Source organism: Phyllopteryx taeniolatus, chromosome 4 (assembly GCF_024500385.1).
Source record: "Phyllopteryx taeniolatus isolate TA_2022b chromosome 4, UOR_Ptae_1.2, whole genome shotgun sequence".
Taxonomy (NCBI): Eukaryota; Metazoa; Chordata; class Actinopteri; order Syngnathiformes; family Syngnathidae; genus Phyllopteryx; species Phyllopteryx taeniolatus.
Window position 1 is genome coordinate 14,007,528 of NC_084505.1, and position 144,179 is coordinate 14,151,706.

Genomic DNA, 144,179 nt, shown 5'->3' on the forward strand with positions numbered 1-144,179 from the left:
AGCTTTATTTTCTCGACCCACTACACTTCTATCAGTGGTTTAACACACAGAGTCAATGTTAGCAGTTTGTCCATTGAATTTTATTTAAAAAAAGCAGTCAAGAGAAAAGTAAGACAAGCCAGTCACGGTCAACAAAACAAGTCTCCCCGAGGGAAGACAAATAAAAGCAGATAAGGACAGAAGGCCTGATGATACAGTATATACAACAACAGCAGACATTTTTTTTGTGTTGCAATACCAGTCTGCTATTCACCATTACATCAGGTATAAAAAAAAAAAAAAAAAAAAAATATATATATATATATATATATATATATATATATATATATATATATATATGGGGCAGAGAAGGTTCGATAAGTCAGCTAAGGCACACAGAGCCTCCCCAGAAAGAACACCATAAAGGACACAAAATGATGGGTGGAGTTTCGAGAAAATTGTGCAACATTTGCTCGACATACATTCAAGCAAGAACAACAACAATCCGGCATGAGATTTTCTCTGAGAGGCAAATAGCCCCCATGTACTTTGATCAAAAAACAAAAGAAATCACTCTCTTTGCCCACGATCAATACCATTTAACCACATATGTATTTACACATACATCTTTTACACAATAGTTCAGTACAAAATACCACTATACACTTGCTTCATTGTTGATCAATTGTGTTACAAAATAGGAATCTTACAGTAAGTTACACCTATTATAATTCTCCTTTCACCAAAACTTCCATCAAATTTACATACATACGTGTGGGCAATGCAATGTATTGAGTCCTGGTTGTGAACACTGTATTGTACTCTTGTGTTAAACAGTAGCAACAGGAGCCGACCAATGGACAGCCACAAATTGTCCTTTGGAAATCAACCCCTCTAGTGTTGGCGTGCGAGGGAGGGGTGTGTGTGCTTTAAGGGGAGGGGTAAGGTGAACTTGACATTAATGAAGAGTAATATCTCTAAATGAACCTTTGAAAAAAACACTAGCCTGAATGGTAGCCTAATATTCTTGACAGACACAGATTGAAATCTAATTGACTGTAGTTGATTGTTATTATTAAAATGAGAACAGGAGTTCAGTGTGTTGAAGTGGAACTTCCCCTGGTCATGAACTTGTCACCGATTGTCTTGATGGCAGCTAAAATAATTTTAATGTCGATACAGTTGGAAAGCTTCAGAGCTAAATATGCATTTTTGCAATGAAGTATAATATTCACGTAAATCTGTACATCATTGTCACAGCATGAAGACCACAACCACTCACGAGTATTCTGAAACTCACAGGAAGCAGTAGACACTGAACAGCTTCTCCTAACAACGATTCTTCCAAATTTTTGAGGTCACCATCTCTGTTTTGGTGAAGTCACTTTGTAGCTGACCTTTAACCTCTCAGGTTAAGAGTTGATTTCTCTTGGCAAACAAAGAAGATCTATTCTGACACGACAACACTTACTGACACATTGGTGTGGGCCGTATAAAGGTAAAGTACACGTTCGGGTTGTTGGCCTTTGTAAATAAAGGCAGTTTTTAAAAAACAAAATAACAAAAAAAAAAAAAAACTATCATGCTGCCAAGGCAGCGTCGCAAATATTTAGTCATTGACTAAAAGTATCAGTATTAATATCAATTTAAAATAAATAGCGACTAATGGACCTTCATTCACACAAATTTGAGACTTCTTTTGTAAAATTCATACATAAAGTGTCACTGAAATGACCTGAAAAAAAGAAAAGAAAAAGATGACGATAACATTTAAAGTCAGCTTGGAATTATTGTTTCAAGTTTGAGGCAGGCTGATAAGAAAAGCAAGTTGGACAAGACAACAATTTATTTGTCCTATTACCGAAAACGTGCTATTTATGAATGGAAAATCCTAAAATGCTACCACATATTATAACAAATGCTGAACCCCAAATTGTCTCAGTCAAATTTTTGTTGTGACAGTTTCGATTGAGCTGAGAATGCCTTTGTGTTTGCATTTCTCTACACATTTTTGACTGCAGCGGATGCTTTTGCCGGCCACCCCAGTCCCTAATCAGGCACTCAACTGAAACAAGTTGTGTGATGTACTTACTCTACTGATTATATATTACAGTAATTGGCATCTTCAAAAGATAAAATGTTTCTAACTCTCTTAAAGGTAGTGAATATTGGTTCTTTTTGGAGTTGTGTCAAAATAAACCTTTCGCTACCTCAGATATGGTGCTGTTTATGCTGACACAAACCTTGGGAGGCACATAAATTAATCTGGTACCAGGCATTCTGCACACGTGCTGCGCAGCTAAGGCCTTTTGTGGAGCAGAATGTCACATTAGCCGCTGTGCCCCATACTTAAAAATCAAAATTCATAATTCATTGAGCAGCAAAATAAATGCTTGAAATTGCAAGATCTGATCACAGTAAAACTCACATGAGAAGACAAAATAAATACACTGCGAAACTGAAATAGCAAAGACAGCATAGTCCCCTAAAAGCAGGCTGGATCTCGCTAACATTGATCACCTTCTTATGTTCCCTTCGTCTCCTGAGACAGAAAGAGAATATATAGCCCCTCCAGCAACTGCATACAAGCCCATAAATAAATAATAATAAAAAAAAAAATCAACAGTGAATCTTGCGGCCTCCTGTCCAGCTGGAGGCCTCGGTGCTACCTGATGTGCCCATCAGCATGCAGCGATCTCAGTTGGGATTTGGGGTCGGGGCTGAGGGAGCTCCAAGGGTTCTTGGGGCAGGCTTGCATGACGGGGCAGGCGGTCTGGCCCACGGTGCAGATATCTGCTGCCTCCCACAGCTCGCCCACTAGGCTGTCGACCCAATGCTCCAGCTCTGGGCCGGTCAGGGCAGCATTTCTCTTGGCCTGCTCCACATAGCCCAGGCTGATGGGGATGTTGAGCACTGGGTTGAGGCCGTGGAAACTCTGCTCCATGTAGCTGTTCTTGGATGGCCCATTGTGCAGCTTCAGAGTGTCCTCTGGAGAAACAGCATAGAACAAAGGGAGACAGATGATGATCAGTGATTTGACTTTAAGGGCTAAAAGAAGGCAAAATAAAATGTTTAAATATTAAAGCATGGAATGAAACTGCTGCCTAATTTGCTTGAATTTATTTTGTTGTTCTGGTTCTCAAACTCATTTTTTAAATGCAAGTTATAGCAAATTAACCCTGTGTTGTCTTATTTAAGAGAGATAAGGGGGGCCCACAGTCATTCTTCTCATGAAAAGTCGAGCCCTTCAAAGTCAGAGACACAATTTCTCCTTAAATCACCTTCCCACCCTGAGCTCCAGTCAAACTGTAAATTCCTCACTGGTTCTCTAACTGGGGTGCTAGCCATCCCTTTTAAGCTTGGCTGTGGAACACAAACTCTCTAACAACCGCATGAGAGCAGACAACAGTGCATTTCATGTGCTGGTGACAAAAAAAAAGCAGTCAGACATAGAAGTGCTCCATCTGATGAGATGCCCAACGACATGACAGGAGCAGAGTTCGTTCCCTCGTCATGCATTAGTGACTTAATGTAGTTGTGTGTACACGGGTATTGATGTGGAGGGGCCCTAAGTATTTTTTTTCCACAGGTCCCTAAATCATTGGCAGCAGCCCTAAGTGTGTGTGTGTGTGTGTGTGTGTGTGTGTGTGCATGCTGCTGCGAGTGCAGGTAGAGGGTCACGTTGTTAACTTTTACTAGCACTGCATGTAAGAGGATGCCAGACATGGCAGTGAATAACCAGCATGTGGAAGGAGGCGCTTAGAAACACATACCACAAAGCTCCTTCAAAACACACAGCGGTCCCAATTGCAAAATCAAAAACATGTCTACAACCTTATCTCACCTTTTTTCATTAAGGAGTTAACAAAGGCAGATAAATATTTAGTCTCAATATAGGGGTTTTGCCCTAACACATAAATCTATTATTATTATACATTAACATTCAAGTATTTCTTTGATGAGATGAGTGTTTTATCAATATTATCGTTATTCATTGAGCTGTGATACATCATGGCCGATAAACTTGAACATGCTTGCCTTTATGATTGCATTACTTTTAGTAAATCTGCAATATGAATGCTTATTTTGTGCCTTCAGTGCTCCCCCTACGTTTTAAGGCACCTCGAATACAAATGGACAGTGCTAAGCGTTCATCAGTTAACTAAGAAATGCTAAAATGCTGTTTTCACATCATGTTTTTAAAAAACATTTGTATTTGTATATATAATATTCAGAATCCATTGATACTGTAGCTATCCTACCCACTAGACTTCTGCTGAAACCTAAGCAGAAACTCTATTTGTTATTCTTTTTGATCCTTAACGCAGTGTGATTACTTAACATTGACTTCAAGAGCACTGGCTGCTTAAAGATCCCAACATTGCTGCTGTTCCTTTTATCCATGCTGACAATTGACTTAAGTGTGTCATCGTTTTCGTTAGGCTTTAAAATGTGCTGTTGTTAAACACTCATGTTTACTATGTATGAGGATCATATTTGGGTTATCAAGAGTGACTTCATGACAAACAACCACAGTTTGCACAAGCCCAGACTTAGCTACAAAGGGCTTCATTGTGCAAGAGTGACCCAAGGCTTGCTTGTATGTATGGATTCCAGAACACTTTAACAGTGAAGTGGTCTCTTTGTTGCAAAAACATATTTTTTTTTCTCTAAATTGCTTAGACTGACTGGACACAAGATCAAGAATCCTTGCGCAATCTATCCATCCATCAATTTTCTACAGCGCTTATCCTCACTATAGGGTCACGGGTGAGATGGAGCCTATCTCAGCCAGAAGTGGGTACAGTAGCCAAGGATTGTACTTAGGTAAGAGTAATGTTACTTAAAAATATGACTCAAGTAAAATTAAAAAGTAGTCCTCCAAATAATTACTCGAGGAAGAGTAAAATTCACTGGCGTCGGGCCAAAACCTGTCCAAATTTGGTCAATTGAATGTTTTTTTTTCAAATCAGTACTATTGGTCAGTCCCGACGTGGGTCTGTTATTTTTACAAATTACTGGCCAATCTAAATTGTTTCTGCCCTTTTTCACGTAAAGGACTCACTTTGAAAACTGTGGGTGGATCTCAGGTCTATTAACCGCAACGTTTCTAGTTCCTCGCTCCTCGATGCTTCGTCTTAGAAATTGTTCTCACGTCGCCATATTAAGGAGCATCTCAGTTGTCTTAAATGTGCATCAAAGCTTGAGGATCGAACATATAGGAGATTCCACAGACTAGCAAAAATCGAGGACAGTGACTTATCAAAATGGACACATACCAGCTGGATCGCAAATTCCCAATGCTAAGCAACTGCACAACGTTATGATGCCTGTGATAAAACAACACAAAATGTTGGCCTTTGTTTAATGTGTGACATTCCTCTGTTGAATTGACATGCCACACTATTATGAGGTCATGCAAGTTAATGTCAATGCAGCTGTCAATGTCTCACCTACATACCCCACAGTAAAAGCACAAGCCACAGTTTTAAGTTGCACCGAAGTCATGTTTGTGTTAAATGTGTTTGAAGGTAAGTGCTGAAAACGTGCAAGACAGAGAACAAAATAGTACTGAATTGTTGCGATATAGCTAAAAATTATTTTTCACCATCTCAGCTGACTGGATTTTTTGGACGGACCAAAAACGAGCCACGACGATGTCGCCAGGGCAGCATGAGTCGGCCCTCCCCCACTATATAACTAACGCGCGCCATCTATGTCTATTTTGCCAGAATTGCGATTTCCATAGTAACAATAGCCTAGCCTAATTCAGCCCTACGGGGCGCACAAGCCAGTGCAAACTGTAGGCCGGTCCCAAGCCCGGAAAAATGCAGAGGGTTGCGTCAGGAAAGGCATCCGGCTTAAAACTTTGCCAAATTAATGAGGGAGCAACACATTTCCATCTCTGTCCTTAATCACCCTAACCTGCTGCACATTCTTCCTATCTTTATCCCTCAATCTGGCCGACCTGTATAGATCATTTTCTCCTTCTTTAGTGTTCAACCTGGCATACATATGCCTCTTGTTTGCCCTTTGCCACCTCGACCGATGCCCTGCGTCGCATCTCAATGTATTCCTTTCTCCTCTCCTTCGTCCTCTCAGTGTCCCACTTCTTCTTAGCTAACCTCTTTCCTTGTATGATTTCCTGTACTTTGAGGTTCCACCACCAAACCCCTCTCCTTTCTGCCAGAAGATACACCAAGTACTCTCCTGCCTGCCTCTCTGATCACCTTGGCTGTAGTGGTCCAGTCTTCTGGCAACTCCTCCTGTCCACCAAGAGCCTGTCTCACCTCTTCCTGAAAAAAAGCATAAGACTCTTCCTTTCTCAGCTTCCACCACATGGTTTGCTGCTCTGCTTTTGTCTTCTTAATCTTCCTCCCCACCACCAGTCATTTACACACCACCATCCCATGCTGTCTAGCCACACTCTCCCCTGCCACTACCTTACAGTCAGTAACCTCCTTCAGATTACATCGTCTGAATAAGATGTAATCCACCTTGCGGGCTTCTACCTCCGCTCTTGTAGGTCACCCTATGTTCCTGCCTCTTCTGGAAAAAAGTGTTCACTACAGCCATTTCCATCCTTTTTGCAATGTCTACCACCATCTGTCCCTCCAAGTTCCTTTCCTGGATGCCGTACTTACCCATCACTTCTTCATCACCCTTGTTTCTTTCACCAACATGTCCATTACAATCTGCACCAATCACGACTCTCTCTCTGTTTGGGATGGTCAGAACTACTTCGGCTAGGTCCTTCCAGAATTTCTCTTTCACCTCTAGGTCAAAAAACCTTACACAACATCAGTCTGGATGCTGCAGGCTGGCCAGGAGTTGGGGATACATGTGTTCAAAAAGCTTGGCTACATACTGTAACTTTGCTTGCCATTAGCTGGCAATGAGCTTGATTACTGTGATAAGTCGTCATGAAAACTAGGTGACAATGCGTCTTTCTTTCTAACATTAATTACTTCCTGTTCTCCTTTAGTAATAACTATACTTTAATAAATGTTGTGTTGCTTGTTACTTGCCATGGAGGCACTCAGGCGACGATTAGAGAGTACACCAGCGCGAACTCCCGGACTTTTCTTTTTTTCACCTCTCCGCTTCCGCTATCTAATGTTTTTAAATCAAAGTACAGAGAGGTTCAGGACTGTGTGTTAGCTGTTAGCAATCTAGCCACAGCTCGTACTTCGCTGGCTTGTGAGTATTCCTATAATCCTTTGTGAGCAGCTGGTAAAGCAGGGAGTAATGGATGTGGACGCACTGGTCTTTTAACCAGCTCTGAGCTGGTTTAAAAATAAAAATATATATATTTGATTGATAGGTGAAAGGCTGTCTCCAGCACCTTCAGCGGACACGCACATACAGTCCTACAGCTTGAGGGCAGCCTTTATTTTTCAGAGCCTTTTTTTTTTTTTTTTAACATACATGGTGATTTTTGTCATTCACATTTGGCTGGCTTTTGAAAAAAACTCTTCTCTCTGGTGTGTTTGGTGTGTGTTTATTTTGGCATCTTTGGTGGGTCTTTAATGTTTGAAACTATACGATGCTGAGCTAAACAGAACTTGGCTCTCTTGTTGGAAATGTTGTTTTAAAGGCTTTCTCACCTTGACGTATAGGTTGATGCTTATTATAGGCCAAAGGGGCGATAAGGAAGCGCATCTCAGCCACAGGGCTCCAGTGGTGCAGGATGCGGACACTCCAAACTCCAGGACGCAGAGGCTGGTTGAGTGGTGGTCGGTAGTGGGTGAACTCAGCTGTCGCGTCTATAAGAATGTCGTAGGTGGCCGCGATGACGTTGGTTGGGTCGATCCACACGACTGTTACTGTCACGTTAGGCCCTTTTGCCCACTTCTGCATTCCCACCGTCTCATCCATGGGACCCATCAGGCCGCCAAAATTTCGGAAAATTCGTTCTTTGGCATCCCACTCTGTACCGATCTGACAAAAGAAAATTGGAAAGAGGAAAGAGGAGGACAATTTAAGAGATGGGTATGTATGAATTCCCTCCGGTGAACAGAAGGCAGTAACAGACTGCATCACAATTTCACCAGAATATTAAGATAAGCAACACAGGAGCTGAATTAACATGTGGAATAATGTTCAGCTCAACTCAAGCCTCCACATAGCAGTTATACCGACTACAGTATACAGACACTGACAAGTCGATTTTTGTTGTCATTGGAGTCTGTTTGTCCACAGTTGTTGGGAGCAATGCACATAAATTTACCAGCCCTCCACACCATGTCTTTGACTGCAGAGAGACAGGATGGAACGCAGTGACAGAAACAACTAGAGATTACAATATGACATCACAGGAAAGATCGCAACTATGGGAGGAGTGAGTAATATATATATATATATATATATATATATATATATATATATATATATATATATATTGACAGAGTTATGACAGGTTATATTTTGCATAGACTAGAATTAACTACATTCTCTGGGTTTAATACATGCAGCAGCAATACATCTCATTGATGAGATAGTAAAATATACCCCCTCTATTTGGCGATAGCTGCCTGCATTCATCACACTCTAACGTGTGCTGGATTGGAACACCTTTCTGAATGCAAAATGAGATGCGAAAATCACTATTGATAGCGGAGGGTTAACCGGGTGATAGAGATGGAGGTAGCACCCACGAACGTGCTCACACTCTGAGAGGGGTGCTGACAGAAATGTGAGAAGGATGGCGTCTTTAAGGCGTGCTCATCCTTACAATTGTAGCTGATTAACACAGCCTCACACTGCTGTACGATCAATGTCTGACTGGAATGGACTCTGTATTACATCCTTTGAGAGTTGAGAATAGGATGTACATGATAAATATAGACCACTATAATGAACGAGAGTGAATCGTGTGTCTTCTGCAGAAGACGGCTCACTTTCGTCTCAATTATTTGACTGACCTCTGCCATTCCTGCCCCTTGGTCCTTGGTTCTCCTTGCTTTAAATTGCTAATCAACCCATGTCTGGCACCTCTGTAGCTCATTAGTTTATCCACGGCTGACTCACTTGCACCCTACATCCCAAATTTGATTGGCAGAAAAGAAAAGACGCCAACATTGCCAGAGGAAAATCACTGCAATCTACTGAGTCAATGGCCTTTGTTCCATTAAAGAGTAAAATTCAGTTAACTTTGGGACAGTAAACATTTTATACCATTTTCCCCAAAAGCCCCAAAATATTTGACCCATACTACCCCACTCTTCAGCACGCTTTGGCAATGTGCACAGGTCGCTGTGGGCTGGTACAATTCGCTTGTGTAAGGTGGCAATAGACACACTTTTGCCCATTGTTTGAACCACAGAGAATTGTCACACGTTTCAATGGAATACATGAATAAAATGGGAAGATAATGATGCCATGGAGAAATACATTTACATACTGTATTGCTTGTTTAGAGATAATGTCAGCATGCAGCAGTGCTCTGTGTGGTGCTTTTTTTATTTGTTAAAGTCATTGGGAATTGCACATTGTTTTACAGCTATGATGTCACACTACTGATGATACAGCATTTCCATTCTGCCTGCACACCCCACCCTGGTAATACAGAGCAACTTTAACAGTGTTGACTGATTCGAACAGTATCATGGCAGATAAAAATTAACTCGAGCGCTTGCGGAAAATGTGGTATTATAGTTACAGCAGTTGAAATAAGTATTAACACATCCCCATTTTTCTCACTACATATATTTCCAAAGGTGCTATTGACATGAAAATTTCACCAGATGTTGGGAACAACCCAAGTAACGCATACATACAAAGAAAGTAGAACAACTAAGATCAGAAATTAAGTTATTTGTAATAATGTGAAATTTCAAAGGGAAAAAGTATTGAACACGCCAACTGGGATTTATTTAATACTTTGTACAAAAGCCTTTGTTTGGAATGACAGGATGCCTCCCGTATGGAGAAACTAGTTTTTTGGCCCATTCCTCCACACAAGCAGTCTTCAAATCTTGAATGTTCTGTGGGCTTCTTTTATGGACGTTGAGTTTCAGTTTTTCCATAGATTTTCAATTGGATTCAAGTCAGGTGATTGGCTGGGCTATTCTAGCAGCTTTTTATTTTTTCTCTGAAACCAATTGAGAGTTTCCTTGGCAGTATGTTTTGGATCATTATCTTTCGGAAATGTCCACTCTCGTTTAATTTTCATCATCCTCATAGATGGCATCAGATTTTTGTCAAGAATGTACATTTGCCCATTCATCCTTCCTTCAATAATGTGGAGTTTACCAGTACCATTTGCTGTTATGCACCCCCACACCATCATGTTCCCACCTCCAAACTTCGCTGTTGGTATGGTGTTTTTAGGGTGGTCTTCTCCAAACGTGGTGTGCATCCAAACACAATCTTGCTCTCATCAGACCACACTATATTCTCCCAGTATTTTGAAGCTCTCCACAGGTGGTCCTTGGCTCTTGGACAACTCTTCTGATTATTCTTTGCACTCCTCTGTCAGAAATCTTGCGAGGAGCACCTGATCGATGCAAATCTATGGTGGTATGATTGGCTTTCCACTCACGTATTATGACCCCAACCGTGCTCACTGGAACATTCAGAAGTTTAGATATGCGCCTGTAACCAATGCCATCGTTATGTTTTAAAACAATTACTTTGCGATGGTCTTGAGACAGCTCTTTGCTCTTACCCATCATAAGATGTGTCTTGACTCACACCTTAGCAATGAGACCTTTTTGTAGGCCATCAATTAGGACTGAATCAGCTGATATTCATTTGCACTGACAAGGGGCTTGAATGCTGTTTGATTATTGATAGATTTTAGGTGCTGTCTTGGCTTTCCATGCCTTTTTGCACCTCCCTTTCTTCATGTGTTCAATACTTTTTTCCTGTGTCATTTCACATTTTAACACAACTTAATTTCTGATCTTATTTGTTCTACTTTATTTGTATGTATGGATAACTTACATCTGATGAAAATTTCATGTCAATAGCGCCTTTGGAAGTTTATTTAGTGAGAAAAATGGTGACGTGTTAAATACTTATTTCAGCCGCTGTATGTGAGGGAGTTTTCTGTGGTCATTGCTATGATTTCTTAGTCATGTCTGGTTTGCTCCACTGAGTGCACTCGCTGAGACACAACAATGGAATAAACAAACAAACAAACAAACAAACACAATTAAGGTCAAGTGACTTAAGCACACACTTGAACTTTCCCTTAGAACAGTTTCATGGAGCATTTAGTTTTCCCACCAAACAGTGTTTGGCTGGAATGTTCCCAGGGGTCCATGGCGAGTTCTCTAATATGACGGCCTTTTTGTTTCAATCTTATGGAGGTACGATATGTGCAGGTTGTACAGCTAGCCACCAGAATCAAGAAACTCTTTCTTCAGAATGAAAATGTGTTAAATGCAGATTAACTTCTGGCCCATTTCAGCTTCAGCCTATAGCTTACATTGACCTCCACACACAACCTATCCCTTGGTGCCTATAACGCAATAAGCTTGGGCTTAGGACCAACACCCATTTTCTCACCAAGTCAGAAGCTTATGACCTTGCTATGCTTATAGCTATACTTAGAAGAAGATGCCTCTGCTCCACTAATTCTGATCCAGTAACATGTGGTCCATTTTTCACTTTCTCTCTTTCACTGTAACACGAGCAGAGCTCTAGATTGCTTTTTGTTTTTAATTTTCCTACTTTTTAAAGCTCACAACGTGACAAAATAATCCTGTGGTGCAAATATATTTGCAAATGTAACAGCAGTAGCTTAGTTGAACAACAAACAATGTAATGTTGCCACCCAGTGGGCGGCGCCTCCCAAAAAGCGTCACTTCACACAGCTTGCGTTCGGATTTCGGCGTAACAAAGAAATGGCCACAAGAAGAAAGAGGCAAAGAGTGAAATATAGAAACATTTTCCATCTACAATATTTCGTATACCATTACGGTTGCTAGTGAGCGGAAGTCTATCTCAGCTCACTTGCAGGGTTGACTATGGACTGACCATGACCATGGGTTGACCAATCACAGGACATACTGTATATAAAAACAAACAACCATTTGCATCTATAGACATTTTACATTTGTTTTTGGTAGTTTTGAGTAGATGTTTTTGGAATGTGGGAGGAAGCTAGATTACTCACAGAAAACCCACATAAACATGTGGAAAACTCCACATAGGAAGACTGGAACCCGCTTCACTCAACAGTTTAATCCAATTGTTGATCCACCCAAAAATATTTTCATGTCCATGTCTCTACAAGGTTAAGAGGACTTTTATTGCATACCATCTTCTATTCAAATATACAGTCCAATACAATGCAAACTCATCAGACACTGCCTTTATGAAGGTAATAATGCTTGGGTATTCCTTTATTACTGTGGTTCTAGTTTGCAGTGGTGTGACACTGCATCGCATGATACCGCGAGGTATTTCTAATATATTTAGATTTTCTGGGCAGGTGTGTCTAATATTTTATTCCTCTCATGTAGCTCAATGAAGAAGCCAACATACTAGAAATATCTCAGTATACTGCAGTGCAGTTTTTAAGAACAATAGACATATTAAGTTAATACTTTTCCATCCATCCATCCATCCATTTTCTGAGCTGCTTCTCCTCACTAGGGTCGCGGGCGTGCTGGAGCCTATCCCAGCTATCATCGGACAGGAGGTGGGGTACACCCTGAACTGGTTGCCAGCCAATCGCAGGGCATAATACTTTTCCGACAGTGTCAATCATCTTCATAGAGGTGGAACCTTTGATGTAGCTCTAGTATTGAAACAAAGTATTATCTGTATTATGTTAGTTTTTAAAGTAATTATTCTGAAGTTAAGCACTTTATTTGAACACGTAATACTTTCTTTTTTATTTACTTGCTCTTGCTCTTATTTTGAAATTCACAACCCTACTTTTATCTAGTTAATGAGAAAACACACAGTTGTGCTCATATGTTTGATAACACGGGCAGAATTTGTAAGATGACAATGTAAGACAATTCTTTAAAGAAAACATGAAGGGCCAGGCGAAACACATTTACTTTTAATGGGATTCAAATTAAACTGTCAAGAATTTCAGAAAAACATTATCATCAAACAAAACACAACCATAAAGAAATGAAGGATGCTTGTTGTTCAGTCATCACTCATATTTAAAAAAAAAAACAACATTTCAGAAATTCTGCCAGGGTATGTAAACTTATGAGCACAACTGTACATATTATGCAGTCATATGTACCCCTGTCATATTGGAATGAAAGTATAGGCTACACATTTTTCATAGCTTCTAGGTGTCGCTGGCATATTAGAATGAACGTGTACACCTTTCTCATAACCTCTAGGTGGCAGTGGCATATTGAAATGAATGTGCACCGCTTTTTCATCACCTCTATATGGTGGCATACATTTCTAAAAGTTTTTTTTCCCATTTTCCCCTATACCTATGTATAATGTGCAGCATTGATTTTTGACATTTTTTTAGGGGAAAAAAATTTGCATTATACACGAGAAATTACGGTAGTTCTTATTTTGAGCAACCGTGAACTGAACTTAGTTAATTTGAATTTGATGAATGTTATTGAGAACACGCTCATTCTGGTGTCTGTGAAAGGTTTTGAACAAAAGTTCATTTTCATTCCAGAGCGCCAGGTTTTGTTATAGGGACTTCCAGGACAAAACCCGCCTGAACACGCTATATACAAGCCTTCATATGTCAGGGATGAACGCTGTATTTGGAAACCGCCATTCATGTTTACATTGGGCAGGCACATCAGCAGCCTATGTGTGCGAGATGCTTTTGTAAGAGATTGTAAAAATGGATAGTAGGAAAATGTTTTGCATCGGAATGCTTTAGTTAAAACACTGTGCGATCACACAGTCAAAGTATGGAATTTATTTTGTTTTTGTAATATAAGAATAGGTGAGATAAAATATTTTGTCAATATAGCCAGCCAGAGCTGGAAGGAATGCAAAGTTATCAATGTCCTTTCACCATCGTTACTCTCATACTGTGTAGTTTTTATTTGCACATTAAGGACAAAGGTCCTGTTTTCGTTTTAACTCCTCATTAAAAAAAGACTATTCAAGAAACAAGTTTTTTCTCATGTTTTTGAGAGTGTAGGGTGAAAACTGAAGCTGGCTACTAGCGTGGACTGAATGGGTGACAACAATGAGGAAATGAAATGCCAGTATTTAGAGGGTGATAATCCGTCAGCAACATATTGAAAAAAAAAAAGAAATATGGAGTGAACTAGTTCATTTTTTGAACGATGAGCTGAACTTTGAACTAGTTCGCGTAGAAAATCGATTTTCCCAACATTGGTATCGGATCTCTGAAATTGTACAGTTGTACCTAATGATGTGGCCCATGAGGGTGTGTCACTGGACTTATTTATCCAGTGGAAGGTAATACTTCTGAATGCCATGTAAAACTTGAGGTGATACACTCATTTGAACTGTATGGGTTAAGTACTCCTGCACTACATCATGCTGTAAAATGGCATATTGAAGTTATACAGTTAAAAGAAAAGACTTCGCTTTCTTTCTTTACTGTATATTAAAGGGGATCAGGGAATACATTGTTAAGCCAAACACATGGTTTATCTAGCAAAGTTAATAAGCATATAGCTTTTGTATGTGGGCTCATATCTCTTCCTACTATTGCAATGCCACACTGTTTTACTTAAGGTCTTTCTGCTCGTTTTGTGAGACAGACTGACAAGCAGACTGACTGACAGCCACTGCAAAGTGCTAGACGCTGAACGCTCTGTGAGGCTGAGCATCCAGATAAATGCCAGTGCTCACATCACTTCGCTGTCACTCACAGTTTCATAGGCTCAACACACAAGCGGGGGCTTAGAGAGCGGGAGCTGCATGACGACTGGGTGTCTGAACTCCTTTTACGCTCCCTTTGAGATGTTTGCAAAAAGGTCAAACAGACTCTGGGAGTGTCCAGGTAGACACAAGCGAGGCCTGCAGGCACCAACAGACCAAAGCATCCATTCATACATTTCATGACATTTCAAATGCGACCCCTGCTGCAAGCTAAGTGACGAACCAGAGCAAAATGTCAGCTTACATTCACTCAGCTAATTTTGTGTATGCTACAAATACACTCAATGGCTGTCACATCGGAGCCCTGGCTGCTGGGTCCTTCACTGAACAAGGGAAGCATTCCACTGTGAAGGTGAGAGGACATTCAATTCAGGATCAACAAATGAACATGTGGAACTGTTCGGATGAACTTGAATGAATTCAATAAATGTATACCTGACAAGGCCCTTACATGTGTCATTTTATTCGCATGATGATCGACTTTAAGGATTTTTTTGGCAAGGTCAATAGCGTAAGGTCAACATTACACTTCACCAAGTGCTACAGTATGCACTCCTGTTTAGTACTTAGCGTTTTACTGGAACCTATTTCCTGACATTGGCAAAGGCTGACTGACTTTGTGACTGAAGCCCACCCTAGAAAATGACTCCACAGAAAAGATTTATTGTAAGACATGCAAGACAATATGCAGACTCACCTCTGCAAACTGCAACCTGCTGAATGTGCTTTTTGGAGGAGTGTTTAACTTGAAGATCTTCTTAGGTGCCACCCAGGTCTCCATTGTCTCTAGCTTGCTTGTTGCTAGGTTGGTGGCGTGGTGCCTGACAAGGTAGCCCTGGAACTGGTCAGACTGGAAGTAGAAATGTACGGACACTGGGTGGCCCATGGGGAAATACCTGACAGAGAATGTACAGAAGTTATTAGCAAAATGATTTAATGTGCTGTTTTAATCTGGTCTACAAGCCAAAATAACCTTTGGAACTACTGATGTATATGCCAACCGTCAGGCACTCAGTGAGCTCTGTGACTGTGTGACATTGCTCACATTAATGCCGTGACCCTGAGTGAAGCGCCACTGATCAAAGGTTTGTATATCCCATGGTAACACTCACCTGTTATTTATATTCTTCCGCATATGTATGAGAGACAAAGAATAGTGAAAAGTAGTATTGGTAGTAGTAGAGTAGTCCTGTGGATAGTTACGTTCAAGATTTTGTAATCCACAGCAACCCTCTTAACTCACTCTCACTTTCTTTGGGCTTTTCGCCACAATTATTTCAAAAGGTGGACAATGGGCTTTAAGAGAAGATGGAGAGAAGAAAACTAACATATACCCAAAGTTACATGACCATTACACCTTTGTCTTTAATGAGAATATTTTTCAGTTTTAACATCTTAATATTAACACCGGGTAACATATTTTTAGACTTGTATGATTGTTAAGAATGCTAAAGTTTTACAAAAACCTTGCATGTTATTTGGTATAAATGATGGCAAAAGCTTGACCCCTTGATCCTGGGAAAAATTGGTTGAAATACTATATGTACTAAATGGAGGTTGTCCAGTGTTTTCAATTTCAGAAGGTTCAACCACAGAAGTGAAATTATGGAGGAGAAGCACTTCTGTGACCTTCAAAGTGATAAATAAACTTTTATTTGAATCATTCTTGCTTGTGACCTGCCTCAGAAAATATCTGACAGCTGAGACCAGAGAGCTACACAGCATTACAGAATAGACATTCACATGAGTCATTGAAGTGGACACACACACACGCACACATTTTAACTGGGTCATTCAGTCAGCTGAAGCTAAAAGGAGGCCTTGCCCTACTGATTGGTCTCGTTGTTAGTGTGCCTCCTTGTACACGTGGCCGGCCCTCGGGTGGTTTGAGTGACTTCTGGAAAAACAAAACCTAAGCCAGAACGGCCACTACTGGGGAACAATCTCCAGCTGCTCTCAGCACACATTCTGACTCAGACTTCTCATCCCTCATCTCTTCTGCTCCTTTAAAGTCATCTTTATTCACAGACTTTTCCATGTACAACTGTGCAGGCCCACAGTAACCCACCTGCACTAGCCATCGCTGCTCTTCTGTGCCGAGGCCTCATCAGTATTCTACAGTAGGAGCAGGAGTCAACCATCACAGTAAATGCTACCCTGACAAGCAGAACAGCAAATATTTGCACCCACAAGTACAACAGTGTGCATTCCTTTTCAACTATCCTCCCCGCCGCTGCACTCCATTTGTACGTCTGTTTTCCATTCCTGCTGCTCTCCTCTGTACATCATCCTTTTGTTTTCCCCCATCCCTCCGCTTTCACTTTCCCCCTTACCCAGCCCTTTCCAAAAGAGAGTGAGAACTGGCCTGAGTGTAGTCTGCACAGAGGCTCCATTCAGGCCTTTACACCACTCACAGTCACAGTTGACTGCTAAAAGAGCCAAATCCCCCTCCTTAACACGCTCCCACTTTTTCACTGACACATCAATTCAACATGCACGTACATTGTGTGCTTGTTCAGGAAAATTGAACAGCTGTCAAATAGTATAGTAAATAGCCATTTGATATTATAGGCTATGTAATCATTAGGCTGCCAGTTATGTCCACTAGTATTCCGATAATAGCAAAAACATATTTTGACATCACATGCTGATTTTCTCGTTTATTTTTTTTGTCGTTTCAGATTCAACTGTGATATGCTGCCATTACTCCATTTCACTCATCAATATACACAAATGATTTCTCTTTTCATCAGTTCGCTATTGTTATGCCTTTACCATAAGTGGTAGTATCATTATGAAGTGCCTTTGAGACCTCATCAGAATCACTCAGTCATCATGAAAATGCAGCAGAATAATGACACTCTGAGGTCTTATTATAAGTGGTCAAACATTTGCACACATACTAGTACAATGATATGTCTCTCTTTGTTTCCTTCATTATGTACCATTTTATTTCATTAGATGTATGTGGTTTTGGCATGTTCAACACACTGCTATGCGACCTAGTGTCTGTAATAAGTGTTTAAAAAAATACTAAATCATTGTTGCATGATTGCATTGTCCACAATGAGTTAATTGATAAAATGAGACATTTTGATCATGTATACTGTATTTTTTTGATCATATTGAACATTTTGGATGTGTCCCTTAAATTACTGTCCACCCTGTCATTATGGGTTAGCTTCCCAGTGGAGGCTGAAAAAGAGAGTAGTTGCATAGTAAATATTTGCACTTATGTTTTGTAATTTTCATCATATTATGTGTGTAGTTGGATGTTATCAAGCTTAACATGTTCACTCTCTCATAGTGAAATATAAATAAGTGAAGGTCCATCACGTGTTCATAAAATGCTAAAATTAGCCCAAAGTGTCCACCCAGTCATTGTCCACCCTGTCAGCAAGCTCACATTTGCTGTTTGCATGTACATTGTCTGCTTGGAGTTAATGTGTAAAAAGGTGTTGCTTTGACATGTGCTTTGGGACATTACAATACATCGTTACCCCTGATGTGATAAAACTGAGATATAACTGAGATAATGCAATGGCAAATATCTGAGGATCAAAACTGCGCAAGAACAACATTATACATTGTCAGTAATAGAGGAATGGTAGTACAGTAATCCCCCCTCCATCGTGGGGGTTACATTCCAGAACTCACCTGCACTAAGTGCGATCCGCAATATAGAAATAACCTATTTAAATACACCCTAGAGATGTTTTTATAGCATTTCCAGCACTTGAATTTTTTTACAAAAGGTTTTGAACCACACTTTTAAAACCATACAAACACATTTAAACACATGATACAGTATATTGAGAGAACGCAAGAGCAATAAAAACAGGATAATATTATACAAACAGTAAAAAGAAAAAAAATAGAGCAACAACTGTATTAACCCCCCCTCCCAAAAAAAATAAATAAATAAAATTGTGCGATATAGCGGTACTGCGAAGCATGAACAGTGATATAGCGGGTTTTACTGTAGTCAATTTCTGTCTTTCAATGTCCAGTGTACACAAACGTACATCTTGTCAAGGGTACAAAAATGTTACCTACCGTTACCACCAGTGACCAGCCACTATACTGCAAAAGTAACATCTAATTTTTCTGGGCATTTTTATCAACAGTTATTTTAATATCGGGGACATTTCTTTTAATTCTTAGTTTTTATGCTTATCCCCGTGCAAGGTTGTCGGAAGCCACAGCAAAAATAGCTGACATGAGATACAAACAGCCCTGACACATTCAGATAAACCAGCATCAACACCCACACTCATACTTAGGGCGAGGTAACATTAATTTTATGCTTTATTTAAGTGAAGAAACCAAAGCACCTTGAAGAAACTCACGCAAGCACAGAGAGAATATGCAAATGTTAAATTTCAACTGCATAGTGTTCCCATCCATCCATCCATCCATTTTCTGAGCCGCTTCTCCTCACTAGGGTCGCGGGTGTGCTGGAGCCTATCCCAGCTATCATCGGGCAGGAGGCGGGGTACACCCTGAACTGGTTGCCAGCCAATTGCAGGGCACATAGGAACAAACAACCATTCACACTCACAGTCATGCCTACGGGCAATTTAGAGTCTCCAATTCATGCATGTTTTTGGGATGTGGGAGGAAACCGGAGTGCCCGGAGAAAACCCACGCAGGCACGGGGAGAACATGCAAACTCCACACAGGCGGGGCCGGGGATTGAACCCGGGTCCTCAGAACTGTGAGGCTGACGCTCTAACCAGTCGGCCACCGTGCCGCCTCATAGTGTTCCCATCATATCTAAGTCACAGTTTTCTATAACAAGTGCATTTACAGGATCCTCCAGCAGAAACAACAAGTCAAAAAGCAACTTTAGACTTTCTTCTGGTCTATGTCTTTAAATAACCATTCAATGTCATGCTGTGTTGTTTTTAAAACTTTTTTTTTTTCATTTTAAATTCTGTTGAAAATTGTTGTGGTCTGCCCCCCCCACAGTTGTGTTGCTCACTGTTCTTCCCCTCCATTTTATAATATCCTTCCACTGTGTAAGTGAGTGATTTAGTGAGTGTGTGTGTGTGTGCAGCACGGGCCGGGGCGGGTTCTGCTCCTGTTTGGAGTTGGCTGATGAGAAATGCTTGATCAGTTACTAACAACAACACGGTTACACTAACGCTGTTGTTAGTCTCGCCATTCTACATATTTATTTCGTATTCAGGCCATTCCAAATGGCTACATTAGCTAGTGTATGGCCAATGTTAGTGCAATGGCTTTGACTGAAATCAGGGTTTGTTTAGTTGAACACTATGCTGATATACTTTGAGAAAGCCATGACTTATTCTATTTTATGAATGACAAGAGATTAATTGTACCTTCTGCCATCTTGTGGAAGAGTATTTAATTGTTCAGTTCCCTTTATTTCACTGGCATAGTTAGGTGAAGAAAGATACATTATTTGCAGCAAATAAATAATTTTAAATAAAATTTTAAATAATAAAATAAATTGTACCCAGGGCGCAGTGGTTGGGGATCACTGACCTAAATAATTTGCTTTATTGTGAATTATCTGGCACTTTTAGAAAAACTCAGCTATTGCTATAGTCTCTGCATTTGAAGAGGGAATTGAGTCTGAGCACATTCCAATATTCTAAGTATAGGCCAAAGTAAGAAAGATAAAATTGAGTATCACATGCAATCCAGTGGGCATTAAAGTTTGTACAAAACGGTTCACATCCAGTCTGCTCAGTGCAATATAGTGAAGACAATAATTCGATAATGAGAAGAAAGGAATATACACCACAAAGTTCATTATAATTGCACAGCATCAAACTGATCACCTTTTCCTTGATGTAATCTTGACAACCATTTTACCTGAGGCAGCATATGACCACAAGCACAACATGGACGTTGTAGACGTTTGACAGACGGAGAAATGTTCCCTGTGTGTAGTAGGCTTCACCCACAGGAGCTTACGAAATCCTCACAATGCAACAGGGAGAGAGAGAGAGAGAGAGAGAGAGAGAGAGAGAGAGAGAGCGCAATGACACTGGACATGCTGTCATACGGAGTCTTGCCCTCAGGGAGCAAACCATCGCAACTGACAGGCTTTTGACTTTACAACAGCAAGTGATGCTGCGCTCAAAGAAAGTAAGCGACAAAAAATAGTAAATGTTGCTCAGTCAAATATGCACTGACAGCTTGAATAACTATCAACTGCAGATCAGATGGCATTGCTTTTTTATATTGTTCAAAGAAATGCTCTGTCCCAATTAAGTTTCTTTGAGTCTACAACACTGAGGTGAGAAGTCATTACCATGTGCATAAAATATGTCGTGTTGTTATTGCAATTCCACAAAGGTGTTGCTTTCTCTATTTTTTTGTTTTGACACAGAGCGCTTTTCTCTGTCAGGCATATACAAATTGGCATTTCACACCTCTGCTTTCTGTTTTTAATTTGTTACTGTTGAATCACTTTGCATGTGTGTTTCATCACCTCAGCATTGACAAACTAAAGAAAAGTTAATCTGAAAATGCTCTTACACCAGATGTTTAGCGAGCACATTGGCCGATGAAATGCTTAATGAAGTACATTAAGTCAAAATGTTCAAATTGCAATTTCCCTTTCTAACCATATGCGGAACAGATTTTTGGAAAGCCAACATGGAGTGGGTCAAACAATAAAATTATGTGGTCTCTATATCGCAAATTTTTGTGGGTGGGTCTTGAATATATCCCAGATGAACGTGAGTTCACTGTATTGTATATTCGGGCAACAGGTCATGGTCTCACGTAGAAGTGGCATATTGTTAGAGAGTTTAAATGCAGTTGATATGCACATGTGAATGTACACTTACTATATTTGCTACTTTATAAAGTACACTTGCACTACGCTAAGAGGTTACAGTAGAAGAGGCACAGCCACAATTCATCTTTTTCAAAGATAACAAGCTGTCCTGCAGGCTACACTTTGTGGTTCATTCAATCATTACGTCATTGGAAGACGCTACAGATGGACACATAAGGTCATGATACTGGGTTGGACTGTTCCACTTAAACCATACTTATTCAGACCAGTAAAAGCGAAACTACCGTTCTTTAACTACATTTTATTTCTTCATTATTTATTTCACTGTCATAGTGACTATGATTCCTCAAGGGAAATTAAATCTGGGCTGCAAAATAAATACAGGCCCAACATTTTTTAAATACATTCAATTACAATTAAGTGAACATAAAGAGAAACCAAATGTTTGACAAACTAATGTCATTGTGTTAAAATATGCTGTCTCGATGGGCAGAAATAACATTGGCTTTGGATTATTAATGTTCAGTTAAAGCAGTCGGGAAAACTGTGCTGCTGCATTGCTGTCTTGTCACTTGCACTGGTCACTAAGATAAATTGAACCACATAATCACCGCCTTCTCTCTGGAAAACAGGCTTCGATCTGGCAGTGTTGGCAAGTCTGCATTTTGTTTGTTTTGTACAGCGTTGAGATTTAGGTTGAGATCTGTTTTACTGGGCTTTGTAAATTCGGTTTCTTAAATAAACTAACTAGTTTGTATCGTAAAAAAACAAAACAAATAATAATCATAAGCAAAACTGGTGAAAACATTTCTCGCTATGATACCATGCAGTTCTACACCACTGAAAATTCAACCAAAATAATAAACCGATTTATGTGAATACACCTCTATGCTTGATCATGTGCATGTGTTTACATAATCTAACCTGCAGCTGTGATCCATTGGGTTGCCTTGCAGCGAGGCGGCAGCGCGGGCCAAGCCCAGTCTTGAGAAGGAATGATAGTAGGTGAGCTGTGTGTCCGACAGACTGGCCACACCATCTGGCTCGTCGTACACATTCTCCCAGTACGAGTTTAGGCCTGGGGTCCCCAGTGGAAAGGGTCCAAACAGGTAAGCGTCCAGATGGTTCACTATCTCCTGGTTCACACTGGCTTCAAACTTCCTGGCAAAGAAGGTGGGACGCACCGTTTGCTGCAGAGAGAGAGTGTGGGAGATGAGATAAAGGGACACAAAAAGAAGGAGATTAGGGAATGGTTGTGTGCCAGAACGACAATGGAACAGACGTGATGTGTATGGAGGTAATGTATTGGCAGAGTGGAGACAGAACATAGAAAGGAGAGAAAAAAGGTACTTAAATGGAACTAAACGCCCCAAAAATGAAAGCAAGAATACATTGTATGTTCGAGCACTAGTAAACACATGGTACTCCGATTAATATTGCGTTCGTGGAATAAGAATTAAACTGAATAATTCATCAAGGTAAGAGCAGCGTCATGTTGGGCGAAATCATTTTCAGCTGCACTCACGGATGGTGTAGTGGTACATGTGCCTGACTTTGGTGCAGGCAGCGATGCTTCGGTTCCCACTCAGTGACGATGTGATTGTGAGTGTGAATGTTTGCCTGTCGCTGTGTGTGCCCTGCAACTGGCAGTTCAGGGTGTAGTCCACCTTTCGCCCGAAATCAGCTGGTGTAGGCTCCAGCGCCCCGTGACCCTGAACAGGATAAGTGGTGTAGAGAATGGATGGATGGATTTTCAGCTGCAGATCAGAAGTGACAGCAAAGCAATGTAGCGCCTTGCCTGCAAATACAGCGTTCTGTTGAACTGTATCGGCAGACAGATTTTGAGAGCGATGGATTCAATCATTTGATCCTGTAAACGTCATAGCTGAGATGGAAAATGTGCAGCGGCCATCAGAGGGAGAGTCGTGAAAAGTAAAAGCATTGTACATCAACTTCTTCGTATGAAAGAGATTCAGCAAAAAGAGATCCAGCTGAGCTCACAAGTCGGTAAGTTTGTACAGATGATGACGTTACGATCATGCTTTATTATTGTACTGTATGTAGCTTTTGTAAAATGTAATTAAATCGAAACCATAGCTTGATGTTGCTGAATACTGTATTTACTAAGAATATGATTTTCTTTGTATATATATATATATATATATATATATATATATATATATATATATATATATATATATATATATATATATAAATAAAACAATGTATCTTTGCCCATCGAGCTTTACCAGTGACATATAGTGACAGGCAGAACAATTACACGCTCTTCCATGAGATGGCAGAAGATACAATAAACCTGTCTCTTTACCTGTTGCCATTAATACAAAGGAATAAGTCGTGGCTTCCTTCGAGAATCCTTATTGCCATTGTCAGTGAAAGGTAGATTCACGATTAGGAATATTTCTTGGTCCGATGGTGCAATATGAAATGTGTGTTTGTTCTTCACACGGAGTAAGTCAATTTGTGAGTAAATTGAGATTATTTCAGTATTCATACTTTTTGTGCCATTTCTTTGTCTGGTGGTATGCCGTGAGATGGGTGCCTTGGCTTCGTAAATGTTGGGAAACACAATATTACACCACGCCGTCTATTTGTCTTGGAAAGCATCCAGCATCAGAGCCACTTTTAAGCAGTTTGACTGTTTATTTGTTAGTGTGACTGGTTTTAGTTTTACACTCAGGGGTTAAAACTAACCGTGTAGATCAGATAGATCTATAGGCAATAGGGCTACTCTATGAAAGCAAAGTAATACCATTGTGGCCCCTTGGGAAAAAAAGGAAAGCACCGATTGGTGTCCTATGAGGAGATAGAGGCGGCAGCTGTGGACACTGTTATGATGTCATAAAATTGAAATTGCAAGCTTGTAAACAGTGGCAGGTGGATGTTGCTGTACAGAGGTGTTGCTAGTTAGACAAAGCCAGTTTTGGGGTCCTCCACATATAACTAAATGAATTTCCTCAAGTACTGGACTGAAGTTCAATTTTGACTAAAGGTGAGTGACTGATGCCACCTTGTCCTGCTTTTCAAATCTGTTACAATTATCTGACAGCTTGAGTTATTAGCTACATAAATGTTTTACTGTTCCCCCTGTTCAGTGAATAATATTTATTAACAAAGATTTTCAATATTAATGTTTATCATCAACTAAAAAGTAAGAGGTAAAGAAGAACCCAAAGATCACTGTAGCTGAGCTCCAGAGATGCAGTCGGGAGATGGGCAAAGGTTCTAGAAAGTCAACCATCACTGCAGCCCTCCACCAGTCGGGGCTTTATGGCAGAGTGGCCCGACGGAAGCCTCTCCTCAGTGCAAGACACATGGAAGCCCGCATGGAGTTTGCTAAAAAAAACACCTGAAGGACTCCAAGATGGTGAGAAATAAGATTCTCTGGTCTGATGAGACCAAGACTGTTGGCCTTAATTCTAAGTGGCATGTGTGGAGAAAACCAGGCGCTGCTCGTCACCTGTCCAATGCAGTCCCAACAGTGAAGCATGGTGGTGGCAGCATCATGCTGTGGGTGTGTTTTTCAGCTGCAGGGACAGGGAGACTAGTTGCAATCGAAGAAAAGATGAATGCAGCCAAGTACAGGGATATCCTGGACGAAAACCTTCTCCAGAGTGCTCAAAACCTCAGACTGGGCCGAAGGTTCACCTTCCAACAAGACAATGACCCTAAGCACACAGCTAAAATAACAAAGGAGTGGCTTCAGAACAACTCCGTGACTGTTCTTGAATGGCGCAGCCAGAGCCCTGACTTAAACCCAATTGAGCATCTCTGGAGAGACCTGAAAATGGCTGCCCACCGTTCACCATCCAGTGTGAAAAACTTGTTGCATCATTCCCAAAAAGACTCATGGCTGTATTAGCTCAAAAGAGTGCTTATACTAAATACTGAGCAAAGGGTCTGAATACTTATGGCTGTGTGATATTTCAGTTTTTCGTTTTTAATAAATCTGCAAAAATTTCAACAATTCCGTTTTTTTTCTGTCAATATGGGGTGCTGTGTGTACATTAATGTGGAAAAAAATGAAGTTAAATAATTTTAGCAAATGGCTGCAATATAAAAAAGAGTGAACATTTTTAGGGGATCTGAATACTTTCTGTACCCACTGTAAGTCATACTTTGTAGGTACTATTTTGCTTCAAATTGTGTAATTATGAAATGACAACAACATTGTATTGCATTTTTTAAAATCATGTGTTTACATGATCAGAAGCTAAAGAAGTCAGTTTCCAAAATGCTTTGAATCCATTTGCATTATTCTGAGAAAAAGATTATTTACCCTGACTTGCAAATACTACAAACATTAATTTTATCCTTTTGAAGCAATTTATTAGTTCACTCTGAACATGTTCAACAAAATTTTATAGAAACAGAATGGCATGGCCGATTCAATTTAAAATATGACCTTTATCTTGTTTTGGAAAAAGCTCTTCATTTAAACACAAACAAAACATATCTTTCGTAACATCATGCCTTGAGATACACATTGAGTGAGAGTTTTATTTATTATTGCAGTAAAAGAGATACAATTCTTCTCATTTATAATTGAATGATTTTGAAGCTTTTATTTGAAGAGCAAATGAGTACATTCCTGGTGGACGTGCTGATTACAGGTGAATTATGGGACATTTCTTATTCCGTGATGAAACTGGTTGATCAGTTGATTTTATTTGTCCATAATCAATGTGATAGACAAAATGTTCATCCAATCACCTTCCCTTCTTCAAAACGAGCATTTTTCTTTCCCCACTGATGAGTGATTTTAGGCTATCACTAATCGACAAGGGTTGGATTGGTTGAAAAGTATGTAAAAGAAGACGTATGAACAAAGTATTTCTGGAATACAAGACTAAAAGTCAAGCCAAAACCACATTTGGGGATCTCATTCCAATTCGGTGATTAACTCGACCCATATCTTGCCTTATTCCTTCGTGCAAATTTACATTTTAGTCAGATTTAGAGATTATAATCACAGATGTAATGCCAAGTGGGTAATGCTGTATATAGAGAATTTGACCAAGAGGGATGAAAACAGAATGTGAGTGCTTACAGTATATGCTCATATGCAACTTTTGACATTGAGTTTTTGGTGTCATATGAGGAAATGTCACGCAGCAACTATTGCATATTAATTGTACATTGTCTGAAAAATTCCAGAAACTTTCCATGGGGGGGGGTTTATTCAGGAACTTTAGAAATCCAGTGGGCCACTGAATGCTCGCAGTTCAGCACTTCCCTTTTTAACCATCTTTTTCTATTAATTTAGTTTTTTTTGTAAATTTTTTGTTTATTTGGGCGAGGGGGGGGGGGGGACCAATCCCGAAAACACTCATTGATGGTTCATCCCTGCTTATTGGGGTTTAATTATTTCTTGTCATTATTTTGTATTATGTATTTATTTTATGTACGTATGTATTTATTTATTATTAATCATTATTGTATATACAGTATTATGTTCAATGCAATTCCAATGGCCGTCAGTTATATGCAGATTTTTCTCTATTCGGTCTGTATCTATCCCCCGCGAATAGCGGAGTTCCACTGTAATCAGAGAAAGACAACACTTATACATTTCCACATACTCCTGTTAACTCCCATTTAAAGCAGTCCATGCAGTCAGTAGCATAATATTCATCTGTTCAACTGTTCTCACACAGATTGTATTTTTTGCTTTGCCTTATTTGCTCTTTCCATCCACGCCGATCTCACCCTCACTGTCCTTGCAACTGTGTCTTGTTTGGCTTGAGGTGCATTATGAAATCTGCCGCCTCCACAGCTTGGCGAGTATACAAAGACTTTTCTTTTCAGCCACAGACACAAAACTATTAACCAATAGTTAGCTAGCACCAAGCACCTTGGTGCAACCTACTGAAAAGAGGAGATCAAATGAACTTTTGGCACATTTTGGGGACCTCAGCTCTTTCTCTTTGCAACTGTCATTCCAGGCTGACAGCTTGATGTCATATGGCACCAGATGATTGTGTGTGGTTCCAACATTAAATCAAAGGTGTAGGTGGGAAATTTTGGTGCTTGAATGTTCTCAGAACTAGTGGGTTTTGACATGCCCTTCGGTGCTGTCATAGCCAGTCTTTCCCACATGCTTCCCAAATGCAATGTGAAACACACTACTACACAGTGCTGACCCATTTAAAAGGCACACCACCACTTTCTTTCTCCAGATTAAGTTATCTAAGGGTGATGGCAATTCAAAATAATTAACATGGTTTGCTTCTTGAATGCTGATGTTGGCAAAAATACATTTAAACATTACAAGACAACACCATGAAAGCCATAAAAAAAAAAAAATTTAGACTTTACTCTCACGTATGACCCGAAATTCATATCACGGTATAAATCGAATCCGTTCAGTGTAACAGTATACAGTATATTACAATATAAGTTTCAGTGTAAAAATTATAATTGAAGTATTTATGAATGCGTTGTTATTTCCGTTAATATAAAAAGTTTGTAGTGTCGTGTTGAATTATCGGCTCTACACACACATTGGATAGGATTTATTTAAAGAGCTTTTACCGCATACCAAAGAAACCTGAAGCTCGTTGAGAGTCTTGGATGGCAGCCATTAAGCTAAACGTGGAAAGTTACTGACAATGACCGCATTTACTTACAATTTTTTTTTTTACTATGTCTGTGAGAGGCGGCAGGGTGACTGACTAGTTAACACATCTGCCTCACAGTCCTGGGGACCCGGGTTCAAATCTGACCTCGCTTGTGTGGAGTTTGCATGTTCTCCCAGTGGTTGCCTGGGGTCCTCCCACATCCCAAAAACATGCATGGTAGATTAATTGAAAACTGTAAATTCTCTGTAGGTGTGAATGTGAGTTTGTTTGTCTCCGTGTGCCCTGCGATTGCTGGTGACCAGTTCAGGGTGTACCCCGCCTCTTGCCCAGAGTCAGCTGGGATAGACTCCAGCATGCCCGCAACCCTAGTGAGGAGAAGCGTTACAGAAAATGGATGGATAGATAGATATCTGTGAGAATTGCTATTTAAAACATTCTACTCACTAAGACAATATTTAACTCACTAAATTCCAGTCAAGACTTCCTAATCAAGTCCCCCCCTCCCCCAATTGTCCCTCTCTCTGTCTTTGCATGACTTTTTAACGCAAGAGGCCAAATTCCCATATTTTATACAGTCTATGGTAATCTTCTGGTCGATCTCCCGCAATGTTAAGATTCCATGGGAAATTCAGATTTTGTGCTCAGTGGGATATCAAGTCCTATTTATAGTGGGGCCTGGCACGCTCCTGCAAAGCCTGCTTTTGTTCCCTACTTTTATGCCCAGGGATGGCCTTCACAGATACTAGGGTGCCAACCAAGGCCAGCAGCACTGCCGGGGAGCTGTGGTAATGTGTTGGCACTAGGGCGCCAGAGAGTGAGGCGAGACAGGCGGCAGACTAATCTGGGAAAGAAGTCAAGTGCTGCGGCTTTGACAGCTATGTGAAGGACAGGAGTCACGGTTGAAAAAGTATATGACTTCAAGCGGTATTTAACTGTGGCAGAACATTTTCACTTTGTGCCACAGATGTTACTTTTTAGCAGCTTATTAAAAGTCCAACTGGGATTCAGATTCTTTGACAGGCTCCCAGGGTCACTGCCACTCACTTACTTCCACTTTAAAAAGTTAACTATCCTATTCCTCCTGTTAACACCCAAGGCAAGGAGGGTCTAATTACTTTTCAAATGTTCACTTTCTACTTATTGATTATGAGAGCTATGGGAACATTCTGATGTAGAGGACAAAGCTTGGGGGCAGAAAATCAACTAATAAGGTTTGTGCTTGTCACCTAAGGGTCATTTTGTCAGTAAGATGTTCATCTCTGCTGCTTTTTATCAAACTGCTAGAGGGGAAACAATGAGTTTTCAAAAATATTTCAGTTAAGAATTAAACCTTGTAAATGTAGCTAATTAGAATGAAACTTGATTTTTAAAAAAATACACTGAATATGATCTCTCAAGGGGAAATTCAATATACACTCTATATACGCGCTATATATTTTTCTTGGTAACCACACAAACAGTTCAGATGTCAGAATGAGGGGGTGCACAAACTGTGACTGCGGCCCTGAGCTGAGTTTTGTAGAGTTCAATGCCTTGCTCAAGGGCACCTCAACATTAGTCAGAATTCACACCAGCATCTCTTTAACAAATAGTTGCAATTTCTTTGTCCACAGTGGGACTTGAAGTGTGACCCGCTGGTTCCATAGGGTCCTTATGGATGAGCCACTGCTGTTACTTGCATACTATTTTGTCAATATCCAATTAAAACACCAGTTTTTTTTTTTTTTTTTTTACATTAGAGGGTACATAATTGTGCATGTTTTTCAGTGCAGCACTCAAAATGCTTTTTATCTCTGTTGACTATTGACTGATCACTTAATTAGCTAGGTACACCTGCAATATCTAATGAGATGTAATGCAAGTGTTGTAACATAAAATAAAAATCTAATGTTGATTGCATTTGATTTTCACAGTCTAAGAGGTATTACTTTAACGATGAATAAAATACATTTGCTATTGTGGTTGTAGTTTGCCACAGAATAGAACTGAACTTTAGCTGTTTCTAATACTACCAATGCTAATAATGAGCTAACCAATAATGTACTTCAGGTTTTAGTGTAATGCAGTGCAGTTCTAAACTACTGCAATCTACAACTACAATTCTAAACATATGATTAAATTGTCTGTGCCACAATCAAAACTATCAAAACTAAGTGTTAGTATCCCAACGACAGACTTATGAAAACAGCTCTTTGATCTGTGTCTTGATACGATTGGATCTCGCTGGATCAAAGGGGTCGCACGAGAAAATGGTATGCTTGTCGAGAGTCACGCTAACATGCTAATGTGTGTGTTTTGCTAAGCTGGTACTTGTAGATATGGTACTGTATTTATTGTTATACACGCAAATACTGACATGACATCACTATTTAATCAACGTTTACAAAAATCACGTCTACAAGGTACATCTTTTTTTGAGCACCGACCGGCTGTTCATAGTCGGGACTTCCAAATCATGAGATACTGTAGATACTTGGTTGTTGAAAACTACTTTTTCTTCCTCTTGGGTAAGTGTGCCACGTTGCTCAGGAAGTCAGTCACTCAGTCTCAGACATAGACACAACGGGAAAGCGTAAACAGACTCATGTGCGCAGCTTTTTCGGCTCCACAAACAGCCAAGATGTGGTTTGCGATACTTGTGGGGGAAAAAAATACGGACAAAAACAGTTTGTGGCAACACAACAAACTTGTGAAACGCCTCAGGTTAACCCATAACACTCAATGCAAGGCATTTATGGGGACACAGACAGAAGACAGCACAGTGTCATTCCTTCAGTGCTGTAGGCAGGCACTATCTAGGTAGAGCTGGAGAAAATGTGGCGCTTTCAGCGGCGCTAAGCACTGTTACTGTTGACGTTTAAATGACTAAATACAGTTGTGAAATAACTAACAAAATAAATACATGCTTAAACAAATAACTGCATAAATTCAGCTTGGAGTAAGAATGTGTATCACTTAGATAATCTCACATTGGCAAAAAAAAAAAAGAGAGACTTTGCCCTAGTAGATTGTGCAGGTGTAACGATGAAGTGGTCATTTAAAAGTTACTGTCATGAAATAAGAAACTGGTTAAATGTGTCTAGTGCGACTGACTGTTTCTCAGGCAAGTTCATAAATTACTGCAAGCAAAAAGTGAAATTAATGGAGGGTGTTATTATTACCTGGAAGCGGTGGAAGTCTACAGGCTTGAAGTCATTAGGGGAACATCCGCACCAGTCAACGATGTGCTTGTACTGGCATTTACAGCCCAATTTACGATTCCAGTTGGTGATGCGCAGGTTGTTATCCACCATACTCTCACAGTAGGCACTGTTCTCCAACACAGTGTGGAAGAATGACTGGAAAGAAAACAAATGGACATGTGGCGGAAACAGAAAGGGAGATAGCAGAGAGTGAAAAAAATAGCACCCCTTTCAGTACTCAAGGGCAAAAGAGCAGCAGCAGAAAAAGTACAATCACAAAAAAGAAACAATTTCCCTCGTGAATTGAATACAGCCACAAAGCCAGGCCTCACGTCTGACTTGCACTTTGTGATTTTAAGTTATTTTTGCCTGCCAACAGCAATGACAAGAAACCTGAAGTTTATGTCTATGAACAATGCATCCTGAGTACAAAGCCTCGCTTACCTGTCACTCAGAGTTATGTAAAATGAAAATGTGTTGTCTGAGTGTTACCTCGGCAGGCAGCAGAGTGTAGGCGTAGAAGCGCTTCATGTTGGTGACCAGATTGTCCTTGGAGTTGATGACATATTCCACAAACATGCGGTTCAGAAGGAACCAGTCGGATCCTCCATCCACAGAGATGCCCTCTGGGATTTTACGGTCACCAAGCCTCCACATGTGGGTGTCGCACTCATAGAAGAGACGATCCAGACCTTGTTTACGGATAAACCTGGTGAAAACAAAAGATGACTAAATGGATGACACAGGTAGTCAAAAGTTGGCATTTGTTATCATACAGAACATTGGCTTTTTTGATGACTAAAATACGACAAATGTAAATCAATCAATGAGAGGTCATCTTTATGCTCAATAATGTTGTTACTCTTGCTTTACATGACAGGTTAAATGTGTTGTTGATATGTCACAATACACTTTCATCAACAGCTACAAGTGATACATACATAATAGATGGGTTTTCTACTGAGCATATCAAGTGTTAGAGGTGCGGAGTCAAGTTCAGGTCAACTCACTGGGCCTTTTAGAACTTGTTGGTTTCATGGGCAGTGGAATTTGCGCGTCTCAGCTATCCAGATATCAATTATTCATTATACTTTAATTCAATAGCAATATTAGTGTCGTTTTTGATCAATAATTGTGAGAAGAAGAAGAGGAATCAAATGATGCAATGTGGCTGCAAATGCACAGACGTACTGTTGAGTCATCCTGAGTCATGCACGCGTGCGTTTTGGGGTATTTTTGTGTGGAGTGTGACGTCTGCTTGGCCATCGGGGCGAAACGAGTGCAGTGAGCTGCTGGTGGCAGCAGCAAAGATGGAGACTCACTGGGTCACCACAATAATAATGTTAATCCATAATGCATGAAATGGCAACGGAAGATGAATGCAAGTTGAACCAGTTCTCATCAGGACGGTTGTTCATAATTTTGAGTTAGGGCCAGGCTTGGGGTATAACGGAATATATGTAACGGCTATACGTAATCAGGATACCTGAAAATATAACTGTTATCCGGTACATTTACAGAAAAAAAAACATATAATCAGATAACACTTATGTTTATTAAAATATATTATTTTGTGGGATTACATTTTTAATGCAGGAGAGGAGGAGGCCGGTTGGTGATTTGAGCCCTCGCCTGTTTTTAAACTAGTGGGTCGAGCAATCTTTTCTGGAGTTTAGCAGCGCAACAGGTAGATAAATGGTCACAATTTCGCTCAAACGACAGCAGAGAAAGGGAAAAAAGGTTTTTCACAGTTGATGTCACCGATGTCAGTGTTTCAAAATTGCCAGGTTGTGTGTGTGTGTGCCGTGTGTGCCCGTTTCCATTTCACTTGTTAAAACAAAAACTGAATTATGTGAAAAGGTTTTAAAAACTTTAAGCTAGAAAATCTATCCATCCATCCATCTCTTTCTATCCAGTACGGTGAACAAGTGGTTAGCACGTCAGCCCCATAGTTCTGAGGTTTTAGATTTGAATTCCGGGTGCTCTGGCCTCCTCTCATGTCCCAAAAGCATGCATATTAAACATTCATCAGACCAAAAAGGCAAGATAAGTACATATAAACAAAAACATAGTATTGATATTTAATTTCTTTTTTAGCATATTTGGTGTTGATCCGAAAGTAATTATAAGTAAGCAAATTACATGAATTTAATGTTATAGTACTTGGATTACATTACATTACATTTTGTAACAGGAAACTAGTAACTGTATCGGAATACATTTTTAGAGTAACCCTCCCAATGCCGATTATGATAAATCCCAGAGTTAAGACACCTGGCATTGTCCCTGCCATGGGACTTGATGAAGTTCATGTCTCTGTATTTGGACAAGAAGGCCACCAGCTGGTTGTTTGTCCTGAAAGCAAAAGAAGAATGCGGTTACAAAATGTCACTGTGCCAATTAAAGTTCACGTATATGCCGCGTAAAGCAAAAGCTTACAGGGAATATACACTCTAAAAATGAATCTGAAAATCTGTCCTTCAATGTGAGCAAGTTGTTTTGGGCATCATTCAAATGGAAAAATGTAATGCAGCAATCAGTAAGTGAAGATCTTCATAAACAGCCCTGTGAATAAAAAAATTATTACATTTATATAAATACTGAAGGTTGTTTTTTAAATTTTAACAGAATGTTGCTGTAATGTCCCATTGTCCAATAGAATTCTATTTTTACCTGAAAATGTAATAATTTTCTTTTCAAACTTGTGTTATGCATGTAATAGGTCAGAATGACAGTAATTATAACATGAGTCGACAGGACACATAGTTTGGCACATTCAACATACATTTTTACTAAGAAAACGACAAAACGCAACAGTTGAAGACATTTAATGACTTTAGCTGCTCTGTGTGCTTTTCCCGGCGGACTACTTAGGATCATAGAAAAGATTGTGTTGCCATTATTTTGATGAAAGACTCCATGCTGGTTTTACATCGTAGGGCAGCCTGCTCACATACACAGGCCAAACAGGCTAAAAGCTTTGCTCTGCAGGCTATATGCCCCAGTCATTTCTTCTGGTTTGGAGCCTTTCATGCTTTGCCTTTCGAAAAGAGCAGCAAGGCTGTGGTTAAAAGCTCAACGATCAGTGGGGGGAGGGACAAGCACATATTAATGTCATTTTCTCTTGAAGGAGCAATTTCACAGCCTGGGGGCTAATCTTAGGAGGTCCTGAGCCATAAACTCTAACTGATGATATGCTGTGCAGACACACACGGTCTTTTTGCATCTCCATGTTGTACTCTCACCCAGACATGCATGCTGTGTGACCGCTAGTTTGCACATTGCCAATACAATATACATGCACAGAGGCACAAAAATGCCTGGAGCCACACTCAGTCACACACGCACACACCCATACCCACACACAAGTGTCATATTCCAACTTTGCCACCTGAGCGGTCACCCCGAGTCCATTGGGTCTAGTTTGCTTACTGTCAGGCCGGTGGCTGCTCTGTTTCTCAGCAGTATTCACGCGCGCGCACACACACACACACACACACACACACACACACACACACACGCGTACACAATACTCACACTCTACCTGATACATCGAAATTGTGCAGTTTTTCCAATATCATAGCCAATTAAACTTCATCATAATGCCACCAATTCACTTCCATGGTCATGTTCAATTCATGATGTGCCCTTTTTAGAAGTATATGATCCCAGGGTGGTATAGTGCAATGTTATAGTTAACGGGTTGTTACTAGACACTCAAACACATTTGACCAGCATCACATTTTCTGTCATAAGAAATGGCAAAAAAATTAGAATTTAACAAAACAAATTATAATTTTAACTTAGTTTTGCTGGTCTTATTTATAAAATTCATCAATGGCCTATCATATCCCCAAAAAAACATACTCACAATAATATTAACGTGTGGGTCACAAAATTAAAGACGAGGATCCTACGGTTATCTCACAAAGCTCAATTATTTTAAACACGGCTGTAAAGTAAATGAAAGGGGCTTACAAGCGAAAAAGGTAAGCACAAGGATACTGCGTAGAAGATAAAAGCTGGGAAAGAGGGTCCTGCTCTCTGACAAAAGCATGTGTGTAACTCTCCTTTGGCCTCTCTGGACATGCACACACATACACACACAGTCCCCCCATTGGTGTGAGTGGCTCCGTGTTTGCCTTTGAGAGGCAGCCATGCGGCAGGACAGACATTATCAGGGAATTAGAGGGGAAATAATGCTTGTCTCCCATCCCACTGATAACAACAGCAGTAGTCAGGACAGGCCAGTGCAGGAAAGACCACCCTCTGCCACTCCACCCGTTCGGATTCTTGCCAATCCTTTACGGTCACAATGGAAAGACTGGCAACCAATTTTCTGTAATACTGATTTAAACTAAAACAGGACCCAGGATTTAAAGATATTGGATGAATAGAATAGACGGCTGTGCAAACACTGTTACAAATTACTATGTATGTTGGGTTTAAGTTGAATAAACCAAGTTTTAGTTTTTCTGCGGGTGTTTTTGCACAATTATGTTGTTTCATCTGTCTATTTATAACAGTGTTTCTCAACCGTTAACAATTAACCCACGGCATACCCCCCCAAATTTTTTTTTACAAAAAGTACAAATACTGAAATAATTATGATCTTGTATAAACTTACTCACAAATGTACTCCCACAGTATGAAATCTGGACACAGAACATAAGTGTCACAAAGGCTGATATACTCGCAGAAAGCCATGACTTGAACTCAATTTGTGGTGGATACCCAGGTTTATTGTACCTTCTGCCATCTCATAGAAGAGCGTTCAGTTGTTTTTCCGTCACTATACGTCACTGGTAAAAACAGATAAACCAAGATTTGTGTAATTATCCATCCATCTTTCTGACAAATTAAGTCAAATTGGATAATTTCCTGCTGCACTCAGGATTTTTCATGGCACACAACCATGGTTGTGAATCACTGATTTAGATTTGATCCTTCGTTTCAAAGATGAGCTTAATTAAAGGCAAAATTATTCAAGAAGGATCTCGCAACTGATGAAAAGCACAGAATAGTCCAGGTTTGTTCAACAAAATCTACAATATTATAGAATCTAATGTCATTGTTTAAGATAAAAAATATTTTGTTCACTGTAATTCACACTGATTTAGGAAAATGAACAAAACAACAGCATATATTTAATAACAATGCTTAACAATTGCAGAAGAAGAGTGTATTTTTACAGCCTGTCAATCAGTTTTCTTTTAGTCTTTTGTCACGTGTGCTCCCGATCCACAAAAAAAAAATACAACAATTTGTGTGTGGCCGTTTGTCCTGAATGCAGGCACTCAGGCGCACATTGCCAGCCCGTGTATTTAGTTAAGTATATTTACAGCTGCCAGGTTTAGCCAGGGAATGTAAGATACCAATGTAACTACGTGTTCAGATCAAATGAGGATAGAATATGCCCCTGCCGTTACTTGGTTGTTTAACATGAATAGATGCAAGTCAAGAACAGGGGTATGTCCCCCCCCATTGGAGGTCTGGCACATTCATCGAAGAAACACAAAACTCATTATCTCATAAAACTCTCCAGACACTTCATCACACTTTATTACGGCAAAATAATAGACTAAAAGGACCAGATATGCCTGTCGACATGGTCAAATCCAAGCTGTTACAAATACACTTGCTCTGCAATGACAGAAGACACAAATTTACATACTGTATTTCAGAATTGTAAGGATCCAAAATATGTATTTCCCCATGCTTGATCTCACTCCCTCTTTTCTCCCTGTCATTTCTGCATCTCAATTCCCTCTTTTGCTCCATCAATCGTTTCATTTCCCAACAGATGGGTCTTAAAATCTCCACTGTCAGCTATTTTTCCAACTCCATCACCCTTATGCAAATAAGGATGCAAAATACGAGCAAAACAGTGCCTTGGCACACTGGCGAATACATTTAATCTTGCAGAGACAGGATGAATTTGCAAGCATGCAGTGATGCAAGAAGACAAACTCAGACATGCTGCAGAAACATATTGACAGCATGTCAGCAGCATTCATCAATAGTATGGGAGCAAGAACATTAAACTTGTCAGAACAAATTCAATTACTCGGTTGTAGTTTGGAAGACATCAGATCCTACATCCCTTTGTCCATTATAACATCGTGTCTAAATCCAACTGGTGGACATCTGGCTGTGCAATAGCGATAACTCTTCCCTTGTAGAAGCATTTTAATTAGCTGCTGCATGGCTTCTTCAGAAATGCAGCAGAGCCTGAACTCCCAGAAGGACAATAAACTCACATAAAGGAATTTACCCCCCAAAATCTTCTCAAGTCTACTTTGGTGACATCATGTCCAGTTCACATGAGCTTTGTGGCCTTTAATTACCCTCTACAGCCTCTTTAAAGAAACACTTTCAAAATTGAGATCAGGTTTTTGCACCATCCAGTACACAGCATGCAGAGAAAGTCAATATGTATTGACCCTGGGCAATTAAATTGTAATCAGGTCACCATGTAACCCAGTGAATGGAGAACAAGCAAGGAAACAAAGACCTAGAATAGAAGGTGTGAAGGTAAAGCATTTGAGAAGCAGACGTTTTATTTCATTGATCTGTTTGTTTTAGAGTGAAAGACTCTTTATTCAAAGCTCACAGTTAACCACAGAAGCCCAGTCCCGTGCAAATCGGATTCTTGCCATATGGACTGAGAGACCCCATATTGTTGAGCAGTCCTGGTTCCTGCCTTCTTTAAAATAGTCCAATATCCTATGCACAGCTTTACACACATTAAAAAATATATATATATATATTATACTTATTGGTGTTCCTTAATGGTAGTTTGCAATTTATTCATTTTTGGCCATAACAGGACTTGATCTCATGTCCTGCGACTCCAAAGCCCAAGTCCTTACGGACTGTACTACCATCACGCGCGCACGCACACACGCACACACACACACACACACACACACACACACACACACACACACACACACACACACACACACACACACACACACACACACACACACACACACACACACACACACACACACACACACACACACACACACACACACACACACACACACACACACACACACACACACACACACACACACACACACACACACACACAGACTTTCCTCATCGCCTTTCTTGACCCAATTGCCCACCCCCAAGATTACAGATGATGCTGTGATGTCTCCCTCTTTTACCTGATGGGGTAGTCAGCAGCACTGAGGTTGATGAAGAAATCCCAGCTCCAGTCCCTCATAGACAACAGGTCGGCCATACTTCGAAGGTACATGGTCAGGAGACTAGCACCCCCCCAGATGGTGGCCATGCGCCATGGTGTCACCCTCACGTTGGGATATTGAGCAGCCAAGGCTTTTACCTGCCGATGGAGGTAGTTGGAGCGCTGCAACAAAGAATAAATATTTCATTTCAAACATTATTGACAGCAATTCACTAAAAAGTTGATGGATTATGAATGTGTTATGCATATCAGCTGAACAATTAGTTTAAAACCAATCTATAGTGAACCCCCACATGCTACAACTTTCTTAATTGCAGAATTCTGCCAGTATTAAGACAATATTGCTCAGTTTTGATCGAGTAAGTCTGAGAGGTATTCATCAAACTACAGTGAACCCTTGTTGATCGCAGGAATACATTCTAGACCTAGCTATGCTAGGTAAGAATCTGCGAGATAGAGACTCTCTCATTTAGCATTCCAACTACTTGGTTGAGAAGCATAGTCGACAAGATCAGACTATTTGCTGTAAGTGTGGCGGCACGGTGGACGACTGGTTAGAGCGTCTGCCTCACAGTTCTGAGGACCGGGGTTCAATCCCCAGCCCTGCCTGTGTGGAGTTTGCATGTTCTCCCCATGCCTGCGTGGGTTTTCTCCGGGCACTCCGGTTTCCTCCCACATCCCAAAAACATGCGTGGTAGGTTAATTGACAACTTTAAATTGCCCGTAGGTGTGAATGTGAGTGTGAATGGTGTTTGTTTGTATGTGCTCTGCGATTGGCTGGCAACCAGTTCAGGGTGTACCCCGCCTCCTGCCCGATGATGATCTGGCGTTTGCATGTTCTCAGTGTGTCTGCGTAGATTTTTTTCTGGGTACTCCGGTTTCCTCTCAGTTTCCCAAAATATGCATGGTAGGTTAATTGAAGTCTCCAAATTGTCTGAATGGTTGTTTGTCTATATGTGCCCTGCGATTGGCTGGGAACCTGAACTGGTACCCAACTTGTCCAAGTGTTGCCAAGCAGACCAGGAGGCTTGTTATTGCCTTGAGTTGTTAATAAAAGCTTGCAGTGTGGACAATGCCTTGCCCTCTGTTGAAACCTTTTTACATAATACGACAGAAAGGTCAGACTGCCAGCCATTTGAAAAAGGAGGCGAGAAACACTATAGAAGTCAAGAAAGAACTGGGAACATGGGTCCCCTCTCTCTCCTTCTCGCTGTATATGCCATCAATGGTATTCAATAACGGTAAAAGTGATGTTAAATGTTCTTTTATCCACTTCATTAACCATTCATGATTATTTCAGTGTTTTTGTATGTAAATCTATAGTTAGTCTCTACAAAACCTTTGTATTACTATTTTTTGGTGTCTGGAACAGATTAATTAGATTGACATTATTTCCTAAGGGAAATATTGCTTTGAATTTTGTAAAATTCGGTTTTATTCAGACTTTCTGGAATGGATTAATCACGAAAACCAAGGTTCCACTGTATGTGTCATTGCAGTTTCCCAAATCATATTTATTTTGAACGTTTTCGGAAAACAAGAAAAAATCCAAGTTTTAGCAAGTACATTGGTATATATTTTTTTTATTGATCTGGTAACAGTAATTTAAAACTGACATAGGCAATTTATGCTACTAGGCTAATGATATGAGATAATGCATTACAGATTGACCAGATTGCGGAAACTAATGGCATATTACATAATCAGTGTATGCCTCTTGCAGCATCCACAGCTGAAGAGAATAATGATCCATCCATCCATTTTCCGTGGCGCTTATCCTCACGAGAGTCGCGGCCAAGCTGGAGCTTTCCCAGCTGACTCTGGGCGAGAGGCGGGGTACACGCTGAACTGGTCGCCAGCCAAATCACAGTGCACATTTCAACAAACATCCATTTGCACTCACATTCACACCTACAGGCAATCCAGAGTTTTTCAGGTAATGTGCATGTTTTTGGGATGTGGGAGGAAACCGGAGTATCCGGAGAAAACCCACACAGGCACCGGGAGAACATGCAAACTCCACAAAGGGAGTCCGGAGTTGAACCTGGGTCCTCAAAACTGTGAGGCAGATGTGCTAACCAGTCGTCCGCCATGCCGCCGAGTATAATGATTTAAATTTTATAAAAGTGAATAATTGAGTGGAAGTCTGCAGTGAAACCTTTACTCCAGTTGTTATTATGTTAACTGGAGCTCACCTGATCCACGTGTATGTAGTAGTAGTGGGACGTGTGGTAGATGGTTTTGAGGAGACGCTGAAACTGACGGGAGGCGCGTCCATGCACCACCAGGACAAATGCTATTCGCACAGGATTTGATGGGAAGCGCTCTGCAGAGTCCTCATCCCACTGGATGACTGCATTGGCTTTCCCTGTACCGGCAAAAAAAGACAAGTGTTTTTATTCAGAGACCTTTTTTTTAATATTGCAAAATGCGACTGATGTCCTTTTACCAAAGATGTTAAGGTTTCAAGCAACTATATGCGCAGTTATTATGGTAATAAGGAATAATTTGGATGGATGCAGTAATTGATTTATAAAATAAACACAAATATTAGTCAACAAGGGTTCTATGGAACACTTTAATTGGTTGTGTAAGTGATTAGCATATCAATTCACTTCTTTGTCAGATGTGATTGTAAGTGGGTCTGAAATGAGAAGGTGGACAGCTGTTTTTTTCACATGGGTGCCTTAAAAGGTGATGCCAAAAGGAAGTGTCTGGCTTATCAGCTTATCAGAATGAACCAGTTAGGATGGGCAAACTAAAAGACAGTTCACACAGTGAAAACACAAGTCTCTGTGATTTCTTTTGGCGTATAGTAGGAATACATCACAAATGGACAATGTGCCATAGTTTCTCTCAGGTACGACTGCTGGAAGGCAACATGTATTTCACACAAACGATAAAATAATGGAAGCAAATACTGACTCAGCCACGGCCCGTCAAGCCATTATCAAAATAAAAAAATATTTAGGATTTGGATTCCCTAGAGCCTGTCTCTGGTGAAGACAGAGAAGGAATACTGAAGCTGTTTAATCCCTAGAGGTCATGTTTCCTAAAATTGTCCCTCCCAACGCCACACAGTGTCTGGCCCTCAGGCCATGTAATTACTCAGATTTAACAGCAAGTATCGAAGTGACAAGGAATGGTATCAGAAGCCTTCCCTCCTACTCTCTACATTTAAGGAGAGATGTTCAGCAGGATTCTGTCCAAAGATGGCTAGCGTTAACAACCTGATTATGAGGAACTGTCAGTACGTCCTGACACTCCCTGTGACTTGTTTCTTGCACTTCACTCTACTTCAGAGATTCCAGGAGGGAAATATTTGTGGTTTGTCTTAGACATAATGTTAATCACTGGCCAGCTAAGAAGGTTCACTGGTGTGCTTCACACATGGATAATTGGGCCAGTTGTTTCACAAAGGATTCTGAATGTGTGCCATCTGAGATAGCTGAATTAATGAGCACTGCTATGTGTGAGAACTTCATTTGTGCTGTCACTTTTTTTTAAATAATTGTGATATCCCCTCTGAGTCACTTTTACCTAATATACAAAATAGACAGCACAGCAGGAAAATAAAAAAACAAAAAAAATCAATCTCTCCTCTTGAGCTGGGTCTTCATCATTCTTCTTCTCGCAATAAATCTTTTAAAATACTTATCTCATTTGCTTTCACCCTTCTTTTGTCCTCAATTAGCTTGCATAATATCAGTTTTAAATGCTTTTGTGAGGTGGGAAAAGTGGGACTAAATCCCCAAATCAATGTATGTTCATCAGTTTAGAACGACAAACAGATGGCGGGGCCATTTTGAGTCTGGGGGTTGGACGGGTCCAATGATGCCAGTTACTCCAATAGTAAATATACATTTCTGTATTTGCACCTATTAAGACCCTCAACAAAATATAATCGGTTCTTTCTTGATTGTTTCTTGGTTCATGTCCTGTTTTAGCGTAATCCAGCTAACTCTAGCAATCTTACTATTTATTGTTTTGCTATGTCAAAATGACTGCTGTGAAAAAAATCAGTAAAATAACAAAGCCAGTCATGAACAGTAATGAACACATTTTCTAACTGTAATTCTAATATGCACATACATACATTCTAACTCAGGCTAGGGTTTGCACTAGAAATTGTTTCATCTCTGAAGCTGTTTTACTGGCAACAGAATGAGCAGAACAATTTTATTGGGCCTACTGTTCGCTTAGGTTTTCTATATTTCATCCACACAAATTAAAATCCAGTGAAAATAATCAGTTGTTCACCAAAGCCTGCTTCCTGCCACATAATTGAAGCTAACTCAAATCACTGACGGTCTAATAAAAACTGTGAAGGAACTGTTCAATCAGAACGTTTGCCTCAAATGATTGACATACGGACGGACCAATCACTGCAAGAACAGTGAGAGAGATGCCAGCCAATGACAACATAGAGACTCTACACTCAGAGATCGTCTAAGAACACCTGACCTAAACAGAAAGGTGAGTTACAGTGCAGAAGAACGTGTGCCCACTGGGGCAATGAAATCCTCCACAATTTTACAATTTTACAATTTTGCCCAGATGCTGTTTGGTCTGTTCCCATGAAACAATATTAATGTTTTTTTTTTTTTTTTTTTTTTTTAATAAACAAAATGCTCTGCCAAGCCCTGGAGCATCACAACCCAAACACACTATCATTAGCCAAGTTAGTATATGTTAGACAAAGAGATAGAACATGTTCCTCCAGCATTCAATGATGGAAATATCACATCTAACGCAATTGCTAATCCAGCCAATGCTTCAAGGACGCAACACTGATCAAATAAAATTTGACAATTTTGTGCTAACAAGGTTAGGACTTGAATTGGGATGGGAATAGAGGGAAGAGGGAGTGATAAGACATTGGCAGGCAGAAGGACAGTAAGACAGACAAGTGATTTAATTTAGCTGTTGCGTTGTTATTAGGCCAGCCACCAGTGGAAAGGCTTTTTCTATTTCTTGGTGTATTTGTTCACACCGTCAGTTTAAATGGGGTGGTGAGTTGCTATGTGAGACAGAGCTTGGAACAGACAAATGATACCCTTGCTCTTGGGAAGGAGAGTGTACAAAAGTTGCAATGTCATTGTGACTTCTTTTGTTCGAGAAGGACAGCAAAGGCCTGCTGACATGGTGTGTTCATTCCAACCCCATCTTTGTAAATACAACGGCTCGTGTGCGCGCCTCACTGGAGAATGGCCACTCAAACAAGAAAGTTGTGGTGATTGAATCTGACTAGCATCAATACACTTGAATGTGATCTGGCTTCCATGTCAGTGGTATATTATTTTAGTCCAGTGGTGACCATTGAGGGTACTATTCTTTCCTTCAGCTACATTAGTCCATTGGAAGCATTTTTAGTTGGAGGGACAACGGGAATGGAAAGAAACATGAAAACGCATGAAGGACTAGAGTTTATAGATGCAGGTAGTGTGTATGGTAGACTCAGCTGCCATATTGAAGCCTGGATGTTGGCATTATAATCAGGTAGACACCAATACTGTTTCAGATTAAGCGAACTAATATTTCTTTCTGTTGTCATGTCTACAGCGTGCATCAATCTTCCTACAATTTATAGTGTGCTAATGTTAGCCATTCCTAGTTGGGATTCCCAAATGATTATGAGGATTCATCACACTGTCCCTCTTCACTGCACCGTTACGTTGCCAACATTTGCCCACGTTTGGCATTGTCGCTAGTCGTTTTTTGAAAAATTGTTGCTGGATGGAGGAATCGAAAAAGTCTCAGCGGTATGGGCAACACACATGCACATGAAAATAAAAGTACTTCTCTCAAAATAAAAGGACTACATATTGAACGTTTTATTGTGATCATACAAATACTGTGAGGGCAAGTCAGAGACAGTGGACGGACCGGATTGGCCCACAGGCCATACTTTGCCCAAGTCTGGTTCAGCGGGAGCAAGTTGGAGTGATATTGGATTTAAGACAGTACATCCCACCATCATCAAAACAGCAGAGAATACATTTTGGGAAGCAAATGATGTTCATGTCTCCAGCAGACTTACAGAAACTAATAGAATCTATGAAAAAGGTCCAGCCGTTCTGACAGCTGCTACTTCTGTAAAACATTTAAAATGCTATTTATGTTCTTCTCTGTCACCTGTTTGTTGTAACCATCCGATTTTGTTGGCAGGATTCACAACCGGAGTGAAGGTATAAAAAAAAAAAAAAAGTGAGAATATGTGTCTGTGTTCATATTTGAAAAGGAAAGAACTTTGTTACATTGCCAGTTTGAGATGACAAACAAATGAAAATTGGAAACCAATTTGGAGAGAATTCAAACAATGTCCCAATTTTCTGCATTACCAATTACACGTTTAAAAAAAGAAAAAAAAAACTTTCTTGGATTTTATGAGGATGGCAATTGTTTTTGCTTCCCATGGGCTCACCACCTCCCCCCTCCGACAGAACTTTGCTCATGTTCCGGGGGAGGCGGGGGACATCGAGTCCGAGTGGACCATGTTCCATTGCCTCCATTGCTGAGGCGGCCGACCGGAGCTGTGGCCGTAAGGTGGTCGGTGCCTGTCGTGGCGGCACTCCCCGAACCCCTTGGTGGACACCAACGATGAGGGATGCCGTCAAGCTGAAGAAGGAGTCCTATCGGGCCTTTTTGGCCTGTGGGACTCCTGAGGCAGCTGATGGGTACCGGCTGACCAAGCGGAATGCAGCTTTGGTGGTCACCGAAGCAAAAACTCGGGCATGGGAGGAGTTCGGTGAGGCCATGGAGAAAGACTTCCGGACGGCTTCGAGGAAATTCTGGTCCACCATCCGGCGTCTCAGGAGGGGGAAGCAGTGCGCCATCAATACTGTGTATAGTGGGGATGGGGCGCTGCTGACCTCGACTCGGGACGTTAGTCGGTGGGGAGAATACTTCGAAGACCTCCTCAAATCCACCGACACGCCTTCCCATGAGGAAGCAGAGTCTGGGTTCTCTGAGGCGGGCTCTCCTATCTCTGGGGTTGAGGTCACTGATGTGGTTAAAAAGCTCCTTGGTGGCAAGGCTGCTCCTCCACATTGAGAGGAGCCAGATGAGGTGGCTGGGGCATCTGATTCGGATGCCTCCCGGACGCCTCCCTGGTGAGGTGTTCCGGGCACGTCCCACCGGAAGGAGACCCTGGGGACGTCCCTGGACACGGTGGAGAGACTACATCTCTCGGCTGGCCTGGGAACGCATTCGGAAGAGCTGGATGAAGTGGCTGGGGAGAGGGAAGTCTGGGCGTCCCTGCCAAAGCTACTTCCCCCGACCTCGGATAAGCGGTAGGAAATGGATGGATGGAAGGGCAATTATTTTGAAAAAAATCCAATATTTTTTAAACCAGTTTGAAACATACTCGTGAGAAAAGAGTTGGTGTGTATCACAGTGTGGGTGTGTGTTCATACAGTGTACTGTGTATATTCTAATAAATCTCAAGAAATTAAATTTTCATGAATACAAAATATAAATATTTCCCATGCACTCACCCTCTAAGGGGCAGGAGCGAGTGACCTTTTCAGGCATTAACTGGCCCTCCTTGTGTCTGCAGTAGACTTCTGCGATCTGCTGCCTGCAGTCCTTGCTCTTGGCCCTGGATAGAGCTGAGATGGCTTCCTTCCCACTGATTTCACACTTGGGTGGTTGATCGTAGGTCACCTCCAGGGGCGCTGTAGTCGCCTGCTTTCTGTGTGGGTGCTGATGCCTGTGCTGGGCCTGTGAGGCACGATGCCGTGGCCCTCCTGTGCCCACAACTTGACCACCAGGGCGTGAGTTGTTGGCGACTGCCAGTGGCTGGTGGCTTAAAGGTAGCACTTCATTGGAGCTGCGAACCAGGTTGGGAGAGTTGTCACGCCAGATGTGCTGTTGGCCACGAGCCTTCTCCTGCAGATGCTCTCGCTGCTGCCCCCTGCTGGTGGCCCCGACGGTCTGCCGATGCGGCTGCGAGCGTGCACCAAAGTTACTATTGTCTATGTTATCAAAGTCTTTTGGTACAGAGTTCTCATTGTTGCTGTCCACTCTGCTTTTCTCCTTTGGCCGATGGGAGTAGTATCCATCCTGCAAAGAAGGGAGAGAAGAGAAAGAGACAGATGCTTGTTAAATGGTGAGGGATGATAAAGGAGACCCACGCTATTAAGAAAAACAAGACCAGAAGCGAGTGCGCGTAGTGCATATCATATTTTGCTTTAACAATCATTGTGGCATGTTTGAGTGGGCAAAAACGCACTGAACTGTGTGGCATGAAATTAAGTATTGAGGTATTGAGTGGGAGGACTACAAGGTGTAACTCCATTGGAGGTGACGCGGGACTGTGAGGGCTCTGTCGCTCCGTGCCATCATCAGATTAGCCCGGTTTCAATTAAATTCTCCCTCAAATGGCCCCGGCTCACCGTAAACAGATTAACCAAAGGGGATAAAGGGGCGAGTATGACTGTGAGTTTGTGTGGGTGTTAATGCTTGAGCGTGTGTGTGCATGCATGTGTACAATTCCTTTCACTTGGAGCCACAGAATAAGAAGAAACTGTGGTGTGGCATGTGACAAGGATGTATGTGTGTGTCTGACTGAACAAACAATTTATCTTTCTCGCAGAACAAGCTGAAAGTGGAAGAAGAGTGCAAAAGGAGCAAAAAGGGTAATGAGCAAAAGTGGGGATTGTGAGGCGAAGGAGTGCTGACACCAGGGTTGAGTTCTACTGGCCTGTTGCAGCAAAATGTGCCGCCATGCATCAAACGGAAAATAAAGGAAACTGCCTTGCTGCCATGCCACTGTTGCACACCTTGCGAGACACATGGGGAGAGGTAGTGGGAGAAAATAGGGAGTTGGGGAGGCGGAACAACAAACAGCAGCTGGGGAAAGATAGAGCTCACAAAAACAAGGCTCCCTGATGTGCTTCAGCATTTACAAGACACAGAAAAGAGGCACCAAAAGAGGTGGGGGAGAACGGCGCGATTGTACAACACAATGGAAAGAGGAGAGTTGAAACACAAGGGAAGTGAAGTAGCTGCTATTTAAGTTAGCAACTCAGGATGGAAATGTCTTTCTACCCCTGAAGCAAGACCCATTGTCATCAACCTTTCCTCAATGTAAGCACCTTCTATGTGCACAATTACACAGGTGACACACTTTCACACTCACATTGTGAAGCAACTTGAACAGTACAAACAGTAGGCCAAAGAATCCTGAAGTCTAACAGCACCGAATTGTACACCTACGTACATCCATCCATCAATTTACTTTCCACTTATCCTCACTAGGGTCGCGGGCTGCTGGAGCCTATCCCAGCTATCTTCGGGCGGGAGGCGGGGTACTCCCTGAACCGGTCACCAGCCAATCGCAGGGCACATAGAAACAAACAATCATTCGCACTCACATTCACACCGACGGGCAATTTAGAGACTTCAATCAACCTACCACGGATGTTTTTGGGATGTGGGAGGGAACCGGAGTGCCCGGAGAAAACCCACGCAGGCACGTGGAGAACATGCAAACTCCACACAGGCGGGGCCTGGATTTGAACCCCGGTCCCCAGAACTGTGAGGTAGTTGTGCTAACCAGTCGTTCACCATGCCGACCTACGTACATAAATGTTACAATTTATGCATTAGTTATTAAAAAAAAAAAAACCTGGATCCACTCCTTCCACACAAATTTAATGGGGTATATTGAAGTTGTGGCCCGGCCTTCCACAAAAAGGATTGGAAAAATAACCTTCTTTGTAGAAGTAATAATGAATAAAAAGAGGCTCCGCTTAAGCTGCTTTTCCTGCAGACATTTCACAATCCAAAACACCTTCGAGCTTCTACCTGTCATCTCCCGCCTTTCTTTTCTTCTTCACTCGCTCCAGTCCTTTTTTCACACATTTCTTCACGCAAACAGGATCCATCCCCTCTGCTCTTCTCCTCTACGTCCCATCCCCTTTTTCAACCCATTTTCACATCTCACACCTCTTTTCCTCTATCCAATATTATTTCAGTTCTCTTCTTCCTGTCACAACCACTGCTTTTGCCTTCCCAACTCCCTCCCCCGTGCGTGCCTTTTCTTTCTTCACCATTCCAGTTTAAAAGATCATGTTGTGTGAATGACAGAAGCTGGTAATCCCTCATGTAACAGCTGCCTCGTATACTGATCACCTTACAAAGAAATCCAGACCCGAGAGGAGAATACTTTAGAGGGTTGATCTAAGCATTGTTAGTAACTAATTGTTTGCAGATGTATAAAAAAAAATTGTTTTTTTAAATTTCAATAACAAAATCTGGGTGCATTCATGATGCGGTACATGCATCTTGCCCAGATGCTACTACTTTGAATCACAATGTTTTTATATAATGCAAATAAATGTTGGATGGGCATATTAATAGATTGATTTGTTTTTATTTTTAAAAATGTAATTTATTGTTTGAAATTCATTGTTGATTAATCATGGCGAGGCCCAATTGGAGTGCATTATTTTTAAGTAGGAGGTATATTATTGCTATTGTAATAAGTGAAACGATCTGCCAGTTTGGAGCATGTGGTTAGCACTTCTGCCTTACAAAGCACCTGATTTCGACTCTTGGCTCTGGACTTACTGCATGTTGTTGCTTCTGCGCTATTGGAAAATGTGAAATAGGTGTGAATGTGAGTGTCAGGGGCGGGGTTGCAATTGGGAATTTTGGGACAACTCCCGATCGGCCAGTCCATTCCAGGCCAACCTGGACAAGGGTGTGCAAATTTGAATTTTGGGCCATGTGTGCCATGTGACTGACAGGCGACCTGTTTGGTGTGTAACCCGCCTTTCTCAACGTTAGCTGGGATAGTCTTTAGGTCACCCTTGACCCAGAATGGACACGCAACAGAAAAATATGTTGATCCACAGTGATTAACTGTTTTTTTTCATGTGTGAATGAGAACAAGAACGATGTTCTTGTTTTAACAATTGATTTTGGTTTGTGTGTTTGAAGAGCGACAAAAGGTATCAAGACTCGTTGCAAATTAATTGACATGGACTAGATGAGACCAGCCTCAAGTATGTTTGAAGTGGAAAAAGGAGATATTTCTCTGGATAAACAATCTCCAGATATTGGTCCTTCTATCCTTCCTCCTCCTCTTTCGCTTCAGAACTTTGTTGGCAATGTTGCTTTTTAATCTTGTGCTCTAAGCGGGAAGCTGTGGGGCAAATAATTACTAGTTGGACTGGAGATGGGGTTGTGGGCGTGGGGCAAGGATTGATTGCCATGTTTTTTATTTTCCAACTTGCTGAATGTACAGGCTGGGCCAACCAAGAATTGGCTGGCATGCGTTCCAGTGTTCACACAAACAATACTGAGCAGTAAGGAAATGGAAAAGGGGGTAAACATTAATATTATCCATCACTGGTGGGTACATTCAGAGAAAGAGAGTGTTCCAGCCTCCCCTCTGGGAATGGTTTAGGCCATTTCTCACATATAGAGCTAGCTGGTAGTTCTGACTTTTCCTCATTCACTCAGCCACAGGGGAAAATATTTCACCTGTCCCTTTTCTTTCTTTCCCTTTCCACTTTTCTTTTCGGTTTACCCAATCTCCTGTGTGGCTGAGGGAAAAGAACTTATCTCTCTCTCTCCACACCTGTCTTTCTCCTCCCTCCCTTGGCCCTCGCATCATCCCTTGCTCTAAGGAAAGAGAGAATCGTTTCCCCTCCTTCTGAATGCCATCTTTTCCTTCTCAGGGACAGCAAGGTACCAGCACATGAGTTTAACCACACCCTCCAAGCCAGCTTTCTTTTAGACACATTGCACCGGTGGGGCTGACTGAGGTAAGCCATCATGTGTGCCAGCACTGTGTCGACACAAGCAGCCGTGCAGACAACTACACCAGACATAAACATATTGTGATGTTCATTAAGAAATGCATTCGGCCATCCCATGGATATTAGTGAGTACGCAGGAGTTGGATCATCTCAGATGTGTCCTGGCCTGGATGTGTTTGCCATATGGCTAACGAGCTCAGATTAATTACCTGGAGTTAATCTCTGAGCAAGATGCAGAGTCTCGTATGACACTGGAGTGTGATACACAAACACACTTAGTTCACAGCTGAAATTCCACCACAGGACAGCGCAGGGAGAATTGACAAAAAAAGCCTTTGCTTTAAACAATTAAATTTCATTTAATGATTGAAAAACCGCAGAGTACAGAGATGAGTCATAGAGACATTCTACGTGTCATGGGTGTGTGTTTTGGTTGTTGTCTTCCCCCTTTCTCGTACACATCTGCTCCTGAGACCATCTTCCCCACCTGTGCCTTGTTTACCGTAATTACCCCATGCATTTAACCTCGTGTCTCATTCTTTCTAGTCGCCAGTTCGTTGTACCTTGTCGTCACGTTCCAGCATTCCTTGTTTCCACGTCACCGACTCATAGTAAGACTAGACCCTGTTCTGATTATTGACCTTGCCTCTTTGCCTCACGTTTTTTGGATACAGTTGCCTTTTCGGATTGCCTGCCTATGTACCGACCTCTGCTTGTTTATTAAACCTCTCTTTTTTGAAACTCTCCATTTGTATTGGACTTGTGCATTTTGGGTCCTGTCCTCTGTTCTGTTCATTACACAATGATGAAAGAGAAAAAAAACATTGTGGTTTATGCTGCCTTCTGGCTTCAAGTAGTCAATATTTCCACAGTTTATTCTACCTTTGTTTTTCTTTTGCTACGCTCCAATCAATGTCTTGTAGAGGTCAAAAGTGGAGGAATGCTGGTCACATGCAATTATGTGCAAATGTATGATTAGCAACAGCTCTGAATGAACAGTTGGGGTTAGGTATGCACAGAAGCCTCTCATGTGCCCTACAACAAGTCAAAATTAACCTTTTGTGTTTGTACAAATGTATAAACAGCAAGAAGAATCTTTTTATTACCATATCAATACCACTTATAATTGTGTAGTTTACGATTGTACAATTGGAAAACTTCTAAATATGTTCTTTCAAATTATACAAAGCTCCAGCTATGTGTATTCACTAAGATCAGAGGGCAAAGGTGAATTCACAAACTAGTGTTGAATTTCCCCTGTTGCATCTGGGATAGTCTAAATGCAAAGATTTTAACAAACCAGGGAAAGAGATCACATTCAAAACTCTGAGATCCTAAACAGTGAGACAAGAAAGAGGTTATATGGAAAAGAAACAACATGGCCCGGCTACACATGACGAGCGTCATACATTCAGTACTTGTGAGCAAATGTATAAAATGTGATTCTCTGAAGGCCGACAGTAAGTGGCCAATAACACCTTCCTCGCCTCTATTTATGTTAGGACTCAATTATGATACCACACCACACGGTAGTATTTTACTCTGAAAGACATTCATGCACGTAAAATATACTTCTATGCACATTCAAAGCATTTGCACGATCATATATAAGTTGAAAACGAGCAGCCTTCATATGGCTCCAAAGGCTCTCTCACACATTATTATGAATCCTGCTTAAGTTCTAGGCAGGACACATCCCACTGCAATATGGTTTGCGGCTGCATCCATGTCAGACGTGCCCTACTGCAGCTAAATCAGAAGGGCAGTAACTGACGTAAGTGTGGCGGTGCTATTATTAATCCCACTAACCCTAACAAACTTGATTTTGTACAAACGTGATACATATTTGGAATGGTCATCTTGTTTAATATGGGTAGCTTGCTCTTCCTGGCTGGATGTGTCATGTCGGATGCAGCAGCCAATCATACTGCAGTGGTGCGTGTCCTGTGGGATTCATAATAACACCAGTCACCAGACGAATCTCTTTTCTTCCCTCTATTGACATTGAACATTTCTCTCTCGATATATTTTCCCCCAGTTTTGATAGCTTGCTGTAGAAGCAATGTCCAGGTTTTCCAATACTTTTGAACAAACTTGGAATGAGTTTCAAAATAGGTGATTCTGGATCAGACCAGGTTGATTACATTTTCCATCCATCCATCCATGCATTTTGGATACTACTCATTAGAGTTGCGGGTAAATGGAGAACATATAGATAAACAAGGATTCACATTTTATTCACTCACAGCCTTGGCCATTACATTTCTTACAACTGGTTGTAAGCACAGCATATCTTGCTAATTTATCTATTGCAATTAATACAATTTGCTCTGAATGAGAGCAGCAGATAATGCTTGAAATGTAGATGAACCATATAATGGACCTAATTTAATTTAAATTCTGCTCAGTTGAAGAAAGAAAAATTAATAAATTGAATGTTTCAGTGTGAATGTTTGCGTTTGGAAAAAAAAAAAAATAAATCAGTAATTTTTTTTAGAATTTTGATAGAACTTTACCCGAAGCTTGACTGAGGTGAAATCGAGTAAAGGGACAACCTTAAATGACCTCCAAGGTTTACAGGGAGAGAGCGTACCAACAACCCACACTCAACAATGAGCTAAAATCCCCAAAGCATGTGGCAAAAGTGAAGTCGGCCTTCCTAAGCTTCACGAGGTTTGGTTTGCCTTTCCTCCATTAAAAAAAAAAAAAATCTTTCTTTTGCACCCCAGCAGCTTACACGGACGGATTACTAAACCACACATTTACAGTCACACTTTTCTTCTCCTCCTATTGAACAAACCAACCTGTTTGCACACTCATATACTGCTTATCAATGAGACTTCTTTATCCTTCATTCTGTGTGTGTGTGTGTGTGTATGTGTGCATGTGAGAGAGATAGAGAGAAAGGGAGTGACAGAGCAAGAGAAAGAGAGTGACAGAGCAAGAGAAAGAGAGGGAGAAAGAGAGCAAGAGAGAGATAGAGAGAATGGAGAAATGTTCATTGTCATATATGGCGGCCAGCATTGGTATCGATCTCCAGTGGCACAATATCACCCGGGGTGGATGTTATCTGACTAAATGGCTGTTATCAGTTGTCAATGATTTTGAGACACTGCCTACTTGCCCTGCTAATAGGCTCAATATTACTTCAATATTAATTTCGAGGGACAGGTAGTCATGAGCAAATCAGAGAATGGAGTCCAATAAAGTCGGCACAGATGAGCATTTGTGGTAGACGGGTGACAGATTGTATCAAACAACAGATGCTGTCACTATTGCTGCTCGGGTTGAATGCTGTGTTTTAAAGCCATGACAGTCCTCCAACTTTAACAATGCATCCATCAATTTTCTATACCGCTTATCCTTATTAGGGGATTCCTGACTTTGGTCAACAGCCGGAGGACCCTGGACTGGTCGCCAGCCAGTAACAGGGCACATATAGACAAACAACCATTCACACTCACATTCACACCTACGGGCAATTTAGAGTCTTCAATCAACCGATGTGGTTGAGTGGGGGTGTGATGTTTAGGTGGAGCGGTGACTTCTTCCCGTCTCGTCCTTGCGTGGTGGAGAATGAGTACAATGCCATGATTCTCTTTTTAGCCTCCAACCGGCATATTTATTGTACATTCACATCAACACTGCTCACTCCACTCTGTGCTTGAGCGAGGTGACATTTAGTACAGTAATACGTGGAGTAAGGGCGCAGTCTGCGGCCCGGTGGTTGGGGACCACTGGTGTAGAATACTCCATCAAACAGCTTTGGATTGAACTAGAACAGATAGTGTGACCCAAGTTCAGTGCGCTCTCACCTCACAAACATTCCTCTGGTTTAGGGATATAATAATTTGGGATTTTCAATTATAGTTAGTTTTTATTTCATTTGGACTTTTCTTTTTCAAATTCAGTCAGTTTATTTTGTGCCAGCGAGATAAACTCGTTGTCTGCTTCCATATCTGCCTTTCATGGGGGGAAAGAGCGGCAGTTGTCAATTTCCCTGAGTTTTCCCCAAAAGACGAATGACCAATATGGAGGTAAGGTGAAGGGGCTATCTGGTCGGTAGTTGTCTTCGCCGTTCCCGTTAGCAATGCATAGCAACGAAAACAGCTTGGACATAAAAGTTAGCTTTGCGACAAAACTTGCGCTTGGTCTGCTGAGCCATCAATGCGACGGCACTGCCTGAAGACGTCACTTCTAGGCTACACACAGAAATTGAACTACAACCCCAATTCCAAGGAAGTTGGGACGTTGTGTTAAACATAAATAAAAACAGAATACAATGATTTGCAAATCATGTTCAACCTATATTTACTTGAACACATTACAAAGACAAGATAGTTAATGCTCAAACTGATAAACTTGATTGTTTTTAGCAAATAATCATTAACTTAGAATTTTATTGCTGCAACACGTTCCAAAAAACCTGGGACAGGGTCATGTTTACCACTGTGTTACATCACCTTTTCTTTTAACAACATTCAATAAATGTTTGGGAACTGAGGACACTAATTGTTGAAGCTTTGGAGGTGGAATTCTTTCCCATTCTTGCTTGATGTACAGCTTCAGCTGTTCAACAGTCCGGGGTCTCCGTTGTAATATTTTACGCTTCATATTGCGTCACACATTTTCAATGGGTGACAGGTCTTGACTGCAGGCAGGCCAGTCTAGTACCCGCACTCTTTTACTACGAAGCCACGCTGTTGTAACACGTACAGAATGTGGTTTGGCATTGTCTTGCTGAAATAAGCAGGGGCATCCATGAAAAAGACGTTGCTTGGATGGCAGCACATGTTTCTCCAAAACCTGTATGTACCTTTCAGCATTAATGGTGCCTTCACAGATGTGTAAGTTACCCATGCCATTGGCACTAACACAGCCCCATACCATCACAGATGCTGGCTTTTTAACTTTGCGTACATAACAGTCCGGATGGTTCTTTTCCTCTTTGGCCCAGAGGACACGACGGCCACAATGTGGACTCGTCGGACCACAGAACATTTTTCCACTTTGCATCAGTCCATCTTAGATGAGCTTGGGCCCAGAGAAGCCGGCGCCGTTTCTGGGTGTTGTTGATAAATGGCTTTTGCTTTGCATAGTTTCAAGTTGCACTTACGGATGTAGCGCCGAACTGTATTTACTGACATTGGTTTTCTGAAGTGTTCCTGAGCCCACGTGGTGATATCCTTTACACGTTGATGTCGGTTTTTGATGCAGTGCCGCTTGAGGGATCGAAGGTCACAGGCATTCAATGTTGGTTTTCGGCCTTGCCGCTTACATGCAGTGATTTCTCCAGATTCTCTGAACCTTTTGATGATATTATAGACCGTAGATGATGAAATCCCTAAATTCCTTGCAATTGTGTCCCAGCTTTTTTGGAACGTGTTGGAGCCATAAAATTCTAAGTTAATGATTATTTGCTAAAAACAATAAAGTTGAGCAGTTTGAACATTAAATATCTTGTCTTTGTAGTGTATTAAATTAAATATAGGTTGAACATGATTTGCAACTCATTGTATTCTGATTTTATTTATGTTTAACACAACGTCCCAACTTCATTGGAATTGGGGTTGTACAATTCCCAAAGGACTTCCATCCGTATCCGTTCTGTATCAACATATTTATCCAAAAGAAATAAATTTAAAATCAATGCCAAAAGCTCATGTGTAAAACTAATTGACAAAGATGAAAACAAAGGACATTTTCGCTATAATGAGTTTTACTTATTTTTGCAAACGTAAAAGGTCGTTTTAGTTAGTTTTTGTTTTTTAAACATTCATGTTTTCATTTATGAAAATGTTTTTTTTCAATTTTAGTTTTAGTTATTTTGTTCTTTTTCGTTTACTACAATAACTTTGCTCTAGATTAATGGACAACCAATTCCCAGACACACTCCAAAATCTTGTCAATAGTTTTCCCAGAAGAGTAGAGGTTGTTCTGGCTGCAAAGTGGAGACCAACTTCAAAGTTTCTTAGATTTATGTAGGTGTGAAGCCACCTATATTAGTCAATTAATCCAAGACTAAATTTGACAAAAATAGAGTGTTGCTTTGTTTTAAAATTAATTACTTAAGACAGTGTGCATATAAAGAACACAGAACCTTCAGAACCATCTTCTACCATTAAACCACGAGCGCTTCACTTTGCTCCTATGGGGTGAATCATAGAAGTTTCAACATGAAGAAGAATCTAAATTGCACAGTTTACATACAATATATTACCTCTATATCTCTGATATGGTCTCTTTAAAGGCTTAAAAGCCTTTAAAGAGACCATGGAAAGACACTGGCAGATCTCCTGCTGTGTGCCTTTACCCCTTCTCTCTTATAGCAGTCTATTTTTCCCCTCGTCTGTGAATAAACCCCTGAACTTTACAGCTCCAGCTTTGAATGGGGCCCATCAGGCGATTGCTAAGCCATATCTCACAAAGGCACGAAAAATCCGTACCACCCCTTATCTTACACCTCCCTGTTCAGCCATAAAATGACACCCTTATTTAATCAATTGTGAATCATGAAATTTTGCACAAGAGACCCCTTTTCTTTGTGTTTGACAGTGATTGAACTGCACAGCCATGCAATTCCATTCACCACAGCGATGAGAAGAAAAGAGTGGGGGCGGTGTCTTTGCCAACGGTTTGTGAGAGAGGACGACATAAAGGCGATTTCCCTGCGACACTACGCATCCCCACTTTAGTGCACCGCTATACTCGGGCAGCATGGTCGTGCCGCACAGTGAGATTCTATACTGCTGAGCGGTCAGGGGTACAGGAGGTGTATGGTTGTTTATGGGTGGCATTCACAAATTTTTAGGCAAGGAAAAATTATTTGTAGAGCACAGTTCATACACAAGGCAATTCAAAGTGCATCACAGATGCATAAAATTACAGAAAGGCCAATAAAATCAATCACTAAACCTAATAATAAAAAAATAGAAGAAATAATCAAGTAATCAATAATCAAGAAATAAAATGAAGAATGAAGCGTACAGATAAAGTAATTTCAGTTGTCATACGCACGGCTAAATAAAACTGTTTTCAACTTGGATTTAAACATTGTCAGAGTTGAGGCATGTCTCAGCTCCTCAGATCCAGATCTTAGCAGAAAATGTACTTAAACGCTAGGCCATGGAGAGACTTGCACACAAGCAGAGCTGTTTTAAAGTCTATTCTCTGGGCGACAGGAAGTCAGTGTAGAGACCTCAGCTCTGGACTAATGGGCTTGTATTTTCTGGTACTGGTATGGACTCGAGCAGCAGCATTTTCAATGTATTGTAGCTGTTTAACAGCTCGTTTAGAGAGGCCAGTGAGCAGGCCGTTGCAGTCGTCTAAGTGCAGGAGGGAGACAGGGTCACGAGAAACAGTAGCAACAATAGAGATGTAGACAAGCGCAGTGGAGGAGGAGATGGGAGAGATTGAAGGTGGGACGAGAAATCCTCCCCCTTTTGTCCTTTTGTTCTTTTGCGTGAATGGGCTGGTGGGAAAGACGTGAATGTATGAAGTTCTGCATTGAGTGTGTTTTGGGAACATTGCTAGTATTCTAGGATGCCTTCTGAATCTGCCTTGTAACACCAGCGTGACCCTAACCCAGTGCTCAGAGTGGGTCACCTCCACTGTGTCTGTGCAACATCATATTTCCAGATTTATTTTCTTTTAATGCTGGTAGTTTTGACGAAATACTGTAATTGCAGTGCATGATTGCCTGACAGCAATTAAGGGCTGGATGGCTCCCAACTCGCTTTAGTTGAATGCAGCGAAAACTGAAGTATTACTTGTTGTCCTCGACAGCTTAGTTGAAGTTTACACAGGTTAAGGGTCACTTTCTAAATGTGAAAAATAGTGCACCCCAGAGCTTGATAATGTTTGGGGTCATATTTGGTCAGACCATGCATTTCATGAACAGATTAAAACTGGAGATCTTTCTAGCTTTTTGTACCTTATTTTTTTTGTTTAACTTAGGTCCATGGTACCTCATTCACAAACAGAAATGACCTTTGATGCTTTTGTCTCCTCCTATCCTGACTATTGCAAATCTCTCTTCCCCTGTCTGAACAAAATGTCATTAGAGCGTCTCCAATCAGTTCCAAAAGCTACCGCTAGGGCTTACTCTAGGTTCAGCCACATCACTCCCATTCAGTTATCCTTGCAGTGGCTCCCTGTTCATTTTAGGATTCAGTATAACATTTGAAAATTCACGTACAGAGCCCTCAATGATCATTCTCCTTCATACTTGGTGGATTTGATTTCTTTTTATTGTCCTGTTAGGTCAATGCAGTTTGCTCAGACAAAGGCATTTTACTAACTGTCCATCACACAAGATTAAAAGCTCAATGTGATAGAGCGTTTCAGTCCGTTGTCTCCAAATTGTGGAATGCACTTCCATTTGAGCTAAGAGCTGCCTTTTTTTGTAGAAGCTTTCTTTGTAGATGTGCTGGTTGATCATCGAGCCCACATTGAAGGGGAAAACCCGTATGTCGTTTGGGAATGGACGGTACTTGGTAAAACCCAGTATGTCCAATAGGGAGAGGCGATGGCAACACTAAATTAAAATCAGGCATCTGAAGGGCTGCAACCTTGCACACCAGCAAAAAACCATCTGTGGCTGTTCCCCCACCTATGCCCCTCTCCCCCAGCTGCTAGTTAAGAAAGGATTGTTTATCTAATTAGCAATGTCTAAAGATGTGCAACTCAGCATCATTTGTGAAAAAACAAAGTTAAGCATCATGGGCAGTTCTATAATTTTGTCAATCATGTCGGCATTTTCATTATATCAATGAAATGTATTGTGTTTGACTATAATTTAGTGGGGTGATGATTATCAAGGATGAGTATGGGTATCCTCTTCCAGGTATCACAGATGCATTTATGCATTATGTGTAGCAGTCCAACAGAGGTCCTTAAGGGCTCCAGTGATTTCCAGGAATCTGGTCACAGTCTTCTAATCATCTGTTGTCAGCCAGACATAAATGTTTCAGTTTGTGTAGCACGTTTGTGTAGCTTGTGGAGACAATTTTTGGTGTCTGCAGAGGGCACTGGAGGTGCAAATATGTTAGATTCACCTTAAATGTGTATCTATGCATAATTTTTAGAAAAACATACAATTTTCAAAACTGCCACTGGCTGAGGTATTTCTATGTATTTCTTATTTATTTTGACACTGAGCTGTCTTGAATAAATATTTTATTATTTTTATATTAGCTTTTCTCCACACCGTTGAACTAGTGTCAGTTTCAGTCAAAACTACTAAATTGAAGTTAACAATCTTTCAGAGTAATGTAGTTGATAACATTAAAAATTCAGTAATGTAGATTTTTGTCTGATGGAATTACTGAGAGATAACGATAGAAGGAAACCAGGGAGTGTGGAGAGAAGATGAAGTACAGAACCTTATTGCAGGGCAATAGACCGATGATGCAATCAAGACACAAAAATGTTTTCTGTTTGTCCTATAGTGTGAAAATGGGCGACAAATTGGACAAATTTGAAAGTGATTTTCAAGGGCAGTACCTTGCATGCATTCAACAATAGTTTTTGCAGGTGAAACATCCATCCATCCATCCATCCATTTTCCTTACCGCTTATCCTGACTAGGGTCACGGGCAGGCTGGAGCCTATCCCAGCTGATTCTGGGCGAGAGGTGGGGTACACCCTGAACTGGTCGCGAGCCAATCGCCAGGCACATATAAACAAACAACCATTCACACTCACATTCACACCTATGGACAATTTAGAGTCTTCAATTAACCTAAGATGCATGTTTTTGGGATGTGGAAGGAAACCGGAGTACCCAGAGAAAACCCACACAGGCACGGGGACAACATGCAAACTCCACACAGGCGAGGCCAGATTTGAACCCTGGTCCACAGAGCTGTGAGGCAGATGTGCTAACCAGTCATCCACCATGCCGCCACAGGTGAAACAAACAAACCAAAAAAAAAATTCATTTTTACTACATTGTAAGGGAATACTTTATACTAATCATATTTTAAAGTTAATGTATTATTTATTTACATAAATATCTTGAATCAAACCTTAAGTTTTCGTAGGTTAGGCCTTGGAACACTTATTGTAACACTTTGGCTTATTTAGTAAAGAAAATAATGTTGCTATAGTTTGCACTGATGTAAAAACGTCCCAGTTGTACTGTTACCTTTATGGGTCTTGTATTGTATCTCATTAGAATGAAGAGAGTACAGTGGAGTAAAGTGCAGGCTTTCAAACCCCTTTGTTTCCTTCAACCAGAAACATTACGCTACACATCATCATCATCATTGCATGCAGTGTACACAAGTGGATAAAAAAAAGTTTTCATTGTGTGCCATCGGGCTTCATAGGCTGAATAAACATAGGTCAATCGTAGGTCCTTAATGATAAACCCAAACATTGATAAAGCATCTCCATTCACCAAGAGTTCTCATGTTAATATTAATCTACACAAAGAGGACTCACAAATGGTTAAAATAAAAGTAGTTGGCTGTCATGAGTAAAAAGGGTCTAGTACAGTAATTCTTAAGTCTTGCTCATACAAAACATTCATACGATCAGAATGAATTGACAAGTTTGGCAGCATTTCCAGCTAATCAGCTCAAACCCTAAAAGGACTCCACGAACAAGCGCAAAACTCTTTTGACTGTTAACTTTCCAACGTTAATCGCACATCAGAACAGAATGAAATCCCGCCAAAATCTGAACAAATCTTTTAACCCCTGCATCAAAAGCTGTTTGTTAGCAGCATGACTGCAGGACCCAGCCACACCTTTCAAGTTGCAACACAATGTGGTCAAATTACAAAGTTGACCTCCCCTATTTCTACCCTTGAAGGGAACCTTAATATCCCTTAAGTACCTGGCTGGCATCAAAGTATAGGAACCAGTGCTTAGCAGGGAGACACATCAGCAACATTTTGGGCTTCCATTTCCTGTGTAGCAGCAGGAGTACACAAGGACATACAGTACAAGGACCAACCTGAGGGAGAAAAAAAACAGGAAGTGTCTTTTGCAGCCAATCACAAATGAAATGTGTCTTCACGTGGAGGAGAGGTAAGACAGAGAAAGGCCCTCAAATACCGCTCATCGTTATACTGTATGTGTTTGCAGTTAAGTATGTGGTACAGTAATTAGGACCAGTATGTCACAAGCTTGACTGGAGTTTTCCTTGACTTATTATTCTGCTTACACCAAATGCCACATGCAAATTTTGGGTTTGGCACTCAGCTGAATTGGAAATATGTTCTTCCCCTCACAAACAGAAGCACACAATGCACAAAAGTGAAAAACAGCACTGATGCACTTTTAGAGTACAAACTGACACACTGCAGAAAGACACAAACACTACCTCCTGCCAGTCTTGCTTGCTCTCCTTAAATGTCTTCTACAAATGCACCAAAGACTAACTGCTGGAGGTAAGCTCCAATTTGTCAACGATTCAACCATTGAATGGATAAAAATATTATCATTGACTACACTGAGTCCCTTTGGTTGTAATGCCAGAGAAGCAAAGTAAGAATTGCTGCTTTGGTTTACATATCATTTAATTGCACTGTCCACTTATCTGCGTGCTTCATGTTATGATGTGATTTGTCTGCAGTATGTACGTCTGCGCGTGCACTTGCTGGTGGATTCTTTCTTGAGGATATGTGCGTGTGTGTGTGTGTGTGCGCGTGTATCTGTGTGTGTGTCTGCAGTCTTCAAAACAAGCTAGTGCCAAGGCTTAGCTGATAGGCTAATTAAGCTCACCACAGGGAATAAATGTTTCCTCTCTGCCTGCCATTTGTCACACCTGGCATGGAAATGTGACGAGGAAAAGAAACACACTTGTGCATGCAAGCAAACGCTGCCTGCATTGCGAGAAGTGCTGAAGCGACAGAGCTACTGTGCGTGGACAAAAACACATAAAAAAGAAAATGATACAGAAAATTAGGAGATTGTTTCAAGTGAAGATGCATTGGAGAAGTAAGAAAAATTATCTCAGTCTACGCCAGAAAGCAGAAAATCTTGTGAATTCAATTACTTTTTTCTTACACTATAAACTTAAGGATTTTGCTTCCTCCTAGTAAATGTATTATACATTTTGGAATTTGGAAGTTCAACTAGTTTAACATGATAAAAAACTTGCTATTTCTGGCTTTCTGAAAAGTTAATTGGAATATATAAACCACATTCCTATTGTTGCATTATTTTTATTTAAAAACATTTTCACAAATTTGTTTGTATAGTCACTGGTAATATAGTGGTTAATTTGTCTGACTAACGCACAGGTTCGATTCGCATTTAGTGAGGGCATGAATGTGAGTGTGAATGGCTGCCTGTCTTAGAAGTGTGCTGTGATTGACTGGCAACTACAAGGTATAGTACGCATTTTACCTGAGTCAGCTGGCATAGGGTATATTTCCCTGTGATCCTGAACAGGACGAGCAATAAAAAAAAAAATGGTTGGATGTTTGTGTATGCAGTAGCCTTAAGCGAAAGTTTGTTTAGGTTCTTTGATCAAAATCCATTTGAATTGGAAAAACATTGCTTGTGTCAAATACTGTAATTGTATTCAATTAAAAGAAAAGGAGAGTCATTGCAAAACCGCTATGATTTTTTTAATCAAGTTCCATCACTGGTTTATACAATTTGCATAAAAGTGATAAAACAGACTGCTACTGTCATAATGTGTTTTGCTGTTCTAATGTCGTTTTTTTTAAACTGTTCTGTTAATTTCAGATTTGCAATACATTGATGGACTTTTATAAACTGTGATGTTTTTACATTGTGTAAGTGTGGGGCTGTGTTGCTTATTATTATTATTATTTTTTGTCGTTGATATGTCACACTACACGGGAGATATCCCAAAAACTCAAACATGCCATACTTATGCTATCGCAAGGCCAAATCATTGGTCTTGAATTGTGTCACACTAAGAGAAGTTTTGCCGTTCCTGACAAAATATGTCGGGCCTGATCTGGGAAATTGCCCACGATAGGTAATATCCAATCCAACCACTGCCGGGGCTAAAATCCTGTAGTCTGATCTGGACATTAAAATAAACGATTACAATATTAAAAAAATGAATAAATAAATACATTGAAAAACCTGTCTTATTTATTTTGTTGTATGGTGAGTTTAAAGTGATAATTTCCTTTTGACTGGTGCTGGGCACTGTTGAGGTAGACCTGAGCAAGGCACCAAACTGGAACATGAGGTGCCCCTTCACTCTGACGTATCTCGGCCTTGCCTACATGTGTGTCAGTTGTTTCTTTTTTTAGATGGAATGCGGTCTGTAAAATGAAATCCAATCCAAATGTTATCGACACCTTAAGATTTCTTTTGTTTTCATTTTGTGTAAGTGCATCTAATAAAGTTTATCCTATGTTTGCATCCTACTTGACCACTGGCTTCCATCCTTGTTTCAAATGTAGTTTTTATGAAAAAAAATTGAAAATAAATAAATAAACAGTTGGTTTTAGTTGTTATTGGTTGTTGCTTTAACATCAGCGTGCTGTATTGTCACCACAGCAGTCAGTCAATTCGTCTCCCTTAAGGTGCCACATTTGGTCTGACCTACTTTTCTTCTCTTTCCGACAAACTCACACAACAAATGTGTATGCTCCTTCACACTGAGGCTTACTGTCCATTATGGGGCAGGGTAGTTTAAGTGGAGTGTACTCCCAGCCATTATCGTACTATCACCAGACAGAACCAGTACAAACCTGTCCTGTATCACGGTGACACCCAGAAAAGCCACATTGACTGAAGTCCGAAGAGATTTAAGGTTGAGATAATGAATGATGAGAGAATTTATGTCAAAGCTCACCTGGCTAACTCAATGTTGTGTGGGAAATTGAGGGGCATCATCTCTCTATGCAATGAAAGAAACAAATATCGCCTGGCCTGAATTATACAGTGCATGCATGAGTGATGGAAAGTGGCATGCGCAAGCTCGAAGGTAATTTACTTTTATTTCATTTTGTGTGGAAATGTGAATTCAAACTGCTATTATTATATGCATTTATATAACGGTCTTTTCAATGCAATGTCTAAAATCTCAGTGCTTATTGTACAGGCATAAAAATAGAGTGAGGCACTTGCCAAAGCCTACTAGCTCAATGAAGGCTAAATTAAGGATACTTCACTGAAGTAGTATTTCAATGCATCAAATTCAACAGAAGTGAAATCAATGACCTTGTACTTGAAGCTTACCGTATTAAAGGTTGCCTTTTCAGCCTTTCTCCACTTATTTGTCTTGTGTTAACGTCATCTCATCATCTTTAAGTTACATCAGGTAAAATGCTGCATGCAGCTGTGCCTACTTTTTTTTCGTCCGCCAAACTGTTCACCTCCATCTCGCCCCACCACTGTGTTGACAAGCGACATGTCCATGTCATTTGTTCTAATACACTCTACAAGCCGTCTGACAGTGTGCGTATCCTGTCGTATTGCCCAACTCAAAAAGTCAGTCCCGTATGGAGCTTCCCTACAGGGAAAATGGATATGGGACAGCATCCTTACATCCGAACCCCCGGAATAAATGAGGGTTCATATATATATATATATATATTTATATATATATATTTATATATATATATATATATATTTATATATATATATTTATATATATATATATATATATATATATATATTTATATATATATATATTTATATAAATATATATATATATATATATATATATAAATATATATATATATAAAAATATATATAAATATATATATATATATATATATATAAATATATATATATATATATATATATATAAAACCCACCCCTCCAATCCCCACATATAAACGCAAACTTACACATTCACGCACACACGCACACACACACACACACACACAACTACACTACTTCAAACTACAACCACAATTATAGACTAATAGACATAACGTTAAATTAATACATACAATTAATACAAGCATTTTTATCTATTTATTGCAATAATTCTGAAGGTAATCAATCAATCAATCAATCAAACTATACGTGTAAGTACCTTTTATACAAAAAAATGCAACACAAAGCACTTTAATTAAACTATAAAAATAAATCATACCCCCCCCACCGCTTGCCCACAAGCACACACGTACAGGTTAAAAAAACTGTCATACCGTTATTACCTAATAACCTAAGGCTGAGTGCAGAGCGTCCAGGTAAGGAAACACCATCTCAGGGAGCCGTCTGCACCAGAATGAGACCATAGGTCGTGGCCAAACGCCACCGGGATGAAGCGAGAGCCTGCGCCTACGGCGACTGGGGACCCCAAGAGGCAGGACTGTGGCCACGGCCCATCACAGCTCCTAGTGCAGAGGGCTCCCTCTGAGGAAAACACTGGAAACAGTAACATATTACTAAAGAAATGAATCAAACCTAAAAGTGGATAAAGTGAAGTGATAAAAACATAAATAACAAACCTAAAACTTGAAAAAAAAGAGTATAAGTTAAGATACAATAAATATTTATGAAAGAATGGAGTAAAATAACAGTAAACTAAACGCTAAGATAAGGAAAAGGAAGTAAAACATAAATGTATAGTGAGATGATTAAAACATAAACCTAAAAATATAAAAGCAGGATAAGTTACGATACAATAAATATTAATGAAAGAATGGAGATAAAATAACAGTAAAATAAACACTGAGATAAAGAAAAAGAAGTAAAACGTCAATGTATAAACTAATATAATAATATATAATAATAAACATAAATAACAAACCTAAAAATATAAAAGTGGGATAAGTTATGATACAATAAATATTAATGAAAGTTTGGCGATAAAATAACAGTAAAATAAATGCTAGGATAAGGAAAGGAAAGTAAAAGTAAAACATAAATATTAGTTAGCCAAAGTAAAAAGGTCGGTCTTGAGCCTCTTCTTAAAAGCAAGAACATTCTCTGCGGTCCTGAGTTTCTCCAGCAGGCTGTTCCACTGACAAAGTGTGGTACAGGTAACACTAGCTGTACACTCGCTCTCTCTCGTGATTTTTGATACTTTTATGAGATGAAAGTATTGGCAATTAAACCATTCTTCCTGGAGTAGAATGAAAAATTATACCCTCCTGCCATCTCACTCATTATACACAAATCAGTAAAGATGCTTGCTAACATAGGGACGCACAAATAAATACAAACACAGTGTCCCATATTTTTGTTTCTCATTTCTCTATTTCTTTTTTTTTTTTTTTACAAAGTCTAGAAATTCTCATGGATTTGATCTCATTAGACCAGTGATTCCCAACCAGTGTGCCGTGGCACATTAGTGTGCTGTGAGCGCTTTTCATGTGCGCCGTGGGAAATTATCAAATTTTACCTAATTGCTCAAAAAATTATTTATTTACAAGAAATAATGTATCTTTGTTCATCTATTTATGCCTGTGAGGCAGAGTGACAGACAAAACAAATAAATGCTCTTCTATTAGATGGCAGGAAGTACATACAGTAATTAATGTATCCACTTTTTGTGACATTTTTGTTTATTGGTGTGCCGTGAGATTTTTCAATTGTAAAATATGTGCCTCGGCACCAAAAAGGTTGGAAATCACTGCATTAGACTGCGCATGTGTACCTTGTGAAGTGCCCAGCGAGTGTATACTACAATAGTTAACAATTAGGTAGTATTTGTTCTTTTTAAAGACCAATGTTCCAAGCAGCAGTGATAAAGAAGACAGGAAACAGACAGTAGTTGAGCTTCTGCCTCTTAATCTCGATTTCTCTGGCTCAGCCTAACTGACATTTCCTTAATTCATTCCTCTCAGAATTCCAGCATTTTAATTAGGGCACTCCAAATCTCCTCCCACACAGCTTTAGGTCTCAAAAACATTTTATTTGTCATATTTGTCATTTGCCTCCTTCGTCTCAGATTGTCACGTCTTCTCTTTGTTGCCTCATTCAGCTGGTTATCTCGGAAATAATGTTTTCACATTACAGTTTTACTAACAAATCCCGATGCTACCTTCATGAATACTGTCTATAGTTTAGAGGTAAATGCATCATTGAACTGTGACATTTAGGAAATTAATAATTTTCAGTATATTTGTGTTGGGAGAAAATAATGGCTACATTGGCACTTTTAAGATATGTCGATTATGGATGCCTTTGTCATGTATGTGTGGGTGTTTTAGTCCATAGTTACATTTTTACAGACTGAGCTTTTTATGTGTGGGTTGGTCTCTTCTTTGTTATACCAGTAAATTGTAACTCGGTATTCCTGTTATCATCTCCAGTTTTAACGAAAACGTGAGGAAATTAAAGTGTCTGATGAGGCCAAATCTTTTGCACATTTTCCCTTGGAACAGCAGGACATTTATTATGACCTAAGTACTTTGCTAACAGGATCCAAGACACAACTGAGGTTTCACCTTGGTTATAGTTTCTTTTTACGATGCACCTGCGTAAAATCCCAAACACACCGGCTGCAGGATGTCAGGACCCACTGGATCATTGTTGTACGTCTAGTTGAAAATTCTTTAGTTTGGGATGTGTGTGTGTCGCACCAATCGCTAGAGTGTGGAGTTTCCCAATACAATGTCATCATGAGAGCAAGTTGTCATTTTCTAAGTGCAGTTATTTTTTATTATTATTTTTTTTTACAACAAACATAACAAAAAAATTGGGGTGGGTGGAACGGATTAATGGCATTTATAAATATAAATGAATATTACCACATAATTATGGTGTTACTTTGTTAACTCTTACAGGAGATATTACAGTTATGTTTCAGCTTACCATAGGTATAAACTTCATCAACTGCAGCAAAAAACAAAACAAAAAAGGTTTGTCAATGAACTGATCACTGGGAATTAATAATATTCTTGATCAATTATATTTTATAGAAATTGAAAAGATGAAGTGCACTACTTGGCTGGAACCAACAGAGTTACATGTATTTTCCCCCTCAGTGACGGTGTGAACGTTAGTGCCTATGCTGTTTGTACCCTGTGATTGAGTTAAGGACGGAGTCTGGCTGAATTCAGCTGGGATCGGCTCAAACTCAACCTGGGACCCCGAACAGGATCAGTGGTAAAGAAAATGGATTGATCCATGATTTCTCCCACCCATCATTGCATTCCTACACACTAATGGGTCTGTAGCAGGGGTACTGAAATATGAATCTTAAAGAACCACAAATATTTTCTTAATGAGTCAAAGGTCCTTTTACTGAGGTTGGTCAGGCCACGTGATAATACTGTAACATTCAAAACAAATGGTCGCATTTTGTCCCTAAGATTTTAGATAGTGGGACTAAGTTTTAATCTCCTTGCATGTGTGTGACCAGTACATTTCAAATATTGATTACTGATTAAATATTTTTGTTTATTTCTTCGCCACACTTCAGCCCACTTGTTGGCGATAATGATAAATGAGCTGGTTTTCCAATCAACATTAACTCCAAAAGAAGAAAGGAAACAAACATCAAAGAAGAAGAAAGTAGGCCAATGTGTGTGAGGATGGGGGGTGAATGACCACTGTGATTGGCTAATGTGTGAAAAGAGGTGGGTCTTGGGTTTATTGTGCGAATCTACAGGTTTTACATAACTCATAGTGAACAATGAACAATGACAAAGGAATATCAGTGGTTACTTTCTCCCCGTTAAACCTCGTGTGCTTGAGGAGAAAAATCCTGATGATGAGTCAGACTTTTATTTTTATGAGGAAACAGTTTTGGTGAAAAAAGCCAGGAAATTCTCTTTTCAGAATGAGTGGCTGAGAGACAAAGAATTACCAAATACAGTGAACCTAAACATAGGATAAATAATAACAATAATGAAATGAGTACACAAAGATGATCTATCAAGAACACAGCTATACAGTTAAAATAGCTCTTCCTGTATTGTGATTTTAATCGAAAAGACAAAGCTCACCACTTCTGGGAGTGGAAGTAGCTGACTTAGCTATTGATACAACTAGGCCTGTCACGATAATTACTATATCGACTTTTTGTTCGACAAATAAAATGGACACGATGTTTGTTCCGGACTCGATAAATTGTCATTGTTGTGGTGAGCCGGCGCGCGGATCACACAATGAGCGAGTGGGACGGCTATGTCATTAGCCACTAGTGGGCTCATGGAATGCCAGCGGACCGGTACACTCTTGCTGGTGTTGACTCCATCCAATACACCACAGCCTTGCTCCATGTGCTGCGCGTAGATTCACACAACAGAGACAAAGTTAACTGTTGTTGTGTTCGCGAGTCAATGAGATTGCTGGCGAGCTAACGACCAGACTGCGAGCTAACGAGTTAAGGAGCTAAACAGCTCGCTCCACCTGCTGTGATGTTGTTTAAAACATTAGAGCTTTGCTCCGACTTGTTGTGTGTGTTCGTCTCCAATTAACATACAACGGGACATTAACTGTTTATTAAGCATAACCTCAGTGGCACACGTTATTCAGCCAATAGCTGACTACAGCGAACGTCAACGTATATTTGATTGACAGGTGAAGGGGTTGTCTTCAGCGGATCAACCACACAATAGCCGGGTTTACATGAAGATTTTTTTGAAATCAATTCCGATTGAAGATCATTGGTCAACTATTTACATGTGAGGGGATCTACTCCGATCGGCTGTATACATGTGCACGACTTGGAACAGCGGTGTGAAATGCACACTTCGTCGTGAACGTCACGTCATAAATCAAGATGGAGTTCCGTCGTCTATTCAGCACAGCAGTTGGGAGTGTTTCTCGACGTTTATTACATTTTTTTTTGATAAAACAACGTATAAGTAGTTATAAACAAGATCGACATCACATACAAGCTCTGTCGGGAGCCTCCATATTTACGGAGTGCATAAACGATGACGTCACCGCGCATTTACGTTGAGACGAAGCATGCGCAGACACAGCGCTTCACGGCTCTATTCCAAATGACGGCATCCATAGTGAAAAATTTACTTCTGATCGGTTTGGCAAAAGAAATATTCCACCCCTGTAAAACTGAACGGCTTATTCGGATTAAGGTGTTTATATGGAGCATTTTCATTTGGTTTGGGCTTCTAAAGTGATTAGAATTGCAATAGATGGCTCCATGTAAACCAAGCTGGTCTTGCAACTATCCATCCATCCATTTTCTTCACCACTTACCCTCACTAGGGTCGCGGGCATGCTGGAGCCCATCCCAGGTATCTTCGGCATGAGGCGGGGTACACCCTGAACTGGTCGCCAGCCAATTGCAGGTTTTGCAACTATTTATTCTTTTTTTCAGACTGAGGGGGATCCATATCACAGAGTAAAGAAAAACAATTTAATAGAGAAACAAGAAAGGAAATTATAACAACAACAATAACAATAATAATAACAACATTACTGATTTAAAAGCAAAACATTAAATAAAGAAAAAATAATAAAGGCGGTCCTTATTTTTCATGATTTCAGAGGCATTAAAAAAAACAACATTATTGTTTATTGTAAAAGTTTTTGGGCCAATATATCATTTTTAAAAAATTGCTATCGTGACAGGCCTGAATATAACTGTAACTTTCATCACTTAAAACACTAATAACTAAGGGTGCATGGTATACGGTATACATTTGGCCAATAGTATAGTATTATCCACCCTCCCTGCTCTCTCAGGAACTACCACGAGAAAGGTAACTTGCACTGCATGAGCTGCGGCTCTCGAGCTATCGCAGCTAAACACCGTCTTACCACAGCTCCTCCAAGTCACTAATCCTGGCCTCCATGCGGCAAATAAGCTACACCTCAGACATGTATCGTTATGACTAAAGGACAAGGAGTAGCTGCATGTGACACTCCAAGCAAGAACAGATAACAGTAGAAGAATGAGAAGCCATGCTAAGTGCTAAACTAACGTGAACTATAAAGCAGAACACCAGAATAAGTGCCTCATTAGCACAGTACACTTTTAACAGAAGTCTGAACCGTGTTACAGCGGAGAGTAAACAACTATGAACAGCAAATTAGCCGGTAAATTGTCTAGAAGGAAAACATGTCAGAAAACTGGAAGTAAATCAGCACGTTACCGCATACGTAAGCCAGGAGGAGGAGCCTTTAGGTTCAAAAGTATATTAATATATGGTATATTAAATATTTATATCAGCAATGTTGTTTGCGTTCATTTGCACTAAAGAGTGCTGAGTTTTAATTTTGACTCTGCACAATAAATGTTCTGTTTGTTTTTTAAAATCAATTCGTTTTGATAAAGGACTGTATAACATATGAGTCCGAAATTAACACTCGCCAGGCGCCAAATGTGTCCGTTTGGCGAGTGACTCTCAGAGCCACGTGGCGAGTGAATGTTTGTACCCACATACACAAACATAACACGCGCAAATCATAGTGCAGCGGCGTTTGTCCTGGAGCCTCAAATACTGGAGCAGGGCGTGTACTGCCACGAAAGTGCACGGGATTCCTAATAAAGCCTATCTCAGTTATCAGCTGTGTGCGTATTTCCGCTATCTAATGTGGGTGACAACAGCCAATCAGAGATGTCCTTTTCCTGCTCCACTTCCGTTTGCAAGGAGTAAACAGAAGCCTCGCCTCCTCGGCTGTCTTGTTGCATTGCCTTGTACCGAGATCGAGACGCCTACTGAGCCATCCTCGCCCCGGCGACGGAGCCGACCGGTTGTGCGGTGGCGTTTCCAAAGCGACGCAGAGAAGTGCTATTAACTAGCCGATGTGTAAGGTATTTCGGGACCCTCAAAAATGGACAACACTGTGTTTATTCATTGGAAGAAGTACCACCCAAGTGATTATGTGGAAAGCAATAAAAAAAATAAAAATGCAATTGGTGTCAGTACAGCCTGTCCCTCTCTATTGCTAGCACAAGTAGCATTAGCAGTTAGCCACTACGAGCGGTAAGGCCACCTGCAACACAATAAATTGTGTCATCATTTTACAGGTGGTTTGTAAAATGACAAAACTAGTTGATCTGTATTGTTATTAAGGATGATGCACATTTGAAACTAGCATCATAACTGGAGAATGATAATGTTTACAATTCATGGTACAGGTATCTTCGTTATCCTAGAGGGGGCAGTTTGTACCTTGTACCTCCAAAAACTCCAAACTACTGTTATTTTTCTACATTCACTGCACTGTTGAGTGAAAAGTGTTCTTATATTTTTGTACATTTATTTTATTTGCTTAGTAGGCATGCATATATATATATTGTGCAGCCCCATCTAAAATGATTTAATACTTTGGCTGGTAAAAAATACGCTTGGCCGATGGATTTTTTCATCTACCGGCCCACTTGGACGTTAAGTCAAAAAGTTAATTTCGGCCCCTGATATAACCCAGTCAGAAGTACTTCCATCATAATTTTTACGCTTAGGTTTATATCGCCATATATACTGTTATTGCGAAGGACTTCAATTTTTACAGTGATAGGAAATTTAGGCCTTGTCTCCCAGCCTTACTAGTATGGAGACAAATCACGCTCTCCACGTGGTGACCCAACCAAAACACATAGAGATGGAAAACACTTTTCAATTCGGGCACCACCAACACTGCAGGGGCTACAAATAGGTGGCTGGTAGGCTGGATCTGGATGCGACAATTGAGTATCTCTGGTCTATACAGTGAATTTACCCATGCTAGCAAAATGTCTGCTTTACTGCAACTGTGTTTACAGTTCCTGGACTCACTGTCTCTAGACTGTGTTCATGTCGACATGCTCATATTTGTTCAAAAACAAGAAACCACTAAGCTGCCGTTACAGAACTTTATATTGTTTTAATGAAGAATATACAGTACCTTTGATATGAATTGATTTTGTTGGGCCTCAACCTTGAATCTCTCTGTTGTTTTGCTTCGAGAAAACATACATCTTTATTTATATAAGATTATTACTTTATTTTTCTCGTATTATAATAGTGTTGTTTTTCTTTTCAGTGTGGCCATACATATTCCTTTGTACAATTTTTACTCAGCAACCCGTGTGCCTGAAAAACTAAATAGAGTACTTAATCATTAATTTTTCCTATAGTTGTTCCAGACAATTTAGTCAAATCCACTCATAGACAACATTGCATTTATGTGGCTGTTACTGTATATGGTGCATTCTAAACTAACAAAGAAAGGTGGCATAATGTAGTATTGTTATGATTTTGCAGTCACATTTACAATGATATTTTGTATTCACGGTAAAACAGGCTAATATTATGGTATTGTGGGCAGTATTCAGGAAAGGGATCTAATTATAGTACTTCTGTGGATGCTGAAGATCCCTTTGATCAAATCCAAGCAGGATGAGCTCAACCTCGGTCCCCAAAATTGAAGGAGCTTTGCAAAACTAACCACCCCCCACACAATCAGTACATACACAGAATACATCTGAAATAGGTTTCAAAATAACCTAAAGCATTGCAAGCTTTTGTGAGACACATTAGGATTCCAGAGGTGAGGAGAGGAGGCGAGATCAAAGAGATTCACAGAAGAAATTACTTGATTGAACAGAGAAGAAAACAGGACATTTATTCAGTCAACTCACTAACCTAAATAATATTGTTTTTATTTTGGTGATTCAGTTACTATTACTGATGCACCCAACAGCAAATAACAAAACACTCATGAAGGCCCCATGTTTCATCAATCAGAGCACAAACACACTTTAAGTGCTGCTGACTTAAATGCCCTACAGTAAATCTCCCTTTCCTGTTATTCAGAAAATGATTTAAACCTATGTCCTCTCACTTAGCATTGTACATCTGTACACAAAGTAGAGATTAAGACTACACTCACTGATGCAAAAGTGCACACAAAAGGTATTGAGACACACCTCTTAATCAACGATAAGTTGGCTTAGACCATTATTTCCCATTGATGCTTTATTTTTCATCCTCCAAACACATTTTGGAGTATTCTGTTTTCAGCTTTGGGAGCAATTCATGGAAGGCAATTTTCTGTCATAACATGAGTATGCACGGTGGACGACTGGTTAGCGCGTCAGCCTCACAGTTCTGAGGACCCGGGTTCAATCCCCGGCCCCGCCTGTGTGGAGTTTGCATGTTCTTCCCGTGCCTGCGTGGGTTTTCTCCGGGCACTCCAGTTTCCTCCCACATCCCAAAAACATGCATTAATTGGAGACTCTAAATTGCCCGTAGGCATGACTGTGAGTGCGAATGGTTGTTTGTTTCTATGTGCCCTGTGATTGGCTGGCAACCAGTTCAGAGTGTACCCCGCCTCCTGCCCGATGACAGCTGGGATAGGCTCCAGCACGCCCGCGACCCTAGTGAGGAGAAGCGGCTCAGAAAATGGATGGATGGATGAACATGAGTATGCCATCAGTCACAGCGGAACACGGACGGTATGTCATTGAGGTTGGTGAACTTGGGCCACTGTGTACACTAGTTCAGCCCTGTAGAGACGTCGTGGGCTTTAATCAGCGAAACGTCGATGAAGCAGGGTGTCCACTTGATGACCCCAATGATAGACTTACCCTCCCCCTTCACCACTCCACAACTACAGCTATCTTCAACATGCACCCCACTTACCTAAAGGATTGAAACGACTAGTCCTATTAGCTTTACTGCACCAGTGCACTAATGTATAGCAAAGCATAGCTTAGCTTGGCTGGATAAATTTGATGTGGAAGAAATTGAGACCTGACTTAGAGACTGTGGGCCAATACCAGCCACCTCTGACCACACAAATTATTTTGGCTGAATGGCCAAGCATTCCCACTCATACAGTTGTCAATCTTGTAGAAAGTCAAAGAAAATTCAGATTTTTTTTCCCCCTGATCATAGTAGTAGCATAACAAAGGTGTTACTCCATTGCCTTGACCACCACCAATCAGTTTTCTACCACAAACTACTACAGTACTGTTTTTTTTCTGTACTAATGCATAAGAATGAATCAGATTTAGGCTACATAGCTACAAGGCCAAATGATTTCTAATCCATGACCTTCTACGAAAGATAAGCAGGAAAAAAATCAGCTCAATCGTCCTTATTCTGCAGTGAGTGTTACGAGGGCTGAGCTCCAGTCTTGTAGTCTCATGTGCTTAAGCGTCTCTCTGCAACTGCAGGATCATGCTTAGGAATTGCATTGAGCAGCGATTCAGTCAGATGAGTGTGGTAATTATGTGGTTAGCCTTAGCGAGTGGTGAGGACTAGCTGATTATTGGTGCAGCTGATACTTTTGGTACTGGCCCGCTAAGTGGTGCACTGTGTGACAAACTGAAATAATTCTGGAGCAAAACACCCTGCCTCTGAGAGGGAAGTGAGACACACAGAGCCCCCTCTGTGAGTTGGGAGGGTGTGATGCAACGAGGAGGGGTACCTTGCTCATGGCTGAGGTCACATTGTGAAGGTAAAGAGTGCTTTGTGTACTTTGAGTTTGGGTGTGTTTTTGCGTGCTTTTGGACATCAGACTGGTGAATTGTTATGAAGGCAAAAATGATGAATTTACTGTAGACCAATTCAGTCACTGTGTAATCTTTTATGAAACATCTAAAAATCTCCTTTATATAGTGCAGCCTCTCAAGTTGAATGCCCCTAAGGTTGCATAATTTGTAAATCAACCAAAATGCTTGGGAACAATACGCCTCTAAATGAGTCATGTATAACGCCACACAAGATGATATGCATACAGCGCAAGACTTCAGTTCAGGGCTTAAAAGTGTTAACTGCAGGCTATGCATTTTCTTTGGCTTTTTGCACACTTGCTTCAAAAGAAGGACCAGTTTCACTTTCACTATGACCTGTTGAGAGAAGAAAATGAGGAGAAAAAAAGAATATACAGCAAAACTTGTGTGAAATAAGATGGTTTACATGAGACAAAAGAATGTTAAAACGTTTCTTATGAAATTGCCTAGCATCAGTTTGATCCTGCAACATATTTGTTTGTAAACATAACTGAAAAACAGTTTCAAAATACGAACAAATCTGACATCAACCGGCATCCTGGAATTAATTCACTTCAACTTTGGAGGTTCCAGGGTCCTTTTTTTCATTTCATATTTTCATAGAGCATGCATTGATGCTACACGCAGAAACCACACATACCATCCATCCATTTTTTGAGCCGCTTCTCCTCACTAGGGTCGCAGGCGTGCTGGAGCCTATCCCAGCTGTCATCGGGCAGGAGGCAGGGTACACCCTGAACTGGTTGCCAACCAATCGCAGGACACATACAAACAAACAACCATTCGCACTCACAGTCACACCTACGGGCAATATAGAGTCACCACACATTCCTTTCTACCCAAATAAAGCCAACTAGTTGTATGTTACTGTGTTCTCTGCAACAATTAAATAATTGTTGACCATATTAAAGCTGATACAAACCATAACAGAGCACACTGAAAAGGACCTTTACTAACCATTCCTTTGCAATTCCGATTCTATGGGAAAGTTGCCAATAGCCAGAACGAATCAGAAGCGATACCTCAGAGTTGGGATTAGTGAGTTCATCCTGATCACCACTACAGTTGTTGTAGAGGGGCAAAGACAGTGCACGTCATGCACAATGTGTCCTGTGAATCATCACACACGCTGCAGGGGGCACGACACAATGTTGAACACACACACACACACAAAACATCACTTTCACTGACCTTTGATGTACAGCGCAGCATGCAACCCCTTGGACTCACACACACACACACACACACACAAGACACACACACACACACACACAGACACACACACTTGTAATTGATCATCAATAAAGCAGCTCTTCAAAGATTGTCAATCTTAGAACTCAGGATACACCTACTTTGTTGAGTTTGTTAAATTGTCATACCAAATGTTGTCAATAAATATTAAATAAAAGCCAATAAATACAATTTATTACCATAATCAGGTCTGTCTGAGAATCTCAGAAGGATTTTTAACCAACACAACATTCCAGTACTCTTCAAACCTGGTAACACCCTGAGACAAAGACTGGTACACCACAAAGACCGGACACCACACACGCAGAAAAGCAATTTGTTGTGTGCGGTCAAGTGCAGTGAGGAATGCACAGATACATACATTGGGGAAACCAAGCAACCACTGAGCAGACGCATGGGACAACAATGACAGGCAAACTCCTCAGGTCAAGACTCAGCTATGTACCTGCACCTCCAAGAGAAAAAGCACTCTTTTGAGGGGAAAAATGTATATATTCTGGATAGGGAAGACAGATGGTTTGAAAGAGTAGCGAGGGAGGCCATATAAAGAAAAGTGTAAAAAACATCACTTAACAGAGGCGGGGGGACTTAGGACAACACCTGTCTCCTACTTAGAATGCTGTCCTTTCGTCCATTCCAAAGAAACTCAATAATTCTGCCTCCAACAAACAGCACGGCCTCCTTGACTGTCTAAGTTTGTTTTTTTGCATTACAAAAGAATTATTCCAGACTGTACGTGGTCTGGGGCATGCCTCGAAAGGCCTCTTTATACTCCCACGCCCGCATTGCATCACGTGACCGACGAATTGGCCCGCGCGGCCCATCTGCGTAGCTTGACGCACACGCGGCAAAAATTGTTGCTGCGCGTAGAACGCCACGGAGATCATCTCACGTGATTGGTTCATTTTAGTCACATGCTGTGATGACGTACTCAGCGTGCCCCTTGGTTCTCCATACCATCTACGCCGCCGCCTTCTTGATCGATTTTGCAGCACAATTAAACGTATCATCTGGTCATCTAGGTCCATTTGTTCTAGCAGACACTGTTCCTCGGTCGCCATTATTGTTGCTTTCTTCCTTGTTACGGAAAGGAAAATAAAAACGGCTACAGGAAATGGCCAAAAAATGCAGAGGAAACTCCACCCTGTGGTGTCCTAGCCAATACCAGCCGTAGCGACACCCCTGACTTTGAGGTGAACTGCAGTACATTTTTAAAACTGCTCGCATTGGTTGCGCTCGAGTATAAAGGCAAACTACGCGCGGGACAGCCGCAGTGACGTCAGCGCGTTCGCCGTCCGCACGAGTATAACGAAGGCTAAAATTGGAGCAGAAATAGTTTAGTCTTCCACACAAACACTGGCTGATACTTCCTTACTGACTTGTTGCATGAACTGATGACAAGCAGAACAGTCCAGTTGCGATTCCATACCCTGAGAATAAAATGACCTGGATCAATTAGAATAGTCACAGGCATTCCCATAATGTTACTTTTTTTTTTACCCTTTCAGTGGCCCAAAGACTCCTTTATACTTAGAATAGAAAGAATCAATCTTAATTTTTCTATACGTTACAGGGATCTTGTTTGATGTGCATCCTGCATCTGAGACGCACAAAAATGAGTAGGGACGCATAAAACATAATCAAGGCTTCTTTATACTCGCGCTGACGGCGAATGCGCTGACGTCACTGCGGCTGTCCCTCGCATAGTTTGCCTTTATACTCGAGCGCAACTCACACGCTGTTTTGAAAGTGTGCTGCATTTCCGTAGCGACACCCCCCCCCTAAGTTGGGGGTGTCGCTACGGCTGGTATTGGCTAGGACACCACAGGGTGGAGTTTCCTCTGCATTTTTTTTTTTTTTTGCCATTTCCAGTAGCTGTTTTTACTTTCCTTTCAGTAACAAAGAACAAAGCAACAACAATGGCGACCGCGACAGAACAATTGGATCTAGATGACAAGATGATACGTTTAATTATGCTGCAAAATTGATCGAGAAGGCGGCGACGTAGATGGTATGTAGAACCAATGGGCACGCTGGTACGTCATCACAGCTTGTGACTGAAGCGGACTAATCACGGGAGATGACCTCCGCGGCGTTCGACGCGCAGCAACTTTTTTTCTCGGGTGCGCGGCAAGCTACACAGAGATGCTGCGTGGGGCAATTCGTCGGTCACGTGATGCAATGCGGGCGTTGTCGGCCGCGCGACCGCGGGAGTACAACGAGGCCTTCAATCTGCATCCACAGAGGCACAGATGCACAAACGCACAGCATTGCTTACCTCCATATGTGTGAGTTGTTAATCACTTCAGTGAATCATTATCCACTAAAAGTACGAGTCCTGTCTTGGTGCTAGCCAGTAGCCGATCAGATCGTTCGTTATTGTTCCATAAAGTAAATGAAATCTTTTTTCCGGACTCGATAAATTTTCATTGTGGTAACACCCTGCACGCCACTCACGATGCAGCGAGCTGCTGGCAGAACGCCGTTGGCTCCGTGGATGCATACAATTGGGACACTTCTGGGAAAGTTTAACAGCTCCCTGTGGCTTGCTCAATCATGGTGACATCGTTTAAAACAGAGGTCACTAACTAGCAGACCGCAGTCCATGTCCGGAGCCAGAAGCAGTCCCATACGGACCCACACCATCGCCAAAAAAAGCAATGTTTTGATTCAAGACATACATGGCGCTTCCATTTTAAGTGGCGCAACATTAAAGTCTTTAAAGTAGTGACAAACCATACCGAAGAATCAGATGAGAGCTCACCCACCCCCTTCAGTCAATCAAATTTGCATTTCAGGCTGTAATCACTGACTGGCACAGACCAGAAAGAGATGAGGAGAAACGTAGCAGAGAAGAGACTCAGCATGGAAGTTGAATTAAAGGTGGAGAAAGATCAGAAAATGACTGATAAAGCAAGAGAACATTTGGAACAAACACCGCTTGAAATGGAAGGGCCAGAATCATGTTTGTTTGTATTTTTCAGTGGGAAGTTCCCACTGGGAGAACTTAATAAAATGCATACAGTGGAACCTCGATAAAATGGACCCCAATATAACGGATATCGGATAAAATGGACCATCGGGACTGAACAATGTGTCCAAAAATAGTTTCACACTTAAAATGCCATTGACAATGTCTGTTAGTTCCAGAATTGGCAGCTGTTGTTTACTGGCGCTGTGGCGCAATGCAGGCAGAGAATATCCATCCATCCATTTTCTGAGCCGCTTCTCCTCACTAGGGTCGCTGGGCGTGCTGGAGCCTATCCCAGCTGTCATCGGCAGGAGGCGGGGTACACCCTGAACTGGTTGCCAGCCAATCGCAGGGCACAGAGAAACAAACAACCATTCGGACTCACAGTCATGCCTACGGGCAATTTAGAGTGTCCAATTAATGCATGTTTTTGGGATGTGGGAGGAAACCGGAGTGCCCGGAGAAAACCCACGCAGGCACGGGGAGAACATGCAAACTCCACACAGGTGGGGCTGGGGATTGAACCCAGGGTCCTCAGAACTGTGAGAGAATAGCACTGACATATTTCCAGGTTACAGCTATACAATAATACTTGATCCTCCTGTGCCTACGTGGTGGCCATGTTGAACTTGGGGCATTGACGTAGTGGCCATGTGACTATTGTCTGTTGTACAGAGAGAGAGAGCAGTATGGATGCAGCGTTAACTCTGAGGAGTACAAAACACAAGTCTTTGGAGTCTGGAATATGCTATTTTTGGTACAGTAACAGTTTTTTTTGGTCAAGCAGTTCGCCTTTGGCAACTGATTTAGAATTAGGAAGCACACGAATTCTTCGCGGCTCATGAAAGTGACTCGCCTGCAATGAGTATTGTACGTCAACAATGTCACCATGACCAAGCACACTGGCGTGGTAAGCTTGGTTAAAATTTGAAACTTTCAAACATTCTCAAGTTTAAATTTTTTTTTGATTTACAGTAACTTTTTACTGTACTGGGTGTTTTAGGCCGTGAAAAAAACTACAAAACAATAATTTTGTACCGTACAGTAATATGGGTGCATATGGCCTCAAAAAAATAACAACAACAAAAAAGTGCTTCAATGTAACGGACAATCAGCTATATCGGACGACCACTTAAGAGTAGCAACTGGAATAAAAATCTGCAATACAGCAGGACTGTGTAGCAAGAGCCGTGATATAGCGATTAGGATAGGATTACTGTATATGTATTCCGTGATGATGAATTGCAGGAACTCCTTGTTCCAGGGGTGGGACTCCATGGGTTTCCATGACATGTGCATCCCAGGACTCCCATAGTCTCAAGGGTAAAACGATTTCTGCGTTACCACTTACCCTGTTCATGGTAGCAGTTAGCTGGAGCCTATCCCAGGTGACTTCAGGTGAATGGCAGCAATCTGCCCCATAATTTAAAAAAAAAGCTACATGAAATGGTTGTCTATTGTGTGGCATATATGTGTGGCATGGCTATGGCATAGGCTCTATGCACATAATCATAATCTCCCATGTTGCTGAAATATGGCAAAAAAAAATTTTGGTTTTGAAAATGTTTTATTCTACATGCGGTCTTAACTGGACCTGACCCACCCAGCAGCAAATTAGAGAAAGGCTTTAATGTATGCCTCTTCTTACATCCACGGATATGAAGGTAAAAGTCAATATTCTTCTTAACGCTGTGGTTATGTTAGATATATAGTATGAATATGCTGATAAACAATCCTGGTTAGTGATAGAATATGCATGTTGTCATGTTTTAATCTCCGCATGAACATTTTCAGTTATTTAACCAAAAAATATCTATAATGTCTTCTACGTGTGTTCAAGTTCTTGTTTTTTTATTTTCTTGTTTTTTTTACAGTTTATCTGTGTTTTGAATTATTGGTGTCAAATAATGACAGACAAACGAACAGACGGAAGTGGCTGAGCTTTCTGCTTCAGATCCATGAAGATGCACAAAAACCTTATAGTGTAAATGTAGGGCTGCTTAACATCATGGGTAGCCTTTTCCCCCTCTTTACTTGTACAGAGTCTTTGTAATCCAAATATAGAGTAAATATTTAATTCCCAGATCTATTTTTTAACACTGCAGTTTCCAGGAAAGCAGGGACAGAGCAACACTTAATTATGAGTAAGGTCAACATCACTGGGAGTCCATTAAAGGTTCACTTTGGATGACGGTGTGCACACTAGAACACAACAATGTTCATGGTATTGTTATTGCCATAAGCAGGTTTTTACTTGTGACTATGAATACACAGCTGTAATACTGATCAAAACCGGAAAAGGTCTATATGTGAATGCAAATGGTTGTTTCTATATATGCCCTGTAATTGACTGGTGGATGATACCACACTATTTACGAATGAAATGTAAGAGCCATACAATATAGAGTAGTTATCATAAATATGTGTTTTTTCCTATTGGCATATATGGTCCTACTGATAAAAATGTAAACAACAATTTACACACAATAAAAAAAAAAGTAACACAAATCGCAATTACACATAATCATGTAATGTCAAATATTTCTGAGTAAGACAATCAATGGGTCTAAACCAGTGATTACCAACCAGTGTGCCGTGGCACATTAGTGTGCCATGAGTGATCTTCAGGTGTGCCATAGGAAATTCTAAAATTTTACTTAACTGCTCAAAAAATTATTCATTTACAAGAAATAATGTATCTTTGTTCCTCTATTTATGCCAGTGAGGCATAGTGACAGACAGAACAAATGAATGGTCTTCTATTAGATGGCAGGAAGTAAATACAATAATTAATGTATCCACTTTTGTGACATTTTTGTTTGTTAGTGTGCCGTGAGATATTTCCATTCTAAAATATCTTCCTTGGTTCCATAAAGGTTGGAAATCACTGCTCTAGTCAGGGCATGTATTCTAATCAGTCAGGTGAAACCAACATTACAACCTGACAGAAATAATGGGAGCTAACTTACTGTAATTAAATTACTTTATTTTTAATTAAATTACTTCACCCACACCAAAACTTTAGAGCATGATTCGACAGAACGGTGGAATGTCTACGTACAACCGTTTGTGCTAGCACTAGCTTGCTAGGCTACATAACGTTTTTGTTGCCTGCTTGCGAGCCGTATCGTATTCAAAGTACGGGAACATACCTCAAGCAAGCCTTAAACGAACGTCCTCTCCTGTCCTGAGCACCGGTGACCACCAACACACGTTTTTCCCCATTTTGTTCTTACAAACACACGGCGCGACCCATTATTGTTGTCGTCGCCATGGTAACGAGTGTATCCGGTCACGTTTGCGTTGACACGATGAAGCCCAGTGATCGGATAAAACAGGATGCGGTGGTATCGGAATACAAGATTTTATTGCAGTAGTCTGACATAGTGCAATCGTGAAAGAGCAAATTTGTCTTGTGGTCTGATCCAGGCATTACGGTGTTGTCTGTCTCAGACGTGTTGTCTGTTCCACACTGCCGACATGTTTTTTTGTTTGTTTTATTAAATGGTTAATGGTTAATTCAGTGTGAACACCTGCTCCTTGAGAGTGTTCTCATTTTGTATTTGTGTGTTTGTCTTGTTCTGAGCGGCTGAAAGTGCACTGGCGACGGCCACTCTCCTTGCCCAGATGCAATGGCTTAACAGTACTTAATTACTCCATTTTTTATTTTATTTTTTTTACTTCATAGGAGTGGCCATGTATCTGAACTCAAAATTGGGATCACAACACAAAGCAAAAAATCTTCCAAGCAGACTTGAACAACTTATGAGTTGGGGCACTCTTGAGTCAAAAGTGAGATTCCAACATACAAAAACAACAACATTTGAAGTAAATTACAATCAACACAATAATAAAGTAGGTGTTAACGGCCAGTGTTACCAGAATTGTTTTTATTCATAAATTAATTAACAAGGGGTTGCATGTTAATGAACTAACATGCGTTTTACATTTTTATTTTTTTAAAAAGGGTACCGCAACAACCTGCCTTGCTGTCAAGCAACAAATGACATAAATCTGGGTGAACATATGAAGGAAAAGGAAATAAGAAAAATGAAAGTCAGAAAAAGAATTCATTTCAAGGCAATAATAAACCTCATTCTCATTTATCTTCATTGCTGCCAGTGGACATAATATTCATGTAAATACGGTCCTATTCCTTTGATTATTCCACTCACCTTGGAGCAACTCATACCAGAAAATAGTTACTAACTCATTAGACTGCCTCTCTATTGCCGTTAAACTGCACGTATTTGTGTCTTTTAGGCAAATAGACTGAGTGCTAAGTAAGCAGACATGTCCTGGCTGATTTATAATTGCTATGAACAAACCTCTTCAGCAGTTTCAACAAGACAATTACATCTTCATAGTGTGCACAAAACACATGCATACTGTATGTTCAAGAGACCAAACATTATCAACACAAGCACAGTGAAGTTCATCCACACAGTATAAAACAAAGATGATCTGTTCCTGAAGGAGTGCAGTAGGACCCAATTGGTTCTCCATGACAAAGACATATTCATCAGATCTGAGCAAACTAAACGTTATACAAAATATTGTCGTAGGCCAAAGCTCAACAGATTTCCCTCCCAGCAGTTAAGCAGAAACCTGAGGACAAAGAGAGTAGTCAGAACCCCCGACTACCCACCAAAAAAAGAGAAGTAGTGTTCTTTGTTTAGGGTCACACATAGACACACGTGCCAGTCTGCAGGTTTGAAATCCACTTTGACAAGCATTTGCTTTCCCTTAACTTCAGTCTCTGTTTAACTCTCAGTCTGGGTTTCTTAAAGTGATTTTTTATTCACAGGGTGCCAAATCCCCGGTGGCAGCCCCTGTCCATAACTATGCTTTTACTCTTGCTCCCCTTGAACCAACTCAAACTGCTACAATCACAAAGACCTTTTATACCCGTATGGGTAAACTTGAGAACATTAATTCTATCTTCAAGGTATTGAAGAGCATGCTGCCGAGTTTTATAGTGAAAGGAAAATAACTTTTAGATCATTTCTATTCAAATAGCAACATTTCAATCTTGATGATGATTTCACATCTACAATGTTTTGTGGGGAGATAAAGTAATACAGATCATTTGTATTAAGCAGACCTGGTTATTAGCGGTGCACAACTGAGTGATAATATTTATTGTAAACGGGAACATATTACTATAAGTGAGTATCAATTAACATCAATTGAAACACCTGCCTGTGATTTTCACACTCCAAATTTTAAAAAGGTAGCACCCCTTGCTCTCACCTGGCAAGTATCATTCCTTGTTGTACAGAGTGAAAAAGAATAGTCTCACAATCATTATCCCAATTATCTCTTTGCCCACCCTCAGTATTTTTTTCAATACCTCTAATTTATATATATCATTCAGGCATGGCGTTCATTGTAATGGACATAAATGTGAAGGACGACTGCAGTCAGATGAGAGGAGCTGCTAGTGAGGAAGCAGTCACAGAAAAGAGAAAGAGGGCGGAAATTGGAATAAAATAAGTGGAACGAGAGCAATTGAGGAGAGAGAATCGAGCAGGTCAACTCAAGTGGCGATGTGTGACCGTGTATGCGGAGCGTTGCTGATATGATGGCATGATGATGGTGATGATGATGATGACAATGGTGTTGATGAGTCACCGCTTCTAGGAAATCAGCGAAAAGAACATATTATTATTACGGTGCTCAATTACAGTGCAATTTCTCCCCGGCAGTGACAAACTCTGCAGGGCACCTCATTGAAGCTGATTTGGGAGGCCTGTGGCGTCTGGAGCACCAGTGAGCGACTCAGTGGCACGACGAGACGTCCCCACTTGAGATGGGGGAGAAAGAAGATGTGGGTTGGGAAGACAGGCGAATGGATGAGTGGAAATGTGCGGTTATTAAGAGGGCGAGGACAATAGACAAAGCGAGGGAGGCCGATGCGGATGCGTATGCATGCAAGTGCACCTGAAGGCAGGCAAGTAGAGTGCAGACAGAACGAGTCACTCATGGGGCAAACACCTGTTCTTTAATAAGCCTACGCTTGCTGCCTGGTCCTGGTGCTTTAGTATGAATACTGAAGAGCTGACATGGCGTGTTTTACAATTTAATTTATTCTAAAAAGTGTTTAAATATGTTTACTGCTTAAAGAGAAAAAGTCTATGTGCTGTATGTGTAGGTTCATATACTCTCATGTAGCTTCAAACATCATGTGCAGCTAGGGCCTGAGGCAAAGACCGCCTTGGCTAGAGTAGTAGTGGCCACACGGATGCAGGTGAGTTAATGATAGAGAACCATATTGAAAACGGCGGAGACCAATCAGGTGAAAGAAGCACGACTTGAGTGCGCTGCCTCAACTAACACAATGCTTCATTAGCAATGCTTGAAATGCTTCTGAGTTGTGTAAACAATGCCATGCAGAGTTGTCAATCAACTCTGCACGTTGTGCATGTTAAATAAAACACATTACTAGAACATATAGTTTACAAAGCTGCGCCGATGAATACATTGAATAATTTGCAATGTCAGTCACTTTTAACGATAACCTTAAGAGGCCAAAGTGTTAATCCATGTTTTTCCCTGAGTGGTACAGTTTCAGACCAGCTCATGGTTTTGAAAAAATAGTTTGTATGTGCCCTGCGATTGGCTGGCAACCAGTTCACAGTGTACCCCACCTCCTGCCCGATGATAGCTGGGTTAGGCTCCAGCGCGCCCGCGACCCTAGTGTGGAGAAGCGGCTCAGAAAATGGATGGATGGATGGAGAACACAGACACATAGGACACCAATGAAGGGGCAACCAGCAATTTGCGTTCTTTCTTGTTGGTATGATTGTTTGTTACAAGAAGACAACCTTTTTTTGAAAGGAGTGTTTCATAAACATCTCAAAGTATCACACACACTAACCTTGTGCCTCATTGGTGGGTCGGGAAAGGAATCAACGTTTTAAAGCATTTGGCTCCATCCATTAAAAAAAAAAAAAACGTGCCGTGTCCAGTTACTTTTCCCCTTCAAAATAAAAGGCTAGAAGCTTAAAACAGGAAATCAAGTTAAAACTTGCACATATAAAATATTTGATGTGATAAAGCAGTCCCAAATAATGATTTTAACAATGCTATATTTAACTTTTAGCTGAAGCATTAATTAATGAATATTAAGTCAATTGAGTTAGTTCCACACACATTGCCTTTTAGTTCATTGGTTTGATATTGATACTTGTTATAAAGAACCCCGAGACAAATGTTCATTTTAGACTATGCTACGGGCTGCTAAGAAAATGATGTGCATAATATGGACACCCTTTATTTAAACCATGCAAACATTTTTGACCCAGCTCCCAAAAAGAATTGGAATTGAAAATCGTTTGGAACCGGAATAGAAATAAGGAACCGGAATCGGGTCTGTAATCGTTCAAATTCAAACGATGCCCTGCCCTACACACCACATACAAGGCCTTCACAAAAAAACTGAAAATGTGGCTAGTTAACACCTATAGCTGCCAACACTAAAAGACAAGTATGTTATGTTGTCTTTTTGTTATGATCAAAAAAATTATGGTTTTATTCTCTCTTAATAGTATAGTTTGATTATGTATCCTGTATTATATTGTCTTGTAGATGTATTTTACTGCTTTTTTACATCATGGCCAGGGGACTACAGATGAAAACTAGCCTTCTGGCTAATTCTGGCTTTTTTAACCATGTGTACTTCATGTGTTTTATGAAATTGCATTGTCCCCTTTCAAAAATAAACTGAACTGAACTGATGTTTGCTTTGAATAACTGGTGATATAGTAATATTTATTGGTTGCTTACTTTCAAAGCATTATTGAGATACAAAATTAAGATGATACTCTGAAATCCAGTCGAGGGGAAAAAATGGAATGATGGGTTAAATGTGCAAATCTATTTGATGGGTATCATGTTAATGTCACAAACAGGAGGTGAAATTAAATACCTGATCCATTTTTGGGTGTTTGGTTCAACAGAGGTTTGTCTTTTTCCTATTACACAATCTTTGCCTCAAATGTTTTATACTAACAGGCCTTCAAACCAAACCAGGTTTCTGTGAGGATTACTCGGGATTTGAGTCAATGTTGGATTTGGAGAAGATGAGACATTTATCTTTTTTTCCCCTTACATCATTGCTTTCATCAGATCTTTCCTCCATTTTCCCTCTTTTTGCCCTTCTCTTTCTTTCCTCACACACTCCTTCTCTTAATCACAGATAGATTCCAGTCTTTTGGCCTGTCCGCATTCATCCCCAGTGATGGGGAGATGAAAAAAGGAGGAAGAAAGAAATAAAGCGACACTCTCTACTTGCTCCACAGAACTGTGAAGACAATAAGGCTTTATATGAAAGGGAAGATGGTCCCTATCTCTTCACTATGACATACCATCACCCATGTCTTCACGTTCGTATCACAGTCAACCTATTCTTTCTGACATCTTGTTTTAATACAGTCACAAAATCCACTAAGATTAGTGTATGATGTGAAGGAGACGATCCCAACAAAGTGTCTCATGCTCAGTGCCATTATTAGTGTGTGTGGGTGTGATTACGTTCTTGAGAATTTCAGTGTTCAATGTGGATCAGCATGTTGCATGTCAATGCAGTTGCACTGCAGAGAAGGGGGCAAGCTACAATATATGCTTCCTCAACAACAGGCTGTCAAGTGATTTTCAGCGTGATGTGGCCATTACGGCTGGGAAACAAGCATATTCCATACTGTCTAATGACGCTAACAGAAGGCTGTTCATGGGGAATGCTTCAGGGGATACAATGACTCCAGCTACAAAGTGATCAAGGCTTAAATATCAGCACCACAAAGAATATTTTAGCACACAATATGACAAAATTATGTTAACATGATGCCCCATCTTTTTCTTGAACTTGACATACAATGTGTTTTTGGACAAAAATTAAAATATTTTAAATAGAAAAAGTTCACTTCATGATCTATGATTAGTCCTGGTAGACTTAACCACTGCAAAAGGTATTTTCATAACAAAACATTGAACTAAACATCTAATCAGTCTTAATTGAGTGTAGTTGTGAATGTGAGTGTTAATGGTTGTTTGTCAATATGTCTGTCCTGTGATTGACAGGTGAACAATCTAGGGTGTACCCCCAATACCATCAGTCTCAGTTAGCTGGGATGCTTGCTAGCAAGTCCCCTTAAATCTTAGCACCCTGAAATTATGTTTTTTCTAGTACAGTGATTAAGAGTGTCCTTTAATTTAGCTTTGCATATTTGAGAGTATCTTCAAATAAACACCTAGATATATTTAAAGGGAATTGCGCAATTCCCTTTTGCGCAATTGGCCAAATAAGCGCCATCCTAAAAATGTTGTGTGTCCATCTGTGGAAGCTAAATATCAACCTGGGCAGTAGACTTCAGAACGAGAAGAAACTTACACTCCCCTGCCCCCTTTCCGCCTCGTCTTCATATCATTCTCTTTGTCTCTCACGGGGTTGTCTGCTAAGCCTCTTACCTACGGGATTATTGGCAACGCTACGTATTATACCGCTTCATTCATCTGGATGATGTGTTATTAATGTGTTGGGAATGAAACCATCTGTAACAGCAGCAGAGGATGATGGGAGGATGGGGGGAGATTGAAAGTGGGAGCTGAGTGGGTACCTTGCAGTAGTTGGAGAGATGGCCTCAGTTGTGGTGATTGATGCTTCTAGATTATAGGGTATCATGCTGAACACACACACACCTGTGCAATTTGAGCAAATATAAATGGAGTCTAAAAAAACAAAAGGTGTAAATTGCGTTGAGATGCAAATCACTCAGTGACTCAAAACTGTCTCTGTGATCTCATACTGTAGGTGGAACTAAGATTGCAGTTTTAATCAAGTGGCTTGGACTTGTCATTTTCCAACAGTGTGGAAGGGATGAGAAAAAAAGTGTAACAAACAGCTCACATGACTTTGTGGTTGGCGTCAATACAACAGACTCTTACACCTTACCAGAGCTTGGATTTTACATTTTGATTTTTTCTTTGCAGGCAATACATTTCACACAAATTAAGATATAAATTACAGTATTTTTCAACCACATGATTATGGTGGAACCTCTAAGGTTGAACACAATATGTCCCATGGCCTTTAGCCTCCAATTTGTTAAGATACTATTTTCACTGTCAGACTATCGCTATTGTAAAAACTTTATTACCTGTACAGGCAACGTTTTAAGTGACATTTTAAAATATTTAACTGAAAGCATGAACATATGTAAACCATTGTTAAAACATAAAAGCAGCAAATAAATTAACCAAGGCAAAAGACAATGCTCATTGTCAGGTTGAACTAAAATATTGAGACGCTGCTGGAATCTTACACTCACATACAGTGGCTGAAATAAGTATTAAACACGTCACCATTTTTCTCACTAAATATACTTCTAAAGGTGTTATTGACCTGAACATTTCACCAGATGTTGGGAACAGCCCTAGTAATACATACATCCAAAGAAAGTAGAACAAATAAGCTCAGAAATTAAGTTGTGTGTAATAATGTGAAATGACACAGGAAAAAGTATTGAACACGCCAACTGGTATTTATTTAATCCATCCATCCATCCATTTTCTGAGCTGCTTATCCTCACAAGGGTCGTGGGAGTGCTGGAGCCTATCCCAGCTATCATCGGGCAGGAGGCGGGGTACACCCTGAACTGGTTGCCATTCAATCGCAGGGCACATATAAACGAACAGCCATTCACACTCACATTCACACCTAGGGGCAATTTAGAGTCTTCAATTAACCTACCATGCATGTTTTTGGGATGTGGGAGTAAACCGGAGTGCCCGGAGAAAACCCACGCAGGCACAGGGAGAACATGCAAACTCCAGACAGACGGGCCCGGGGATTGAACCCCGGTCCGCAGAACTGTGAGGCAGACGCTCTAACCAGTCGTCCACCGTGCCGCCTATTTATTTAATACTTTGTACAAAACCTTTGTTTGCAATGACAGCGTCAAGACGCCTCCTGTATAGACAAACTAGTCGCATGCATTGCACTGGTGTGATTTTGGCCCATTCCTCCACACAAGCAGTCTTCAACTCTTGAAGGTTCCGTGGGCTTCTTTTATGGACCTTGAGTTTCAGTTCTTTCCATAGATTTTCGATTGGATTCAAGTCAGGTGATTGGCTGGGCTTTATTTTTTGTTTTCTTTGAAACCAGTTGAGAGTTTCCTTGGCAGTACATTTTGCATCATTATGCTGATGAACTGTCCAACAGCGTTTCATTTTCATCATCCTCGTAGATGGCAGCAGATTTTTGTCAAGAATCTCTCGGTAGATTTGCCCATTCATCCTTCCTTCAATAATTTGAAGTTTAACAGTACCATTTGCTGAAAAGCAGCCCCATACCATCATGCAGTACAGTTTCTCGTCCAAACTTGGTGTGCATTATGGCATTCAAAGATTTTAATTTTGCTCTCATCCGACCAGACTATGTTCTGCCAGTATTTAACTGGCTTGTCCAAATGTTGTTCAGCAAACTTTAAACAAGCTTTGACATGCTTTTTTTTCAGCGTGGTGAGAGTGCATACAGGCCATGGGGGCGGAGTACATTACTCACTGTTTTCCTTGGGACAACAGTACCTGCTCAATCCAGATCTTTTTTAAGCTTTCCACAGGTGGTTCTTAGCTCTTGGACAACTCTTCTGATTATTATTTGCACTCCTCTGTCAGACATCTTGCGAGGAGCACCAAATCAAGGCAAATTTATGTTAGTAAAATTGGCTTTCCACTTACGTATTATGGCCCCAACCGTGCTCACTGGAACATTCAAAAGCTTAGATATGCGCCTGTAACCAGTGCCATCGTTATGTTTAGAAACAATTAGTTTGCGATGTCCCCGGCCCTGCCTGTGTGGAGTTTGCATGTTCTCCCCGTGCCTGCGTGGGTTTTCTCCGGGCACTCCGGTTTCCTCCCACATCCCAAAAACGTGCATTAATTGGAGACTCTAAATTGCCCGTAGGTGTGACTGTGAGTGCGAATGGTTGTTTGTTTGTTTCTGCCCTGCGATTGGCTGGCAACCAGTTCAGGGTGTACCGCGCCTCCTGTCCGATGACAGCTGGGATAGGCTCCAGCACGCCCGCGACCCTAGTGAGGAGAAGCGGCTCAGAAAATGGATGGATGGATAGTTTGCGATGGTCTTACCCATCATAAGATGTGTCTTGACTCACGCCTTAGCATTGAGACCTTTTTGTAGGCCATCAATTAGGACTGAACCAGCTGATAATCATTTGCACTGACAAGGGGGTGGAATGCTGTTTGATTATGGATAGATTTTACGTGTTGTCTCAGCTTTCCATGCCTTTTTGCACCTCCCTTTTTTCATGGGTTCAATACTTTTTCCCTGTGTCATTTCACATTATTACACATGACTTCATTTCTGAACTTATTTGTTCTGCTTTCTTTGTATGTATGGGTTACTTGGGTTGTTCCCAACATCTGGTGATATTTTCAGGTCAATAACACCTTTGGAAGTATATTTAGTGAGAAAAATGGTGACGTGTTAAATACTTATTTCAGCCGCTGTAATAGTCGTTGTTTTCTTTTCTCACCTTCTCTTAGAGCTCTGTGTTGAGGTTGGTCCTTCTTTGTGATTAGACAAAAAGCCACAAAAAGCCCAAAAAAGTAGTTTGTGGGATGCTGAGCTGAGCTCACATCTTGCATGGCACATATCTCATGGTTGCATCATGCTTGAGCAGCAGTAAGAGAGGTCATTGAGGGATTTGACAACTATGTGAATGATATTAAACCAAATGACATCTAAAGTAGACGTTCACAACCATGTTTGATAGTGTCAACAAGTATATAAAAGCATTTATATGAAAATTTAAAGTGCACGAAAATGGAAAATCTGCACATTTTAGATGTACAGATGTTACACTTACACTTAACTTAATGATGCAGTAACCATGTGCCCTGTTCAACATGATGCTCATGGACCTTTGCCCTTACTCTCATCTCCTAAGTGAGACTCAACAGAGCTGAAATGGCAGGGATGAATCATGCCAGTAGGTTTTCTATTCCCGCTTTTGTGTAGTATTTCTAACATCCTGACACCTGTTGAGCAGTTGAAGGGCTATTCGTCCTTCACACAAAGTCAGCAAAGAAGAAAAGGAGAACCCTCAGACAGCTTACACGGATACCGCACTGAGGAGGCCTACACAACTTCCAGCACATGTGCTCCAAGGAGTGTTTAACAGGTTAGTGTCTGTGTTTGAGCTGCTATGGATACGCAAACTTTTAGTCTGCACACTATAAATAGTCGACAGTCTTAAAATTCCATGACAGCCCTGTGTGTCAAGAGTGAAATCAGCTCCAAACTCTTTTTTTCTTAAGATGTATTATAATAATAATGAAAGGTTTTCCCAGTGCGGGATTTGAAGTAGGATGGCATCATGTGTACAAATTTCACTTTCACATCAAAGTGTCTGAGGTTTTCGATGCGCCGCTTTCAAGTCTGAGTTGTAGCTCACTTCCCTCAGATCTGAGTACGCTTCCACCTCCATTTGAGACTTAATGGCATTTGATAAAGAGGCTCAAAGACTGAAGATGGATTGACGGTCTGATCAGCAGGTTGTACTTTATTCACTTTATTTTTATTTTTTTCCCCTCATTAAAGGATTCACAGAGAAGCACGTTATTGATTTAACGATTGGGATAGTTGATTTTTGAAACCACGTAGTCCATCCACAGTGTCTTTGGACTGTAATTATGCATGTTTTGAGACCTGTTTAAAAGAGAATAGCAAAAATTGCAATGACATTTACTTTCATGGGACTGCCAATTTAAAAGTCAATTACCACTGCTAAAATGGCTGGGCTATGATACACAGCAATGACAGTGACTGGCACTTGAAATGGGGTGGAAACAAACGCAATTGCCAAGGATGCAACGTGAGACACAACTATGTGTTTTAACTACTTCTTCTTCATGTCAACAATACATGCTAATAAGCATCACACGATGACGGGGCTCAACATAAACGTCAAGATGATGTGACTATTTCAAATATGTTTGACAATTATTTTAAACATGCCAGTGGACGAGGTGCATCAGATTTTAGACTACAAAAAGTATGAAGATATTTGTGTATGACTATTTTCGTGAGTGGCGTAAATCTGCTGCGGCAGCAGAGTAAATCTGCGTGAAGACAGGTTAGACCGGGTTTTCGTAATTTCACAAATGGACATTTTAAAAAGGCCAGTTTCCGCCCCTGTTGGAGTGAACACAGCTGACTTCATTCACCACCAAGCAAAGTGACTCTTCTCAGTCCCTTTGACAATTGGCAATGACTGTCTCACATGGAGACATCTATGTGTGGAAGAGGACGCAGCGATCAGTGTATGACTGGAGCATTGTCACTGCTCTTGGCCACTGTGGCAACAGACAAGGTGAGCAGGTACCCTTATCAAATACAGAATGAGTTCATGATAATCGCAGGTGACTTACATATGTATCAGACCTCATGTATCTATACCCACCCATGATCGTTCGTGGACGCCAACAACCAATAGCTGTGTGCCGGCAAGAGGGATGATTTAAAAATATAATAACGATACTTCTACACTATTAGGGACCCTTCATATCATTAGAGATGAAACAGCATTCCAACTGGTAAGTGTTATTAGTTAATAATGCTGCAAATGATTCTGATTTTATTTACCTACATTTCCTAAAATAAAATAATCCAGGAAAGAAAATGAGGTCACAGGTTATTTATTATGTCTGCTCTAATTAATGGGGTGGAGGTCAGGACAACCAATGTCTCCATCCAAGCCTTTATGGACAATCCATAGTGGACTGGGACAGATGGTGTAATAGAGAAGGGCCTTTTCCTAATTGTTCCCACTAAGTCAGGAGCCTGGAATTTTCCAAAATTCTCTGCGTAAAATGAAGAATTAAGATTCAGAAGAACTAAGGGTTCCAATCCAACCCCAATTCATTCATCTACAGGTGCATTTAGTGCATGGAATCAATTATGGCCAGTATTAAGTAAAGTACATACATTTAATTAAATGTAATGTAATTTAATAATGTGCAGTATGCAGTTTTATCAGAACTAGACAACATTTATTTATGAAAAAAGAGCAAAGAACGACTCCTAATGGAAATTGTGTTTTCATTCTTCAAACGCAACTGGCAAGAGACAACGTATTGTTATGGATCCTTTTGGGATAAATAATTTTCATGCAATCAACATTTAAGTTCTTTTCAACTGCCTGTCCTCTGGTTTTCCTTTGCTGATGGTTACATGAGGCATCCATCACCAATTGTTCAGAATAAGGATTTATTTTATTTTATTTTTTTTATTACTTAAGAAAAGTAATCATGTTACATGTGATATTTGTTACCTCATGGACATTGTAATTAAAGTACCAGTGGGATGTGCTACGTGTGGAGACAGCACAGGGAAATATGACGTGTAATACCAAGTTTTCCCATATTTGCCATGGGAAAGATTTGTGAATAATTTGTACACAGTCATGGAGATGGAAAAAAATACAACAACTAAGGTAATGTCAAAAGCTATACAATGACTAACAGGGAAACTCTTTACAACATGTGGAGACCCACTGGAAACATCCGGACGGCATGTAATGGCAAACGAGAAGAAAATGCTGACGACCAGATGTGAAGCCTGAAGAAACTTCTTCTGCCTCCTGCTGAAAGCAGATTGTTTTAAATCTGGCAGATTAACATTTTCTCACGTCTACCACAAAGCCTGGCTCGGTAAAAGTTTCAATGATGACAATAATGTGTGCCATTGCTTGTTCTGAATTGACACAAAACAGAGGGTCTAATGATGTCTTGGCAAAGGGTGACCAAGGCTCATGGGCAAAGAATATAGAAAATATATACATGATACAATATCTCCACACACTTGCATCATTTCCCACAAGACGAAACAACCACTAATGACAAGTTTGGCTCCTACCAGCTGAATCACATATCCACTATATTATTTCCATCCAGTGCAAGTTGCCACATCAAAATCCAGCTTTTGTCATATTGTGGTTTCTGGCTCCTTCTACTGTGTGTGAGAAGTGCTGCTCTCCTTTCTATGAGCCATTGTGCCTCACCAAGCATCACTTGCCATTTACGTATCATCCTTGAGGCAGGACAACTCTGCTTTGCCAAACCACATTCTCTAACATCCACTCACACACACCACCCACAACACTGGGTTGGCAAAACAAAAAACAAAAAAAAAGCATTTATTATCCACTTGAAGGTTGGCATGCATCTAGAAGAGACTCATTGAATATGTCCAATGCAGGGACCACGCCACTGCCATAAGCAGGGTAAGCATGACAGACCAGTTAAATGACTGCTGGACGCCCGTTAAGGTTATGTGTCTCAAGGTGATGACTTGCCATCACCTTGCCAGTGACATCGAAAGGTCATGGATACAGATTAAGAGCAAGTCTTAATGATGAAATGCATTCAAATAACATACCACAAACAACTTCTGACAAACTGCAATCCTATTATGTCAGAGAAGAAGAAAAAACGACATAGATTTAGTCAAGCATGTTCTTGAATTGTGTAATGCCAAACAAGAACAAAGCCAGAATGGCACTTCTGCCTAGGCCAAACATTCCTGAGACAAAATGTCAGTTTTCACAGATAACATTAATTTGACTTTATCTTGCAATAATATTATGTTGCGATATTGTGAAAAATACCATACATGCAATTTGAAATGTTGGCAAAAGTGACAAACAAATCCTGGATCCATACCTTTATCTGGATCCATAGCAAAAGCAAATCAATTCTTCCTAGGCTCCTGCCCCTCCATAGGTTTTTCTCTATAATCCTGCTCACAACTTAACAAAACAAACTGCAATGAAGGCAAAACCTCCTTGATAGCGGTAATGAAATTACAATACTGTTCAAAGTTAAAACAAGGCTTAAAATCACTCAGAGCATCTCACTGTTATTTCATTAGAGATAAGCAACACGTCCTTGGCATGACTTTGTATTGTTAAAGTGGTGGCAAGTGGGACAAACAGTCCAACCAGAAGAAGAGACCGTCTCACTGTAACGTCTGCGGAGGAGACAGATGATACCACGCATAGCTCAGAGGAACTGAATGTGTGCGGAGGCCACAGTTTTTCATAAGACATCACAGTTGTCTACAGGTCGCATGCAGTCTGACGGGCAGGCTTCCACTAAACGGCTGGCAGTTTTATGAAGGGAAAATGCTGTGTGAATGCCAGACACAACTGCGTCCAATTTCTTTAGGGCAGCCTGGCGTCTTGTGAGACCACGTGAAAGAGAAGTTCAATTTTCGAGAATTTAATGCCAGCCGTCAGGCTGTAAAAATGAATAACATGCTGAGCGGAGGTCTTGCTTAAACACAAAGCTACTCACTGTGCAGCCCCCAGGGCACAAGACCCAGTCAGCTGAGTGCACAAATAAATATTAGCATTATTTATTCATTTTTAGTTGCTAAGGCATTGAAACGGATCATCTTATACTGAATTTCCACAATCGTTCTGTATACATTTAGGTTTAGAATGGTTCCACAACCATGTTGGCATTTGTGGTTCAAATTTTCAAAACTGCCTGGCCACAAAATGTGGCTCCTGCACAACCAAATGCGAGACTATAGAGCAATATTCTGCCTGAAGAGATAATAACACCAAGTTTTAGGGTCGAAGTAAACAATATGATTATGATTATTGTGGTTTCAGTTTCCAGGGGTGTAGAACTGCACTTTATCATGGCTTTTCTTTACATGAGAGACAAATAGATGCCATCTGTCAGCATGAAGTGCACTTCTACACCATTGCAAACTACAGCCACAATGATAAATCAAATGATAGCTCCATACCTCTCTGACCGTGTCAACCAAAAGTGATCATTGCTATTTTGCAAATGCAGTATTGTGTTTCATTGCACTAGGTTGTAACAGCATGTGTCCCTAATGTTGTCGTTTATGAGTGCGTCGATTAATTTGCACGAAGTCATTCTCAAAGCGACTGCAAAGATGAATAAACAGGGAAACATTCCAAGACATCAACAGACGCTTTCGACCAAGTGACTGTGTTTTCTGTCATCTTCTCAGCTAACGGATTTGTGATGCCATGCCGTCATTGGGCAACACCACCGAGTTCCAATTTCATCCACAGCTTTGTCAATTGCATTTCCACGGAGTGTTATGATGCGATGCGTCTCCTGTCCTCGGCATCAGAGGAGCAAAGAGGCCACACGTGTGCGACTGCAGGCGCGGTGTCATTCGCCTACGTTCGAGACAACAAATAATAAACATGCAGTTTGAGGCCCGGCGGTGCGCTCCGTTTCTGCACTTGAGGGCAAGGCTACGGAGCCAGCTGCACCACGGCCACACGGTTCGTCCAACGCAGGGATACAACGTGTGTCTTACCGGCTGCTGTATGTGACGAGATGTTCCTCTTCCCGGCGGCGGGAGATGCTGCCGCCGCTGCCGCTGCACTCCATGCTGGAAATAGTCGCTGCCGGCGGCTTTGTTGCCCGCTACACGGTCCCTCTTCTCCCGCACGTTGGAGCCTGCGTCTCCCCGGCTGTCTTCGCCGGAGTCGAGGCTGCTGAAGTTCCACACGATCAGCGTCTGCACCAGCAGCACCGTGAGGGCTACGACGAGGGCGGACCGAGACCGGCGGGCCAGCCTGCGAGCACACACGCCGCCGACCATCTTCGCAGCAGGCAGCACAGAGCCGGAGCAGCGGCGGTGTGTGCGCGTGTGCGTGTGTGCGCGCGCTGTGCAGCGAGGTTGGAGACTGGAAATAGGAGGGAGGGGAGCTGGCGGAGGGTGGGCGGGAGGACGAGCCACGCCACCGTGCAGCCTGGAGGAAGGACGGGGCCACCGTGTGGTGGAGGTCGGTGTGGAGAAATGCTGGCTCTGACAAACTGACATCTACTCTACCTGTCACAGGTGGAAAAAGTTCTAGAAATAAGTCAATAAATAACCGACTGCTTAGCGCGTCTGCATCACAGTTCTGAGGACCGGAGTTCAAATCCGGCCTCGCCTGTGTGGAGTTTGCATGTTCTCCCCGTGCCTGCGTGGGGTTTTCCTCCCACATCCCAAAATCATGCGTGGTAGGTTGATTGAAGACTCTAAATTCCCCCTAGGCGCGAATGGTTGTTTGTTTCAAAGTGCCCTGCGGTTGGCTGGCGACCAGTCCAGGGTGTACCCCGCCTCTCGCCCGAAGATAGCTGGGATTGGCTCCAGCACGCCCGCCAACCTCGTCAGAAAGCTTCTATTTAAGTAGTTTCTCAATTGAACAGGTATGTAGCTCATCAGGCTTGGGTGTGGTCAGTGAAAATCAAATCAGCCCCCCCAAAACATTTTTGAATTAGTGAGTTAATTGATGATTTAACAAAGGGGGACATTACTTTTTCACACAGGTCGAGGAAGCATTGAAAAGTCCCCCCCCCCTTATACATAAAATCACCATTTAAAAGCTGCATTTTAGCTTTTCTTGGGCTATCTTTGTCTCATATTTCTATGTGTTTGATGATCTTAAACATTAAAGTGGGGAAACTATGCAAAAGACAATAAGAATTTGAGAACCAGATAAATACTTTTTCACGGCACCTTTTTTTTTTTACATTGTGTCATCATCCGCAGAGTAACTATCCTATTTTGACAAAGTAAGCAGTGGAAAAGAGGCATTTGTCTTCAAATGTAGAGAATATAGAAGTTACAAGTCATCATAATTAAATACTTAAGCAAAGTGCAAATACCTAAAAAATCTACTAGAGTACAGCAACAAAGTATTTGTAATTTGTGACTACCCATTACTGGTGTCTGAATTTTAGGAATTTCACCAAATACCATTAGTCACATTTCTAATTTATAGTACAGGGTGGATGGCATGATGATCACGTATAACTTTTAAAATGAAGATACACTTTCTAACATGTACTGTGTATTCAAATGTATACATCACCAATCTAGAAGAGAAATAATGTGGGCGTTGGTGCCTTGCTTACAGGCATCACAGTAGGTGTCAGAAACAATAAAGAAAAGAAAATTGAACTTGCATATCTCCAACCAGTCCCAATGCACGTTTTGCTTCACATTTTTTTTTTAACTGCCTCACCCGTAATTATACTGGACATGCAACTTCTTATGAACTGAGCTACTGTCACCCATGATGTTGGACTTGGGTGCCTAAATGATGGTTTTACTTCCTTGCACCCTTTTAAGACTTGACAATTTAAATTGGAAACAAAAACAGAATTGTACCAAAAGGCTTTCCTTTGCTTGATACAAGACTCTTATGTTCTGCCCCACAACACATCTTGGGTGTGCTGGCTGTTTGAAAATATCCTGTATACATTCTAAGTTGGATCCCAGCAGCAGCACGGCCTCGCATTCGTTCAACAAAATTTTCAAGTGGTCAATGACTTTACAGAGATATGGGCCCTGCCCTTCTTCAGTGTGTCTTATCATTTGTTTTTCACATTTGCAGATGCGTAAGTGTGGTTGCGTACACATATATAGGTGTGAGAACCCTATATGCTATCACTATTCAAGTGAGACACGTCAACATTTATGTTCTCGTCATCTCACATCCTATTCTGCTTTTTGTAAACACATGCCATCCATCTTTGCACAAATAAGTTTCACAATGCATTTAAAAATCTATGAACTATGCTCTCTCTCTCTCTCGCTTGCTCTCTTTCTTTCTCTCTCCTAAGGTTCTTCTGTTGTTGCGAATGGACACATTTAAGGAAAGCTGCGCCGAGTGGGGAGTTTTCATGTTTTAATCTAAGCTTGGGATCATGTCAGCAGACTATGTGTTGGTAAACAGAAGGGGAGAAGAGGAGATTCAAATACTGTATCATGATTACTCCAGTAGCTAACGTCTATTTCTCAAACAGAAGAGAGTCGGAGTTAGATGAAGGTAATCTTTTCCAAGTATATGGCCTTGGGATATGACTTTAAGGGCAGACATTCAGGAAATCAGAAAGGTTTTTTATGGTGCAGTAATTTTTTCACTTTGCCTCAACGTAATCGGGGTGGTGAATTACAGAGTAAGCACAAGCATGCTTCTGTCAACCCAGTAACTAGTTTGAATGTTGACGAAAGGTAAAAAGGAAATAACTGAGGGTGGAAACCAAGGAAATTGACAGATGCAGAGTTTAATGACAGACTATGTTTCAGATATAGTATGTCAGGCATTTGTTTGTGAGTCAGTTATATACTGCAAAGGCATTAGAAAGCCCTAAAAAGAAGTGATCATTTTAATTACGCTCCTCTGGTGTTTATCCTTTGGAAGTGCCTTGACTGTCTCACACACGCCAACATATCTTCAGTAGCCAAAAACAACAGGCAACACAGTGACTCTCCTTGACATGCCTGCCTTGTGTTACTAAATTGACAAGGCAGACATTCCTGACATATATTGGAGCTTTAAAAGAAAGTGTGAATTGTGTCATGGTGTGCAAGATGCACAGAGAGCCAGGAACAACTGAGACTGAGGAACTGTACAAAAGTCATCCACTATAATAGTGGGAAATGGACAGTGCTTGCTTGTTGGAGAATTACAGTAGGGTAGATAATATACTCTAAACCCAACACCTCTGCTAGAATAGACTAATGACTGATTAGTCAATTAATTGATTGGTTAGAATTATTTAGATTTTGTGGAGTTGATTGTGGGTTCATTTTGTTATCGAGGTATAATGTGCACCACCTTCCACCAGCAGAGGTGCTGTTGATTATTTCTAAACTAATTTGTGGCCTGAAGAAGAACAACATCAAATTCAGGTAAGGCCGACAGTATAGTATGTTCATCTTCGTGTGTGGAGGAAAACAAGTCAAGTAATAAATCTAACACTCCCCAAGTGTCACTTTTTGTCACGTTTTCTTAATCAAACATACTGTCGAGTCACAGTCATGTTTGTAATAAACATTCTCTCCACACTTCTGTTGACACGTTTTTAGTATTTGACTTGCAGCAAAAATGATTAACTTGGTGCTATATCTACAGGCAAACAGAGACAACACTCCAGAGATAAGGCTGTATGTTTGACACTCCAAAGATATTTGCCAATCTTTTAAATGTCAAGCCTTTCTTCATCAAGGTGAGTAAGGCAGATGGGGAGGGCGGCTGCCAAGGATAAAAATGCAAAGCTGGTAATTACAACAAACGTGAGAGCGATAACACAGGATGGAAGGCAGCGAGGGAGACGATACAAATCATAAAATGAGAGCAAAATGAAAGAAAAGTGAGATGAAGAACAGCTCAAATAAAAATAGATACAGTCAGAACGTAAGCTTATGAGAAGCTTAGATTGGAACACTATCAGTGTATGTAAAAGCACATTAGTGGCTTTGCTAAAATAGGGGAGCAAAAGATGGCAGAAAGACGAGTCTATCCATCCGTCGGTCCAGGGACAGAGTGCTGAATGCTGATAATTAGTAGAGCTGACTATGTCACTCACTCAAAGACACACAGAGACCGACTGGTGTACTGTAACTTGCTGGGATTCCATCAAGCATGTTACGCAGGCTCATAAACGACCTGTACATTTTGTGTGCAGAGAAACGATCAATAACATAGAGGTGGAAAGAGGCACACAACGAGTCAGCTGGTGGAGTGTGCCCGGGACAGGAGGGAGTAGACCTCTTTTAGGAGCAGCAGACTGTTGAAGCCTGACGCATCCTCCTGGAAGACACGAATGCATGAAGTGTCTCATGTAGTCAGGCAGCGTGCCGACTGAAGTGGAGGAGCACACCGAGAGACGCAGCAGCAGACAGGTGGTCTTTGACAGCGACACCTCACCAGAGCATATCGAGGAAGCCTTTTTTTTTTTTTTTTAAAACATAATTGTAACCAGAGTTGGGTAGCAACGAGCACAGTCTCCACTGCAGCACAGCCCCACACAGAAGTCAAGTTTTCAATGTGACTCATTTCCGTGAAACATGGTAAAAATCTATAATTTTTTTACACGTAGGCTCCGGCTCACCTGAAAGCCGAGTGAGGAAAAGGGATATGGCAGGATGGACTACGAAAGAAGAACAGCTATGTTTAGCCTACAGGAATGCTGATTTGACAAAATTAGTCCAGGGATCATACTGTAAAAGAAGGCATACGGTGATATCGTAATAATGTATATAACGTGCAGTGTTGCCAGTGTTCTGACCGAGACATGGAAAGATTTTAAGGCAGTAGTCTGACATAGTGCTATTGTGATGAACCAAAATCGTCTTGTTGTCTGGTCCAGGCTTCAGTTTGTTATTTTATATAAAAAGAAATTATCTTTTTTGTTGACTTTCGTTGATTATGGACCAATATCAGCTGTCTCATGGGGCTCCTTACTCGCCACCACACACCAACAGCTAGTAAGATCTCTATCTCACTAGTTGGCGACCTGATGGCGACTCGAGTCTCCTCTGGTTGCGGAGACGTCTCTGTCACATCTACTGGAGTCTCCTGGGGACATGCCAGTTTGCCAGGAAGTGGCTGTGAAATAGAACATGTTCGATGTCATTGGAGACCTTCTGGCGACTCCTCTATTTCCTCACTATGGAGAAAAACCTTGACGTAGTTTAATGTCACAAAACTGCAATCAATCATCACCAAAAATGGACATTCCTACCTATACTTCCTTCAACCTCTGCAAATATCAGAACAATTGTCTTAATAGTTTGCATTTTATGGACGTTAAAGCGTTTTCCTATACACTTATGAATGGTAAATGGACTGCACTTGTATAGTGCTTTATCTACACCATCACAGAGCTTTATGAAGCTTCACATTCACCCATCAATGGGCGGCTGCTGCCATGCAAAGTGCTGCCAGGCCCACTGGTAGCAAATTAGGGTTCAGTGTCTTGCCCAGGCGGCACGGTGGTCGACTGGTTAGAGCGTCTGCCTCACAGTTCTGAGGACTGGGGTTCAATCCCCGGCCCCGCCTGTGTGGCGTCTGCATGTTCTCCCCGTGCCTGCGTGGGTTTTTATCCAGGCACTCCCGTTTCCTCCCACATCCCAAAAACATGCATGGTAGGTTAATTGACAACTCTAAATTGCCCGTAGGTGTGAATGTGAGTGCGAATGGTTGTTTGTTTGTATGTGCCCTGCGATTGGCTGGCAACCAGTTCAGGGTGTAGCCCGCCTCCTGCCCGATGATAGCTGGGATAAGCTCCAGCACGCCCGCGACCCTAGTGTGGAGTAGCGGCTCAGAAAATGGATGGATGCATGGATGTCTTGCCCAAGACCTACGTGGGGGATTCCTGACACGTTGCAGTGTCTAAAACATTGCCATTATTTTGTCATTGATATGGGCCAATATCAACTGTCTATAGGGGTACCTTTAGCCCCTTCAATTAATTAAAAGCTTGGGGCAATTGCCCGGGTTGCCTGCCCTGTTGTGGTGTCTGTGGATAGATGGAGTTTGAGTGTGTTCATGCTCAAAGTTTTTTTGGGAATATGCAACTGCAGGGTGTTGCAGTGACACTCATGTTGCTGGAAAATTGTATGGTTCATGACAACAAGTAGTTGCTTTTTCAGTCGGTTTAGTCAAGTGTGCTTGCTTAATAGAACAAGCCAAACAACTGAAAGAGGGGCTTTCTTCACGTACCCTCTGGCAAATGGCGTTCTAAATTTGGGAATCATGGGGCAAAGGCACAAACAAGTCCCAATCCGCCTTTTGTTTGTTGTGATGCTGTTTTGACCATTTGTGTGACTTTCAGACATTACACAATCTACAACTACGCCTTATGAAGGAGGCGTTTCCCGCTGTGGTTGGAGCGCACATTGTAATGATACTGATTTGTGGAAAGCAGATGTTTTTTTGTAGCTGAATATTTTATAACCATTGCAATGCAATTTCTGTCTTTTTGGAGTGTATCACTGTGGATTGCAATTCACAGATTGTCAGTGCCCAAAAATGACTTTGCCCTCTTTTTTAACTTTTTAACATTAAACTATATGTGTTTTCCTGTATGTGCTGACAGTCTGTAGCTAAAATACAAAATAAAATATATTTTACAACAACATGTTTTTAAAGAATATCTTGAATCTTGGATAGTGAATTTAATGTTTTGAATGGCCACCGCTGTGTTGAGTGTTTAGCACATCTGCCTCACAGTTCTCAGGTTCGGGGTTCGATGTGTGGTTCATGTGTTGAGTGTGTGGTCTCATGTTCTGCTTGAGCTTGCATGAGTTTTCTCTGGGTAATGTGGCTTCCCCCCACATTCCCCAAATTTGCATAGAATCCAAATGTTGGACTATGCATGCAGCACTTCCGCGTTTGGGGTAAGGAAAATGCTAACTTCTGGTTGCCAGGCAAACGCATAGTGTTAACAATGACAGCGTCAGTCTCTTCAAAGTATACACGCCGTCTGCTGGAATTACGTAAACTTACCATGATTTACGTATAAACCTAAGTAAAAAGTACAAAGAAATGCACGATTTCACTATCGCCACACTAGTTTTTTTATTTTCGTTAGTAAAAAGTGTATTTGACTGTTGTTACTTTTTTTAAATTTACACATTAAGAATACAGTTTTACTGGTGTGTTAAGCATGCAATGCATCCATCCATTCACCCATTTTCTGTACCGCTTCTCCTCACTAGGGTCGCGGGCGTGCTGGAGCCTATCCCGGCTATCTTTGGGCGAGAGACGGGGTACACCCTGAACTGGTTGCCAGCCAATCATAGGGCAGATAGAAACAAAGAACCATTCACACTCACATTCACACCTACAGGCAATTTAGAGTCTTCAATCAGCCTATCACGCATGTTTTTGCTGCACGGCTGACATCACGTAAGTAAGTGCTTCTCCCCGCCGCCAATCACTCACAGCTTAGGTAGTTAAACAGTTGCATAATCGTCTCACGTTTTCTCGCTCTTCAGATCAAAATTATAATGGTGGGAGCAATGGTGTATGTGTGTGTGTGTCACTTTCACATCTACATCCACACACGCACACATACGTGCGAACACACACACACGTGCGCACACACACAATTACCCCTGCAACTGCAATTATGATATGTTGAACATGCGTGTTTGTGAAAATGATGCATTAATTTATTGCTTATAAACTTATAAACTTCCTTTGGTAAAAGCTGTGCCATGACAAAAAAATATTGATTTTTTGTCTGGAAATAAAGTACATCTTATTATTAATAATCAGTACACTACTAGTCCAACTGCATCAGTACTTTCATATTCTGGATAGCCAGGAATACTGAGCCCCGATTCGAAATTTTCTTGACTGCATGATTGCAAGTGTGGTCCAAAAGGCAATGCTTCAATTCTCCATATTTAAAACTCCCTTTTCAACATCTCAGTTCTTCTTTAGAATACAAGGAGACTTTACTCTGCTCCTAAGGAGAAGCTGGCAGGCACCTGCAATTAACAAAGAAACAAATTTACTAATTCATATATGAACAATTCTGTAAATATACTTTGCACTGTATTACTACTACTACTACTAATAATAATAATAATAATAATAATAGTAATAAAAATAAATTCATAATTTTGTAATTACCATGTACTAAATGTACAGGGGCGCGGTGAACATCTGTTTAGCACATCTGCCTCACAGTTCTGAGGACCTGGGTTCAAATCTGCCCTCGCCTGTGTGGGTTTTTTGCGGGTACCTCCGGTTTCCTCCCACATTCCAAATTGAATTGAAAACTCTAAACTGCCCGTAAGTGTGAATGTGAGTGTGAATTGTTGTTTGTTTATATGTGCCCTGTGATTGGCTGGCAACCAGTTGAGGGTGTACCCCGCCTCTCGCCCAGAGTCAGCTGGGATAGGCTCTAGCACGCCCGCGACCCTAGTGAAGATACAGCGGTACAGAAAATGGATGAACATGTACAGTGAAATTTTTTTAAAAATAGCAACATATGGAAGCAGCATGGTGAAGTAGTGGTTAGCATGTCTACCTCACAGTCAAGAATTTCTGGGTTCGAATCTCGGCTCAGGCCCTTTTATGTGGAGTTTGCATGTTCTCCCTGTGCTTTGTGTGGGGTTTCTTGTGATACTTTGGCTACCTCTTACGTTTCAAAAACTTGCATGTTAGGTTAATTGAAGGCTCTTATTTGCCCATAGGTGTAAATATGAGTGCGATTGTGTGTGAAGTTATGCAGTGGCAACCAGGCCTGTCAGGGCTGCATAAACACGTGAGTGGTTGGACCCCAAAAACACAGGAGTACTTACAAGAAATGGAAGACGAGTATAACTACAGTACAGAATAACGCTGGGATGCATGAGAGAGTAATAAAACAGGGAAATAGCAATGGAAACTATCAATGTTCAATATCTCTGCATCGTCTTCCTGTCTCTGCTGCGTCTAAATAGCCCGCTGATGAAGATCGGCAGCAGGTGTGACGTAGGAGATCCCGCCCGTCGACACACTCCAAGGAACTGCAATACAACTGAAACCCCACAGGAATCGAGCAAGGAAAACAGGATATAACAAGTCCAGAGTGTACCCTGCCTCTCGTTCGAAGGTTAGCTAAGATAGGCTCCAGTTACACGAGACCCTAATGAAGACAAGTACCATAGTGAATGGATGGATGGATGATGTCAGGAAATAAAAATGGTTGGAAGAGGAGTGGCTTCAAACAAGTTCAGGGGGCCTAATACTGTAAATGGCAGGTAGACCAAGCATTGATTTTTGAAGTAAAATTTCTGTATGGTAATCCACCAAGTTAGGTTAATTATTCAGGTCTTTGGTGATTTTCATCATATTATATCTTGCCATTTTATCAAAGATGTAAATATGTAACAATTAGCACAATGGTGCAAACTGTTGTGTGCAATGCGATGGATGCCTGTTACTTGAATCTGAGTCAGTACTTGTCTGGAAAATCTAAATTACAGGTTGGCAGATCAAGTGATGCCTTGATTTAAGGTGTCTTAAAAAGGTTCAATTTGTTCCCCATAGGTCGTCTTTATTCACTATTTTACTTTGAAGCCCTTTTCTGTCTTTGCCCTTCCAAAGGTTCAACCACCCCTCTTCTCCAAATGATACCACTCAAACTGATTTAAACCCACATTTTTTTCTAGTCCCGCTGCAAGACGAGGAGCTTTAATTTCAGTCGAACTGAGCATGCAGACACTTGTGTCGCTTTCCTTCTTGTCCTCCATTTGAACATTCTTTTGTTTTCCTCTGCTGCTCTACACACTCCTCTTTGACCAAGATGGGTAAAAAATAGTAACACAACTGATTATTTGAGAGAAGAAAAAAAGGGGGGAAAAAGGAAGGCAGCATAGAGAGTTAAAGAGGCAGTCAATGAGAGAGAGAGACTAGGAAATATGTATGAGTTGCAAAAGCCCAGAGAGCAGCTCAACTTTGAGCTGCGTAGGTGAGACATAGAGTATTATATGCCCCTGCTGATTTGTCTGATTAGTAGTGACCTTTGCTAACGAGACATGCAAATAATTATGTTTATCTCACTTGGATTGCACCTACAGTAAGCTACTCCCTATAAATAGAAATGCTTTGAATATTACATGCCGATTGTGTTAATAAACAGAGAACTGTTGTGTGTGATAAAACCCATCACATTCATTTATGGGTGATTATATGAAATGAATATACACAGCGACATATATTCATTAAAAAAGGTCAAATTATTTGGTAAGTTGCCTATTTTTATGGATATATTAATCCTTAAAATGATTATTGTACTTAATCACATAAACAGAATGTGAGACGCATCTTCAAACTACAAAGCGGCAGGCCCTGACCTTGTGACCAGCTCACTCCAGTCTTCACAGAGATCTTCAATAGTTCTCTGGAACTGTGTGAAGTACCATCCTGTTTCAAATGCTCCATCATGATCCCAGTCCCCAAGAAGCCTGACATCTGTGGTCAGGAAGTCCTTTAAACGCCTCGTGCTGGACCACCTCAAGAGTGTCACAGGACCCCCTGCTTGACCCCCTGCAGTTTGCCTACTGAAACAGGTCTATGGATGATGCAGTCAACATGGGACCGCACCTAGAACACCTCGACGGCACGGGGACCTACACAAGGATCCTGTTCGTGGACTTCAGCTCTGTGTTCAACACCATCATCTCGAACTCCTCTCCTCCAAGGTTTCTTCAACTTAACGTCTTGCCTGCCATCTGCCAATGGATTTGCAGCTTCCTGATGGGCAGGACACAGCAGATGAGGCTGGGGGACACCACCTCATCTAAACGCACCATCAGCACTGGGGCACCCCAAAGATGCTCTCTCCACTGCTCTTCTCTCGCTACACAAACGACTGCACCTCAACGCACCAGGCTGTCAAACTCCTGAAGTTTGCAGACGACACCACTGTCATCAGCCTCAAAGACAGTGACGAGTCTGCATATCCACAGGAAGTGGAATGCCTGGAGCTTTGATGCGGCCGACACAACCTGAAGCTGTACTTCCTGCGGCTTCTGAGGAAGCACGGCCTGCCACAGGAACTGTTGAGGCAGTTCTACACAGCAGTCATCGAATCAGTCCTTTGTTCATCCATCACAGTCTCATTTGGTGCTAAGGACAAACTCCGACTGCAACGGAAAATCAGGACTGCTGGAAAAATTGTCGGTACCCCCTGACCCGCCCTTGAGGATTTGCATGCTGCCAGAAGTAAGACAAGAGCATGCAAAATCCTCTTGGACCCTCCACATCCTGGTCACCATCTCTTCCAGCTCCTTCCCTTAGGTAGACGCTATAAACCAATGCAAACTAAAACAAGCAGACATCCCAACAGCTTCTTCCCTCTTGCCATTACCTTTTTAAACAATTAACTTAGTTGGATAATTTAAAATTCCATTGTAACATGCTGACAATTTTGTCTTGAGATTATTGTCACATCTCTGTTGGGCCACTTCTACATTATTCGTGCACTCACTGTAGTAGTCTCGTCACTCTGCACCATTTGCACAATTGTCACTGTTCCAGATTATCACACTTCTCGTCAATTTAAAAAGATTACATTTGTTGAAGTCTCTGCAGCTATTAGACATCTGACACTGCTCTAAATTGCTAGAGGATTCTGCATCATTTGCACAATTGTCAAATTAAAAATTTTGCATTTTCATTTTCAGCATTTACCACATTACTGGTAACCTTTCATTGGTCAGTGACTCTCTGTACTGCGTTTTATGTTTTTATGTCTCGAATTCTTTTTTTTAGCAAATGGGTGTCTGTTGTCATACTCGAGTGGCTCCAACTACCGGAGACAAATTCGTTATGTGTTTTTGACATACTTGGCAAATAAAGATAATTCTGATTCTGAGAGAAAGTCCTTGCTGAATTCAGTTCCAACCAACTAATTACAGTACAAGAGTTTCCAAGTTTCCACCAAGGTTGTTCCCAATCAATAACATGTATTTGCTCTCAAATGCATTGGAAATTCATATGGTTGTGCGGCTCCTCCTCTTCCTCTTGCTGGTGGTTAACTCTATCTGCCAATAATAGAACAGACCAGACTGGTTTGATTTGTTCGTTCTGATACAAGTCAGCATGTGTTCAACAATGCAGAAGTATGTATCTGGGGCAATGTTGCAACTGTTATACATTGCATAATTTCAGCAAATTTGAATCTGCAAATTTGTTTGCTTTGTGCACCTGACTGGGTTGGTAATGACTTAAATCAATGAAGTGTCCCAATGCACAAACAATAGGCCCTAAAGGAAACACTATATGCATCATCTTAGTCTTGCTCAGTGGGAAAAGTGATGGATGAATGTTATTATCACTGATGCTGGAGATTTCCGGCTAAAATCAGAATAGACAGGACAAATATCCACTGGATGTGCTAATGTTGGTTTTCTCCAGGTACTCCGGCTTCCACCTAAAATTCCCAAAACATGCAAGTTAGTTTAAGTTAAGACTCTAAATTGCCCATAAGTGTGAATGTGAGTGCGAATGGTTGTTTGTTTATATGTGCCCAGCGATTGGCTGGTTCAGGGTGTAGCCCGTCTCTTGCCTGAAGTCAGCTGGGATAGGCTCCAGCATGCCCGCAACCTTAATGAGGATAAGTGGCACAGAAAATGGATGGATGGGAATGACAGCATTTAAAGTTTGAATTTTTTTGCACCACACAAACAACTAAATGTGAATGGCTCTGTTGAATCAGGACTACATGACTTATAAATGCATACCATGAAAATACAGTTTAACCTATTTTAGAAAAATGTTGTCAAATATTTGCCATGTGGTATATAGTGTAATTTTCAACTTGAATGTTAACTGAATGTTATTGTTTTTAGCAGGTATGTGCACAGACATTTTTGGAGGCAGGTACTCAAGCCCAAAAGGGCACCCATCGCCAAAATTATCTGTGCCTTGCCACAATTCTGTCTCTGAGCTCTTCAGGCAGTTCCTCTGACCTCATGATTCTCATTTGCTCTGACATGCTCTGTGAGCTGTAAGGTCTTATATAGACAGGGGTGTGGCTTTCCTAATCAAGTCCAATCAGTATAATCAAACACAGCTGGACTCCAATGAAGGTGCAGAACCTTTTTAAGGATGATCAGAAGAAATGGCCAGCACCAGAGTTAAAGATATGCGTGTCACAGCAAAGGGTCTGAATACTTATGGTTGTGTGATACTCGAGTTTTTCTTTTTTAATAAATCAGCAAAAATTTCAACAATAAATTTTTTTTTTCTGTCAATATGGGGTGCTGTGTGTACATTAATGAGGAAACAAATTAACTTAAAATATTTTAACAAATGGCTGCAATATAACAAAGAGTGAGAAATTTACAGGCGGTGGAAAACTTTCCGTACCCACTGTATATTCAGCATTACAATGACTTCGTTTCAGTTTAAGAAATAAGAACGCTTCATAAATTCCAAGCATGGGTGTTAAAATCTTGCAACCTTTGAATTGCAAGAGCAGTCCCTGCGTCATACTGTTATATCATACAATTTAGCCAAATCCCCCTTGGTAAAATCACATAGCAGGGTTTTCTGTTTCAAACAGTGCTGTGGTGAGTTTAACTGAGCTGTACCAATAGAAAAATGGCTTTAAAATTCTTTTTTTTTTTTTACTCTAACCCAGGCACTTGCTCATGGGAATCTCTTGGGTCATTTTAATATTAGAAGGGTAGTCCTAAACCTGCTCCAAATGAAAAGTACCTTGACATAACGTCTGTTTGGATTTCATGCTATGGGAATAAAGTTAAATTGGATTGAAATATATGGACATTTAATAGACCCAAACTTTCTCTCTCTGTCAAACACATGAAGAGAAGGAGCAAGACGTAAAGTTGATATTGGCACTCCTCAAGCAATGGAGAGCATATCTAATAAGTGGATTTGCTCTTTAGTCACAGAATTGCGGGTGTATGTGCTGGGATGCTGGCATTATGAAGGTGTGTTATTTCTATGATAGTCACGTTTGGAGGGACTATTTATCTTACGTTTGAAGGCCAATGTAGCAAAACCTGTGTACTAACCAGCTGTTCAAGCACCTGTCATTCATTTTAGATCACCTCACACCTTCTATCATTTTAGCAGCCCTTTTTAATATAGAAATAGGACTCATTTCCTGTCTGTGTGAAAATACTCAACTTGTTTACCAGCAAGCACATTAAATTGGTGCCCATGTTGATGAAGGTTGTCTCCCCGGAGCCTTATTAATCAGATTCTGTGCAATCTTAATTATCTTGACAGTCATGAGTTAAGAGAGGCTGACCAGTGTGGGTGGAGGTGTTCTTACACGGACACAATGTTGTCAAGGTCCTTCCGTCCTTTGCCCATAGCCTTTGGACATGACTGGCTCTGTTGTCTGAGCAAATTAGCATTTAAAGTACAGCTCAGACAGTAAGAGTATACACACGTGTTCGCCTATGCATGAACGGCCATATGCACAGCACCGCACTGCAAGGAGGATGAGATTTGCTGGATGCCAGCTGCTGCTGCTAGGCAACAGAGTACATAAAAAGAAGTCAATTCTTGACTTTTGACAGAGTAATCGCAGTTTGAAGTGGAATATGTGCATCCATTCATCCATCCATTTTCTGAGCCGCTTCTCCTCACTAGGGACACGGGGGTGCTGGAGCCTATCCCAGCTATCATCGGGTAGGAGGCGGGGTACACCCTGAACTGATTGCTAGCCAATCGCAGGGCACATACAAACAAAGAACCATTCGCACTCACATTAACACTTACAGGCAATTTAGAGTCCCCAATTAAAGCATGCTTTTGGGATGTGGGAGGAAACTGGAGTTCCCGGAGAAAACCTACACAGGCACGGGGAGAACATGCAAACTCCACACAGGCAGGACCGGGGATTGAACCCCGGTCCTCAGAACTGTGAGGTTGACGCTCTATCCAGTCAGCCACCATGCCACCGGAACATGTGCATTTCCAGCTAAAATGTGATAAACAGCAGTCTATCTCTGGAAACTGCTCAGAGGAGATGTTTTCTTCTACATCTTGGGAACAATTTGAAGTCTTTTCTTTCAGTTTTTTTGTTTTGTTTTACACAATAATTACCAGACGTGGTGGCATAAAGGACTACACTGCAGTGTCTATATATGGCCGGCATCCCCACCAAGTTGTAGAAAAAAAACACTGCATCATAATCAGAAATGTCATACTATTAAATTATTATAATATATTGACGCTCATCTGTGAACAGTAAATCATATTAGATAAAGCGGTTAGAATGATGCAACTCTTCATCTTTCAGCCACCGAATTACAATTGTCAATTAGAGTGCAGATCAGTGCCTGTGGCACATGTAGCATAGATATGACCAAAGACAAATATCCAAGATCGACGACTTGCGCTGACAATTATTTGTCAATTATCAGCAATGCCGTCTCTTTTATAGACTCAAGATCCAGGAAGGTGACCGGTGCGTCGCGCTTGCCTGCCCATCTCAGAGTGCACCACAATCAAGTGCGCCGACGGACTGCTGCTTATTACACAGATCTGTGCATGTCGCACATCTGTAAATCGGCTGTTCTGATCATAGCTGTACGAGTAAACACCAGATCGCAAGACATCTCGTCACATGTTAAAAGTTGACCTGAGATCTTCAATTGGAACGATTTCAATCAGAAAACAAGTCTGTATGTAAACCCAGCTACTAATGTCACAAATGGGCCAAAAGAAAGTGCAGCTTGCTCACAGACACTTTGGCTGAAATGGGCAACTCACAAAAAAAATACATTGTTGTGTAATTTCCCAATTGATGAATGGCCAAGCAGGTCAGAGACCCAAATATTTATATGAAAGAAAAAAAAGAAAAATCAGTATTCCATAATCTGCGATTGGCTGGCAGCCAGTTCAGGGTGTACCCCGCCTCCTGCCCGATGACAGCTGGGATAGGCTCCAGCACGCCCGCGACCCTAGTGAGGAGAAGCGGCTCAGAAAATGGATGGATGGGATGGATATATATATATATATATATCCATCCCATCCATCCATCCATTTAAGAGAAAAAGAAAGAAAGTATTCCATAATAAGCCGTATAATTCTATAACACCTTAACATTATCATATTTAGAAAGGCAGAACTGTTGGCACAGCTCTGCAAAAGAAAATTAAAAAAGTGACCTCCGATAAGTGTTGTCATCCTGTATCAAGAAAAGTAGCAAATGTGACACCTGACATGTCATCTTAGTGTCGTTCGTCTATTACATTTGAATTTTGTAGGCCAAAAAGCTAAGAGCTGTTATTTCATCTTTTCTCATTTGCTGAAAAAATATACTAGCTGTGTAAAGCTGTCAGAATATTTATTCACTTGAAAATTCGAATGTGATTTACTTGGACTTGACCTTTAACTTGCTGCCTTCTTGGCCAGGAGATTATTGCAAAAGAGATCCATCCATCCATTTTCTTTACCGCTTATCCTCACAAGGGTCGCGAGCGTGCTGGAGCCTATCCCAGCTGACTTCGGAAGAGGGGCGGGGTACACCCTGAACTGGTCGCCAGCCAATCGCAGGGCACAGATAAACAAACAACCATTCGCACTCACATTCACACCTATGCGCAATTTAGAGTCTTCAATCAACCTACCATGCATGTTTTTGGGATGTGGGAGTGTGTGTGTGTGTGTGTGTGAGAGAGAGAGAGAGAGAGAGAGATAGAGAGGGGGGGGGGGGGGGGGGGGGGGGAGACAGCTTGAGACATTGTCTCCAGAGAGTTTGAGACTGATGGCCAAAGGAAAAGCCCTAGTGAAAAAGAAACTGTGGAAATACTATATGCAGTGAGACAGGAAACAGAAGAGTATACAGAGATGATGGGCAAGGGGGTGGGGGAGGGGCAGAGAAGCAAATGACATGAAAGATGGATGTAAAGCACGTTAACTCCTCGAAGCATGACAGTAGCTGATGGAGACAATAGCGGGTATGGTTTTCTTTTCTCTTGAATTTTCTCAGCAGTAACACCTGACTCCAAAAACACGTACATACAAAAACGCCCATGCATGCGGGCAAACATCCCCGCATGCACACACAGTGCCAAAACAAACTGGTGCGCTGAAGGCAGTAGTATACCCATTTCCGTTTGACTTGTTCAACTGTAAAATCGTTGCTCGTTGAGTAATTCTGTTCCACTCCAGCCTTGTAGGTGGTGATGATGTCCATCCAAAGTGGATCCCAATAGCCAGCAAGCTTTTTTCCCCACAGTATCATCTGCTGGTTCTAGGGCAAGAAGACTGACAAGCTAGCTAACTAACTAACTAATGGATAAATAAAGTCCATCTGAGGAACTCAGGAGAACAAGTAATCCATCCATCCATCCATCCATCCATTTTCTGAGCCGCTTCTCCTCACTAGGGTCGCGGGCGTGCTGGAGCCTATCCCAGCTATCATCGGGCATGAGGCGGGGTACACCCTGAACTGGTTGCCAGCCAATCGCAGGGCACATAGAAACAAACAACCGTTCGCACTCACGTTCACACCTACAGGTAATTTAGAGTTGTCAATTAACCTACCACGCATGTTTTTGGGATGTGGGAGGAAACCGGAGTGCCCGGAGAAAACCCACACAAGCACGGTGAGAACATACAAACCCCACACAGGCGGGGCCAGGGATGGAACCCTAGTCCTCAGAACTGTGAGGCAGACGCTCTAACCAGTCGTTTGTGTTTGTGTTGATGTTATTATCTGCATTATGGTATCACGACTTGACATAAACATTGGGCTTCATTTTACAATAAGTAAGAAAAATAAATAAATGTACAAAACCATAGTAACGTTCAGACAATAATGAGTAGTTAAGTATGACATTGACTGTTAACCCACAACTTTTAGTACAGTAACGTTGGAACATAAAAATTTACCTGGCCAGTCCACCAATAGTATGATGCACTTAAGTATGTTATCTGGGTGTCACAATAATACAGATCTAGTCTCCTTTTTATAAGTCAGTCTGAAATCAGACTTATTTTGTAATTTTTTTTATTTTATTTTTTTAAGATAGAATGACTACATGTTGCTTTCAGCAAGCCCTTTACAACAGGGTTATCAGGTATGAGAGCTGCAAGCTGGGCTTCTGAATACTAATCGTGGTCTCCAGTGACACCTGATCCCCACAATCCTTCACGCTTTCTCCTCTTACCAGCTTTTGCTTTCTCTTGTCAGGAGGAAGTGAACGCTAAAGGCCAGATGTATTAAGCAGATGTTTGGGAATTGGAGAGAAATTCAAGGTTAAGAGGAAAGGTGTAAGGAAAACCCCAGGCAAATCTGCTACCTGTGTAACTATTTATGTGGCAGAATCTCAGTGGGAGAGGGATATATTTGCATACAAAAGTGAATCATCTTTATTCATAATCTTTTGTTTTTGTTAATGTTTTATAAGGAATTCACCATCACTCAATCATCCATCCACACATACACTCATCCATTATTATTATTTTTTTTTACAATGATCCTTGCTGTGTAGCTACAGGTCACACAGCTAATGGCTACTATACCAAAAACAGCTGGCTGTTCGGTCCGGACGTTGTATAAATAAATACTATTTATCATAAAATATTGTATTCTTGTCTTCATCCAGCTCATAATTGATACATTTACATAAGCTCAACAAAAATCCATGTTTTTATTCACAAGTTCTCAATGCATCCAATCTGGGGAGACTTCTCTCCCTAAAACTCTTCTGTGAGATCTTTTCAACCATATCCATCGTACAATTGTAAAATTCTTACAGACAGTGTAACCATTTTGATGAAACAACTGTGTTTAAGGGTATGATTAAAACCATCAGTTATTTATTTGTTTTGGACTTGTTTTTTTTATATTCATCACACAAATCAAATGTGCCAACTAAATCATGCGTATTAATTCAATACAAACAATTAGTCCAGGACTGTAAATAGAAGTAAACCCTTAATTTACTAAAATGTCACCTATAGTACTGTAGGCCTACTCTAAATTGTTTCAAAATTATTGACATCAGTGTACAGTATATACTGGGTTAATACACAGTAGAATTGCTTAACAATAATCATTATTAATTTCTAGATGATGACAGCTTGAGTTCATAAAATTAAATAAAGCCCTAAGGCTCAATCTGGGTACAGTAAACCCCAATAGGAATGCAAATAATTTGACATGCAAACAACTTAGAATTCTATGTTAAAATTTTCAATAATATATGGTCAAAAAAATCTAGAAACCAAATGAAAATGGGGTGAGACGGAACAAGACAAGATATTTCTTTGTGCATACTCTTTTACAAGATTAACAATCAAAATAGTAAAGATGATGACAAAAAAGAAACTTCTTAAACGCGATATTCAAGGTTTGATAGATGCTTTATTGTATTCAATATGTTTTACAATAAATCAAGTTACTTTTATAACTTCTTTTTACACATTTATGACAATTAACTGTCAATGTTAAAAACTGTACTATAAACATTACATACTGTACACTGTATGTAGAATTAGAATTTTGGATCAAGATTAAATACACAATATTTCCATTACTTATGTCTGTGAACTGTAGTCTCAATTCTGAGGAACTCAATGCATCTCTGAATAATCAACAACAATTTTGGGGAAACAAATGTACAGTAGTATAATAATATAATAAAAATTATAATTAGTTATGGCAATGAAAGTGACCTGATACTGCTAGCGTTTTTTTTTTAAATTGAAAATAAACACCCACACTGCAAAAACTCAAAATCTTAAAAAAAAAAATAAGACCCATCAACTTGTTTTTAGATAATTTTCACTTGTTTCAAGGCCATTTTTACTTGAAAAGTAAAAAAAAAAAGTAAAGAAAGTTTACGTTGCCAGCAAAGTTTATATATATATATATACTCCATTGGCAATTTTTTAAATTTTTTTAATTTTTACTTGATGCATCTAATTTTAATTAGCTTTAACGAGAAATAAAGTATTCTCACGACATCCATCAACCTTCTCTTTGGACTAACCCAGCTGAATTCAGGCAAAAAGCAGACTACGCCCTGAACTGGTCGCCAGTCACTCAAAAGGGTCCATATAGAGACAGACAAACATTCAGACTCACATTCACACCCTCACTGATTGGGAACTGAACCTACGCTCAAGTCAAAGTCAGGCGAATGTACCACTACACTATCAGTGACCCCTTCAAAGGCAATGCATTGAGATTAAGTCATAACTTGCTCATTTCTCAGCCATTTTTCACGAGGTTTACTTTTTTTGTCAACGGTAAAGCATGTGCTAGCACCACAGAACATTTTAAAAAAAAAAAAAAAAAAAAAAAAGGTCTGGCCTCGCTAGTGCAACCTATTAAAGTCCCAGTTTTTATTGTCTTACAACCCTTTGAAGTTCCGGTTTTATTGCTCTATTACCGCTAGAGAAAGCCATAATGACCTCACGTGATCAAAGCGAACTCTGCTAAAGGTCAAAGGTCAAAGCCATAAACCTGTCAAAACGCAATCTGTCACAAATTTGGCAAAACCACACGTTATTGCTCTCGCTGTCATCCTCATACCCAGGCCACATTTTCTGCTCCCCCATCTTTCAAACACCTCCAGGCCTTACTGACTCTCATCACTCCACCCTTGATCCCAGAGAAAAGTTCAGTCTTTGCATTTTCATTGCGGTTGCCAACGCCAACCTCATTAGCGTTTAATCCTACTCTCTCTCTCTCTCTCTCTCTCTTTCTTTTCCTTTCACTCACTCCCTTTACCTCTGGTCACATGTGGATATGATCTGGATCTGGATTCCCAGGTAACACATAATGATGACAAAAAAAAAAACAAGACAAGATTTTGTCCGGGACAGTGCTCACGAGATATGATCAAAATAGCTAATACTCGTGTGCACACATATTGAAGAAATGTTTGAATGTATGAAGATAAATGCACAAGTTGAACTTGTATTCAAGCTAAGATTATCACAAAACAAATGTTGGTCCTGGTAAAAATGTTCCAAGCCCCTGCAAGCATGGCAGACATCCAGAATACTGTACAAGAAAAGATTACAAACGTCAGTATCACAATACGCACAGTTATCTGGAAGCCTGACAAGAACATTTACACTCAATAGGCCTCCAATTTGGATATTATGGTAAAAATAGCATGGAAAGCGCTACTTTTCCACTGCTGTTTGGCAAATAACATTTCCACTGCAGCATCAAACAATTCCAGTGTTGATGCCACTAGAGCAATTATTTAACCCACTGCTGACCACACTATTCCAACCCTGGGGGATGCAGAGCCATTACAAAGCGGGCAGAGTGCAAGTGTTCTGCCCCTTCAAGCATGGCTTGCTGGTGGAAAAAAAAGTCTCTCTCATTCAAAATCATACTCTACCCTCTGTAAACCTTGAGGAAACATCATAGAATACTACTGTCTTAGGTTTCATTTGTTGATTGGCTGCTGTTGCTTTTAAATGGTTATGCAAGTGGCATATTTAGCTTGACATTGACCAGATACTTCTTTAGGTTATATTGCACAATTTAATTGTATCCAGTGGAGGAGCTAGCTGTATCAATAATAAAGTTTTGACTGACACTGTCAGAGAGATGTTAATTGGACAATATGTGGTATGCAGTGGAGAAGAAATGCACGACATCATACTGTATTAATATTATTTAGCGTAATTGCTGTCTTGCTGATCAGCAGGGAATTTTAAAGTTAATTGTGTAACGGTGATGTATTTCCAGCCACATATTTTGTTTTCATTCAAATGTGTCCTTTAGTGGTTGAATGAATGGTGAGTGAGCACATCAGTGCTCTGAGGTTGGGGGTTCGAATCCGGGCTCTGGTCATCACGTGGGGACTTTTCATGTTCTCCCCATGATCGAGTGAGTTTCACCAGGCTTCCTCTCACATTCCAAAAGCATGTTTCTTGGTTTTTGTCTATGTGTGCCTTGTGAATCATTGGCGACCAATTCAGGGTGTCTTACACAAGGTCAGCCCAGTTTCACAGCTAAGATAAGACAGATAAGTGACTGATACAAGTGCTGCTACCTTACTCTTCCTTTACTGGCTGCCAAATTTCTTGTTCACCTGTGCTCACATTCAATTTTGCTTTTCTCTTGAAGAATAAATCTTTAATTCTGCATGTCATAACCCTGTCATCAAACATCTTGTATAAGGAACCACTCCGGATACATTTGCTTTCCACCAAGCAGAACTTTTCACACTTATTTGCTTCGAGTCACGACTGTTTCCTTATGAGGAGTGCATAAATACGTCTGTAAAATGCTCAAATATCTGACCAAACAATGGTGGTGTATATGAACTACATTAAGTGTATGTAATATTTCATGCTATACGTACTGGAATGGATGAATCTTCCTTTCAACCTCATAAATAACATGAAGACAGCACTGTGAAATTGTAGTAGCACGTCTGACTCAGAGTCAGGATGTTCAAATCTACATTAGAATGTCTCTTTGAGGAGTTTGCATATTCTCACGTGGGTTTTCTCCCACATACCAGAAACATGCTTTTTATTCTTGTTGCTGTGACGTAGCAGCCCGTTTATAAGAGGGGAGAAAAAGACAACTCTGGATCTCATCGATGCCAAATGCCAATGTGAAGGGAGCTCTTCTTGTACATTCCATTTAAAAAAGCATTTATGTATGTATGTAATTATTATTATCATTATTATTTTATGTTTATGTTTTATGATCTTGTGTACAGCCCTTTGTTACAGTTGCAGTTGTTGTTAAAGTTGAGTTGAGTTATTCCAGATGAAGACTAAATTGTCCACAGGTGTGAATGGGTGTTTAAATGTGATAATGAGTGGCGACCAGTCCAGGGTGTACCTATGCCTGTAATTCAGCTAGCATAGGCTGCAGCTCACCTGCAACGCGAATAAAAAAAAGCACTTTAAGAAAAAATCTGTTTTTCTCTTCCTCTGTGTGTCAACTGCCACAATTAAAAATCCTAATATAACTACTGTTAAGTTGAAAATAATCGATTCTGACAGAGTCTATATCATAATTATACAACTTATAGTGTGCCATGCATAATATATGACAGACCAAATGATAGATGGGATAGAAAGGCTGGCAGATTCTGAGATGGTTTGAAGGGTGCCTAACTAAATAAAGTGTCTCAAATAATATTTCTGTGAGTTGTGGGACAAAAAGAAAAGAATTTTGGGATTCAATGTCCATATGATTAAGTCAGACAGGACACCAAATATTTTTATATTAACTATGTTCACCTCTGTCTTTTTTGCTGTTTATTTACACTGAAAATGGTGGTTTGATCAAACAGGAACTATTTTCCCCCAACCACTAATGCAACGGTCTAACCAGTCATTAGTCAGTGTTAAGTGAGACACATATGTGAGACTTGTAGATATGTAAGAATGTACAGAAATCTATACGATTGTATCCATTTTCCATCAAGAAGGCAAGTTTGGAAAGTTTTCAATCTGGACATGAGAGTATCCCACAACCAAAACAACATTGGAAGCCTACAAGACTGTTGTGTTTGTGTTTAATGTTTCTGCAGCAAAGTACATTTTCTACACTGCTCCTGTATCTAATTTTGCCGCATTACTTGTGACATTGGCCCTGGGATGCAAATTGCAGTGTCATCCATTGTTTATGTGAACAAGGATTGTTTTGACATGAAACATTCTCATCTGAAACTTTTCAGAAACCCAAAAGAAAATCTTCATGTCAATGCGAAAGAGTCACAACGAGTCACCACTGTCAACTGTAAAAAAAATTTCACCGTTGAATTTGTGACACAAACCATTTAACACTGTGCTCCCAATTATTCAGACCAGCTTTTTCCCCCGAACAGAAACCATCTCAAGCAAATAAAAATAGAATGAACAAAACTTTTTAAGCACCATTAGTTTGGTGGACTGTTTGGAGTATTTTTCTTCTAAATTGGGACTTCCAACTGAATCTCAGTTAATCAGCTCTAAGTGAAGTAACTGCAGGAAATTGGCATTCACGTCAATAATCTTTGACATTAGTTTGATGTGTTACTGTTATTCTAATAAGCTTGTAAGAATTATCCAGCTGTAGTCTTCAAGAAGGTCACTGCTATTTTTGTGCTTTCAAGACAAGTGACCTCTCACTAATATTTTCTCCCAGCCTGCACTGGGATCAGCTGGTCATTTTGGCATGATCAGGATTGACCAGAATGAGTTTGTGCTTCAAACGCTCTGACATCATGGAGGGTTGTGTGTCCTTGACATAGTGCACAACAGGGACTCATAGAGCTAGTCCGTAAACTACAGAGCCCACTTTCCCCAAGGGCCTTATTGTGTGACATCACTTGCCAAAATAATGTGTAATGTGTTGATAATCTAGAATCCAGAGCAACAAAGTGTAAAATAATTATTACATAATAACTTAGAATGTCATGGTATAAATAGCAACCAAAGTACACAATTTGGTAAGTCGATTTTGTTGGAAACCCAAGCTACATTTATTCAACTATATTTTTCAGACACCTGAACGATTATCACAAAGGTACTTTATTCATGTTCACCATCTTCCCTTGGCATTTTAGAGTTACTCACAGTGCTACTTTGACTGAATGTGTTTCGTTTTCTGATTCATGTATTTTTCTGTCAGTCACTTTGTTGTCTATTGTCTTGGTAGTAGTTGCACCTGTGTCTTGTCCTGGTCCTCCTGTATCTGTCATGTCTCCTCCGACCAGCTTGCTCCTTCCTGTCACGTTTTGTCCAGGTTTACCCCACGATGCCATACGTCAGTGGGTTTTTTACTTACCTGGCTTGTTTTTCTCTTGGTCTTGTTGTCACTGTTTGTGTTTAGTCTGGCCTCATTCTCTTTGGTTACTTATTTCTCCAAGTGGCTTGATGTGTTCTGGTGGTTTGGTTTTGGATTTTGCTTCCATTTGAGTTTTTTTTTTTTTTTGGTAATATTACTGTACAATTTTTCCCACTTTACCTGCTTTCTTGGCTCTGCCTCCACCACATGAACATCGAAATATGTGGGTAGATAGACAAAAGATTTCGCTCCATTATGAGGAGTTTACTTGGTGTTGAGCGTTTAGATAATTCACTACAGAAACTTGAAAACCTCATTGTTTCCACCACTGCAGTAGATGAAGTAATTTACTGTATTAATTTTGCTCCTGTGATAAAATGACACATACAGTAGGTTACACTTTTTACCTTGTGCGGCATCCAATGATTGTACAGCCACCTGGCTGCTACGGATCCTGCAATACATTAAAACGTTCTTGGCCATTTTGAATCAAAGCTGGAGCCTGCGTGAATCAAAACAGCTCCTACAGTATTCCCAATAATTTCAGCCTTCATTGGGGACAGATATTGATAGGCAATGATGTGTATGTCAATTTGGCCCAAGCTTGGTGTCCTGTGACCAGACCGAGAGACACTCACAGAGAGCTTATGAGTGAATGGTGGAGGTTGATGGGTTGTTGGTATCGTAAGGGAACCGAACAAGGAGATATGCAGCAGGAAAATTGATGGGGTCATAGATATTGGAAATGAAACTGTTCATGGCATCCAGAAAGCGAGAATAAGAGAGAGGTGTTTGCCTAAGTGAGGGCCTGATGGTGTGGAGAGAGATAACAAGGATGAGGTGAGTGCATCTGGGCATGGAGAGCTGGATTTATGTGTCTCTTGCTGCCTGTGTCGGGGTCAGTCTTAAACCGCTGGGGCCAGATAAGAGCTCCACTACAGCTTGAGTGTGGCCAACCACTTAATGGTTACCAAACTCATGTTGCTGGGAGTGAGTAGAGATCAAGCCCACACACCTGTTCATCCTGTCAGGACCCATAATGCTCAGCAAGGCTTGCACCTAAAAGCGTATGATATACTATATTAATGAAATTAGTTACTCCGTCTTGAATCTGACAAGTAAACATCCTATTCTAATGCCTGCATATACAGAATCCCACAAACGTGACTACACACATAGGCAAACTGTTTCAAGTATCAAGATGTAGGGTCAAGATGATTTACAATTTATTAGCGTTAGTCTGAGCCAGTTCACTGCTGGTACGCAGCCTGTACATCGGGGTCACCAACCTTTTTGAAACGGAGAGCTACTTCTTCCGTACTGATTAATGTGAAGAGCTACCACTTCAACATACACTCCTTATCTGCTTTCAGCAGTTGGCATCTAGTTTTAGGGGCACTAGCGCCACTTTCTGCTCAGAAGTGTACACTACTTGGCCTCTATAGTAAATGAGAAAAAAAAAAAAAGAGTTGTGCGCAATGGCGGTTTCTGATATGGGCAGCCGGCAACTCCCCCCAACAACAATTGGCCAGACGCTGACGCTCATCACGCATGGCATATACAATCCTCTTCGAAGACGTTTTATGACAATAATCCAACACAAAATGTTCGCCAGCGTACCCTCCACCCCCCTGTGAACGACCGTACAGGGGGCCACACTCGACGGGCGCCACATTGACTATGGGCATTGTTTCTTTTGGAGGCAAATCTCCGCTGAGGGCACCATTCGGTCCAAGACCGCGTCTGGTGGCGTGTGCCGAACTAAACTAAACGGGAAACTAAACAGTTGAACCGAACGGTTCAATTAGTGGTGCCAAAAATGAAATGGCTACCATTGATATAATCCATGTACATACAAGGTTGTACTTATCAGATCAAAGTCATCTAGATCTTTTTTTCTCTTCTCAGTTTCCGCATTGTTGTGACATTTGTTTAGAGAGTGATGTTGGTCAGGTTGGTGGGAGGTGAACGCTGAGAGACCAACGGCCCAAGGTAGGATGTCTATAATTACATATCGATTTCTCTGGGGCTGGTGGTATTCAGCCAGCTCTGTAAAAGTGTGGAATAAATCATTCTGCATCTATGATGGCTAAGTATTTATTCATTTTAATTCTATTTATTGGGAACTTAATTCATGGCCTTACAACCTTGGTCATGCCTCGGTGCTGCTGACCCCTCCATATCGATGTGTGTCAAGTTCTATGTGTGTGCTTTTTTAAGATTGTGAGCATGGCTACCCTCGCTGAAGTATAAAAATAGCAAAAACATTCAGAATACCCTGTAACAGATGAAGGTTGATATTGAATGAGTTAGTTAGAGCTCTCAATGCCATGAGGCACATTAGGTGACAATTGGGGTTTCTGCAGTTTTTGGTGGGAAGAAGTGATTGGCCAACCCCAGGACCTAGTATCCCTAGGCGGGTTAGGGTTAGTGCTAACCAGGACCAAACCTGATTCGCTTCTGAGATCAGACAAGATCTGGCAGCATGTGGGGATTGGGCCGGCGATGTTCAGGTAGTGGTTATGAGTTATTGAGTTTTAAATTGATTAACTTTTCACGCTTCAACTTCAAATTAACATGCCTGTGAGAGTGACTGGTGATTGGTGGAGAACAAGGAAGTGAGTGGGGTGGAAAAACGAAGCGTATTCAATATGTTTAATACTGTTATTTTCCTCTATTTAAGTGCCTGTTGAAGTGACCCCGACACACATCTCACTTAATTGGCACATAGGGTAATACACTACCTGACAAATGCCCATGGATGCATGCATGCACTTGTCACTACAACTTGCACTTATTATTTTTTATTCACTGACAGCTCAGACTGGCTTACAGCCAGCACCCTATCGTTCCCCCCCATGAGAATATGATCAAGATGGAAGTACCATTAATTTGATTTATTGTTGCACAGGTTGCTGTGGCAACCTAACATTTAATGCTCTTCTACGCGAATGTAGCTGGGTCCCTATTTGTGTATCTATTAATGCAACCTTTATTGAGCCAAGGCACCCATTTTTACATTTGACAAATCTCACGGCACATCACCAAACAAAAATGTCACAAAAATAATGAATACTGAAATCATGATGAGCTCGTCAAAATTTATTCACAAAATTACTTGCTCAGTAAGTTTGACATGAGGGCCTGTTTACCTGAACACAAAACTGAGATAGGAAGCCCTGACTTATCGTGCTGCTTGAATGACAACAGGTGGATACACAGAATTATTGTACCTTCTGCCATCGTGTGGAAAAGTAAATGAAATTGGATGACAACTGATAATCTCTCATGGCAGACTAGTTTTCCACGGCACCCTGGTTGGGAATCACTGTGTTAATGTACTTTGTACGATACACGATTATGATGATCTACATACAGTATATACGCATACTGTACTTTAAAATCTGCATATAATAAATGACCATTTGAACAGCCTTTTTTAAACCCCAAAAATTCTTAAATAAGCGGTGATAAACCGTCCATTAGGAAAAGAAAAGTTAAAATAAAAATCTGACAACAGGTGAATCCGCGGGTGCCAAACCTGGAGTATGCACTGGTCCACTGTGTATGGAAACACACAAAGCATGATGCACATGCAAGAGTTCAGGAAATGCTGTGGCTTACTGTGCTTTCAAGGCTGCTTGTGTAACACATTTCATTTGACACATTTCCGGAGCAGCTAAAAGCACTGCACTCAAATATGAACTGCCTTAATTTGCACAACAATTCAATAACCTGTTAAAACACTAGTAGCTTCCTCGGTCTACTATGGTTCAGTGGTTCTATGGACAGAAAGACTTGTGCCTGGGGGAGAGGGGGGGGGACAAAAAAACATTCAATTGGGCCAAGCTGTCATTGAGTTCAATATCTGCTCGACTCATCCTTCAAACTCTCATTTTTACCGTTTTTCTCACCAAACCTTTCATTGCGCTTCTGCCCCCGCTGTGACCCATCAAAGTCAAGGTGAGGTTGCAGTCATGTGTGGCTGGTTTCTGCTCTTTATCTTTTCACCAAGGTGAGATTAGGCAGAGCAGCTGTTAATGTTTATCAGCTACGTCTCTAAAACCCTGTGCTGCTTCACAAATAACACATGACGAATAGAGAAATCAAAAGTGGATCGAATGTGTAATCTGCGAGGGGGAGTGCGCTAACTCTCAGTGAAGGATGGATGAGAGAGCATTGTGTTGTGTGACGGATGCGCTGTCACAGCGATGGTAGGACTGCCAGCTGCTGAGAGGAATTAAATAGTTCATCTAAACTGATGCCGGATCACCAAACCAGGAAACCAAGCAGAGTTTCTCCAGCTGCCTATGTATTACTAGCCTTCAGTAGTCTGTCAAATTTGAATGAGACCAGAAAAAACATGTTCAGTCCAGAAAAAAAGTGTATCCTCAGATTGGCCAAACAAAGACTCATATGGTAATACATATTTCAGGAAACTGAGATGAAAGCTTAATATGTAGATAAGCTACATCTCTCTCTCATCTTTCTCATTCTTGGGTGGTAAAGTGATGTACTGTATAATGGCATTGCAAAGCAACTAACCCATGTAATGTTGTTTGAAGCAATGAAACATGATAGAAAAAAGATTTCATATTGATTTCGTGATATTCATAACCACTGATACAGTAAGTAATTCAAACGTTAGATGGGCCTGATAATCACACTAAATTGCCATTTCATCTTGCTTCATTAATTCAAACCTGAAATTGTTTTCACTCTAAAATGTCTTGCAGGAAGGAGGGATTCATTTGTTTTTTGTTTTTTTCTCAAATCCAATCAGTGGTGGGAACATTCAGTCATTTTCAATGGACATGGACATCGCACCTATAAGAGCAGTGAACATAACCTTCCATTACTAAGATGTACACTAAAATGGTTTGTAAATCGACTAACAACAAGCTGCCACAACCTCATCCTCCTTTTACTTTCACTATTTACTTACGGCCACATTTGGTACAGCTGCACAATCTAATCACATCTATTTCAAGAGCTGTATTAAAAATGCAACGCCTATTGTAACAGTTACTAAAACGTGATCACAAGAATAAATAATAAACCAATCGAAGCTGAGCATTATTATCTTTGTAAAGGAAACATTTGTGATACAACTCCGATATTCAATGTCATTGGAAAGAGCTGTTGTACCTAATTAAGACTCTAGTATGCTTTATTCAATGGTACAGTATGTTTGCCTCATGAATGTTTTTAGGTGGAAAAATTTTTCCTTGTTCTCCAAAAAGTGCCCTAAGCCTGCCTCGATTTAGCTTATGACATTTTGACTTTTCCCTCACACTTCTTCAGTTCAGCTTGTACAAAATAGCCTCCTTTTTCTCAGACCATTTCTAATTCAAAATATTCATCGCCCAACCCTTCCCCCCTCCCCCCACAATTCAAATGTGAATCCTTATTATCTGAAGAGATGATGTTCCGGACAAATAAAGATTAGTGCATTAGGAGGAGAAAAAGTTAATTATAATCAGGACAAGACAAGAGGAAAGCCATTTTTTCATGAGCTTAGTTTAAGAAGCGTGAGTTGAAATGTCAGATTAATTGCAAATCGAGCTCAGTTTTATCGAGTTTGGAGGAGGAAAAGCCTGACCAAAGTGATCCTGTTTTAATTTTGTATTTTCTGTTCCTGGGAATCCCAAAGTGGTGTCATTTGAAAATGCAACATGTGTTTCATTTTCCTGCAAAGATTAAACAGTATAGGAACAGACACTAATAAATCCAGCAAGTTGTATTCCATGCCAACTTGCAGGACTTCTGAGTGAAGCTGTCGCTCGAGTATATGTTCCTTCCCCTGGTCATTAAGTATATTGTCTACCAAGCAGTACAGAGTCAGTAAAGGATCAGCTGTGACTGTTGTGCAACCCTATACCCTGCAACCACACATTCTGAAAACCTGGAGGAAACTGACCTGCTGAGACTATATTTGATAGGCATAACGTAACGATACATCTAATAGATGAATGTATCAATTTATATTCCTACGATCCAACTGCATCGATCTGACCTCAGCAAGTTGGCTTTCCAGACGAAATATATTGATTTTTAAAATTGTTTTGAAAGCTAATCAATCGATTATATCGATACTAGAAATAACGCATTGGATTTCTGTATGGCAGACTGTTTATGGATCTGTGTGTGTGACTCGCCTCGGAGCACAATGAAGCCTTTCTGGCGAGCTTAGCTTAGCTCGCTTGCCGCTAAAATAGGGATGCATTTGTGATCAACACATCACTAAGCAGAGATCAAGCGTGAGTGTCAAGTGTTGTGATTATCGTGTGAAAATGCTGAATGTGCGACTAAGTGCGGCCGAGGAAAAAAACTGGCCGAACCAGTCAAATCATAGTTGAGATAATACAAATAACAAGTTGCTGTTTTCCCATTTGTTTTATTGCAAACCAATACAAGCACATCTGGAGAATCTATTTAATGACCACACTTAATTTCGCCTGTTTCCCTTAAAAGAAATAACAGGAATCTAGGAAATGTCAACTGAACTGTCCAGTATCCAGGTATTTATTTCAGTCACACTGGTTGAATATTTGCCTAAAAAGTTAATGAATTGATTTCAAGACACTGAATTGTCCTTTTTTATGATTCGGCTTATAGTGTTTCTATTATTGTGGAAAAAAAATAAATGCTTTGTATCTTAAGACAATGTAATGTACAAAACAGTGAATGGAAATCGACTGCAGGAAGGGAGGCAGTGAGGGGTGAGGTCAGATGGAGGTGACGTATACAGGAGAGCATCAGGAGAATGGCCATCGGTTAGGTACTGTATGTCCATGTGAAATGTCAGTGAATAGATGCCACAGTATTGAGTCAGTTAAATAATATGGATTACTCAGTAGCTTCACAGTGTCTTCAATAATAATATTTGTATCAAGACCGGAGTTGTCTTTAAAAGTGCTTTTTCACTGAAGCTGTTTGACAATTAAGTTGTCTGAGTTTTTCTATCTTTGTGGCACCTCCAAGTATTGTTTTTTTTTCTAACTTGTAATTTTGTCTGCAAAGTGATTTCTCCTCAGCCAACAACTCACCCCTTGTTCCCGCAGCAATAAAGGCCACAGCTCAAGACACTTGCAAGGACACGTGCCTGTATTCATGCATGCATTTGTTCTGGTAGTGTGGGGTGAATTCCAAATAATCTACACTGTCTCCAGGGGAAACTCCAGTTCTGCAGCAGTGTCTCTGCGTGATGATGATTTAGCAAAAAAAAACAAACAAACGAAACAAAAACAGACTTGTATGTCTCGTCCCTCACCCCCAGCTCAGGGTCAATACATCCCCAAAGCAAAATCGCAGCTTTACAATTACTTGATTGAACGTGCCTCTGGTGAGCCATCTGCTTGGTCATACGGTGGAACTGATGTCCTCACCTGCCGAAGGCAATTAACTCTAAATACAACTCATGCCCCACAATCTTCTTCCCAGCTGAGTATAAAAAGATGGAAGTAGACTGAAGTTAAAGAGCAGGTGGGAACCCTTGCTCGTGGCCTCCAGACGGTGATGGGTAATTACTTCTGTCACATTTATACTGGCACTAATGCAGAATGCTGGATGGCTGTCTTGGAATCTTATTGGCAGGGGAGGCTGATAAAGGCTTGGTTCAACCGGAGAGGAGAAGGTTGGGATGGAGCAAAGGGTAGGAGGGCAGCTGGTGGCGTAAAGCGAAGGTTAGGTGATTAATTAGAGGAACAGCTCAGGGTGAGCTTCCATTGTTGGGGTGATAGGTCAAATGAGTGCAGCAATGAGTGTGTCACCTGATACACTGCACACTCATTCATGTCCTTGGCAGTAGTGGGAGGATGAAGTTGTAACTATGAGTGCTGGGAAAAGGAATCAAAAGACGGAGCAAAAAACAGAGGAACACAGGACAAGCATGACGACAACAACAAAAGTCGCATCCTTGGAGTGTCTGTCTTTGGACTGACATTTCAATTAAATTGTCATCACAAGCTCCACCAGCATTGTTGACTTCACTTCTCAAACAGGTAGTTTCTTTTATTAAAGAGGATTTTTCGTTACTTGAGAAAGTGTGAGTAATATTGCGAAAGCAGCTACCATGCCATTGACAGTAAAACGATGTCAGCCATTAAACCTATTAAACCTAAAATATTTCAACGGCTATAAAAAGGCCGAGGTACACACTGGCTGATTGTCTATTCATAGAAGAGTATATAATAAAAATGAAAGTCATTCCCCTTTTCCACTCTACATCGAGACATTAGGATCCATAGCTTTCTATCTGTGGGATTCTGTGAACGTCACTGCGGCTCCCTTTAATCTCTGGCTTGGCCATGAAAGTCGCCCTGGAACATAATGGATCTCTCAAGCCACACCTCACGAATCCTAGAAATGTTTTTCCATTTGCAGTCTAATATGACCACAACTTTGCAAAGTTACATTACTGTGTTTCAAAACGATGACTGACAATGTCATTCAGCATCCTCCTCATACACTGTATTTCACAAATATTGTACTGAATGTTGTACACTCAAATGTTTACTTATTAAAGGAAACCAATGGCGGGCCAAGTAATGTTCACAGGTCTGCGGGCAGATCATTGATAATGGCGGCAAGGTATTAATCTTTGGAACAGATTGCCTACTGTATCATGATGCATAGTTTTGTCCTTCTCATGACTACCATACAGAGGTGACCTTTCAAAACATAATGCACACTAAGTATGATTTGGATTTAAACATGGACGTAGGTGTTCACATGAAGCCACTATCTTCAAAATTACTGCTTTACTTTCACATTTAATAATCTGTGTTGCTGTAGCTAATTAACACTATTTCTCATTTTCTCCTGCACCATTTTCCTGGAAACCCATAGCAGCGTGTATAAAATGCTATTCCACCCTGCTTATCAACAATTCCATGTTGGCATAGAAGGCACAAGAAAGAGCAGCTATGTCAATCCTCATTAATTCTCCTGTGAATTAGAGCCAACATAGGAAATTAATGTCTGCAAGGAGATACTTAAATTATTCAACAGTAACAGAATAATGATGGAGGGTCTCTGAGCTGGTTTCCTACCCTCCAATCATCAGTTGCCTCCTCCCACCCCCCCTGCATGAATTCAGAAACCTTCAATTTGTAATTCACTCATATCTTATCTTATCTTACCACCTTGGAAAAGTACAAAATATGTTTACATTTCAGTAATTTAAAGACCCTGTAAAGTGAATTTAGAGATTTGTTTCGAAAGGCATTATACATCCATCCATCCATTCATTTTTTCCCACTTATCTGAGGTAGGGTCGCGGTGGCAGTAGCTTTAGCAGGGACACCCAGACTTTACTCTCCCCAGCTGCTTGTATCCAGGATCTTGTTATTTCGGTCACGATCCAGAGCTCGTGACCATAGTTGAGGGTAGGAACGTAGATCGACGGGTAAATTAAGAGATTCGCCTTTCCTTCTTCACCACAACGGACCAATACAAGTCCACATCACTGCAGACGCTGCACCGATCTCCCTGTCGATCACCCGTTCCATTCTTCCCTCACTCGTGAACAAGACCCCAAGATACTTGAACTCCTCCACTTGGGGCAGGATCTCATCCCCGACCTGCAGAGGGCACTCCACCCTTTTCCAACTGAGGATCAAGGTCACAGATTTGGAGCTGCTGATTTTCATCCCAGCCCCTTTACACCCGGCTGCGAACCGCTCCAGTGAGAGTTGGAGATCGCGGCTTGATGAAGACAACAGAACCACATCATCTGCAAAAAGCAGAGATGCAATACTGAAGCCACCAAACCGGACCTCCTCTACGCCTAGAAAGGACTCCCCGAGGGACACAGTGGAACGCCTTCTCCAAGTCCGCAAAAAGCATCTAGACTGGTTGGGCGAACTCCCATGCACCCTCGAGGACCCTGCCTAGGGTGTAGAGCTGGTCGACCGTTCCATTGCCAGGACGAAAGCCACGCTGCTGCTCCTGAATCTGAGATTCGACTTCCAGACGGACCCTCCTCTCCAGCATCCCTGAATAGACCTTACCAGGGAGGTTGAAGACTGTGATCCCTCTGTAGTTGGAACACACCCTCTGGTCTCCCCACCACACCAGTCTGCCAATCCAGAGGCACTGTCCCTGATGTCCATCCGATGTTGCAGAGGTGTGTAAAACAGGACAGCCCAACAACATCCAGAGCGTAGGAACTCCGGTTGGATCTCATCCACCCCTGAGGCCTTGCCACTGAGGAGCTTTTAACCACCTCGGTGACCTCAACATCAGACATAGGAGAGCCCGCCTCAGAGACCCCAGACTCATGGGAAGGCGTGTCAGTGGAATTGAGGAAGTCTTCGAAGTATTTTCCCTAGCGACTCACAACGTCCCAAGTCGAGGTCAGCAGTGCCCCATCCCCACTATACACAGTGTTGATGGTGCACTGCTTACCCCTCCTGAGATGCTGGATGTTGGACCAGAATTTCCTTCAAAGCCGTCCAGAAGTGGTTTTCCATGGCCTCACCGAACTTCTCCCATGCCCTAGTTTTTGCCTCAGCGACCACCAAAGCTGCGTTCCACTTTGCCAGCCGGTTCCCATCAGCTGCCTCAGGAGTCCCACAGGCCAAAAAGGCCCAATAGGACTCCTTCTTCAGCTTGACGGCATCCCTCACCACTGGTCTCCACCAACAGTTTCGAGGATTTCTGCCACGACAGGCACCGACCACCTTATGGCCACAGCTCCGGTCGGCCACCTCAAAAGTGGAGGCACGGAACATGGTCCACTCGGACTCAATGATCCCTCGCCTCCCCCGGGACATGGGTGAAGTTTCACCGGAGGTGGGAGTTGAAACTCCTTCTAACAGAGGATTCTGCCAGACGTTCCCCTCAGACCCTTACAATATGGTTGGGCCTGTCAGGTAGGACCGGCATCTTCCTCCAACATTGGAGCCAACTCACCACCAGTTGGACACCAGTGACTCTCTTCACCCGAGTGTCCAAGACATGCGGCCGCAAGTCCGATGACACAACCACGTTACCCTTTCGGGCTATGCCCGGCAGGGTCCCGTGGGTGCAGGCCCGGCAACCAGGCACTCGCCTTTGAGCCTCACCTCCAGGCTTGAATCCAGAGGAGGGCCCTGGTTACCCACGTCCGAGCGAGGCAAATCGAGGTCCGATATTTGTACTCATCATAAGCGTGCTTTGAGCGTGCTTTGAAAATTTGAATATTGCTGACCATGTGTGTAAAAACTTACAACTACAGTATTTAGTATCCTTTTGCATATATATAGCGTTAAACTGTCTTTCACCAGTTCATTTTTCCAGATTTTTTTTGGGGTGTGTCTAAATGAGGCCCAGTGACACACTTGGGCGTCCAGCATGAGTCGACCCTCCCTTGCAGTGACAGGGCTAGCAAGGCCTTCTCTCCTGGCCTAAACACTATCAGAAACACTGAACTACATTTACAACTTATATGAACTTGTATACATTTATTTCCAACTGTCTATTATTTTCAGTTCATAGCATGGGTCTTGGCTGCTCAGCTTCCAGTAGTGTGTATGTTATATTTTTTTGTCCAATCAAATTTTAGCTTCTATGGATACACATACAAACAAACAACCATTCGCACTCACATTCACACCTATGGGCAATTTAGAGTCTCCAATTAATGCATGTTTTTTGGATGTGGGAGGAAACCGGAGTGCCCGGAGAAAACCCACGCAGGCACGGGGAGAACATGCAAACTCCACACAGGTGGGGCCGGGATTTAAACCCCGAACTCTGAGGCAGATGTGGTAACCAGTCGTCCACCGTGCCGCCGTTAAATACTTTAGTCCTTATGTATTGCAAGCATCATTGATTCTTGTTGTTGCTCACTATCAGAAAATGATCAAGTCTCTGTGACCTGACTTTGTGATTTAAACTATAAGCAATTAAGGGATACTTACATATTATTTGATATGTGAACAAATGAGCGGGATTACTCTAAGAAAGCATAAACCCTCCAACAGGATTTGTGTGTGTGCATGCGTGTGTGATTTATGGCATTTTCTTACATGGATTGCTGATGTGCGGCACGGTGGGCGACTGGTTAGAGCGTCACCCTCACAGTTCTGAGGACCCGGGTTCAATCCCCGGCCCCGCCTGTGTGGAGTTTGCATGTTCTCCCCGTGCCTGCGTGGGTTTTCTCCAGGTACTCTGGTTTCCTCCCACATCCCAAAAACATGGATTAATTGGAGACTCTAAATTGCCCGTAGGCATGACTGTGAGTGCAAATGGTTGTTTGTTTCTATGTGCCCTGCGATTGGCTGGCAACCAGTTCAGGGTGTACCCCGCCTCCTGCCCGATGACAGCTGGGATAGGCTCCAGCACGCCTTCGACCCTAGTGAGGAGAAGCGGCTCAGAAAATGGATGGATGGATGGATGGATTGCCTATGTGTGGTAAGAACATAACTCTTGTTATAATTATTATTGTTATTTTTATTATTAGGAGCATCAGGGGGGAAGGTCACTAGCAGAGGGGTTATTGAGGGACTGGGTGATCCCATTGTGGCAGTGAGGAGGTGGTGCTGGTCTTGGAAAATGAGGAGGAGAAGGAAGATGTGGTGGTCTTATTGGGGAGAGGGAAGAGAATGGAACAGAAAGCAGCGATAACCAGACCGGTAGAGATGTCGTGTGTAAGGCTGCCGTACTGGGTAAGCAATTGTATTATGCATACAGTGTATACAGCAAAAATTCTGAGACCTAAAATCAATGTCACCGGTCATTGGTTAGTATTTGGGGCTTTGTTGCAAGGCAGGAGGAGCAAAAAAAATGTTCGTTCTTCGGTTCTGCGGACCGGGGGCCTCTCCATCTAACTTCCCAGGCTGAATTTTGGGCCCAATATGTCCCTGCCGCCACTGCAGGAGATTGATGTCATATGGAGGACACAGTACATGCCAAAAATTCCTGCAGCTCCTTTAATGTTGAAGGCCTATTTTGCATTTTCCAAGAGGAGTTTTCAAATTTTATTTTCATCTCTTTTGGAGGGACATACAGCTCTTGGAAATGTTTACTGCTGGGGATTATTATCTCAACTTCACCTTGATTGTCTTTATTGTGTTCCATGGTATTTATCTAATGCCTTGCGAATACTTTGGTACCGTTCTTCTGACTGATACCTTTTTTTAATAATGAGAGTCCTCTTTGGAGGCTCTCTGCAGACCATGGCTTTGATTAAAGATGCAACTAAGGAGACGTCAGGGAAATCTTACTAGAAAGCTGAATGTGCAAAAAAATGAGCAAAATTCTTCAGATTGGTTTTTCTGTTTTCCATCACAAAAACCTGGCATTTTAAAAGGGGTGTTTTATCCACTGTACTGTAGATACCTTGAGGCAGACTTCGGGAGTAAGGGAATACATGTAACGGCGTTACGCAATCATGATACAAACAAAATGTAACTGTAATCCAGTACAGTTACAGAATAAAAAAAATAATACAAATGTGGATTATTTCACAGGATTACGTTTTAATGCGGGGAGAGAGAGGCTGGTTGTTGATTTGAGCCCTCACCCTCTTTCAAACTAGAGGGCCGAGCAACCTTTTCCACAGTTAGAGGTGCAACAAATGGATAAATTCTCCCACAATTGACCTCAATATGGACTGCAGGGAAAGGTTTTTGTTGGCCAACCAAAGTAACTAAGGTCAATGAATGGTCGTGTCGAGGGCAGCCCTGGACCATTTTGGAGAGATATTTTCTAGTGTTGTATACTATATGACAAGATTTTGCCATTGGTTAATGTTGATAAATTCTTTATCTTTCCAGTTCAACAATATTACTTTTTTTTAGCAATTGCCACAATTATAAGTATCGGTTGATAGTATATTTCGAAGAGCTATACCTTTTAAATCACCCAATAGACAAAGATTAGGAGAAATTGGAATCCTACAGTTGAAAACTGAGAAGAATTTCTGTGTAATTAACGATCAGAAGCACTGTGCAGGTGTACAATGCCAAAGAGCATGAAAATAAGTGTCTTGAGTGTTTTTTAGCACAATGAGTGCATATATTTGATTTTGATTAGCCCATTTTATGCATACTATATATCACGTTTCAGAGTCGTACGTGAATTGGATTGGACGCAAGAGCAGACTAAGTGAGGCGGAGGGAGTAGATTTTAGAATGGCTTATTGCGGCTAGGCTCTGGGAAGGATGGCCAAGACGAGATGGTGGACCATCAGGACGAGGAGTGAGCAGGAAGCAGGAATTTGAGCAGGTGATAAAGCTTGGCGGCGTGGCTGGAGCAGACAGCGAGGCGGGGAAGTCACGGGAAGAACACTGGAGACGGAAAAGAACAATGTCGGGTGAGTACACATGCGGGTCATCTGATAGTTACTTGTATAACTCAAAGCCTGGAAGTACGAGCGTCTGCCAGCGAGTCGCAGACAAGTGTCAATACTCAGGCGAAGGTTGCTGGACTTGACAGGCCTTAAATGTAGGCAGTAATCAGTGCTGCTTGAAGACAGGTGCGCGGCCCAGGTGATGCTGATTGCTGGGGAGAAAAGAGAGGAGGGGGAGAGACAAGGCACAAGGCGCCACCCAAGCTCCAAAAGAGGAACTGCATGGCATGGATAATGGCACTATATTGCGTAATGTGTGATCTATGGAGTACTTTGAACTGGATTGGCTGTAAATTACTGTATTTTTTTTTTTTGTTATGGAAAATGTACTGTATTTCTGCCTAGCATTCATTGTCAATAGACACTGAGGTATTTTTTCCCATTTTGCGATTGGTAAGTGTATTGAATTAGTACTTGAGATTAATTTGGATATTTGAATACATTTTTAAAGTAAAACTCCCAACCCTTCCTATAGGCTATTAGGTTAAAGAACTTAACTAATGAACCTCCTCTCAAACTATCTAATAATAACTAATATCCACGCCATCGGTCCAGACCGCTGTAGATAACCTTATGTTCCTTCATTAGTAGGACAGCTGTCTCTCCCTTGGCCTCATTGACACAGCAGCACATAGCAACATACGCTTGCCCCCCTGAGACCATGGCCAGCCATCACTGTCATAAATCCACAGGGCGCAAAGGCTGGCAGCCAGGCTAGGGCAGCTAATCACCCAGACAAGTTGTGCTGGGCATAGAGGTGACCCAAAACGACTGACTGGGGAAATATAGAGCTATTCAAAAAGACAGAAGCAGAGCAATGCAGTTTGTACTCTCCCCACATCACTGACACATCATTCATGAATTGGTTTTAGGTTGTAAATTTGACTAAGATTAATGACTGCCTCCGACTTGACAGTTAATGCATTATGTAACCATTTGACAGTGCTGCTGGTAACGTGTTAAAAAGTTACGAGTTACTCAAATATTATGGCTTTTGAGGTAACGAGCTATGTAACGCATTACTGTATATAAACAGATTATAGTTACTTTATCTGTTTTTTTTAATCATCATGTGTTACTACATTGTATATAGAACACACTTTAACATGAATTAAGTAAGACTTTACTTTCATTTAGACAATTGTAGACAATCACCATAAGTTAGCAATACCAAGTAACATGAGGCAGGTCAATGAACAGGGACACATCATTCACTGACTGTACATAAGTAAGTTTAGACCGACTTTCAGCCTTTGTTTTACAAAGGAATAATAAAACATAGTGCAGTGTTCCCTCGTTTTCCACGGTTAATGGGGACCAGAACCCCCCACTAAAGGTGAAAAACCGCGAAGTAGGATTACCACACGTTTCGCTTCTTTATTGAATGTTATTGAAGCAGTTTTGCAGATGTTTGCTTCCTCTTTCTTGATGTACCGCACTGTAGATTCATTCACGCCATAATGGCGTGCCACAGATGCATAACTTCTGCCTTCTTCGATCAAATCTAAAAGTTTCACTTTTTCGCAGATGGTCATCATCTTCTTCTTCCTCTTGGGCGCCCCGGAGGAAGCTTTCGCAGGGGCACAGCGCTTCGGCGGCATTGTAAGGGCTTGCTTAACTAATCAAAAAAATTATCGCTTAAACAAAAAACGTTATTGCGAACACAACAGCGTGGACGAGACTGGCGAGTCACAACAAGGGAAGATGCTGGGAGAGGCTGCGATGATGCGCAACCAATCATCTTACGTGATAAATCCACTCCTGCTCTCATTGGTCGATGTCGCGCCGGGAACCAATCACGCACCTTGTATGAGTGCCCGTACAGTACAGGCATGTACAAAGGCTCTGAGTCCACTCATCTCTTTGTTTGGCATGCAGGGAAACCTTCTCTCTCGCGCATCAACATGAAACAACGCGTCTTTCCGCGATATGGCTGCCGATATGGCTGTATTTTCTTTTCTTTTTTTTTAATGAATATTTTGGAAAAATCCGCAAAACACTGAAGCCGCAAAACGTGAAGCGCGAAGTGGCGAGGGAATACTATATTCTTAATTATTCCTAACTAAAAGGCACACAATGAACAACTGTACATTATGAAACAAAGTCGAAATATTTTCAAACGGAGCCATGAGGCATTTTGGGAGGCACCGCAGTCAGTTTTCAACATGTGGACAACTCTCCGGTAATTGGAGCCGCTCTACGACAACAGACAGTCAATTCAAAAGTCAGAAAGGAAAATAACACCACCTCAATGTGAAAACAAGTTAGTTTTCCGCCTCTTTTTCTCTTCATACAGGTGAGTTTATTCCTCAAAATAACATGACTATACACCAAGAAAAGTGATGTCTCGCATTAGGGAGCTGTGCTGTTTAAGTGGAATGATCAGTCAGGCTAGGCTCGGTTAGTGAAACTGTTGCTAGAAGAAATAAAAAAATAAAAAAATCACTTTGCTTATTTGCTCACTGCTCATTCTTTCTCTGCTCAGACACAGGACGCACATCAAACGGGATCCCTATGACAACATTTTCACTGTTTTGAAGGACGTGTCATTTCCGTGCTGTCATTTGCAGTGCGCCACCAACTGGGCCAGCGCTGGAAATGAATAGGGCATTCACTAAATATTAAAAATAAAATACAAATACAGCAAGATGTTAGAGGAGCTTAATGGCTTAATCACCATTGTGTCATCTCCTCTAGTAGTGGCTTGGGTGAAAATGACCTTTTTTTTTTTTTTTTTTTTTAACAATTGTGGATTATAGCTTTTAAGGACTTGGACTAAGGACATAATTTGTTGAAAATGTAGATGTGTAAGTATCAGTAATTAACTGATTTAACTTTTGATATCGGGTCATTTACTGTAAATGACGAGCATAATAATGAATCTGTCTTTTTGGTTATGATCTTTTCACTACTGCTGTTGTCATTTATGCCTAAATTAGAGATTAACATTTTTATATTTTGAATTATGATTCTTGGCAAAGTTACCTGTCATCAATTTTTATTTTGTTGATCATCTCAAGAAGCAACTTGGGTGTGTTTCCAGGCTAAGAGAATGAATCTTGCAGTCAGCCTAAAAACAAGTACATTTTTTATGACTCTTTATCTCAACATATTGTCATCAAGCCAGGTATATTATCACACCCACCCTGACTATTAGTAGGTCAAGGGGCAAGAAACAAATCGCATTGAAAGTTGTACCTAGAATACCTATACTGTATCTTATTGCCATATTTCACTGCATAAAAAGGAGGAAAGCTGTGACTTACACAGCATTTAGATGGATGGTTGGATAGATCAGTGGCCATAGAAATAAAAATAATTCATAAACAGAATAAAATACAAAAAACAAATGTGCACTTTACTGTTCATAAGATTGTATTCTGCTGAGGCAAGAAGATGCTACCAGGACCGTTAATACTGTTTTCTGGAAATAAAATTACTTGATGTGTTTACAATGAAGCAGGTTACCCATGTGAAATCAAAGAGAAAATGTAGAGAGCATAAATAGGTTTAAAATGAACTTTCTTTCTGCATCAGTGTGTGGATATTTTATGACAGAATTCAAAAATTGTTGACTTGTGAATTATACAGACCACTTCTTTTCAAAGTTGGCAATATTTGCAGTCAGAGAGATGCGCAGTTCCAGACGAGCTGTTGATGGACCCACAAAAATGCTACTCTGTTTGTTTTTCGGGGCAGCACTGACAGAAAGGCAAAGGAACCTGCTGTGTTGCAAGGTGCCGTTGGGCTGGCTTAAATATGCAAAGGAGCATGTGTGTTTGTGAGCAACTGATTTGACAATAGTGGTGCTGGCTTGAATGGCGCGCAAGATGGCGCCCCCCAGGCCCCTACATGGCGCTCCCTAGATTGATCATCAACGGGGGTTGCTGACGAACATTGTTCGCTGTTCAAAAGCGAACCGGTCCAAATATTATGTTATATTGTAAATCCAATTGTCAATGGGGGGGGGGGGGGGGGGGGGGCTGAGCGTAACATCCTAGCAAGCCTTAGCACACAGGGGTTAAGACAGTATCAAGGGGATCCAGGGATGAGACCAAGGAAAATACAGAGACTCAGCTGAATAATAATATTTCAATTTCTGGCAACCCATCACAAATGCTACATTTCCTTCCATTTTTCAACACGGGTCAAACAAGCAAACAAAAAAGATCAATGGCATGCACCATAGCTATAGATTACAATGTTTTCCAACCTTTTTTGAGCCAAGGCACATATTTTATATCAGAAAAATCTCATGGCACACCACCAAACAAAAAGTATATATAAAGTACAATACTCGGCAAACATTGGTGCATAAGAAGAAGTGTTTCTTCTTCGGTTTTATGAGATCACGTGTGAACATACAAGATTCCGAGATCAGCGGAGGAACAAATTCTTTGTGTGTGTGGTGTTGAGATTATTGGAGGACACCACACACACACAATACGACCAAAATTGTTAAAAGCGTGATTTTTATTCTATAAATCTTTATGTGCGGTGTCTGTCACAGTGTTTTTTTTTTTAATTCTGTATGAAATAAATCTAATACAAGTAATTAAATCACGTGGCACATGCAGCAGATACAACGACCAACACAACCTCCCTACTCCCACCATGGCGATTGCTGCACAGAGCATTCAAATATGAGTCACGTAGCAGAAGCTAATACAATTAGTATATTGAAATTTGTACATCAAACAAAACTCAGTTCAGCTGTTTAACTTGTAGCTTTGACATGATAGTGTTTCAGAGAGTATAGTCGTAATGTGGCTTGAACATGATGGATTTGCCCAGTCTAGCTGGCAAGCCATGAGTGGAAATTCAGAACAGCTCGCTCACAGACACTTTTAGAAATAGGCAGGTAACAAAAGATTGACTTGGCGGTGCAATTTTACACTTGATGGGAAGGCAAGCACTCCAGTCTCCCAACTGTTTGTAGACAAGCAATTTTTCAACATTTTAAAATGCAATGATTGAAAGCCAGAGTTTGCATGACCAGAAGAAGCATGTGAAATCAAGCTCAGAAAAGAAAGCTTTCTGACAACAACTCAAGAAAATGAAGGTAACTAAATGCAGTACAGGAATAACCACACAATAAGACACTTAAAAAATGGAAAAGGGGGGAGAACTGACAAGAATTAGAGAAAAAATGTGCAAGTGAATAGAATGGAGTAAAACATGGATGCACAAAAATAATGAAAGAATATTGTGAGGCCAAAAATATTGGAACGGCTGTAAATCCTGCTTTTGTAATTACAAAGATGAAATGAGAATACACAGTAAAATGACAAATATTGTGTCTCCCATTCATCTATCTACCATACATTTTTTTCCAGAAATTGTAGCTAGGAGCCAATTGAAAGTGTTTTAAAAAAGGGCAGGAACTTTTGTTAAAAAAAAAAAAAAAAGAAAGAAAGAAAGGTATGGAAGAGTTGTCCATCATCCTTATTCATCCAATATTCATTACAGATCAATCTGATCAACGTGGTTGTACAAACTTTGCAACACTGTTCAGGTAGTATTTATTTTTAAAACAATTACACTATAACCAGGGGTCCAGATAAGTGGTGCACAGGTGCGCTGAAAATAATAAAAGTGCACCACATTCAAGTGTATCACTGTGCATTTGCGTACCAAGAATTTTTTGGGTTTATTTGTTAGTCTTATGTAAATCAATTGATCTTCAACATTTTATGCACATACCGACTTTATTTTCATCCAATGAGGTCGGTAGGTCGAGGGAAAAAGAAAATTAAAAAAAGAGCACCAAGCAACAACCTCTGGTGCTCTGTTGAGAAATTGTTTATAACACAGACCTGTTCTGTTAGTGTTTAGCATGCACATTCATTGGCTTGGCTTCTTTGGTTTTAGTGTTTACTGGTATCAATTTGCATACCATTATTACTTAAAAGTAAAGTACAATTCATTACTGTCAGGGCTGTCTTTATGCACAGGAGAAAAAAATATCCATCTTGCATTAAGATAATCATCATTTATCCAAGTCCATGCTAGCCAAAATGGGCAGCTTTTCCATTACACTTGAAAATTCCTCTGTTGCTCCCCTCTCCTCAGGTTAAGACTCTGGGTTTCATCGTCAACAGCACACTCTCCTTCCAAGCACACAAAAACAACATCAACCAGTCTGCATACTTTCACTTAGCAAACCTCAATCGCCTCCGTCCATCCCTCACCCCCCACACTGCTGCTGTCCTTGTTCATTGCCTCATTACATCTCGCCTGAATAATTGCAACTCTTTCCTCTTTGGTCTCCCCCACTACAATCACTAAAAAAAACTACAGTTTCTCCAGAACTCTGCTGCCCATATTATCACAAGGTCTCCCCTCACTCACCATACCACTCCAGCCTGAAACAACTCCCCAATACCTCATCCAATATAAAATACTCATCTGCACCCTCAAGGCCATCAATAACTCAACTCTTCATGTTGCCATACCGACCTGCTCTCTCAGATCTTCGTCCTCCTTCCACCTCACCGTCCGTTCTGCCCATCTCTCCACGTTGGAGGAAAGAACCTTCCGCTGCTCTACCCCCGTCTTTGGAGCTCACGACCGCCTGACCTCTGAAACAGAGAGTCATTAAACCTCTTCAAATCCAAACTCAACTGTTGTGTTTTTAATGCATGAATTGCAGGCCACGCAGCTTGCCATCCTCTTTTTGCAAACTTGATCAACAATATAATCCTTGAATCCAAATTTTATTATTTTTGGAGCTCCTTCCATCGTTGTTCATGCAGGTGGCTACTTCACACTGGCGAGTGTGCAACAATGGAGACTGTGTTGCCAGGTTGGGGCGAACTACCCCGCAAAACATAAAAACAAACAACACAAA

At 41.0% G+C, this 144,179-nt stretch overlaps 1 protein-coding gene across 1 annotated transcript; it reads right to left on the reverse strand.

The window, feature by feature from the left end:
* Positions 1–342: 342 nt before the first annotated feature.
* Positions 343–98,885, reverse strand: xylt1 (xylosyltransferase I). Its single transcript, XM_061769753.1, has 11 exons — positions 98,276–98,885; positions 46,068–46,635; positions 40,767–40,939; positions 38,531–38,733; positions 33,627–33,707; positions 31,845–32,061; positions 31,332–31,508; positions 22,493–22,758; positions 15,488–15,686; positions 7,587–7,920; positions 343–2,967 (listed from the first exon to the last, which is right to left on the reverse strand). The coding sequence occupies exons 1-11, from the start codon at positions 98,783–98,785 to the stop codon at positions 2,645–2,647; spliced, it is 3,051 nt and encodes a 1,016-aa protein (XP_061625737.1). The 5' UTR covers positions 98,786–98,885; the 3' UTR covers positions 343–2,644.
* Between the last annotated feature and the right edge of the window lie 45,294 nt (positions 98,886–144,179).

Bases quoted from the DNA above. Each gene is read 5' to 3' on its own strand.
- xylt1 (XM_061769753.1), bottom strand. From the start codon at position 98,785: ATGTCAGTTTGTCAGAGCCAGCATTTCTCCACACCGACCTCCACCACA. The intron at 32,062-33,626 runs GTGTCTTAACTC...TGTTTTCACCAG, and splicing joins CATGGCAGGGACAATGCCAG to GTTTATCCGTAAACAAGGTC. The intron at 2,968-7,586 runs GTGAGAAAGCCT...CTGTTTCTCCAG, and splicing joins GCATCAACCTATACGTCAAG to AGGACACTCTGAAGCTGCAC.